The following is a 144,179-nucleotide window of genomic DNA, read 5'->3' on the forward strand; positions in this document are numbered from 1 at the left end:
ACTTTATGAAACATTGCACAGCATTTCCATCTTTTCTGCCCCTGTCAGACATCTCTAAAGACTGCCTTTTATCCAGTGGCTGTGAAGAGAGCAGGAAGGGCTGCCATTATGGGCCAAGTCACACTATGCATATTTCAGCAGACATGATGGAAACTACCACAAAGAAAGGGAACTGCAGCTACAACAAAGACTGGAAATATTCTTATCACATGGGTGAAGCTGGTAGAAGGCAATTCTCAGTTTTTGCTTAGCTTTCAGGTGTATTGTATTTACTCAGAAAAGGAGTGTGGAAAGTTGAATAAAAATATTAGTATTATTAATTATAATAATATTAATATTAATAAATAAAAGTCCTGTACATGCTAAACATTGGTAACCTGTGTAGTTTTGTGTACTTGTTTTTCATACATAACAACATTTCAGTATACCTCAGCAGACTGAGTCATTAAGCATGTACAATTCTGGAGTGTTCTGGAACAGGTTCATTTCATAGAAAGTGGGAAACAACAATATTCCTGCCTTGTTGTCTCTGGCAAACCTATGTCCTGGTAAGACTAAACTATAATGATTAGCCAAAGTTTAACAGATAAGCCAACAAGCTGTTCAAGGTGATGACAGTCAAAATTAATACATAGACAACAGCTAACTGTACAGCACTGGCTGGACCTTATAACACTCTCCCCCCCTCTAGATGGAGCACGTGCTGCCATAAGCTCCATCTTTTTTTGCTAAGGTAGCTGCAAACGCCTCATACAGTCAGTTACCACCAAAATAAAGTCACTCTCTGGGGAATAGTATATTCTTTTAAATCATTCATCATTATTTTAGTCAGCGTGTTAATTCTACGAAAAGCCTGAAAAAGGTAATATTTGTATTGTCATCGCTAAGCTCTTATTTTTTTCTCCTGACAGAACCCGGGCTTTGTGAGGTGAAACGTACTTCCGGCTTCGTTGTGGCTAACTCTCGCTAACTTGACAGAAAAGCTCTTTGTATGACTGGTCCGCGAGGCACCGCAGCACTGAGCACACGCGCAGCGGCGGCATCAGCAGCAGCAGCAGCATCAGCAGTGGAGGAAAATTCAAACAGAGTCCCAAGCAGGGACAGACAGGGTCCACGACGTCCCCTGTCCGAACCATACACAGGGCTAACGGACGCACTAGAGGAAACGGTGCTTTTTAAAAGCACTACTTCATTTTAACGTTTGTTTTTAACGTGAGAAGTACGTGAACAGGGAACTTTGCTCCCCAGAGCAGCAGTTTCTTGGGCAGGAAAGCCGGTGTGTGGAGAACAGCGTCAGCCTAAAACTTCGCTGCCTCTCACAGCTTGGTTTAAGAATTATTTCACCAGTTAGTTTTGTCTTTGAAAAAGTTGTTTTTTTAGAGTAAGCTCAGGTTTTTGTTAAATCTCTTTAATTTTGAAATTACAAAAGCAAGGAAAGAAACTCGGAAGAGAAGTGGATGTATTTCCAGCCATGGATGTAACAGTTTACCCGCCTCCTCCTCAGTCTCTAGCCGCGCCAGACCACAATAGATTGGGACAGATTTCCTACCCTGACCCGGCCTTTGGGACCAACAAGGTAAGTGGGGGAAAGAAAGCAAACTACCGCACATAGGCTTCTTCTGTTAGCAGATAAAATACACTTTTGTGTTGTCTTATTCTGACTTATTAGTCCCACTCAGCTGTCTCCCCTCTCCGTGTTCATGTTCCGCGCCCTGCCAATTAAGGGGTAATTAATTGGCTTGTTAGGCTCCAGTTAATTATCGTAGTTACTGAAGGTAACTACATTTGAGTGCTTCTTTTTATATTTTTCACTCACTAGAGGGTGCAGAGCCTGTAATTTTATTCCGGCTTTGTCGTCTGTGATGTGATGACACCTATAATTAAAAAGACGCCCACTGGTAATAGAAAGGCCATCGGGTTTAAATATGCTGCATATTTGAAGTCCAAACAGAAGATGTATGTTTGGAATGAAAGAGATGGCAAGCATGAGGGAGGAAAACAGGAAACCAGGATCTCTTTTTGTAGTATGCTTACAGAGGTGATCTTGTGTAGAATTTGCAGTACTCGTTTCTGATTCTATCTTGGTCAAGGTGAATGGAGTTTGGGAAGCAAAGGTCAGGGTTAGATTTACAGTAGAAACCTGGACCTGATAGGGATCCAGGATGGGTGGATGTGGATGCTTAGCTTATAGGTAGATTGCAGTTAAGGACAATCCATCCCCATCCAGTGTATGGGGATGTTTGTCAGAGTAAATTGTCTTGGTTCAATCAAATCATGCCCATTTGACAGTGAAAAATTGCCTAATTATTTAATTAGGTTTAGCTAATGACTGCATCCAGGTGAATTGACTGCTACTATTAACCTCGATTATCCTCTGTCTCAAATAGACTGGTTCATTTTGTAGTTTGGTACTTTTAAATAGAAGTAAAAAAAAAATAGTAATAATGAGTTCATTACAAGAAAATACTGACTTTAATGAACTATTAATCAATAAATCATTCTAAGTCAATTGTGCACCTGTAGTTAAGGTGTGTTGAACCCTTTCTCTCTATTTTCTTTTATACTTCAATTTGTTTTATTGACATACCATGCAAACAACAGCAACTGGAAGTTCAAATTAAATACTCATGTCATATGAAATTCTCCTAACAAACCCGTGCAGTAGTTTTCATGATCGGATGAAGGCCTTTTAACATCAAAATATCCATCAGGTCACTGACAAAGCATGTAGGATTAGTGTAAGGGTTGGATTTCATTCTAGCCACAAGCTAAACATGCAAATGTTCAGAAACTAGAAGAACTAAGTTTCCAAAGCAGGTTATATACATTCAAGTTTGCATTTCATTTTTTTTCCTGTAGAAACTTTTCAGCTAGTGCTGGAAAAAAGGTTGGAGGTTAACCTAACCCAGACTCTACTCGTAATCCTAGATTGGTCGCTAGTAACCTACTTCAGAGGGTAAAATGTAATGCGCACCGGGGGAACCAACAAAGGCAGGCCTGTAGCCTGATGTCATAACTTTTGACTCCACCTTTTCTTTGTTTCCACTGATGAGTTTAACTGAACTCTTTCTCATACGGTTGGGTCTGTCCCATTGCGTCTTTGCCCGACAGTTCAGACCTGATTATTTCCGAAGCTCTGGAACCCCAAAAATGCCACCGTCAGGATAGTTCCTTCATTGTTGGCCACATGAACAACTGGAGACCATCTAATGAAACAGTCACACCAGCTACGGTGCTGTTGAGCTCGCTGACAAGACAGATGTTAGAAAATATTATATATCAGAGAATGACACTTCAAATGGAGAGAACTTACTTACAAATCACAAATTATGGGATGGGGCTGTAAAGTGGAAGTTGATTAAAATCAGTGAGAACCCATATTTCCTTTGGTGAAGCCCATTTTGAGTTCAAGACTTCTTGAGTTGCTTGAAGTGGTTAACCAATGATAGACATATTTAAATTAGTATGCTCATTGTTAAGTTCTTGTTCAATAATAAAATATGCTGATATACGTGTATATGTGCTGGAATAAGAAATATGCTCGGCTGATGGAGTCTGTGTATGCCACCGCTCTGTTTGGATTATGAAGCAGTTTGGTAAAAGTGGGGAGACTATTTCTTGACTCTGACATGACTGTGCTGTGTGATCTCTGATGGTGCATAAATGTAATTTTTCTTTGAATAAAGTACAAAAATAGCAGATTTGGAGAACTTCTAAACTATATGCAGTTTGTAGGTCATGGAGCAGAAGTGATGACAAAGCTGTTGTGACCTCTGACCTTAATCTGTGGTTATTGGGCGTAAGCAGCACATATGTTAGTTATTCCCCCATTTATTTTTTTTTGATTTATTTATTTGTTACCGTAATGACCAAACTCACTGTGGTGTATACTGGGCTGTGTTTTTAAGCTCATAATCACATCAAGTGTGGAAAGGCCCCATATAGCACTGCGCCATGTTGTTGCTAGTGTGTATTTGTTTCAGAAAGAGGGAAGGAGAGATAGAAGATAAGAGCTCGGAGGATGTGGAGAGAGAGCAAGCCTGTGTGGTTGGGGGTAGGGATTGGAAAGAGAAAGAGAGAGAGAGTTGTTGGGGGTAGGGATGTTGTTGATGAGAGAGAGAGAGAGAATGCGAGTGAGGGAGAGGGAGACGCGCGCGCACACACACACACACACACACACACACACACACACACACACACACAGAGGAGGTAGAGTGTGTGTAGTGGGGGTGGGGCCACCAAGGTTTGTACTATATTTTTTTTTTCCTCTGTGTCTTGATTCACGGCCCTGTCGGCCTGATAGAAGAGATCATATTACTGCATAGAGAGGCAGAGAAAAACTGAAGAAAAGGGAGAGAGGCCAAAAGTAGGAGAGTTGATTAAACATTAATTCAGTTCTTTTAAAGACGTACTTGAGCTTCTTGGTTGGCTCTGAATCTGAAATGAGTGACTGTTTTCAGGAATTCAACCTCAAATACAGAGCAGTTTTACTTTTCTAAAGTGGCAAAATAAGTCTGATTGCACCCTTTGCTCTTACACCAAAGGGTGTAATGCAGGCCATTTACCATTTACACCCTTAAAATACACTGCATTGAATAGCTTCACGGTGAGGCCCATGCTACTTTTAGCTTGTGAGTCTCTCTGTGTTACTGTCTGTGTCTGTTTGTATATCTTTGGCAGAATGTGGTCTTAGAATCCTCACTTCATCAACAAATGGATTAAACAAGCTAAATTATCCATCAATCCAAAATAATCCATTCTGATTAGAGCTCTGCATTAAGGCTGCTTTATAGCCAATTCATAACAACCTATTTCTCAAGGTTGAGTATGACAGCTACTGATAATGTAGGGTGTTTAATAAAAAGAAAAATGTTGGTGCAAAAATAATGAGTAGCTTGGTTGTGTGGAGAAATGTAATAAAAAAACAAAAATAAATATAAAGAGATAGTTTACAGCCGAGCCTTCTGGCATGCAATTGGCTGCAAATAAAAACCTTGAAGAATTGCAAGTAAACTGTGCAGCATGTCTGAATACAGTCAGAATTTTACAGATGTGTTGCTACATGTTAATGGGTGTAAAGTTCAATAAGAGGTTGTTGTCACATAGGGTTGGGTGATTGGACGAATATATCGATAGTTTTTACAAGGGCGATTTATTTCTTTATTTACCAGTGAGTAAGTTTGCTAATAATGATGGAGCTAATAGATGCAGTCGAACAGAAAAAAATAGCACTGTTTTAACAGCACCCTCTTTCATCTGCGAGCAAATGCACCCTCCTCAGAGTGCGCCCAAATGCTTGTTGTTGGAGCTGCAGAAGCTGGTGATAGCCTAGCATACTCAGGTGGATGGTGGACACGTACATGCTCATGCAAGTTAGTCGTGTTTGAGTATTTTGCTGGCAAAGTACTCAAACAATTTGTACATCTGCACAAGTGGCATGCCGCTTTGGTCACATCCTTAGGTATACCTCTTTCATCTGGTTTAAAGCCAAAGAAATCCCAAATTGGTGACTATATATATATATATATATATATATATATATATATATATATATATATATATATATATATATATATATATATATATATATATATATATATATATATATATGATAACATTGCCCTGCCCATCAAAAAGTCTGCGCATGCGCAAATGCCCATCGGTGATTGTTGGACTGACGATTGCCGGTTGGAAAATTTTTATACATCGCCCAACTCTGTTGTCACATGATTCTTCCACCTCTGTCCAACATTGCTTGTGCTTTTAATATAGAGCTGGGCGATATAAGATTTTTTCATATCACGGTATGTTTTTTCATTTCAGGCGATAACGATATATATCACGATATAAGCCAAATAACTATATTTGTAAGATTTAAATGTGCCTTTGCTCACAAGTAAAATGTGAAATAATCAGCAGCTTGTTTTGATTTAAATATTTATTTCCCATAATAAGTTCAACAGGGTAGATGTACTTAAGGAACATGAGACTTTTTCAGATAAATAAAGGCAAATATTGCAAACTACATAAAAGGCAGCCACTAAAGTGTTTAAGTTTCAAAATAGAACAAACAAAACAGACTAAATTGTCAATTCCACTTAGAAACAAAATATTAATTCTAAAAATAAATCTTAGTTTGTTTTACAGAAGAACAGACAAAATTGACTAACTTTTGTCAATATCAAATAAACTGAGAACTAAAAGGAAATTCTCAATCTCTCCTTGTTGTATAGCTTAGCTTTTCAAACAGTTTTAACAGTTACTTTAGTCTGCCAAAACCCGAATGACGAATTAGCGTTTTCAGTCATTGAGCATGCACCGGTTTATTGTATTTTCAGACTTGCTTTCAGCACAATTTACAGTGCGCGCTACTCTGTTTTTTTGTCAGACTTGAAATAGCCGAAATACCTTCACACTACGGAACTTCTGTGGCTCTTCTGTTCGACAATCTCTCCGGCATTGGAACCATCATCTGTTTTCTCTTCGGTAACCTTCGGTCACACTCTCGTTTGATTTTTCTCTAGTCAGCACACTCATTTCCTCCATTACCCGGGCGGCACGGCGGCTGGCTGCTTCCCAAACAAATACACATGTGCGGCTTGGCACTTGTGCTGTACGTAACAAGTCACGTGACGCTGTGGCTGTGATTGGTTCGGCTCTGCGCTAGTTAATTTGGATTGGTTGTAGGGGTGGGCGACATAAACGATATACGATAGAAACGATATAAATTTAGCCAACGACAGAGATTTTGACTCTATCGTGATAGCGCATGTTGATGATGTCATCAAGCTGTGCCTGTTTTGGTCGAAAGCATCGCAGCGGCTAAAACCATTCTCATCTGCAAATTATGTCGGGCGACAGTCATAGCAAAGAGATCTCGTCTCTCACTCTTGAAATATGGGGAAAGCCAAAAACTGCGCTTCCTCCACTTCCGTAACATTGATTCATTAATGTTGAATTCTCTCGCAGCTGCTCTATTCCCATGTTGTTGCAGTATATTAATAACTAACCTCGTATTGTGGATGAATAATCTCAGTTGTTCTCCTAGCTGAAGTTTGGCCCGTGTATAGCATCCTGCTATACGATTGCATTTGTCCCTGACCACCAGAATCCCACACATTAACTTTTATCGAGTGGAAAAAAAGTTGGCGTTTATCCTCCAGCTTCACTGTGCTAATGTTATGCTAACATAGCTGTATTGCTAGCAATCACGTAGCACAACATTATATACCAGGTAGTCCAACTTCAGTAACCCTGCAAACGTCACTGCTGTTTAGTTTTCTGTCTTCATTTATGTTGGAAGTGGTAGCAGAGCTGTACGTTTTAATTAGTTTCAAAAATCTCTCAGTCAGAACATGGTATGAAATGTTTAGGTGTAAACTAGCGAGCTAACTTCCTGTTAACTTCTAACTCCGTTAAATTTAATAAATTCTGTTTTCATGGATGCATGGATATTAAACTTAATTGTTACACCCGATAAAGCAGCAACGCTGATGATTTTATTAAAGATGAAATAATTTAGACCGTTTTTAACGCTTAGTGTTCGTTTGACTTTGGGACCTGACAATCCATCAAGCAGTGCGGCTTACCAAAGTTGTACTAAAACATTTTTTAACAGATTTCTGCAGCCAAAATCAGTTCGAGGTCAGTAAGCACAACCAGAATTCATACATAAGGCACACTCTCAATTTTTGAGAAAATTAAAGGATTTTAAGTGTGCCTTACAGTGTGGAAAATGCGTTATACAGAAGAAAAGAATATATCGTGATATATATTGTTACTGCACATGCTTTAAATTATATCGCGATATGAATTTTAGTCCATATTGCCCAGCCCTAATTGGCTGTTCTTCTTCTTTTTTTTTTTTTTAAGAGGACAGGAGAGATGAGGCCTAGAGCAGGGCGATATGGCCAAAAATATTTATCACGATATATATTTGAAAATTTGCGATAACGATATAACTGACGATATATTTGATGCGAGACAAAATACAACTCCACAACATTAATAGCGCAAAAAGACAACCTTCCATTTATTTTCACTTAAACAAGAAGCTGGTTTTTATGTACATTAAAGCTTTATAAAAATGTAACAGTGCAAATGCAAATTCCTTGCTGAAAGTTTAACCAAAAGGCATTTCCAGTAGAAATGGGCTGACATATCCTGAGCATAACCATGTATAATATCCACTGAAGTTAAAAAGAGGTGCTTTGCAACATTAAACTGCAGTGTGCAGTACGTATTTTTTGGACCATAAGGTGCACGGGATTATAAGGCACATTAAGCGAAACAAAGCAGTCAGATAAATCAAACTTTATTAAACTCATTCTTCTTGCTTCCTCCACTTCTGTACCATTGATTCATTAATGTTGAATTCTCTGGCAGCTGCTCTATTCCCATGTTGTTGCAGTATACTAATGACTAACCTCGTATTGTGGATGGATTATCTCAGTTGTTCTCCTGACTGAAGTTTGGTCCGTTTACAGCATCCTGCCATGCGATTGCGTTTGTCTCTAACTATCAGGAACTTTAACGTTAACTTTTATAAGTGGAAAAGTGTTAGTGTTCGTCCTCCAGCTTCACTGTTTATGTTATGCTAACATAGCTGTGTCGCTAGCGATCACGTAGCACATCATTATATACCAGCTAGCCCAACTTCAGTAACCCTACAAACATCACTGCTGTTTAGTTTCCTGTCTTCATTCATGTTGGAAGTGATAGCAGAGCTGTACGTTTGAATTTTTTCAGAAATCTCTCAGTCAGAACATGCAATATCATGCTTAGGTAACTAGCGAAACTAGCGAGCTAACTTCCGCTAGCTTCCTGCTAACTTCTAACTCCGTTAAATGTAATACATTTTGTTTTCATGGATGCCTGGAAGTTAAACTTTATAGTTACACCTGGTAAAGCAGCAATGCTGATCGTTTTATTAAAGATGAAAGAATTTAGACAGTTTTGAACTCTCAGTGATGCTGCAGTGTTGTTTGACCTGAAGGATACGGAGTTTAGGACCCAGATTACTCCCAGATTTAAGAGCATCTTAGTCCGACAAATACGACAATAACAACGGCCGCTTGCATGTTCTGCAAAAAAATGTGCTTTGTCGTGTATCTGACGGACAAACACCAAACCAGTTCCACATCACTGAAGTTGCACCATTTTTACAAACCAATTCTGGTTCATCTGTTTCACTCAACAAGCGGCCATGTGCATATGAAAACAAAGGCACTGCGCATGCGCGTTTTACTCCCATTCTATCGCGATGTTTCATTTCCCTATCGTTGCCTAACATTATACCGGTATTACCGTGAACGGTATAATATGGCCCAGCCCTAATGAGGCCTATCGCAATAGTTTAACTTTTCTATTGAGAAAAAGTTATTTCGCAATACATATCGTTATCATTCTATCGCCCAGCTCTATTTTAATATACAACTTTCTATTTCATCTGCATATACACTGTTCTCCACTTTACTTGGGCATTTGTCCATTGGTAAATTGATTGCCATTTGCAATTAATTTAGTAATAAACAATTCCCCTCTGTCTCATTTTAAAAGTTCAGTTGCTGTTGTCGTTGTGTTCCTGAATGTTTCATCTGCCTCTCGGAGGGCTTTCAGCTAGCAGTTCTTGTTCTACTCAGAGATCCTCTCAGTGAACAGGAGGGCAAATTTAAAGTGTTCATGTCCACAGGTCGCCAGTATCCTGTTTAGAGTTTGTTTTACAACTAGCTCTTCTCACAGAAATTCTCCCTGTATGCTAATGGAAGTGTTATCACAGAAGGCCAGATGCCTGAAGACTTGATATGTAAGGTAACGTCTTCTAGCTTCTGAAACTGTGCTTGTTTATGGCTAAAAGCAGGGCTCGCAAAATGTCAAAATCCCTGTTAGCCCTTCGGGCAGGCACTATTCAGTTTTTGGTAGCCCAAAATAAATTTAAGTGGCCCGAATAAAAAAAAAAAAAAAAAAAAAGAAAAAAAAAAGGACAATTTTTTCATTAATGTTTTGTTTCCTTGTTATACTTTAATGTATAATATTGTAAAGGAAACAAAACATCAATCTAAAAAAATTTCAAACACAAATTACAACAAATTACAATCATCAACTCAAATATTTGGTTCTAATTGAACAGAAATTTCTATGAACTTGCAAGAACTGTGTAGAACATGAATCAGTGTTCAGTAAGAGGCAAGTGGAACCAAGATCTAGGACATTTGCTTTTTGAAGTTTGCAAAGACTGCTAAATCTTGCCAGTGGTAGTTCACTCTACAACATAGTACGCTGTTCTAAACAGCTTTTTCAGGACTTCTTGTTGTACTTGGTTTATTTTTAGTATGTTTTTTGCAATTGGTGTTTGTTCTGGGAAAGATACTGCAGACTGAGCAATAATGCATTTCTTGCATTTCTCATGGGTTCTGATGGGGTCTTTCTTAAAATGACTGGTCCCAGTAACAAAGGCGCTTGTCGACTCAGAAATCGAGGGAAACTCACAACACACCCGGCAGAACATTATGTTATTTAGCTCGTCATATTCCAGCCACATAAATTCTTTTGTCCATGAAACCAAAAAAGCTGCGCTTTCCTTTTGCCTCATAGTCTGATTTGTCATGACTTTTCCGTTTTGTGGTAGGCTTTTCTTTGGCTGCCCCTTCTTCACCCTGACCTGTCTTGTTTGGCTCTGCAGAACTAAAATACCTGCGTAAATCCATCTGCTTTTACACACATACTTACATAACGATCAGCAATTCTCTGCGCAATCAACCTCTCTCACATGTTCAAGCTTGCTGCAGGAGATTTCACTTGTCATGTTTGATAGTTGATAAGACGATGCCAGAGGAATTGTTGCGCAATTAATCTGTGACTTACCAATCAGTGCTGCCGCTCTCTATACACAGTTCGCGCGATCGCAAAGTCAAAGCAAAAAACAAGTGCAAATTCAAACGCGATTTCAATAGTTCAATAGTTTCAACGAATCAACACCCCCGAGTCATTCTAACTACCAGAAATCTCGAAGCACAGGCCGAGGGGGCGGTGTGGCAGCAATTTTTCACACCAGCCTATTAATTAACAAAAGACCAAGACAGACTTTTAATTCATTTGAAAGCCTGATGCTTAGCCTCGTCCACCCCAGCTGTGAAACTCAGAAACCAGTCTTACTTGTTACCATCTATCGTCCACCTGGGCCTTACACAGAGTTTCTGTCTGATTTCTCAGACTTTTTATCTTATTTAGTGCTCAGCTCAGATAAAATAATTATTGTGGGTGATTTTAACATCCATGTAGATGCTAAAAATGACAGCCTCAACATGGCATTTAATCTGTTATTAGACTCAATTGGTTTCTCTCAAAATGTAAAAGAACCCACCCACCACTTTAATCACACTCTAGATCTTGTTTTAACATATGGCATAGAAACTGAACATTTAACAGTGTTTCCTGAAAACCCTCTCCTGTCTGATCATTTCCTGATAGCATTTACATTTACAATAATTGATTACACAGCGGTGGAGAGTAGACTTTATCAAAGTAGATGTCTTTCTGAAAGCGCTGTAACTAAGTTTAAGAATATAATCCACCTACTGTTATCATCTTCAATGCCCTGTACCAACACAGAGCAGAGCAGCTATCTGAACGCTACCCCAACAGAGGTCGATTATCTTGTTAATAATTTTACCTCCTCACTACGTACGACTCTGGATACTGTAGCTCCTGTGAAAACTAAGGTCTCAAATCAGAAGTACCTGACTCCGTGGTATAATTCTCAAACACGTACCCTAAAGCAGATGACTCGTAAGCTGGAGAGGAAATGGAATGTCACAAATTTAGAGGATCATCATTTAGCCTGGAGAAATAGTTTGCTGCCCTCCGCAAAGCCAGAACATCTTACTATTCATCACTGATTGAAGAAAATAAGAACAACCCCAGGTTTCTCTTCAGCACTGTAGCCAGGCTGACAAAAAGTCAGAGCTCTTTTGAGCCAACCATCCCTTTAACGTTAACTAGTAATGACTTCATGAACTTCTTCACAAATAAAATTTTTATCATTAGAGAAAAAATTACCAATAATCATCCCACAGATGTAATATTATCTACAGCTACTCTTAGTACCATTGATGTTAAGTTAGACTCTTTTTCTCCAATTGATCTTTCTGAGTTAACTTCAATAATTACTTCCTCCAAGTCATCAACGTGTCTTTTAGACCCCATTCGTACAAAACTGCTCAAAGAAGTCCTGCCATTAATTAATTCTTCGATCTTAAATATGATCAACCTATCTCTAATGATCGGCTATGTACCACAGGCCTTCAAGCTGGCTGTAGTTAAACCTTTACTCAAAAAGCCATCTCTAGACCCAGCAGTCTTAGCTAATTATAGGCCAATCTCCAACCTTCCTTTCATATCAAAAATCCTTGAAAGAGTAGTTGTCAAACAGCTAACAGATCATCTGCAGAGGAATGGTTTATTTGAAGAGTTTCAGTCAGGTTTCAGAGCTCATCACAGCACAGAAACAGCTTTAGTGAAGGTTACAAATGATCTTCTTATGGCCTCTGACAGTGGACTCATCTCTGTGCTTGTCCTGCTAGACCTTAGTGCAGCGTTCGATACTGTTGACCATAATATCCTATTAGAGCGATTAGAGCACGCTGTAGGTATTACAGGTACTGCACTGCAGTGGTTTGTATCATATCTATCTAATAGACTCCAATTTGTACATATAAATGGAGAGTCCTCTTCACACATTGAGGTTAATTATGGAGTTCCACAGGGTTCAGTGCTAGGACCAATTCTGTTTACATTATACATGCTTCCCTTAGGCAGTATCATTTTAAGACATAGCATAAATTTTCACTGCTATGCAGATGACACCCAGCTCTATCTGTCCATGAAGCCAGATAACACACACCAATTAGTTAAACTGCAGGAATGTCTTAAAGACGTAAAGACCTGGATGGCCGCTAACTTTCTGCTTCTTAATTCAGATAAAACTGAGGTTATTGTACTTGGCCCTGAAAATCTTAGAAATATGGTATCTAACCAGATTCATATCACCCTATTAGAGCACTTCGCTCTCGCACTGCAGGCCTACTTGTTGTTCCTAGAGTATTTAAAAGTAGAATGGGAGGCAGAGCCTTCAGTTTTCAGGCCCCTCTTCTGTGGAACCAGCTTCCAGTTTGGATTCAGGAGACAGACACTATCTCTACTTTCAAGATCAGGCTTAAAACTTTCCTTTTTGCTAAAGCATATAGTTAGGGCTGGACCAGGTGACCCTGAATCCTCCCTTAGTTATGCTGCAATAGACGTAGGCTGCCGGAGATTCCCATGATGCATTGAGTTTTTCCTTTCCAGTCACCTTTCTCACTCACTATGTGTTAATAGTCTCTGCATTGAATCATATCTGTTATTATTAATCTCTGTCTCGCATCCACAGCATGTCTTTTATCCTGTCTTCCTTCTCTCACCCCAACCGGTCGCAGCAGATGAGCCTGGTTCTGCCGGAGGTTTCTTCCTGTTAAAAGGGAGTTTTTCCTTCCCGCTGTCGCCAAACTGCTTGCTCATAGGGGGTCATATGATTGTTGGGTTTTTCCTCTGTATCTATGAAGTGCCTTGAGGCAACTTTTGTTGTGATTTGGCGCTATATAAATAAAATTGAATTGAATTGAATGTAGATGTTCAGATGTAGTTTGTTTTGATTTATTTTCTCCCAAAAAGTACCTAACAAAAAAATCTGTGGGCAGATCTGCTTTTTAGATTTTGGTCTCCCTCTCCTCCCTGTACCTCTGTGCCGCTAGTGAGGCACTCCTTCTTTCTCACCCTCTGTTGGAGAGTTAGTAGGCACCCAAAGTTTATGCGTTGTGGTAGAAAAACAACAGACATGTTCTGGCACGCTCTGTGATTGATCATTAAACTTGTAAGTTTAACCAACATTGCATCAGGGCCAATGACTTATGTGCAGTTGCAGGTTATTTAGTTACACAATGTAGTGCTCATCCCCACATCCAGCTGTGAAAATATAGAAGTTATTGTCAATGTGTTATTTTTGTAAATCTTAGAATTCACTAAATGTTTCACACCCCCTGTCTTATTTGTAGGGCGTCATTTGTGTTGCACGTAACATTGATTGACATCAGCTGGACTGTGCTCTCGCTGCCAGATGGCATGGTGTATTTTTAATTGGAGCAACAATGTGTGCTTCATTCTTCTAGTTCATTTCTGGGTTTTGTACTTTTTGTTAACAAAGAAACAGAAGGTAAAGAGCATCAGGCTCGTCATCCCTGTGGCCAGCTGCTAGTTTTAATGAAAGTATATACAGAAGTGAGTTGTGCTGAACTGTGATTGGCTGACAGCGCTCATAGTGACTCTGAACAGATGTGAAAAGGAGAAGGTAATTTGATCCAAAAGTGAATTCACTGTAAATCTGAAGTACCGTGAAGTAACATAAGTGCATATATGCCAACACAAGTATTTGTGGTGAAACTGTATGCAAGTGAGAAAGGAATGAATAAAGACTCACTGAGAGAAAGAGAGAGAGCCTAATGTAAACATGATGATTGGGTAAGCTGGGTGAGGTATTTCTAAAGCAAATACTGAGGAAAAAGTGAACATGGCGGAAAAAGCAGGGCATGAGACAAGAACAGAAAAACATGGGGGATAGACAGTAAGCTGTAGCTATTGAGTAATCTAGTTATTTCAGTATTCTATGGATTATTTTGTGTTGTTAATGAGCAGCAATAAATATTCTAAAGAAAAAATACAGGTTGTTCAAATCAAACTGTTCATGTGTTTAAAAATTGCAGTGTTTTAATAGTTTAACTGCATACAACATCTGTGAAAAACCTAAACCCTCGCATTGTGTTTACATGCAATATCATAATCTTAAAGAAAACATGTTCTTAAATGTAAAATAATCACAAGTACAGTCATGTCAAGGTGTACATGCAACCTAAAGTAAGGCGTAAAATCAAACTGCCTTTACTGTGGAAGGCTTTCTTACATTAATATGTAGCAAAGGAGTTCTGACAGTTTTGTGTCTCCTGGATATGAGGGAGATTTGGTGTGTGTTCCTGTGAGTGTGTTTACATGTTTAAGTGTGCAAGTGAAGGGGTGAGTGTGTGTGCCTTTAAGCCTGTAAAAAGAATACGTGGTGCCTGCAATGAAGAATGGCGAGCAGTCTTCTTTGCCCTGTATTTTGATGCAATGTTTCCTGGTCCAGAAAAAAAAGGACTTGATGATGGTGTAGATGTTAATATTTAATGTTAATAATCATTCAGTGTCCAACCTAACAGCGTTTTACCGGTCGAGGTATATTTTTACTGTCCTGTAGAAGAAGGGGGTGAAAAAAGCTCTTGTTTTTATATTTTTAATTAATCTTAACTCATTCACTGCCATTGACGTCTATAGCCGTCAATGGCAGTGAATGAGTCAATGGGTTTAACTCATTCACTGCCAATGGCTGGCAGTGAATGAGTTAATACTTATATTTTATATTAATCTACATAAATATGGCCTCATACACCCTGCTGTGTAAAACAAACAGCCATGGATGGGCGCAGCTACAAAGTTTGCTTTTCTTCACTTGGATCTTATTGAACAGGGGGTTTGATTTCTGCCAGCTGTTGTCAGTAAAGGTTTTAATGGCAGTTACAGTAACAAACACTGCTCTTTTTGCCGTCTCTTCATTCGCCTCTTTGCTCTTAACGCGCGCGTGTGTGTGTGTGTGTGTGTGAACGCGTGTGTGTATAGACCGACTCTGGCTTCATGTTAAACTCCTTCCATAGTGACAACTGAAGCATTGGAGCAAAAAAATTTGCGTTGAGGACTTTTTCTAATTGAGTTATTCAAGTTACTCGATGAATTGTTGCAGTCCTAGTAGACAGCAAGGGGAAAGACGAGGATTTGTGAAACACAGAGATTTTTTATTTTATTTTTTTAAAGAAAGAAAAAGATGGAATAAGCGAAAATAGAGAACTGAACTTGTCACATCTTGCACATATTTTAGTTTAGTGCATATAATGTACTGTATCATGATTATTTTCTCTTACTGAACATGGTAACTGAACTATAGGTTTGGCTCTCTTTACTTTCTGTAGGTTGTTAGTAAGTATTGTGTTATGGCAGGTGATGCTGGATTGTTTGGTGACAAAGAAACCACATAGCAATAATCAGCTGCCTCTCCATATCACTTTATCTGACACTTTGACATCAATGTCCATCAATGGTCTTACTGCCTCTGGTTCAGATCCCGGGCTATTTTAAAGTAGAATAAGTTTAATTTGCTTCTTTACCTTCATATGCACCATTTTGGCATTAACCATCTTCATCCAACAGATGTCTTAAGAGTGCTTACTTAAAGGCTGCTGGCATCCCAGATCAGTAGCTTTTGAGATGGTTTATGTGCAGGTGGTTATGTGGACTCCCCATTTCACCACAAGTATGAGTTTTTCAAGAACTGGGTCACAGCCTCTGCTATTGCTTCCTAAAACTGGCTTTCAGCTTCCTTCTGAGGAAGTATCCGACCAATCTAGGGGTCCAGGACATACCATGAAAACAGTGAATTGACAAACTTGGGAGCGTCAAATCCTTGGGGTGAGCCAAGGCTTAATAATACAACATCACCAGTTAACAGACTCTTAGATGTCGACTGCAGGTTTTCATACAACCCCAAATTAACCCAACAAACATGCCGGCTTTTACCAAAGCCGACAGGTTATTTGTTAAAGCATTCTAAGTCACCTTGGGGGACTTTACATTATCATCATCATCACACCCTGTTCTCCTCAGGCTCAGTGTACGCCTGCAGGGAACATGCTCTGTGTTCATGTAATAATAAATCTGCTCCACATGAGCTGGCTGACTTAGCTTACTGTATATTGTAATTGCTGGCTCACAGCCATGTCATAAACAGACGATCCTCTCCACTGTGAAAAAGAATGCACTCCTCACCAAACCCTGATGGAAGTATTAGCATTTTTAAAGAACAATCGCTGTCACTCAGGATTACAAAAAATGAATTAATAGGGATTTGGCAGTGACTTTAAAATGACATATCAGCAGTATGAAAATGTGCTTCTGTGCACAGTGAGTGAGAACAGTGAGTGAGAACTAACCTGCTCTTTGAGTAACAAAGTGCTATGCTGGACTGCTAGAATGCTCTTGTCATATATCAGCAGTGCTGGGTATTTAAAAAGTTGTACAGTACCTCTACAATAGTCTTACTCCTATAGCACTCTCCAAAGTGTCGGCATTCCATCTAATTATCTATCAGAACACAACCAATCAATCTGTCCGTCCGTCTGTCCAAGTTGGCTGTCATACACGCTACTGAACATCATGCCAACCCCCCCCCCCCGCACGATTGGGTGAGTTTCAGCACTGTTGCTTGTGTGCCGGTGTGTCTGAAAGTGTTTCAGTTGGTGGAATCATGGGGACAGGGTGGCGAGGGACTCCTGGTTGGTGGAGGGATGCCAAACGGAACAGACGGGCAGAGACAGTGCGCTGCCAGAAGGGACTAATTATCAGGATTTCATTTCCAAAACAAACATATTGCAATCAAATCACATACTGCATTCGTTGCTGCATTGTTCTGTGTGTGTGTGTACTGTATTAGTGACAATGACTTGGATCAATTGTCGTGGAAGAGATTGGATCAGTTCCCGAGGCATTATTCAAGAGCTGTTGCGGCCCGTATTTATTTTTTTTATTTTTTTTAGCACTCAGCTTTTGTTCCTGATCATACAATCATAACTGTTGCAGTGAACTGCTAATTACCATGGATAGATTGAAATAACTTTGTCACATTAGAAATGTGTAAACTTGTATCTGCTTTGACCCTGTTTCCTCTTCTCTTATAAACTATCTGAGACTTCAAACAAACTTTTCTGTGATTCTGCTGCTCGTCTCAGTGCATGGAGTGTGACGTGTCAGTGTCAATTTAATTCTCTCAGGAAAGGTCAGACTTTTTTCACAAAGGTGCTTGTTTATGATGGATTTTCATAAATGTTACTATCACAATGTAAACCTCAAGTCCTGCTGCAAGACAGTAAACGAAAACATAGCAAAAGTGAATGCACGCTCTGAAGTTCTTTCAGGTATTAAAATTTCTTGCAGTTATATAGGAAATGCTGGTCATGCCATGAGGAAATTGTGCATAACATCATTGTATAATTAGTTGTGTAACAAGTTAAAGCTGTGTAATTGTGGAAGCTTTCTGGTGATAAAACTGCAGACATTTAGGTGTGATCTGATTTACAGCCCCCCACAGCTCTAGAGTGACTTTCACTTCATAGTTTAGCAGTTTACTGTTTACTGCTGCCCAACACAATTACTGACATCTGTTACATTGACACACTTGGAGCAGGCCCTTAGTCCGACGGCATTTGTTGTTACTTCTGCCTCTTACAGTTATACCTGTGTCCCTGAGATGAACAGCTTAGAAACATCCACTTTCTATAACATCATACAAAACCAGTAGGGTAAAAAAGAAAACCTGTCTGGAATATCAGTGGGTCTGCTATTCGTGCTGTGGTTGTCCCGCGTCCTGCCTCCTGCATGTTCTATCATGGCATCTCCTTCACCTAAACCACAGTATTTCCAGCAGCGAGGACATCATCTAATGCTCCATCTTACAAAAGGCAAAACTTCACACGGTTTATTCTCCCAGCATTTGATGCATTAAAAAAAAGTTGTTTTTATGCATCACTGTTGGACATTAGTTTAACTCACTGGTTGAGCAGGTGGATGGCTTAAATACAGTGGCCAGAGTTCGAGTCCAACTTACAGCCTTTTGCTCTTGCTCTGTAAAAACAGCAGACTACTAAAGGCCACTATGCATTCTCTGCTCAGCACCAAACAGCAGTGTTTTTTTGTTTTTTTTTTAACAGTGAATAAAAAACATTTCTCAATATCTTCTTCTCTTTTGGTCATTAGTAATGACACATAGCTATTAGACACAATAGACCTCTGTAAGTGCGTTTTTTGATCACAGGGTCTGCTGAGCTGAACGTTTGTTATCAAACAGGTCCGCCAGATCTTCTAGGATAATAACACATACCATTATCACTAGGGCTGCCACAAACGATTATTTTGATAGTCGACTAGTCACCGATTATTTTTGCGATTAGTCGACTAATCAGATCATCATCCATTGGACGTACAGCTTATTGCACCAGCAGCATCTGGTCTTATATAACTATCATTAGCTTACAGCTTGAAGTGTTTGTGCTAACTAAAAATAAAGACAAGATGGTAGTTTATTAATTTTTAATGAAATTTGCAGATTGTTTCGGTGAAGTTTAATAAACTCCTTGCTTTCTAAAATATAACAGGACACCGGAGTATATTCTCCAGCGTCTCACACTTCTGATAATCAGCTGTCTGCTTGACAGTTTTAGCTGTGCAAAAACTATAACTTTAATCTCAGCCAAACCGATTTACTCAGGAACAAATAAAATACTAAAGAAAGCCAAACAATAACATTTAAGTTATCTAAGTGACTTATATATATGTTTAACCTGACTAGCGAAAGACGGCGGTGGGTTTGAAAACGATTTGCCGGGAGTCCGGTGTTCTCACGGCTCTAGTTAGCCTTGCCCCCGCCTAGCTAACGAGCTAGTGGGTAACAGACGTCTCCGAAAACGTCGGAGCGCTTTTGAAAATATGTGGTGTCTTGATAAACTGAGCAGATATTTGAGGTTTACACAGCTACATTCTCGCCTGAAAATATGTTAAACGTTTATTTTGTGACCAAGAAAGAATAATAAGAGTAAAGTTAAAACTAACTAGCTGCCGCCATTGTTGACAACTGCGCTGGGCTGCGCTATGAATTCTGGGACACAGCTTCTTCTTCTTCGGGGTTTAACGGCAGCTGGCATCCTTGTACATGCAGTGCTGCCATCTTCTGTTTCAGTCCGTTATTACACTCTTAAATCCTACTACTCATTCCTGCGTCCTTTGTGATCTTACAAAGCTTCAAACGATGCGTCGACTATTAAATTAGTCGTCGACGATTTTAATAGTCGACGTAATCGTGACTAGTCGACTAATCGTGGCAGCCCTAATTATCACTACAGTAGCGGATTAACATTAAGGAGGTAAAGAGTCAGAGGCCTTCTGGAGTTACGGTGGACCAGAAACAGAACAAAAAGAGAGTGCATATTGGGCTGACAAATTAACAGGTAACCACCAGCACACTTGCAGTTGAAAGTTTGTGTTGCTGGCTAACTGCTGGATGTGTACACAAGCACATTAATCTCATTATGTCAAAGTGATAGCCAGTTGTGTTGGTGTATTGAGTAATTTTGGCAAAGGCTTGAACTACACTTTAACGCTAAACTAACTTTTTTATGATCGTGCTAGATGGTGTAAAATCATAGACTGTATTTAAAGGATGGTTTTCAGATCTGAAATATGAAACTGATGCAGAAGTTTTGTTAAACAAGCATCCTTTGTAATTGCCAGTGGTGGGCAAATGTCCTGGTCTGATGTTATAGAAGTCTAAATAAGAGTGACTCTTTAGCTCACTTGATCTGTGGGCTCAGCAAATATTTTCCTAAAGACTGGATAGTCTGTTTTGAAGTCTTGTTGAACACAACATGGAGCAGATTTAAATGAAATGTGTATAACAGAATGCGTGACTTGTAAATCTTTTAAACTCATATATTGTATTCACAAAAATAAAGAAAACATTAATGAAAAATCTGACAAAGAAGACCTGGGACTGTTGAGGAGCTAGAATCCTGCATCAGACAAGAATAGGACAATACTCCTCTCAACTAGTCTCTTCTGTTCTGGAAGTTCAGACTGTTATTAGATGAAGAGGAAATGCTACAGTGGTAAACATGGCCCTCTCCCAACTTTTTTTGCTATCCAAGTGAAAATAACCTTGTTTTTTCTTTAAAAAGTACATTTTCTCACTTTAAACAGTTTGTTTTCTATGTTCATAAAATATGGGATTATGAGATTGGAAAATCATTGCATTTTGTCTGTATTTACATTTTAGACAGCACCCCAACATTTTGGGGATTTGGGGTTATATATAAAGTGTATAGCAAAAGATTTGTCCCCTTGTTTAACACCAAATTTGCCAAATGTGTTAATAGCCTTTTATTTGACTGCGTTGCCTTCGTAGACCTACTTGCCTGTGTTTTGCTAGTCGAAACAAGTAATTCTTGAATAGGAACCTGTGTTCAGGCTTTTGTTTGCTCGTGGTAAGACGCTGTAATTTACAGAAAATATATTAGAAACTCAAAAGACAGTTTGTCTCATGAGATTTATTCAGATTTTATACTTGGATTACTCTTAGCTCCAAATTTAAAAAAAGATTGCTGCTATTTACTGGCAGCATAATGGGGAAATGGCCACCACAGAGCCAGCATAAACACACAGAAGAATATGATTAAACAGCTGTTTCAAGAATGTAAAATTTCTCTTCACACTCAGGCACGCATATTTGAACGATATTTACATAAAAGTGCACACACACAGTCTAAATTTACAGTCAGGGTGAATACATTTAGCCAATAAAATTTGGTTTATATTGTTGTCGGGGTGACAAAGAAAAGACAGATAAACAATTGCAGAGCTGAACTATCATAGCTCCCCACACAAGCACGTACACACACACACACAAAATAAGTCTTCCTGTCCTTCTCCATCTATCTCTCTGTACACACTTGTATTTTGATTTATGTCTCCTGATGCAGTTCAGAGTGAGCTTAAATCTATTCACTCTGGTCCAGCCAAGTAGTTTCAACCTCCACCCAAAACCATGAGTGATAAATATGGTTACTTTGTCTTTGTGACACATTTAGTCAAAGATCTTCACAAGAAGAGGACATGTCATGTTTCCCACTCCAGCTTGAGCTCTGTGCAAAGAGTAAGTGGAATCCAACGCTGCAAACACGCTGAGCACAGATCGTTTGTTGTACACGCATCTGCAGTTTTTATTGCTGTTCTAACACCTAAAGCTATGCCGTGATCTCTTTAAGCTAAAATTTTACTTTATCCTAAAAATTAAGCTTTTTTTGGTTTTATGATTGGGGATTGATGATTCCTCACACTTAAGATGTTTTTCATTTGATTTTCAGACTCAAGTAGATTACAATATTGAGTGCGAATTAATGTAAAAAACCCCTGAATGAATTTCTGTAACCCTCACAAATGACTTCTTTTGATCTCGTTTACTACACATTTTATTTCTAACCTCTCCCCCTTTCTCTTCCACATTCTGCTCCCCTTTTTCTTGATGCACTGTATTCCACTGTATTCTTTTCCTTTGTCCTTGTCTGTCATCCTAATAGTCTCTCTCTCCCATTTCTCCCCCTTCCTCCGACCCTGACCCACTTAGCTGGCTGCTTGTTATTCAAACCTTTGCTTTACCCACACAAATACAGACTCACATACACAGAAATGAAGAAAGGGAGCAGCAGAGATGAGAGAGTGTGAGAGAGAGAGAGAGAGAGAGAGAGAGGCATGAGAGGGGAGAGAGTAAGAGATAGGAATTTGGTTCGACTACAAACCTTGCCATCCTTTTTTGTTCTCTCAGTGGTAGGTTTGAGATGCACACTGATAACTTTTACAATCATTCCTGTTTTGTGGTACGACTACTGATAAGCCTATAAGTGTAAGAATGTCTGATTTTTAACAGCAGAGTGAAATCGAAGACAAAACACCCCAAACAACACATTTCCACATAAAAGCCACACCGTGCTAATGAGGGTGCTTCCCAATCAGACTGACGCAGAGCTGCTGCCTCAGCCGTGAACTACTAAACCCCAAATTAGTTTTAAATACTAAATTAAACCTAGCTAGCTAGTCTTAATCAGGTACTTACGGTCGACAGGGTTTATAAAACTGATGATTTTATATCTACAGGGTATAACACATTACACTAGGTTGGTTGGTTACAGAAATGCCGCCCAGAGAAGGTCACAGGACATATAGACCATTCATTGTACTGCACATTAGGTCTGCGCCAGCAGAACACCATCTCCAGAATTGCCAGTATCTTGCTAGTTGGGACTATTTTTGCTCTTTTTTTCACCCCTTTTCTTTCTTTTCTCGCAATATATTGAAATGAATGTGTGTGTGAGGATCACAAAAAGCGATCCTTTAGAAAGTAGCAGAAAACAGAGAAACAGAGCTTGCTGTGATTAAGTGGTTAGCACAGCAAGATGGTTCCTGATCTGAATCCACTGGCCTCTCTGTGCCTGCATGGGTTCTCTGTTGGTACACTAGCTTTCTTCTAAAGTTCATAGAAATGCATGTTAGGTTAATTGGCTGTAGATGTGGTTGTGAGTGTGACTGGTTGTCTATCTCTCTAGCATCCGTCTCAAAATGTACCCTGCCTCTTGCCCTGGGCTGTAGCCCCACCGTGACCTTGGATTGGGGAAGTAGTAAGTTTTCTTTAAACAAAAACACTATTGCAATGCTAATAATAAGAAACACAGACTTTTGTCTCAAGCTTGTCTCAAACTTATGACTTAAACTTTGCCAACCTGACACCTAATTTGCTACAAATTAGCTGCTATAATACCCGTACCCCCCACCCTAAACTGGCTAAGTAGTTAAGAAAATTGATGGATGGATTTTTAATATAGAGCTTAAAGTAATTTTGTTTGCAGAGACACTAGTTTCTCCCCTCTGCTCCATGTTTCACCCTGTGTGTATGTGGTGCATAAACACAGACTGTATATGGATGGAGAGAGGAACAGAGCGATCGTATCTCACATCATCAACTGAAAAGGATGATATAAGGTCGGTTGGTTTATAGAGAATACAACCCAACTGACTGTATGTTAATTTTGTTGGAGAAAATCCAGTAACCAGCTTGTTGCCCAAAAAAGTAATGGTTTCAAGTTGTGACTTTTTTCTTTTAATTTATATGAATGTTTACAATGGTCATACAACAGTACTGTAAACTGTAGCCATCTGCAGTGGGGATGATGTCAACTCTCTGACATAATGTCTTTAGGAAATTAACAATAAATGGCAGCCCAGCTATCAACCAGCTCATTAGTAACCTAAACAGATGAGCTGTGTTTTTGCTGAGATTGAGTATGTTGCACTGCTAATCAGCATTTGTGACTTTTTGCCCTCAAACATAATTGTGGTTTAGGGTTGTAACAATTCATCAAGTAATTTGAATAATTTGATTGTAAAAAATTCTCGACACACATTCTTTGCCTCAATGTTTCTTTTAAGGCACGATTCTGCAGCAGATGTTTTAAATGATGTAAACAAAGAGCGTTTCACCCTCATTTGACGACTAAGAGGCGGAGCCATTATTGAATGAAAGAAAATATGTTTCTAGCTTCCAAAACAGCAGCGCTGTTCCTGTGATCAGCATTAAAACCTTTACTGGGAAAAAGCTGGTGGGAGTCCTTCATCAAAGCACCTGATCAACAAACTCAGGCGTGAATAAAAGCAAACTTTGTAGCTGCTCCATCCACCACCGTTTGTTTTACACAGAAAAAATCGGCAGTAAGCCTCCAGAAGTTGTAATAAAATATGCAGATGAACTGTTATCTTAGTCTGATACATGTTTAAATTATACAGCCTAATGACGGCCGACAGCAGCCGTCCTATCTTACATGGAAGCCGTACCTGCAGCAAACGGGTGCGTCTAAAGGGGGGGATGGGGTGTACTAGACCTTATTAATTTCAAGGCTTTCGTAACTTTTTTAGATTGAAAGTGAAATCATATAAAATACTGTAATAATTCAACTGCATTAATATTTAAAAATATAAAAAATTCACAAGCCAATAAAAATGAGCCAACAACCTGAAGGTTGTTAAGTAGGCCACTGAATGATTATTAATATTAAATATTGCCTACACCATCATACGATCTGTTTTCAGCAGCACAAAAACATGCCACCTATTAATTTCAGAAAGCCTTCCAAGAAGACAGAGTAAGGGTAACATTTTTATGTCTTGCTTTAGATGATTATCTTTTTTTAAATTTGACTTTGATCTTTTAATGTACTTGAAATTATTTATATATTTTTGCATGTAAGAAAATGTTTTCTTTAAAAATTTAATTTCAACATATAATCAAAAGGTTGGATTTTTTTTTTTGACAGATGTTATATGCAGTTAAACTTGTAAACATTGGTTTTCATTTTAGAAATTGCAATGAGCAGTTCATTCTGAAAAAACAGTGTTTTTTTCTCTTTTGAATATTTATTATTGCTCATTAATAAGACAAAAGTATTTTTTACACAATTACTCGATTAATCAATGGAATAATCAGTAGATTACTCAATTACTTAAATAGTCCACAGCCGCAGCCTTATTGTGGTTAATGAATTGAAATGTGCAATCAGTAATAGTCTCTACAAACGTAATGATACTAGTGAAATCAAGAAATATTTGTCCTTGGTAATGTCGACGGCAAACCACCACCTAATGGTACCTTGGTCAAATAAATGTTAGTGTTTAGGTTGAGGCTGCATCTTTTCAACACGGTTGCTGAGCGAATAAGCACAAATTCAAGTCATTGAAAGCAACTGAGATCTCTGTCGGTCCTTCTGACTTAATGAAAAGCCTAATAGATTCCACTCTGCCTCCCAGACTGAGCGCCCGTTGAAAAGAAATCATCACCATTTCGCTTTTTTTCACCTCTCTGCCCTCATTCTTTCTCATCTCCTCTCTTCTCATGGTACTTACTGTAGGTTGAGAGCTGTATTTGTCCTTTAGATAGCAAGAACACATTAGCCACTTGGCTTAGCATGTATAAATGAGTATTTGTACCCTGGTTTGTAAATGTGGGTCTTGAAATTTTTCATGTTTTTTATGTAAAGTTCAGGAATTGATGAATTGTTATTTATGATTTGCAGAGGGTAAGTGTGCATGGCATTAACACCACAATTTACAGTCTTAAGGCACCAGCATCAGGCTGAGGTTAGATCATACGTCAAAGCAGGTGGTTAAGATAAGAGCTGAGGCAGGTGCTCACATTGGTTGTGCTCGTGTGAGGGATATTACGCTGCCGCAAGACTAGAGGAACCTTCTTAAATGAATGCAAGCGGCACCTGAAGTGGAAATTATAAACGTGGATGAATTTGTCAGCTGATCAGTGGAAAGTAGCGCAGACTGTATTGTCAAGCTGTTGCTATACATCCTCCCAATAATAAATTATACTGATGCGAAAAAGTATTTTTGTTTTTTAAGTATTTGTATCCTTACACACTTGGCAACATACATCAGTTATGGTTAACTAACAATTGTTTTTGTTATCAGAGCAAATATATTTACTAATACTTGGCTAATAATAGCGGTTTGAAATAGCAGCCATACTCCTCCTTAAACTATTTTGTATGCAGATATATTTTAACCTATATTAGTTTGTTTTCCACTGTGTTTAATGAGATAAAGAAAGAATCAAATGTAGTAACAAATGGTAAACTTGTCAGTCATCAGTCTTGATCCATGATGGTTTTTTGCATGTTGCTATTTGTGTATATTTCTGAAGGGCTTCCCTGTAGTTTTTGTGTGTGTGCCTGTGAGATGTCATATATTCAGGTCAAAGGTAAATGGAAGAAGCTAGGTTAGCAGTGAAGTCAGCAGGTCTGCTTGTTTCTTTTTGTCCTCTGATTTTTCTGGGAAACCCACACAGAGAGAGAATGTAATTGTTATGTTTTTTTGAGGACGTGTTCCTTGTAAGGCATTAAAAATTAACTGTTAATTCTACCAGGCAACAAGCAACACTGTTCTTTGACTTTCTGTTGACTCTGTAAACCTACACCTCATTTGCATAATACCCAGCAGCTGGCAAATGGATAGAGCAGCTACACCTGTCTGTCCACCTGTCACCTGTGTGTGTATGTGTGTGCGTGTGTGTTAGTCTACAAGAAACAGTGCTTTGCTTTTACCCACCTGTTCAAATGTTGTTCTTCTGTTTGTGTTTGTCAACCAAGACAATGATTATCTACCAAGGATACCATGATTGATTTGAATATGGTTTCTGGATTCAAATACTGTTTTGTTTAGTCCCATGAGTTGTGTAGGCTTTTATTAGTAATAGTCACTGCTGTTTTACACTAAAGCAGTAGCAGTCAGTACCTTTATACCATAATAATAAAAGTACAGCACACCTAGCCTAGTCTGGCTTTACAAAAATGTGTGAACAAATGTGTTGTTCTAAAGAGCTCAAAGAATTGAAGTGTAGTATTTTAAATAGGAGGCCACTGTTGTCAGTTTGTGAAATTTCTTCCCTCTTAGTAGGGCTGGGCCATATCATACCGTCCACGGTAATACCAGTATAATGTTGGGCAACAATAAAAAAATGAAATATCGTGATAGAATATGGGTAAAACGCACATGCGCAGTGCCTTTGTTTTCATAAAGTTGTGGAGTTGTAAAGTATTTTGTCTAGTGTCAACTAAATAATGTAGCTTCATGGGCAGTGTAGTCTGTGCTGCGGGGAGAATGGACTGCCATACCCGTTTATATGTCTGTGAGCGCGAGGTGGGAGAAAAAGGAGAGTGGAAAAGTACGAATTGTCACCGACCAGAAACGGGAAGTGGAAGCATGTAAATATAACAATAACCACTGCAGCCAAAAAGAGTGCCTGACGAGCCCAGTTGTAAGTCAGCTATTAAGACTCGACTGTTCGTGTTTTCCTCTGAAACAATAAGCTCCGTTGCAGCAGCCTTTCAACGCCTCTCTCTGTCTCGTGCTAGCAAAGTTGACCCAGACAACAAAGTAAAGCTAGTTTTCGGCTACGAGCCCGACACAGAACCCAACGTATTAGCCAGAGGTCCCTTTACTACAGTTTGGAGCCGCGGACCTGTTTTATATACGCCTGGAATAGTTTTCAGGGATTGCTGCAAAAAGTGCAGCCTTACCTAATGTCCACCCTACTGTTACTCATTTTATATTAAAATTAAAAAATCTAGTTTGTATTGGTATCGCAAGTAGCCTTCAGTAATAGTAATAAATCACACAGCAATAGTACATTCATGTAGTTGTAAAAAGCTTGACAATATATTAAGTAGAGCTGGGCGATATGAGATTTTTTCAAATCACGATATGTTTTTTTCATTTCAGGCGATAACGATATCTATCACGATATAAGCCAAATAACTATATTTGTAAGATTTAAATGTGCTGTTGCTCACAAGTAAAATGTGAAATAATCAGCAGCTTGTTTTTATTTAAATATTTATTTCCCATAATAAGTTCAACAGGGTAGATGTACTTAAGGAACATGAGACTTTTTCAGATAAATAAAGGCAAATATTGCAAACTACACAAAAGGCAGCCGCTAAAGCGTTTAAGTTTCAAAATAGAACAAACGAAACAAACTAAATTGTCAATTCCACTTAGAAACAAAATATTAATTCTAAAAATAAATCTTAGTTTGTTTTACAGAAGAACAGACAAAACTGACTAACTTTTGTCAATATCAAATAAACTGAGAACTAAAAGGAAATTCTCAATCTCTCCTTGTTGTATAGCTGAGCTTTTCAAACAGTTTTAACAGTTACTTTAGTCTGACAAAAGCCGAATGACGAATTAGCGCTTCCAGTCAGAGACTGAGGCTACGTCCACACGTACACGGGTATCTTTGAAAACGGAGATTTTCCGTTTTCGTTTTAAAAAATAATCCCGTCCACACATAAAGGCAGAAATGAAGGAAAACGCTGCTATGAACATGCCAAAGCAGCAGGTGGCGCTAGATTCCTAACCGTGCAGAAATGTTGGCCAATCAGAAGTCTAGAAGCCCCGGTGGGAAAAAGTAAACAAAGCTGGGGCATAGAAGCAGAACCGAGTCGTATGTGTGGACGGACAGTAACTGTGTGTATATGTAAGCATTTAAACACTGCAGAGAGTACAATTAACAGTAACAGTATTGTAGAAATTCATTTCACCGAAACAATAACGTGGCGCACAGTGTGACGCATGCACCAGTTTATTGTATTTCCAGACTTGCTTTCGGCACAATTTACAGTGCACGCTACTCTGTTTTTTGTCAGACTTGAAATAGCCGAAATACCTTCACACTACGGAACTTCTATGGCTCTTCTGTTCGACAATCTCTCCGGCATTGGAACCATCATCTGTTTTCTCTTCGGTCACGCTCGGTTGATTTTTCTAGTCGGCACACTCATTTCCTCCATTACGCGCTGGCTCCATTACCCGCTGGCTGCTTCCCAAACAAACCCACGTGCGGCTTGGCACTTGTGCTGTATGTAACAAGTCACGCGACGTGACGCTGCAGCTGTGATTGGTTCGGCTCTGCGCTACTTAATTTAGATTGGCTGACCTTTTTTTTTTTTTTTTTTTTTTTTTTTTTTTTAAGAGGACAAGAGCGGCGAGGTCTATCGCGATAGCTTAATTTCTCTATCGAGTAAAAGTTATATCGCGATACATATCGTTATCGTTCTATCGCCCAGCTCTAATATTAAGTAATCTAAAGTATTCAGAATACGTTACTCTCATTGAGTAACGTATTCTGAATACGTTACAAAATACATTTTGGGGCACAATTAATGTAGCACCATCCACGTGCTATATTGCTAGTTGTTAAGTGTAGTTGCTATTTGTATGTAGCTCTGCACACAGGAAGAGAGAGGCACCATGGAGTTTATTACCCGCTTCCAACATGAAGACAAACTAATCTGTATATATAGCAGCAGGAGAACAGAAATCATATTTAACCTTATTTACATGGAACAGTGAATGACTGTTAACTTGCCGACTTAAGTGTTTAGATATCAAATGAACAGATGAAGCAGATAAACAAAATACAAGAGAAAATTTCATATAAATCATTATTTTGCATGTTGATAAAAAAAGGTTAACTGGAACAGTAGGCTAATAGAGACCATAGCAGTTAATGAATTTAGTTTTTTATCACATGAATAGACCTGCTGGGGGAGTCAACCTAGTCTATAAATACACTGCCAGAAACATGTATTTAATGAGCAATTATAGAATAGAATAGAATAGAATAGAATTCAACTTTATTGTCATTGCACATGCACAGGTACAGGGCAACGAAATGCAGTTTGCATCCATCCAGAAGTGCTTTAGTGATATAGATATATTACAATATATATTAGCAATAATATAGATATGTGAGTATATTACAGAAATGGGTCTATTATGGTATGTTATAATGTACACGGTATGAAGTATGTTGTGAATATTCTATAACTATAAGTATGTACAGGCTGTAGTGAGTACAAGCTATGTACAGGATATGAACAGGATATAAATATGAAAAACTATACAGAATATGAAATAAATAACTTTACAGAATCTGGGATATACAGCTATACAGAAATGGGAACTATGCAAGTTGTAAACAGTTGTAGGATTAAAGATTATCGAATGTACAGAATGATTATTTACACAGAGCTATACAGTAGTGCAGTTAAGATAAGTGAGGGTGTAGATAGTTTCTACAGAGGCTGTATAAAGTGCTAGTGGTTGTGAGTGGTGGTTCAGTCCATGTTATTATTGTGTTTGAGGGTACAGTTGTCCATTGTGGGTGTGTGTATGTTCAGTCCATGAGTTTAACGTGGGTCAGATGTCAGGAGGCAGAGTTCAGGAGTCTGACAGCTGTGGGGAAGAAGCTGTTCCGGTACCTGGTGGTCTTAGTCCGGAGGCTCCTGTGGCGCCTCCCAGAGGGCAGGAGGGTGAAGAGTCCATGTGATGGGTGACTGGGGTCTTTGATGATTTTCCCAGCCCTTTTCAGACACCGCTTCCTGTAGATGTCTTTTATGGCAGGAAGTGGTGCTCCGGCGATGCGCTGGGCAGTTTTCACGACCCTCTGCAACGCCTTCCGGTCCGAGGCAGAGCAGTTCCCGTACCAGACTGTTATACAGTTGGTCAGGATGCTCTCGATGGTGCAGCGATAGAAGTTCACCAGGATGTCTGAGGACAGGTGGTTCTTCCTCAGAGTCCTCAAGAAGAAGAGGCGCTGGTGAGCCTTCTTGACCAGCTTGGAGCAGTTGGTCGTCCAGGTGAGATCCTCGGAGATGTGGACTCCCAGGAACTTGAAGCTGCTCACACGCTCCACAGCCGTCCCCTTAATGTGGATGGGTGGATGTGGGTCAGCATTCCTCCTGTAGTCCACGATGAGCTCCTTGGTCTTCTCGGTGTTAAGCAGCAGGTTGTTTCTGTCGCACCACTCAGCCAGACGATCCACCTCCTCCCTGTAGGCGGCCTCATCGTTGTCACTGATGAGGCCAATCACCGTGGTGTCATCTGCAAACTTAATGATGGTGTTGGAACCATCAGCAGGTCTGCAGTCGTGGGTGAAGAGGGAGTAGAGGAAAGGGCTCATCACACAGCCTTGTGGTACACCGGTGTTCATTGTGATGGTAGATGAGCAGCGGTTATCCAGCCGGACATGTTGGGGGCGGTTGGTCAGGAAGTCCAGTAACCATTTGCAGATGAGGGAACTGATACCCAGGTCTGTCAGTTTCCTGATGAGTTGTGAGGGGTGGATTGTATTGAATGCTGAACTGAAGTCTATAATTATCTTCTTCACTATGAATGTCTTTGAACATTAAATGCAGTTAAAATGAAAAACAAATAGAATACTGAAATGTAAAAACCATCTTGTAGACTGTTTTTCTTCTAGTGGCTTGCCTGTGACATGCAGTGACATTAAAACCCTTTGTTCTTTACTGCTGTCTGTGATGTAGGACAAATAAAAGCTATTGTGAAAGAAAGGGCTTCACAGGAGGAAGTGTTGTGCAGATAAGAGAGAGAAATAAGGAAGTAAAAGGCCCTGCATACAAATAGGATGCTCTGTGTAAATATAATGTTTTATTCTCATAGTATATGAGTTGCCCTGATATAAAGTATAGAGTAATATTTCCTGTTGTGAAAGTTATGTAACGTGCTTTAACAAATGTCAGTCACACAGTGACTTAAAATGGCAGGATCAAAATTCTAGATTCAGCATATCAAATTTGCAAACAACAAATACTAATATCTGTCATTCTGAAAATGTCAAATTCTGAAATAATAGGGTTGTTTTATGGTGACTGGCAAAGACAGTCACTGTTAAATCACCTCATCTCTGCTTGTGTATGATGGACATGGACAGTAATAAAACAGAAGTGTGTTTACGGCCCTCTTACTCAGGCAGGTTGCAGGATTTTCAATGTCTGAAGAAGATGGCAAACAGATAGTTGACTGGCAGCCAGCCAGCAATCTGCTACCTCCATCTTTACTTATTGTGTCCTTGCCGGCTTTCCGTTATGTGTTTGCTGTGTTTGATTATGGTTTGTTGACATTGTTGCTCTTGCTTTTTGTTCTCTCCAGCTGGATGGGGACACCATGTTCCTGGGTATGCCAGAACCAGGCCTTGACTTCGCCTCAACCAATCAGGTGTGTGTTTATGAGACTGTGTGTGTGCGTTCATTTGTGTGTAGAGACAGAGTGTGCCCTGTGAAGTTGTTTGTTTGACTTTCTGCTTTCAAATCACACTGAGCTGTTCTCTAAATTCCTTTTAAAAGTATGTCAGCAGTAATGTTGGATGTTCCATATTTTATTGAATATGGTTACTAATGAGAAACCGTAATCAGAACGCATAGAGTGCATTTTGAGAAAGTTGCAGCTTCTCTGACGTGCAGCCAAATTATCTTGGGGATATCTTGCACCATGGATCAGTGTAACATGGTGACTTCATGGGATGAGTGTTCCCTTTTTTCTAAAATCATGCAGTGTGGTTGTCATTTATCTGGAGTAAACAAAGGCAGCAGGTGTGTGTGTACCGGTTTAGACATCGTTGTGGGGATCAAAAATTGGAAGTTTACTATACTTGTGGGGACCAACAGCCTTTATGGAGACCAAAATCCCGGTACACACAAGTTGGAAGGCATTTTTGAGACTCTAAATATGGTTTTAGTGTCAGGGTTACCATAAGGTTATGGATAAGTTTAGGGTAAGGGTTAGGGTTAGGCATTCATTTTTGATGGTTAGGGTAAGGGGCTAGGAAAAGCATTATGTCAATGAGATGTCCCCACAAGGATACGACTACACACACGTGTGTGTGTGTGTGTATTGGGGGAGTTCGATACAGCATAGTATTACAATGTATGTAGCAATGCAGGGATATCAAATATTAATATTTTATTAAATAAATAAAAATGATCTGGGAATATAACAAATGCGCTAATCTTACATACCAAAATCCTGAGATAACGTTAGACAAGCAAACTTACATTAATTTGACTCCACTGAAAACTCAAATTCATATATGTGATTTTAGACAGTTTATCACAGTTAATTGCTGTATTATCAGAAATGGACTGCATGTACTTGCCAACTTGACCCCATTCAGTTTCTCACTGACATCAAACTAACTGTCTTATGACGACATTTATGGCAGATTTTATTGACGGTGTCTGAGAATACTATTTTGGAGTTTAAAAAAAATGAAGTGAGATAACTTTATGTTGTTATGTAAGTCAGATTTGTCTAAGTTTAACTTTCAGGACATAATTTGCAGTTGAAAAATGGTGATAGATTGCAATACATGTTATTGCAATACTTACCATATCACAAATTTTAAAAATCCCAATAATACTGCATTGTGAGTCAGGGTTGCAGCTATCGATTATTTAAGTAATCGAGTAATCTATCAATTGTCTTATTAATGAGCAATAATAAATATTCAAAAGAGAAGAAACACTGGTGTTTCAGAATGAACTGCTCATTGGTTTCCATTTTAGAGATTACAGTGTTTTATAATTGTATACAACGTGTAAAAACAAACAAACAAACAAAAACAACACTTTCATTGTATTTATCATTTTACATTTATTAATGTATCAAAATAATTTTTTTACTTCAAAAATATGTAAATAATCTCAAGTACATTAAAAGATCAGATTTAAATAAAATAAGATAAATGCAATCTAAACTGCAGCATGCAGAAATGTAGCTTTACTATGTGATCTTGGAAGGTTTTCTGACATTAATAGGAGGAGTGCGTGCATGTGTGCTCGTGTGTGTGTGTGTCACTGTTTGAATATACATAAGTTGGGTAGATTAGTTTACTAAGAGGGGGAAGTAGAGATTTAGGGATTAGTTTGAAAAACCAATGAGACAAAGCAAGTCGTATCACCTGTATTCAAAGTTGTTATAAGGGAACTCGTGATGCAGACTACTTTGTAAACAGCTGCACTTTACACAGCAGGGCATCACGGGAGAAGAGAAAAAGGCCTCATATATATATATATATATATATATATATATATATATATATATATATATATATATATATATATATATATATATATATATATATATATATATATATATATATATGCGCATATGCAGTTTTCTCACTACGCTCTCTTTGTAAATACCAACGGTATGTTTCTTTACGCCAAAACCCAAATTGCACTGGCACAGCACCCCTATAGAAAATTATTTTAATCAACTAATTGTCACTGTCAATCAGAAGTATTTGCTGGTAATCTTAAATGTGGGAATAATTGTTTTTCTTTGTCTTCTGTGATACAAACTTCAAATCCTTGAGTTTTAGATTTGTGGGGGGAAAAAGCGCTATGAAGGGTCTGCTTTCATTTAAATTTCAACTTACCTGAAAATATGGTCATGAAAAATGGGAAAATTTCCACTAGAGAACAATTGTTCATTATATAAAGTGAGATCAACATAGTAAACATCAGCTGTTACAAGATAACTTAGCAACAGCCCTAGAACAGTACACTGCACAGACTACACAGCAAGTGGGTGTTGCTGCTTTTGAAAGTACACTTCAAGCTCCTAAGGGAAGCCTAAGATGTGTGTTTGTTAGTGCAGAATTACCTCACCACCAAGCAAAGCCTATATTAATAAGATGCACTACTATAGATACATTATTCATAGAGTACAATATAGAGAATATTGTGCAGTAAAGAAATACATGATTTGATGTTTTATTCATAGTGTTTTGCCATAAGAAGATGGGGAGTTGTGTGTGTGGAATAAGAATTTATGGCTTTATTATTGAATCACCACTGCCTTTATAAAGGCAGGTTGTTGTGATGAATGGAACCAATTTCAGTCAAGTCTGACCCTCATCCTTGTCATTTTTGGAAATGTTAATGGAGTGGCAGTAATGTTAGTGTATTAATGCAGAAACAGGGAGAAAGACAGGTGAATCAGTGCTTTGGAAGGCATAAAAATAATACGTGTAGGTTTGCAGTCTAAAGGTATTGTGATTTTTTTTTTCTACAGAAAATTCTACATGAAAGAATTGGTAATGTAAAGAATTGGTAACGGTAAAAAAAAGTAAAGGTGACTAATTGTTGAATTCATTTCACTGATTAGCCTATGAAATAAATTCATAGACTAATCAACTAGTATGGGTAAGACAAGACATCGATGCAGAAATATAATGTGTTGGCTTCCTGTTCCGCTTTACAAAATCACTGTAATGTGATGCCATCTAATTATGGACACTGCAGTGATGAGGAAAGCGAGGATGGTGTTTACCATCACATGCTTATATTTATTGTAGAAAACTTTAAATAATGTGAAAATTGACACTCTTCAAACATTAATTGGTCTGGAATCTCATGCCCATGGGAATTTTTTTTGTACATCATTCATGCGTATACAAAACGTTTTTGTGTAAGAGAGTAGCTGTATAATGATTAGTAACTGCAACTTGATTTCTGAATTTAGAAATCTTCACATTACTGCTTTACAGACAAATGCACCCAGCACTGATTTAAGAGTTACATTCTGATTCCTACAGTAGTTAGTCTAACAGGAACAAAACACTCAGAAAACACGCACTGGTCAAACATTATCTGTTCTATCTTAATGTAGCTGCGAGCCATTTGAAGCTGTCTCAGTAACCAAATGGTATTTTAAATGCCTCTGACATGTGTGGAACTTTGTGCTCTCTATGACCTTTCACATGTACATTGTCTTCTTTTGATGCAGGTTAAAGTTCACATACATGCTGTTAATACTTCCACGCAGTGCAGCAGAATTTTATGAGAAGTCATCTGACCCTCTTTTCCATGTTGCTGGTTTACAACATCATGGAACAGATGATTATATATATATCATCTGATAATGGTGCTAGGTGTTAAAACCCCCCCCAAAACAAAACAAAAGAAAACTCACTTTAAACCTCATGGTAGTGCTAGAGGAAAAGTCAGGGCATCAGCAAAGTCATGAAGATTCGTGGGCTGATACAGAATATCAAGCATAACAGCACAGAGGCAAATAAAAGGGTGGGAAAAACTAAACTGCTGAGTAAAGTAAATGTACCAGTATGATACAAGAAGTACAATTTATAGAAAAACTGACCTGCAAATCCAAGAGTATGGAGGATGTATTCGAGAAAAGATGGATTTATATCATGAAAATAACTTTCTTTACAGTATGTGATAATGTGAACATGTTTTTATCCAATAACAAATTAGTTTTTGGTCGGTGGTTGTTGTGTTAGCAGGAGAGTTTGAAATGTGAGTGCATAGAAATGAATCACAGCAGCACAGTGGTGTTAAAAAGAACGTGGTGATCGCCACATTTACTCAAAGTGACTAGCCTGTTTGTAGCACTGTGTCACAATGATGTTTTTATGTGTTTGTCTCGGTCTCATTGCAGCTGTGCAGCACCGGGTAACCTTTTCTTATCGGGGATTAGCTGTGGAGGAAACAAACAAGCAATTTATTTACAGCTTCTCTTTCTCTCTTTCTGCTCCTTCTATCACCTCGGTATCATTGCAGCCCAACTTTCACATAAAGCAAAGCAATATTAGCCATTTATAAAGACAGAACTTTACTTGTGTTTTCCTCTGTATGAGTGAAAACTTGATCTCTCTCTCTCTCTCTCTCTGTCTCTGTGTGTGTCTCTTGCTTTCTCCTTGCTGCTTTTCATGACCTTTTGATTTGACCTCTGACCTCCCTCTGACCTCTGGGCCCATTTGAATTTGTATTTGTCTTTGTGATTCTTCCCACAGTTTCGTGTGCCACATCCCCCTCACCCTCTCAGCAAGGTGACACCACCCTCACAGCACTGGAGGAGAGACGCACACATGGCCGAAACACATCGCCTGCCCTGGGTGAATGTTCATACAGACACACACCTCTACATGCACAAAACCAAACACTTCCAGGTGTCCACAGAAAACTGTACCAAGTAAAAGCATTGACTGCAGATTATTTGGAATTTAGCATTTCACATCTGTAACGCTTGCGCAAAATCAGATGAGAATTTATGCAGCTGAAGTGTTGGTATCATTGCAGCACTATCTCTTTGTCAAAGCCTGCAATACCCAGAATTCAACTGGAGTTGCACATTATGCTTACAGCAACTAAGTTAGGTGGAAGGCATTTGCCCCAATTTCTAGTAAACTCACGCCCAGATTGAAGTCAGTTTGAATTTTTAGACTTCACTTGTACATGATATTTATTTTATTAAACGAACAGACTGACCAGAAATTGGTGAGTTCCCAAACTGTGACGCTTTGGCTTACACTAGCCAACCTTGTGGGAAAAGTCATTCTAATCATTTAAACCTTAATGCACACCTGATCTCTGGGATCAATATGTTTGCACCTACAGTTGTACATTGATGCTGCTTATTTTTATTTTCCATGTCTGATGGTGGTGCAGTTAAGTATGACTTAACAGCCTCTAATCATAGTATTAGTCAAAGGTCATTAATTGTGGTTAAACCATGCACTTTGTACGTTGTATTGTGCGTATTTTGACCTGGTCTAAGGAAAAATCAGCTTTTATTCATCATATGAGGTATATAGTCATAATATATATTTACTGATGCAGCAAGATATGGTTTAGTGAGTGCATCTGAGACAAAAACAACAAAAACAGTCTCTGTACATCTCGTATAATTTAGCTTTCATGTGCTTTCATGAAAATCTGAGCTGTGTATCATACAAAAGAGGTTTGATGTTTATTATTAGATAGCTTTAACCTTGACCTTTAGGTTTTGTCTGTTCAGTTTACACAACAAACACTATAATCAAAGAGTCTGACAGATTTGTTTTCTTGTCTTTTTTACCTTTGTTAGTTCATGGTTTTATTCATTTATTTATTTATTACATTTTATTTTAAGATATCAGTTTGTTTCCAGTAAAACTCGTCAACATATCTTCATGCAACATTTCTCTTCAGTCTGTGTTTTGCAGTGTGGAAAATCATGATGTATCAGTGAATTACAAATTTAATATGTCAGTGGAAGATATGTCGGGGCACCAAGTCTTCCAAAATCTAAAAAACACTTTTGTTTCGATGTTCTTTGCTTTGTCTGTTTCTCTTTCTCTTAAACAAGCTCCCACGTTTTATCAGGAAGACAACTGACTGAGAAATTCAGCATTCATAAAACCATACTGTAGCTTCTGTGTGAGTGTGTTTACATCCAGCTCTCAGAGGATACAGTCAGTGTATGTGTATCTCTTCAGTTTACTCTGCACAATCAATTTAAACATCATCTTTCTACAAGCACTATTTTTTTTTATGAAGACACAGGAAAGAATCACAGCACAGTGGAATCATTTTCTGTAAATCCCCACCCACGTACACCAGGGCTTTATGCATCGCACACTGCTGTATAGCTGCTGTAACAGCTGGCCACTAGTGGACATTAAAAAACTCTAATTACCACCCCACCATGTGTCAGTAGAATTTTAATTCTATGATTTTTGGCCTTCAGTGATAATGAATAAGGGATAAAATTAGATTTTCATTTTAAACCTGGTGCACTTTCACCTCTATCTAAAAGCCCAAATTCACTCACTGTTTGTCGGCTGTTGACCGACTATCTGTGTGACTACTGTGCATGTATGCAAGGGCAACAGGTAATCCACCATGGCCCTAATCACCCCACTCTAGAGACTGTAGGCCACCAAAGACTTGCAGGAAGCAACTGCTCCAGCTGCATAATTGGCTTTACAGTGAAACAGCCATTAATCGGAGTCTGATTTCTTATGAGACCTTGATATATGACCTTGTGTCCCCCACCACCTTCACCTTCTATTTCTACCATTTATTTGTTTTTCATGTTAATTAGGCTACATTTAAAGTTCAAGGCAATCAACTGTTAAAAGGCACATTTTGTAAAGTTCATTAACGACATGATTGTTAAGTAAATGAATAACTGTAGTAAAATAATCATGATTATATTTTTATTTTGCTATAATCCATCAGTCCTAGAACAGGTCTTATGAAGGATAAATCCCGTTTTTAAAACTTTTGGTTCAAACTATCATCAAAGGACAGAGACAACACTGAGTGTCTACAGTCGTCTGTAAAACATAGTTGTGGTTTGGGGCTTCATTCCAGCGAGTGCTTTTGCAGATCTTGTCAATATTGATGAAATAATGATTGCATGTACCATCAGATTTGGATGCACCATGGAATACAATCTGGAAAGTGTCTGATTGACAACAACTTCATTTTTCAGCAGGACAATGATCTGAAAAAACACACAGCCAATGGAATAAAAGCGTACCTGGATAGATTACCATCAGTTAAGAACTGACATCCCCTGGAACCAGACCTTAACATTATTGATATAACATGTATAACATTATCTTGACGGAGAACAGAACAGCCAAAGAAGAGCTTTTGGAAAGAAAGCTTGCCTAAGATCAGAATCTGTGCTGAAGAATAAAAGTGGTCATACTGAATATTGACTTTTAAGCAACTCACAGTATTGTAAATTTAAGAAATTTCTAACTGAATGCCCATTGGATACTTCACAAATCAGCAACCTGTCTGCAGCAGATGTATTTGATAACCTCCTTCTGTAAATGCTGGCAACATATTACTCACAATCATATGTGCTTTTTTTTTAAATTTTATGAAATCGACATGGAGTTGTGAGACATGCATTTGTAACACGAACACTACATGTGGGAAAGGACTTAATCCTGACTACATTAGTCTTTCTAGGAGCTCCCATTGCACAAGGAACAGTCTATTGTACTACCAACATGAATGGAAGAGAGAAGGAGAAGAATAATTTATGCAGAAGTTGAAGGAATGACAGAGTTGGAGAGGGAGGGAGAGAGGCAGACAGACAAGCAGTATAATTTATGCACAGCTCAGAGCTCAACAGTGTAACAGTGATCCAAGAAAACGGACCATTCGGCTTGATGGTTGCCCGATAAACCCAATACGCTTGTAGGGCTATGTAGTTGGTCACACAGGTTTTAGTAAAATTACTGCACTAGATCAAGTTTTACTTAATGGTTTGGTATGTAAAGTTTTGTTTTATTTTAATGTAGAAGTGTCACGTACTCTCGCAACTTTAACAACATTCTTGCAAGATTTAGCTATTTTTCCCTTGTGGGTTATTTTTAAAAAGAAATCACCTCACAAAAGTCCACAGACAGCATAGGCAAGAACTGCTTTCAGAAATCGAGACACACCTTAGTCAGGTGAGACTGATGATAAAATGATAACATAATGCCTCCCGAAACTGTTATAGTTGTGCCATTTATAATTAAGCTATAGTTGAACTGCACTTGACCACACATGCACTGTAAACAATAAAATGGGTGTGGGGCTGATCACAGACAAGATGTGGGAAATGTACTATTTGTGAAATGTTGTTAAAACATAGAATATAATGATATTCATCGTAAGCAGAGTGTAAGCTGTGGAGAACCATGAATAGTTTGAAAAGTTGCAGAGAAACAGATGGATGAGTACAACAGTGAAAATGAGTGGTACATTTCTTTAATTAGATGCTAAAGTTACATGTTGGTTGTTGATCCTCTTTAACAATAATTAAAGGCTAACATTTCAGATTAAATTACTAAGTCACAGAACATTAACAGTGCAGTTGATTTGCATTATGTGAGGTACTGTATCCTGTTATATGTCATTACTGATCTTTCATTTATTCAGTTATTTATCATTTATTTTCATTTTCACATTTCCCTAAATTATCTTCCAATTGTCTCTCGTCTATAGAGCCCGATTATTTTCATTTTGGCTTCACAGATTTACTGTTTCTGACCAGATTTTGGTCAATTAAAACATTGTTGTCCATAATTTTATTTAATGAAATAGCTTGGTAACATTTCAGTATGGCTAGCGACTGTGTTTGTTGTTTTAGTACAGTTTACTGAAAACTGAATTGCATTTATTTTGGGACTATTCAGAGTTGTGCTCTAGATTGTATTTACAGCAACAGGACAGAGCCAAAATAAGTATCAGAGAATAAATGGCGTCTCTATTCAATCATGCAAATCTTCAATCCATATTCAACATTTTGATGCTCCTTTAAAGTGCAATTCCCCTTTGGGATTAATAAAACACTCTTTCTATATGCAGCATTTATCTATTTTGCTTCCACCGTATGACACATTGCTTGACTTAATTGCTTTTGCACTGTTTAGAATGTGCAAAAGCATCTTAAAATATGCCCCTGGCACCTCAAACTTTGCTACTCGTGTAAGAAGTTGATAAGTACTCAGGCTGTGAAGTTATGAAAAGACACAGTCAAGACAGCGTTGGTAATGCCAGTGCTGGTGCTACCTCGTAGCCCTTCTAAGCTGATACTGGGATTACATGACACACCCATAAAGACTTATTTAACAAACCTGTTTTGTAGATTGACTGTTGAATTGCAGCCAAATCAAAGTAGTTTTAAATTTGCCTAAAACTGAAAGATGTGAGAGGGAGCGTTGCATATCTGCTGTGTTCTGTGACCCAGTGCAGCAGTTTGACTCACTGATGTGAGTTAGCTTTTGTTAGTCTGCACAACAAGCTTCATGGCATATAATATCAGTTGTTGGTTATTAATAAAATATAGAGAACATGAGCACAAAATGAAGGGAAATGAAAGTATTTTTTTCAATTTGTTGATCATTTTGTTTTATTTTTATATCTTGTTTCCTAAATATTAAATTGAAGCGGAAACTTATAAGTGGAACCGTGTTTTAGCACGGTGGCAGTGAGTTCCACAGTGAACCTATACTGTATAACTCATCGTTTAGTTCACAAGTCATGCAACTTGTAACTCAACACTGCATGGGGTTTGAGATAGAGCAGAAAAGAGTGAGAGATGAAATGGAAATTGAGGATGAGATTAGGAGAGAGAGCAAAAGAGGGGTGGAAGGAGAGGGATGGTGAGAGATGAAGAGCAAAAAAGTAAGAGATGGAGAGACTGGTGTGGCTAGCCAAGCAGAAAAGACTGTCAGTCTCTATAAAAGATCTCCTCTGTCAGATTAGTATGAGAGGGCTTCTCTAACACTGCCTCTCTCCCTCTCTTTATCTCTCACTCCTCTTGCATGATTCTCTCACTCATTTCCCTCTTCATGTCTCCCTCTCATGTGTCTTTGCTCTCAGCATAATTTGTTATGATATGGGGACTGCTCCTGTTTTTGTTTTGTTTTTTGGTATGTCAGATTAGCACCTTTGTATTTTTTACACACAAAAACCTGCCTGTGTCTATTCTCTCAGGCAAAATGGGCTTGTACATATAAATTACTGTATTGTTGTGTCACTGAATGAGCAAGTATTTGTTCACGAGGCTTTTCTTTCAAGACGGGGAATATCATTAGCGATAATTAGTCTATGATACAAGCTGTGGCTGACGAAGACAGACTGCATGACACAATACGGAGCTGTAGACTGGAGTCTGAGGAAACAATGGTGTGTAGTTTTTCCACTCGCAGTCATTTAATAACTCTGACAGTAATGTTTTATGACTCTTGTACTCCTATAGACCTCTATGCAATTATTATTGATTTTCTTTAAGTTGTGCACTCTGCTAAAAGCAACATAGCCCAGTCACTTCAAGTTTTAAGTGTTGCCCATCATGTTATGTCAGCTACTCCACACCTGACTTTAACATCCATAACATTTCAGAAAGCTCATAGCAATGTTTGTTTGTTTAATAAGATAATATTAAGAAGCACTAAAACCATGAATTTCAGCATTTCTGGTAAATCAGCTGATCTCAGCGCCAGCCCACAATAGCTGATGGTTTAGTTTATACCCTCCAGCGATCATATCCCGTATTTGCAAGCCACATGGATGCCCACATTTGTTCAAAGTACAGTGTAGATTCAACACTCTAAGGAAACAACGATGGATGGTTGGACTTTTTCCAACACCAATGAAGTGCCCATGAGGCAACAGCAATGTACATTGGCTTAATAAAATTAGAAGTCTAGTTGGCATTAAATAAATGCCTACTTCCCATCACCCCAGCCTCTGAGCCTGGTTCTGTCAGAGGCTGATTCCTATTAAAAGTAATAATAATAATAATAATGGGTTGCATTTATACAGCGCTTTTCGAGACCCCCAAAGCGCTTTACAATTCCACTATTCATTCACACACTGGTGAAGGCAAGCTACAGTTGTAGCCACAGCTGCCCTGGGGCAGACTGAGGCTGCCATATCGCGCCATCGGCCCCTCTGGCCAACATCAGTAGGCGGCAGGTGAAGTGTCTTGCCCATGGACACAACGACTGAGACTGTCCGAGCCGGGGGTTTGAACCGGCAACCTTCCGATTACAAGACGAACTACCAACTCTTGAGCCGCGATCGGAAAAAGTGAGGTTTTCCTTCCTGCTGATGCCAATAGCTTTTTCGTAGGGGGGCTTCTTGCCCCCTACGAGCAAAGGGGCAGGACGCTTGTTAGTTCAGGTCAGCCATGAAGTCAAAATCTGATATCATACCAGCAGTCATGAGCTGATGGTGATTTAGCTTTTACACATGTAAGGTGTGCTGTTTAAGCTACTTTACCCTGCCCAATGTTACTGCATACATGCAAGCTTCTTTGCAACCCACCTCCACTGCAGCTTCTATTTTGATGCAATCTTTGTCATGTCTGTTGTCACGGATACCTGCTCTGTTCTGTGCTGGGATCTTGCAGCTGCTCTTTCCGTCTCGTACTTTCCATGTGTGACAGAACAAGGAATCCCTGAGCAGAACCATGTTGCTAATGATGACTCAATATTTTATTGAATACAGTGACCCTGACTAAACTGTATTTGTTTATTTTCATTGTCCTGTCTGTCTTTAGTCATACCCAGTCAGTGGTTTGGGCGATGATGATTTCCACATTCCACCCATCACTCCTCCTACCCTGCCAGATCACATGGTACCCCCTCACCTCCCCCACAACTCCCCGTCTGGACCGTATCACTCTCTGGACCCTCCCTCCAATTCAGCTCCACACCACCCCTACCAGTTGCAGGGCATGGATTTGCCCAGCATGCCTGGTAACCAGGATGGGGCCACTATGTTGAGCCAAGATGGAAGCACATTCAGCCGGGATGGTGGCCCAATGACTAGCACTCTGTCTGTGGTAAGTGGTTCCAAATAAGTCACTGTGTATACACCTGGCATTTATGCTTTACTAGTAGGGAAATACAATTTCAAAGATGGATTTACGAATATAAATACCAGAGTAGCTTTACATGATTCATTTCAAAATCGCCCCTTTACATTTGATGCGAGACCTTGGTGCAGGCACTTTAAGCCAGTTTTGTTCTAATTGGTGTCTACTCACAAACACAAGGTTTGTATGGCTCTTCTTGTGGTTTGTACACACAAGTTCAGATGGAATCAAAAAATGCAGACCTACGCAAAATGAGTCTGAGTAGACTTTTTTTTTCTTTTTCTTTTTTTGGCTGAAGTCTGAGTTCTGTGACTTTACACTGAGGGTTCTGCACACACAAAGCAGGGAGTCAATGTTAAAGGAAAGTCACAATTTGCTGTAACATTGGCCTTAGTACGATGATAGGAACCTATTTGAATTAAAGAATTTAGTGTTTGTTTTTTACTCTTTCCAATTTTATGTCCTTGTGTAGTGTATTTAAGTTATTTTTCAATTCAATTACATTTTTGTAGATTTTTATTTTTTTCTCTCTGATACAAAATCTTTTTTTTCTTTTGACATGTTAGATGGTATTTTACTGTAAAACATATAATCCTCAGCATGGATACAACAGTTCCCTTGTTAGTTGTTATGTATTTACCTTGGAAAAACTGACTGAACTTTTGTTCCAACAACATCTCACATTAAAAGTGAGGTACACACTACATTTGCCCTAGATGAACAGTCATCATCTCGTTCCACTTACCATCAAATCATGCTTGATTAAAAGCATAAACATAATTCACATGATTAAAATCAATTAAATGATAAGAAAATGGATTTTGGATATTTAAATTTTATGTTACTATATATGTGTGTGTGTGTGTGTGTGTGTGTGTGTGTGTGTGTAATGTGCTGAAAATGTTTAAAAAGCACACAATGAGGTCACATTACCATGTTTGATGTTGAAAAGTATATGCACACACTCAGATGTAGATTCTCTTTTCATTCACGTATAGTTCGATACCGGGTTTGACAGCACTTAATGAACAAAATATGTTGTGTGGGTGACTAAATTCGGTAATGTGCGGTTGATTGGGTTGGGTGATCAGAGTTTACAGGAACACGACGCATACGGCAGCCACAATCTGAACTGCTGTTTGTGTGACAATGTGAAACTTGAAATCCACTGCCAAGCTTTTCTTTATTTATTGTGTTAGTCAAGATAAACTTGTTGTGACAAATGTGTTTCCATGGATGATCTCAGAGACGTTTGTTGATATTTTTAAGTCTTTAAATCAGTTTTGGTTTTTGTATTTAGCCATATTTTGGTCATTCACATGTACATTTAGATGGAGGAGATTTGACCATCGCAATAAAGGGTTTTGCATTTATTTCCCTCTAAAAACCTCTTTAATAATCTAACTACATACCCTTCATACACGGAGTTGTTGCCAAGTCCTAAATATCAGCATCTGTGGATGTTCTTTTCTGGGCTAAATATGTCTGGTCTTCAATGGCTTATAATTAGCCTAAAAAATAATCATCGTAAACTCAGCTGCGTTAGGCCTAAATGTAGCCCAAGATCAGTGTGTGTATTTTTATAGCCCTATTACAACGATGAAATCATATCCCACTCAAGAAAAACAATGACATACTGGAAAGAAAATTTACTCTTTAGGTTTTGAAAAGACTTGCACACAGAGACACGTATGACTACAAACTCAAAAAGCAATTTTCCATTTACTAGAAGTCAAAATGTGTAAATAGTTTAGTTAACTGGACTAAAATTGGATTAACAACAAGTTTAGTAAAGCATTAAGTATAGACATTTCAGTATAATATTAATGATTCCTTAAACAGATGCCACAGTGGTGCGGTGGTTTGCACTGTTGTCTTATACCAAAAGGGTCCAAGGGTTCAAATCCACTGGCAAGATGGGGCCTTTCTGTGTGGAATCTATGCGTGTGTGTGGGTTCTCTCTGGGTCCTGTATGTTAGGTTAACTGGTAGACTGGCTGTAGGGGCGAATAGCTCTCTCTCTCTTTGTGTTAGCACTGCCACAGACTGGTACCCTGACTCTCAACCTGTAACAGTTGGGATTGGCTCCAGCCCCAACACAACCCTAAATCGGATAAGTGGAAGAAGATGGATGGAAATCTATAAACAAAAACACATGATTGCAAAATTATCTTTTCAATTAGGTACAAAAAGTACAAATGTACTTATTTCAAGGAAATGGAGACTCCAAGAGAGTGAAACTGACAGCTTTATATGTTTTTAACTGTACTCTTTAATGGTTTAACTGTGTGAAAGAGGATATTGCCCAGGGCAGTGTTATTTGAAGGCCAATCATGGCAGCTGGTTGATCTGACATTTTCTTCTTATGTTCAATCTTCGTTTCACAGTAAAGTGAAACTCTTGCTTTTAGCGGTGACATTCACATGTGGCTCACTGTGTGATACAGTAAAGAAATGAAAAGCCAGACTCGAGACTCATAGTTATTTGAACTGTCAAAAAAAAAAGGTTGTTCAGAGGAAACAGTATCAGTACTTGTCAGTCTCAGTAATAAAGATTGCTCCAGTGTTTGTTAAGAATGAAACTTTCTCATCTCCCACTCTTGATCTTTCAGCCTTTTTGTCTCTTGTCTCCATATGAAGTGTACCTGCTGTAATATTAAGTATCATTTTGAAAAAACACAGAAAGCTGTCAGCTTTGACTTTAGGTGAATAGACTGTTGTAAATAACTTTTAAATATATTCAGTTTTTTTTCAGATTCAGACTCTTTGATTGTGATTAACCTGCTTGTTAAATGCGGAACAATACAGATAATTATTTTAATGGGCTGAAGGGAATAAAGGTAAGCTCTTATTTCTCAGTCGCTGTCTGTCTCAGTTTCTCTCTTCTCTGTACCTCAGTTTTATATTTTCATGCTAACATACATTTATTGCCAGTCCATGAATTATGGTTGCCTAGCAACCGTGCCTGGCTCAGCCTAATGTTGGGAGGGTGGTAGCAAGAAGGTGCGTGTGTGTGTGTGTGTGTGTGTGCGTGTGAGTGTGTGTGTGTGTGAGAGATTCCTAGGACGGGCAGGACTACTCAGATGCAGTTAACATTCAGATGTGGATGGCTCTGTTTTTATGTTTGGCTGCAGTCTGATTGGAAGTTGTTGCTCTGAATGGTGATTTTGGTGGAACTTGGTTCCAACTCATTCTGTGATATTTACCTTTACGAAACAGCATTTTTCCTTTTGTCTATTGTATAGTGAAGGAACAAGCTGTGAACTCAAATGTATGAACGCAGGAATGAGCACCACTCTGCAGAAATGTGTCGCCCCAAAATTGGGCATTATGAATAAATACAAACAAATCATAAATGATAATACAGATTGCATGATGACATTTACAAGTTTACAAACCCTCTAGTATTTCGAGTTCATTGTGGAGCGCTTCGTACATCTGCTTTATGCGGTGTTGGGAAGTACTATGATATATTTTCCTGAACACCTGTCGCCTGAACAGATATTTCCATCTCAGCTTTTTAATTGGAAATCCAGAAGATGTGCTGCCATCCATATTATTATACACATTTCATATGATGTGGTGCAATGTAATTATTGCTTATCCTAATATTTCAGTTGCAGACACGCAGCAAGATTTCTAAATTTAAAATCTGTTAGACACAACTTACAACTGCTCAGTTGTAAGTCACTGTTCTAATTGAAGCTGCAGCAATTAGTTGATTAATCGATTATAGCTGATGGATGTGTGAAAATTGTTTGTGCAAAAAGGTAAAAATATTTGATGACTTAAGTCTTAAAGATGAGAGTTAGTTGTTCTTCTTCTGGTCTTTCATTTTGGTAACAAGTGAGCTCTAGGATATTATCTGGGGATTTTGCGGTTACTTATTAAAAACATGAATAACAATGAAGGCAACGTTTAGGTGAAGCCTTAATGAAAGCAGTTGTGGGTTGAATTCCAAGCCCCCCCCCCCAAAAAAAATATCATTAGTAAAAATATCAAGTTTTTTTATTGATAAAACATTTACAATCTGAAAACTTTCCACATTAAATGTGAATGTTTCGCGCATCTACTTGTCCTTGAGTCCCAGTGTCAGTAACCACAAGCAATGGTGCTGGCTTCAACAGGGTTTTACTTCCATATAAAAAAACAGTCTTGATGCCAAACAAAGGGAATATCACTTGTGCCATTTTAAAAATATTTCTTAACTGGGGTTTAATTAACCAGAGTATAAAATGACAAGAAAATGCATATTAAATTGGGTAACACAGACTCTTTGCTTTAATTAAATATGTCAGTCATTGTCACTATGCATTCACTCCCATTTAAGCCCATTTAGCTAGGAAACCCCTTAGATATAGATGTATAGTGATAAACAACACAATCAAAGATCAAATTGATCTTTGGAAAATAACTTTTTAAATACAATCAAGGTTAAAAGAAAGTACACCTTCTATCATTTCTATGATTTTACATTTCAGGACGAAATAAAAAATTATCTTGTCCATAGCAGGTCTTACACTTGGGTAAATACAACATCAGACCAATGACTCATGGTGTATTGCACCACATCATTATTTAGTCAAACAAAGCCAAAATGCAGATTGTGAAAAACTAAGTACAAGTATTCGTCTCTCGCATTTTTTTGGAAGAATTTTGGTCCATTCATCTTTACATTGATGCTTCACTTTGTTTATACGCAGCTTTCTTAACCAGCGGCATTCCAATCACGTTGAGATCTTTCTTCCTTGGCATTGCGTTAACACTCACCTGAATGCTCCAAACCTGTAAAATGCCAAAACATTAAGGTGCTCACACTTCCTGATGTTTGCTGCTTAGTGTCTTAACCTCTATGGAAGCAAAGGGTATGGTTAGTTTTTCACATGGTGCTTCTGCATTTTGACTAAATCGTTAAATAAATAATGGCAGGCTGTAATATATAATATGCTTTCTAGCTCATCTGAAGTTGTATTTAAATAATTTTAGGACCAAACCAAGGACCAGTTTATTTGTTATAGTATCCTGAATGTTATATGCAGTCTTGTTTACACATTAAACATATTGTATGTTCATCTATGTTTACTAAGCTGACATTTTGTTGTTTAATTGACCAGGAAAAAACAACTTTATAAATCCTTTATTTGGCATGCTTGTTGTAAAATGTCATGTAGGTAAATGGCTTTTCTGTTTGTTCAGGCATGATGGCAGCTCTTGCTGGCAGTTTTGAGATTGCATGCAAAGGAGTGATACAGATTGTATTTGACTAAAAACAGGAACATATTTAGAATTTTTCACCTCTACTTTTCATAATGAAATCCAGTAATAACCACACCTGTGTGAAGGTGAAAATACCGCATACAGCACTTGTTTCATGGCATGAGTCAGTCATTACTCAGCCTTCGGGGGTTTCCCCTCTGTGGCTGTCTTAGGCCATCATCAGAAATGACCCCCGCAAAGGAAAATCAGATTTTTTTTTTTTCTCCATCGATAATGTTTTTATCTGTGAAACAGTTTTGTTATTTTGTGCCTACAGCCTCTGGTATAACCTTGCGACCTTTATTTCCAGTTAACTGTTGCTACTCGTGATGTTACGGGCATTTGTTACATATCTTGCTCTGAATTTTCCATTGGTACCTTTGCTCCTTTTCTTTGTTATTCAGAACCAGGCAGTTTAAAATTTGTAATAGAGTTGAGCATAGTAAGATTGTAATCAAATAAAATAACTAAATATTGATTTGTAATTTTATTTCAGTAGGTATAGTAAGAAAATATTAGATTTTTAATGAAGCTCTAATATCATTTCCTCTTTTTATAGTTTTGCTGTCAAATAAATCTGGCAAAGAGCAAAAGCATTTGTGGAAAGTTATGGCGATAGGGTGTTTTGACAGTTTATTACTATGACATTTATTAAAGTCCCAACCCAGGCAATGTCAAACCACAGCTCGTATTTTCAGCATTTCCATCAGCACATACACATCGTTCTGAAACCTGTTCCCATGTAAGAGAAATGTCACTCACAGTTCTATCGAAACGCCAAAGCAGAGACCGCTGCCGAGACACAGAAGCCGAGTTGAGGTAACATGTTCCCAACAGGGACACATCACACTAGACCACATCCGTTATTATTCACATGCTTACTAAGAGGAAACTCTAAATACAAGCCATCATCGGAGTCCCGTCTTCATATTTGTGATCATAGGTGTCAAAGTCCCCACATCTGTGGTGTTAGCAGTGATAACTTTTGTTTTCCTGAGAAGTGGACTGAATATCGCTGATGACTGGCTCACTGCAAGAAGAGCTCAACCTTAGGAATGGCAGTAAAAACTCAACTATTACAAGTGTTCACACAAAAACGGGACACAAGGAGATATCTTTGTATCAAGTCATTCATTTCTTTAAGTAAATGATTTTCTATATTTAATAAATATGTTTTGACATCTACTTAATAACATTAACAAAAAAGATGAAATATTATGTTTTGAGTTTTTTGTGGGATTTGTTCAGCATTGTTCAACCCTTCATTGTGTTCATACAGTTAATCAATTGACTTTTATTTATATAAACTCACAACAACAAATGGCTCACATCAGTTTATTTTGTAAGGTAAAGAAAGTTTTCAAGTTTAAAGTTTGCTCTTTTTTTTAGTTATATTAAATAATTCTTTGTTTGTAAGGGGGAATAAATAAGAGAAAACTCAGTGGAAAGTGTTGGTATCTGCCATACCATTGTTATAAACGTAAGCCCGGGATTTGACAGACATTGCAGTCTAATAATTAAGGCACTCACGCAGTAAGGTAGTACGTTATTATTTACTTTGCACTCATCCTCTCCCACATGTGAAGTTTTGCACTAGCTTCTCATGGGAGTAGCAGTGGAGTTTAAGATCTGTAGAGAATACTTTTGGGCTTCTGATACCATCTTTCCTCAGACCTGTCAGTTGTTACCACCATTACTGTGAGATTTCATTATCAGTTAATCCCGGACTGCTACATAGCAGAGACAAAACCTGATCAAATGAGGGGTAGAATGTCCACACACAGAGGCCCAGATCAAGGATGCTTCATTTTTTTTTTTTTTTATTCTTATCCAAATCAACTAATACTGATTGGATTTTGCATCCCAGGCTGTAGTGCATTACATAATGTGTTTTGCCTGTACAATAATGAAAAGCTAAGAGAGCTAACAGCAGATTGGAATATTTTAAACATAAATGCAATAAAGGGAAGTCATCCACTTTTTTCACTGCCATAATCACTTGTTTTGTTTACACAGATGCAGCAGATGGTGAATTCAGATTCTCGGTTTACCAGCAGCCAACAGCCAATCGAAGCAGCGCTTGGGCCCAAGAGCCAATCAGGCATGAGCCAGCAAAACCAGTTGTCCACCATCAACCAATCCCAGCTGGGACTGAGTGGGAACTCTGCTACCCATAATTCCCCTTCACCTCCTGGAAGTAAATCTGCCACACCATCTCCCTCCAGTTCAGCACACGAGGACGACAATGATGATGGACTCAGGGTAACAACACACAGACACATGGACGCAGCATCTTCTGTTCAAATGACTCACATCTTGTTGGGCTGTAACACCCAGTTGTGTTTTCTTTTGTGAGAGAGCTATTTTAATAATGTTATGTGTCATCATGGAGGCATTCTCCATGCATATCAACTAGACAGAAATCAGCTCTCTCGTCGTTGGCTGTCTCACACCGCTCCAAACTAACTGCTCGTTTTCTGGGGAAATGAAACTATTACTGTGTTGCTGAATAATATTTACCAACTTGGTCACACACTATAGATAGGAAACGGTATAAGCCACTGTGCAGGTAATTTTTTCTTCAGGAAGGGAAGGGTGGAAAATAAAAGAGCAAAAATGAGTCTGATACTCATACACATCATAACAGGGGCACCCCTTTATTGAGCCGTATGCAAGCTCAGGAAAACCCAGCGTGCTTATTAGACAATGCAGATTAATTTATCTGGCGGCTTTTACTCACAGATGGTTTAGAGTGCTTTAAGGAAGAAAAATTATTCATAAGAGCAATATTAAAGGCATTAATTTACCATGATAAAGAAAGTGCAGTTGTGGTGCAGCATTACAGGCTAAATATGACCTTCTTCATAATCCAAGTGAAGGATCCAAAGATTTTGGTTATGCCATTGGCCAGATGGTGATGTTACGTGAATCAGATAACAGCAGGAGGATTTTTTTTCCTATGATGTAAGGCTGCAGACAGATGAATTTGATTAAAGCACATACTGTGCTGATGAAGCAGCTTAGATGAGTTTGTTTTGGTTAAGTGAAAATGTATTTCTCTACAGAAAATCACTGCAACAGCTAGCAGCCATCAAATCATAGAGAAAGCAGCACAACTGATACCACTTTAATATAATTTGTAGACACAATAATGTTGCTCAAGGGTCATTATTGCAGCTTGACCAATCGTGACATTATGATGTCATAACTTTGCACCCTGGGTCCAGTACTTTCCTTCACGAGACTGAAGTTTGTGTGTAGTATTATTTTCAGACTTGCTGTTTTCAGTCAAACATTAATTACTTAATTATGTTTTAATGCCCTTTCTCAACATTTCTTTATATCATTTCTTGTCATTTTTAAAGTGTTATTGAGCACTAGTTTTCCAGCTTTCTGAATGTCTTTCAAAGTTATGGTTTGGACATTGGCTGCTTTTTCACTCATTTTCAGAGAATTGTTCACTAAGCCACTTAATAACACTGACCTCAAGTGATGAACCAGTGTTGTGTTTAAACATATTAGATAACATAACAATGACACAACTCTATATTGTACCTCTAGGCACATCGTTACTAGCAGCCTGTTGCAAAAACATATGACTACATACTACTTCTTTAGGTAAATCCATGAAAATTGTCAAAGATGACACAATTTGACAGGCATTTTTGCACTAACAAGGTGGTTTCCAAAAAGCTATTAGCCAATAACTTGACGCATCTCAGCATGGTATGCAGTGTGCCCTTTAAACATGTGAGCAAACTGCACATCAGCCCCCGACGTCATGTGCACCTCAAGCACACATTTATACAAGGATTTCTTTAACAGTATAGAAAATTCTTCTTCCTCAGCTGGGCTTATGTTGTTATGACATAAAGTATATGATCTGAACACTGTTAAATGATAATCAGTAATTAGTGAAAGTTTCTCAGAAGAATAACTTAGAACCATATAGACAATAACGTTTGAGCAGATGTGCTGCTTTTGCTGAGGTATTATGGCGACTTCACCCGTTTAGCGCAGCAATGACTGTAACCACTCTACTGAGAGGCTCTTCTGCTGGTGGGGACTTTCCCTAAGACCATCTCTGCGGTTTACTTATTGCTTAACATCAAAGATTAGCTGAGGACATGTTTTAAAAACAGTTTTGGTGTGAATTGTTCAAATGCAAACTTGCTGACAACAGAAAGAAAATCACTCACTCTACAGTTTTTAAGGATATATTTAATTTACATTCTAACATTTTATGCTTTACGTGTTATATACAAATTTCTCTTTGTCAGTCTATATCGGGGGTATCCAAGTAAAATTTAAGGAGGTCCAGTTAGAGAAAATTCCCTCAAACATTGGTCCAGAAAATCATAAAGTTCCACATAATTATATATATGTAAAATATGTTTTCAAGTAGACTGACAGTTGTAAAAGAAAGTACAATTTAACAGTATTTTAACGTTTGCAATTAACTTTTACAATGGACTGGCAGGTACTCTAACAATAAAATAATAATAAAATGTTCTTTTCTCATTTCAAGTAAAACAGGATTTGGAGTTTTTTGTTTGTTTGTTTTAAAAAAAAAAAGGTGTCTTCAAATAAAATGTTTAATTTTGAGAAATGAAAAGGTTTCATTTAAGTTTCCTTTTTTCTTCTTTTTCCTTAACTACACTTCACATGCAAACAATCTCGGTGTTAACACTCCTTTTCCCTCTGTCTGTTTCTCTGAATTACTGTTTTCACATGCGCTTTTTTGATTGGCTGAGATTGTTCTATGTTTTTCCTTAATAATTAATTACACTGACAACTGTAAAGACAAAGGAGGTTAAAATAACCTTACCGTAAACAAGAGAAAAGCTGAAAAATAAAAACAGTCTGTCAAAATCTAGTAATAGTCGCAGTCCACCTATTGGTGACCTAGGATCTATATATTCATCCATTCACATTTTCTCTATATACAGTGTTAACCTTTATTCTGTTTCGGCAGGGAGAGAAGAGGCCAGCAGCAGCGGACATCTCCAAGAAACCGAAAACGCCAAAGAAAAAGAAACGAAAGGACCCCAATGAACCAGTGAAGCCAGTGTCTGCCTACGCGTTGTTCTTCAGGGACACCCAGGCTAATATCAAGGCACAGAACCCCAATGCCACCTTTGGGGAGGTGTCAAAAATTGTGGCCTCCATGTGGGATGGTCTGGCAGAAGAAGAGAAACAGGTAAGGGGAGGGAAGGCTGTACTAAAGTAGGAATAAGGGATAATAAATAGGAAAAGACAAATTTCACTGTATCTCAGTAGTTCAGTTTTTTGTGACGTCTCCCTTCATATGTGAAACATTTCCAAAAATGTCATTAGCACCACCCCACCCCCATGACTCATATTGATTCCGATGAGTGTCACTGCTTATATTTGGTGGTTTGCTGCACAAAATTGCAACCAAACTGATAGTAATTCTGCAAAGTTCTAGTTAAAACTGATACTGTGAAGGCAGGCTCTTCACTTTTATAGAGCTCATTTTGAAACAAAATGATTAACACGGCCCAAAGCAAGAACATCAGAAAATCAAATACTGCTAAGAACATGAGCATAACACACACTAAAAATGATTAAGCAGAGAGAGAAAACATATTAAAACAGATCAAAATCAAATCAGAAAAGGCTTACCGATAAGTTAGTCTTCGTTGGTCTGTGAGTGACCGACTTAACCTGAATACTCAGGCAGTTCATCCCACAGCTTAGGGCTCTGACAGCAAATGTCTGCCAGCTGCAGTTTTAACAGATGTCCTCTGTTCAAAGATCTCAGGCTCTGTCGAAGCTCATGTCTGACTAGCAGGTCATATAGAGGACGGATGCCACGAAGATCCTTAAAAATCAGCAGTAGCATTTTAAAAGCTGAGTACCAACAGTGAAATGAAGCTAAAACAGGTGTACTCAAATTTAACAGTAAGTCGTTTTTTCTGGTACTTGCATAATATACAGAACTGATTCTCATTCCTCTCATCTGTGTTTTGTATTTGGTATCAGTTTACAGTAAAATCCAAAATTAGGATGCAAAATTGAGGTTGGGATGATGGCAAACACTATTTTTATATTTGTGAGAGAATGTTGACATTAGTGATTTCTTTATATCACCACTGTCTAAATAAATCAAATCAAATCACTTTTATTGTCACATCACGTGTGCAGGTACACTGGTACAGTATATGCGAGTGAAATTCTTGTGTGCGAGCTTCACAAGCAACAGAGGTGTGCAAAAAAAAAATACAATAACATAAAACAAGCAAAATATAAGAAAGGCTAAATCTGAGAGTAATAAATATATGTACAATATAAGAGTGTGTGCATTACTGGATGTGTATACTAAATATGTTTTTCTACGTGTGTGTGTGTATATACATATTTTACAAATTAAATAGAGTAAACAATAAAATAAAATATATAAAATATACAGAGGTTGGTAGTTGAACATGTGCAAAACAAGTGGCATTTATATACAGTGTGGAGTGCAGATATAGCTTCAGAGAAGCACTAGCATTACTGCACTCTTGGCCTTGAGGCATAACATGCTCATTTTATTCTGTGACATCATGAAGGAAGCAAATGCAGAGTGCGTGAAAAAGGCGATAAGTGTCAGCATCATGTTTGTGACAGGAATCAACCGTTTATTAGGGGAATGTGAGCTCTAACAATACCAATGAGATTCACAGTCATTAATGTGAACCTAACAGTTATACAAGTGGCATGTCAGCTGGACTGATCGCTGCTGGGCTTCAGAGAGTATTGGCACATGCTTTGGGAATTGATAAATTTGTGTTATTAGAAAAAGGCATTAGCTCAGCACTAGAGTGATATTATTATTATTCTGATTAAATCCAACCTAATTTTTGTACTTGTGCCTTTTGTTTATCAAATGCTGTGATGAAGGTTCACACTTTCAGAGTTAAATGTTTGCGTTTCAGGTGTACAAGAAGAAGACTGAGACAGCTAAGAAGGAGTATCTCAAACAGCTGGCTGCCTACAGAGCCAGTCTGGTTTCACAGGTGCGCTACACACACTGATACACGCCAAGTTAAGTTACGGATTATAAGAGTGAAGGGTCAGAAAATTCCTGATTTTCAGTTTTCCTTTTTCTTCTTCTACAGAGTTACAATGACCCATCTGAAATGAAGCAAACCCACTCTTCCTCCTCATCTTCCCCCTCTTCTACCTCCATGATTACACCCAAACATTCAGTGTACCCTGGTCACCCAGGGCAGCACCCTTCCTCCAGCCCACTCAGCCACCCTCTCCCTCCTCATCACCATCAAGGCATGTACATGCCCTACCCTCACCCCTCACACCCTTCCCACACTTCGAGCCCTGGCCTCAGCCCCCATCTTCCCCCTCCCCACCCTCAGATACATCCCCAGCTCCAGGCTTTGTCCTCCAGAGGGACGGTGCCACGAGCCAGCGTCCCCCATCAGGGAGCCATGTCTCTTGGCACTGTAGCGGCCGCATCCACCCCTCCTCTCCAGATCAGCCCTCCGCTCCACAGCCAGGCACACCTGGGAGGGCTGCACAATCCACACCATCAGCACCAGCAGCTCAGTGGCCACTCAATGGGAATGGCACACTCCCCTGCTATGACACAGGTCAGTTGCACTTGATAAATCTTACTATGATGATAATGATACATGCGTGTGTATGTATGTGTGTTTCCTAATTTCTCCTACAATCAATCTGCAGGGACAAGTCGCTGCCCTGTTTCCATCAGATGTGGGTCATAAGGTCATTTATGTGTGTGTTGGACCGTAATGGTGACGCAGCATTTGATTCAGTTTACTACAAGATTTTGTTCACTTAGAATGATTCCATGTCTTAATTATATGTATCTGTTTTAGCATAAATCTTAAATAAGTGTGGACAACTCCAAGAACCCGCTGAGCAACCGTTGTGTTTGTGCGTTTGATATCGGTTTGATGTGGAAGTAGGAAAAAAGTGCAATGCACCAACCACATTTGCTGCATAATTGGCAAAAGTCATTTTTGCTAGTAATACTTTGAGATGGTGTGAGGGGTGAGGACAGCTACAACACACAGATACTGCTGTTTAACTACATGTAAGAACATGTGGTTACCCATCACTAATGGTGTTGCTGGCAGGTGTTTGAAGTCTTTTGGCACAGGTACCATGGCTTTCTCCATCACTGATGTGGATTTGCCTGAATGTTAGTGATTAAATGTCTAAATGGCAGAATGTTGTCACTTTAAGATTAGTTAAACCGACAATGTTACACAGCTGAAAAAGGACTTACCTCGACTGTAACAGAGTCAATCAGTCTGTCAGTCAGCCTCTCTGCCTTTACTGTCAGTGTTAGCTGCTCATTTAGTATTTCTGCGAACAGAGGGGAAAAAGAAAAGATGAACAGCTATGATATGAATTCATGGAAGACGGTTTCCTCCAGAATAGTTAAAATCCAAAGATTACCACTGAGCCTCACTTCCCATTTGATCCCCCTTCCTTTTTATGGTACACTTTTTAATCCCCAACTCCCATAATCCCTTTCTCTCCTCCATTTTGCATATTTTTAGAAAAAGAGAGACCCGAAAACACAGAAAAGTAAAAGAGAAGGCAAAAATGAGAGGACACAGCTACAGAGCGCTAAAAGTTTTATTTTTTTTTACTGAGTCAAGAGTGAGAACTGATGGGGGAAGGGAGAGAGGAGAGAGAGAGAGACAAAAGAGGCAGATGGGGTCTTTGTGAAGGAGTGAAGGAGAAGAATTTGCTCAACAATAGATGAATAGGTGAGGTAGAGGAGGAGGGGGAGAGGAGAGCAGGGGGAACCAAACCACCTGCTGTCCTCCTCTTTCTCCTCTTTCACTCACAACACTCAGATTAACTTCCCTTTCAGTCCCCCCTCCCCCACATACACACTTTTGTCATTTTACACACTCATTTTTCCATCTCTCTCCTCCCTCGAGTATCCTATGGTTAGAGACATGCTTGCTGATGTTTTTTTTCCTCTTCCTCCTAACTTTACATTTTCACTTTTTTCCCTCCCTCCTCCTGGGAGATAGAATCAGAAAAGCTCTCAAAATTCTGTAATTACTGCTCATGAACCTGCGACCCATCCCTCTCCTTTTCATGCGAGTTTCATTCAGAACTTCATTCCTATCTCTGTTCATCTGAAACCATTCTGCCAAAGATGTGCTAATAGATGGCTTTCAGAACCCATCAGCTGTCCATGGACTAATTCAAGTTGAAGGGGGAAATAAACAGTATATCATTAAAACTTTCCTTAATGACACTTTAATGCAAGAAAAAAAGATTTTACTTTTTACCTGCTTTTTTCAAGTACTGTGACTAAATTTTCACTAAAGTTATGTTTGGCACAGTGAACCCTCTCAGACTATTCAGGACAACTTCTCCTTTAAACCTTTCATTTTTTTCTTGTTAAACACTTTTATTGCTATTGTCTGAATGCATCTAGTGTAACAAAAGAGAGACCCCAGTATTTTTCTTCAATGCTACTTTTCCTGTCTCACCATCAACAATGAGCAGCTGTGACATAGACTCGTTCTATGACACAAACTCCACATAAGGACAAAAACACTTCATTATTATTTTACTAGCAGCAATATTAGCAGGCAAGCAAGTCACAGTGCATTTGTGACCTAAGTGGGGAAATAGGTGAAATAAGTTAATCTTTTTCCACCTTTAGCAGGAACTGTTTTGTGTTACAGGTTGTTAAAATAATATTTATTTATTTATTTATTTAATTGTCATCGGATTGTTGTTGCTGTGCATGCTAGGAATCATAAATGCATGGCATCGCTACATAAGTGTAAAAATGTACTGTATGGTTGTCGCACTGGGTCTCAAGCGGTTTGTTAGCACTAGCAGGTAAGCTAACTTTTTGCCAGATAAAAACTAATTTTATCTATGAAATCAAACCATCTCATCAACCAGTATAGATAGCACCAGTATTGTATTTAACTATCGGTCATCAGCAGGGAATTTGAAACGTGGGGCTTGGGTTTAAGAAGTTTAAGTTTGGGTTTAACATAAACTTTTGGCTTGTGTTAACGCTACCATGTTTGCTAACATGCTAACGGCGGTCTGGCGAGGAAGGTCCAGCGGGCATGTGGTGTGGAGGTTAGCCGGACAACTTGGAGGCGAGTCACTTAAATAGAACAAAAGACCTTTAGTTGGTTATATTAGCAGAACAAGACCATACAAGCTAGGTGTCCACGGCTCTACTCTATTCGTACATGCATGTGCCGGGGGTAGGTAGTCGCCGGCGCCAGCCCATTACAGTGGTACGGTCTCTCTAAACAGATGCTTGGCTGTAATGACGGCCTCTGCACTCACACTAGGAGACTCTCAAACTACTACAATAATAGGACGACACTCCCTAGCGGTGCTATGTCATAATAAGGGTTGTTACAATGGACAAACTACAAACTATCTCTTAAAATAAAATTTCATTTAACATTGCATACTTACGGAGCCCCTCTGATGACATGGTCCAAAAAATAAATAAATTGTGGCCACAAAATATACATAATGAGTATAACGTGCCCACGAAATACTTATTTGTGGCCACAAAATGTTATTTTGTGGGCACGAAATATGTATAACATGCACACGAAATGCTAATTTGTAGCCACGAAACACTTGACCGATAACTGTGATCTTTCCCAGCCCCTTGCAGTTGGTTGACAATAAAATCGATCCCGGCGTCCAGGTCGTACTTACGTCTGTAAAGCAACTGGGCTCTCAATATCCTGTTTAAATGTCTCTCCGTAATAATGGTTCCTTGCATTGCCAGGCTTTTCAAAATGCATTTGTAGCTCATTCCCAGCCTAAAATAAAAATCAATCATACCGTCTCTGTCCATGGTTTATAGGTTTAGCCTACTCTCATGCTTATGTCTCTACGCAGCTGTCCAGGAATTGTATCAATATGATGTGCACACATCTATTTCGTGGCCACAAATGCGTAATTCGTTGCCACGTTATACCCAATTCGTGCCCACAAATTAGCATTTCGTGCGCACGTTATACCTATTTCGTGCCCTTGAAATAGTATTTCGTGGCCACAAATAAGTATTTTGTGGGCACGTTATACTATTTCGTGCCCACGAAGTAGTATTTTGTGGCCACAATTTATTTATTTTTTGGACCATGTCATCAGAGGGGCTCCGTACATACTAACCTTCTTGCTAACATTATTGCTTTCATCTAAGTGGAAATACTAGTTGGCTAGCTTGCTAAATTATTTCACCAGCTAATGTGATCTGACACATACATTTATACCTGGGGCCACAATATGTTACTGTTTTAGAACTCTCCACTGCGGCGCTCACAAATCCTGTCCTGTTGCAAGCTTTGAAAGTGGCCACTCAGAACAAAGTGGGCTTGTAATTGTGATTTAGTTAAAGAATGAATATTTTCAAGATCTCCTTTTTTGTCAAATGCATATTTGAAATCACTAACTTATTGTTAATGGTGCTCCCTCTTGAATTTATTTATTTATTTTAAATAAGTTATAATCGTTTTGTTTGTTTACACCTTGAGGCAGTTGTTGTTGTTGTTGTGATTTGGCACATTATAAATAGAATTTGAATTTAATTGTTTGGGGTTGTTTGTTTGTTTGTTTGTTTGTTTGTTTGTTTGTTTGTTTGTTTGTTTAGGGCTACCTTCCCTCCCTCCAATCTGACTACCAGCCAATAGGTGGAGGTATCATGAACAGTGGAGCAGTGATGTCATCATCGGTGGATTACCACCAGATGGGTCGGCATACACCGAATCATCACCCCTCTCTGGACTGGAGCACTGATTACCATGGCAACGGGTGTGTACTAACACTGCACTGGATTGCAGGTGTTTAAAAAGAAACCCAATACTCGACAGACGTGTTGTTGTCTGCAGTGATGTTAGATGATGTGTGGTTACAGATGGCAGTGGCCACATCCGATCAAGAAAACATGGTTCATGGAGGGGGAAAAAAGTAACATCAAAGATACATTTCAAGAGCAGCAACAACCCCTTTCTGACTACACCTTTCCTGTGTGGAAGTCTGTGACATGTTATTATAATCCTGGATAACAAAACTTTTAAAAGTAACTTGTAACATAGCAGTATTAGTACCATTTAAAAAGTTGGCATGTAACATTATATTCCATACTGTAAGAAGAGAGATTGTTAGTCAAAGTTTGCGTTTAACTTTCACTTTTGCATTTAGCATCTCTACCACCACATAACCAGCAAAAAGCTTGGTAATTTCTATTGAATTAACAGCTTTAGCCAAAGTAAAAGTTAGCTAACTGTGATTTCAGGGCTGTCCTGCCCAGTGAGCCTAACCACTAGTGTTGTGGAGCTGTAGTTAGCATTAAGGTAACTCTTCCAAATGCAAAGCAGAGCTCCTTAGCAGCTGATAGACACTTATCATTGGCTGACACAAAATAATGCAAATACTTCCACCATGGAACAACCAGCCTGTCTGTCATTGCTCACTGATTCAACTGCACTATTATTAGATGGGTTTCTAGGTGCAGCATATATTTAAACAAAATAACAGAAAGAAAATGTTACCTGTCCAGATGGTGCTGCTAAACTGTTAAAGGATAAGAGAATACAGTGAGACGATGTCAATGAAAGACAAAGGAAAGTTGGTGTTGAAAACATGATGGGAATGTGGTGTTTCTATTAGTCTTTCATATATAATAATGTGAGGAACATTTACCCACTGCTCTTGATAGCCATCCAGTGAAGCAGAAGCTTTTCTATCTTAGCTAAATATAAAAACCTTTTAGCAGTAGTTCTCAGTTTCCATATGAATGTAGAAAAATGCCTAAAAGCAGATGCGTGGGATTACACCTATTAAAATGAAATACAACTGTATTACCTGTAATATTAACCAATGTGTACTCTGCAGTCTACATTAATCACTTTAAATGCATATCACCTCGGCATACAAAAGATTTGGATTAACGTAAATTAATCTAGAGTAGAAATGACCAAAACCAGTTCATATAATCTTATAACAGACTTGATTTTTCTTGAGGCTCGTTAGGAAACAAAAGGGGAAAAACTCGTGGTCATCATTGAAACAATGAAGCGTGTCAAACATGTCCTTATTGATTCTCCTCTCTGCTTCCAGGGCTCTCCAGAGAGACAAACCTCTGTATCTGAGCTAATCTCAGGACCAAATGGCATCAACCTTCTGCCAAGCCCTTCTACTGCCACACCACAGAACCTCCAGCTTGTTCTCTCCATCCTTAAACACAGCGAGAGCCAAAAATCAGACTCACAGTGGATCGTCTAAATCCGTAATAAATTAGTTTATCTCTTAAAATAATAGTTCCAGCAACAGAAGAATGGAACATTTCTCGAGAATGCTGACAAAACATCTGCATTTGGCGCTTTCTACTGTCTGTTTACTGCATTGTACCACCATTGAACTGAAAATGTGTACACCAGCATGGAGAGGTATATTGGTGTATATACTCCAACCTTTGTCTGATTTCCCATCTGCCCCAGTTCCTCTTTTGCAAGGATGGTGTTTACAATTAGTTGCTGTAAATTGCTGTAACATAATCTTTTCAGTTGTCCATATAAGGACAATTACTCGTTTCTTTTTTCTTTAACTCATACTTGCGGTCTCCTTCTATAGCCAAAGTCAGAGGAACGGCAAAAAAAACAAAATGTTATTAACCAAATACGACACAAATTGTGTTTGATAACTGGTTCTTTAATCACATGAACGTTAGCCCTCAGTTTGATGCCGTCTGGTCTGAAGTCCCACTCGGTGTCTGCAGAGACAGAGAACATATGGTTACTGTGAGTGTGGAACACTGCGATAATGACTGAAATCCCACCGCTTCGTTCGGCTCAAGACAAATTGGAAAAAGATCTGGAAGAGCACCTGAAGCTGTTTGTTTAACCAGGCACCGACTGTGAATAATTGTGTACGATTAAAGAACGTTTGTTGTTCTCCTGATGAAATCCACTGTATTTTAGTCCATGAAATAATAAAATGTCAAACAATTGTCTGCTGAAAAAAAAACATCCCTTTGTATGATGACAGCTCCTCCTCCTGGCATATGTCTGTTGATAATATTGATTCGGATCCAAACTGTGTGAGTGTGTGAAGTGTTAATGAGAACGCACAAGTGGGTTGCATGGTCTCCTTTGTCATCTCTATCTCTCTGTTCACAGAGGCTATTTAAGAAACTTTAACTGTTGCTGGGTTGGCTGTGTTTAAATTTGTTTTTGTTTTGTTTTTTTTAAATCAGCTTTTGTTCTAGTGTTAATGATAACGAGACATATCGCTCTCGTTCTGTATCTCTTTGTATTAATGTGTTTTTTGTTTGGTTTTTTTGGCAGATGAAAGCACGCTGGGCAACAGCACCCATTTCCTTATTTTTAGATTCTAATAATGTGTTTGAGAATAAAGTCAACGCTGCATTGACATGCAGTCATTACTCCAAACCTGCCTCTTTCATGTTATTTCTGAGTGCTTTGTGACAGCTGTTTTAATTAACTGCACATAATAGCACAGCCCTTTACAACTCCTTTGACACAATACACCTTTGTCTGTATCCTGCCCCTTCATTTATTTAAAGTAGTTTGCAAGTGCAAAACAAATACCTTTGAAGTCTCGCAAAATAAGTATTTTTAACCTTTGTTAGGTCAAACAGAAAATCCTACTTTAGTGTTTCTTTTCTTTTGTAGCCACATAGCTTTAGTTTCTTAGATGGAGACGTCAGTGAAAATGTTAATATTTTTTAAATGGTCTAATGTATTGGCTTGTCACATTGTGTTTAGTATTGAATTTCAGATTTTTGGATGCCATTAATATTATAGGGTTAAAAATAAAACCAGCACTGATTAGCCAAAAACTAATGGACTCTTGAGGCTGATTCCAAAAGCCACCCCATACAGAGTCTATATGTGAAAGATATCCACTATGATGTCACCAATTAGTTTTCAAGTCCAGCATGTTGTTGGTGGTGTTTGGAGCCAAGAATTGTTCACAGTGGTGCAACAGAATGAAGGGCTAAGTGCAAGCGTGTTTAGCAAACTGTATGAGAGCAAATTCATAATTAGCATAAACATGGATAAGTGCAATTAGTGCTCATCAAAAGTGAAGTATAAAAGCTTATTTTGTTTTTAAATGTTCTGTAGGAATCCAGTTATTTGGCTTTAATTGAGGTGTGGGCTTTAACATTAAGCCACAAGAAAATCTACATTTAAACACTAAAGCACATTTTGTACCAGGTTGTAAACGGGCTTTTTAATGCTATAAAGTTATGGGAGTATGACTCACACATGGTGCCAGCCTCATGTGGCCAGATGAGGAACTGCAGTTTTTGGCACTTCATGATGTCCTGGTTTCTACATCCATTTTTTTCTATCTACTCTTTAATGATAACAAGCTAAAATAGATGTAGAGGAAAGATTTAAACCATGCAAAGTGGAGGCTGATTGGCTTAAAAAAAGGCAGGTGAGAAAATGATTGGACTAGAGTTATGATATCAGCATTGAGATGAACAGTGTGGTAAAGCAGTAGTCATGTAAAGAACAGAAAAGCAGGAAGATGAGTGATTGCAGATCTTTCTTACTGAACTTACCATATGCTTCATATTTTATTTATTTCGTGCTATTTTTGTTAAACTATTTCTATACATGTGCGTGGGAACATCTACCATGGGTGTGGGAAGAGTCAGAGCCACAACGGAGCCCACTAGACATTACTTCTCTTGCATTCAACATTTGCATTTCATGTAGATGCTTGCAGACACAGTTACATTTGTACCAAGGTGTACAAGGTGGCAGCACAGGGTGAAGTTACTGCACAATAGTCTTATCTTACTGTTTTTGGATTGCTCATATGTAATAAGAATATTACGGTTTTCTTGTCCTTCTGCATTGGCATACCTTTTCTACCTATTTCTCCACCTTCTGCTTTCTTTCTTCCTCCTCTGTTGGTGTGGGTGCGGAGGAGTTTGGTGTTACTCTGTGTGTTTCAGAGGTGAGGTCTTGCTAGCTCGCCTTCCTTCCTTGTTGGCGCATCTGCAAACAGTTTGGTAGGTACCCACCTACACTGTAAAAAAGAAAAAGTTGAGAAAACTTAAAATTTCAAGGCAACATGATGCAAGAGATTTTTGAGTTTTCTGAACTTCTGCCAACTGTAGTTGACTTAACTAATATTTTCATGTTCTGCCAACTTGGATCTACTTGTTCACCTAATTAGGATAATCCTGTAAGTCTAACAAAGAAATTCTGGTTTCAATGCCATGTATTTCTGCCTTCACCAAACAAAGATATTCCTGTTGAATTAACATACAATCATTCCCTCCAAGGCCATGTATTCCTAAATTCACCAAACACAGATATTCTTGTTGAATAATCATACAATTCTTACTCCAGTGAGTTGAAAATTTACCAATATTAATAAAGAAAAATGTATGCTGTTATCGTACTTGAAAAAACACTCAAACAGATATAGAATAAAACAAAGCACAACTGAATGTTATGTAAAAACGTATTTATTTTTTTCAACAGTGCTTTCAGTATATTTCAGAAGGTCATGGGCAGTGGGGTGAATTTCTGTAAAAAAGCAAACAAACAGAAAAAAACGTGTTGCCAGTTTCTTTAGGGTGCTTTGAGCACCCCAGCAGAGACATTAAAATTCCAGAGTCCAGAAAAAAAGAAAAGTGTCCAGCAGCTTAGTCATTCACGTTCACACCCTGGCTGTCCTGTAAAAGCTTAACTTAACTATTGCACACTAAATAGGGTAGTGCAACAAACAATTGCCTTTGTACCCAGACATTGACATTTTACATGGGCTCACTATGATGAACTACAGAAGTCAAAAGTTATTAGAAATGTTACCATCAATGAACAGTGAACTATCAGGTAAAATGAACGATTATATAGAGGGAAAGGGGTTGAACTACTGGGTTTTGTTTTGTTTTTTTTACATGACTCTACAATGCACTTGAACATGTTTAAGAACAAGTTAAACTCATGTCTGGCTTCCCCGTTAACAGTCACAGCAAAAGCTTTGTTTTTAGAGACCTTGTGCGCTGTGAGCATCGAGAGCCACCGAGTTCAAAAAAGATGCCCTGAATTGCTTCAAAGGTAAACTCATCTGCTTTGGATAATCAATGTTGAGGGCATACAGAAGGCCAAAGAGGTATGCCAAGGCAGTAGAGAGGTCTGGAATGTTATGTAGCACGATGTCCCCTTCCAACACAACAGCATGTTCTCGCACAGACGTATCGGCATCATCATCTTGCAGGATGGTGAGGATGGCAACTGATGCACCGTTCAACACTGGTTCCAAAGTGTCAGTGTCCTGAAGAGAAGAAAAGTAAAATATGAATTATTGAAAGCTAAGAAAAATTAAAGACAAAATACATTTCTAAAGATCTTAACTTTAACCTCTATACCATGATGCTCATTTGACTCATGGAGGTTTTAAAAAGAAAAAGCTTATTTTCCTTTAATTAACGGCACAATATCTTTCACCAACCAACCTTGTGATGAGTTTTGTACAAAAATATTTTCTGCTGTTGAACACCCGCTAACAATGCCCAGGTGCTCCTCAGCAGAAAAAAAAGCAGTGAGAGTTATGACAACTGCAATCCTCACCATAAAATTATCTGGACTGCACTGAGGAAGTGTACATTTCCATTTTGGATTAAATCATCTTTTAAAAACATCTCATAGCAACTAGTTTTTCTTGCATTACTTTTTTGTACTTACTAAGCACTTCAGGAAAACCTGTGTTGCATCCTCTCCGAGGAAAATGGGCAGGCCTCTCAGTGCTGCTGTCTTTTGGTGGGACACAATGTCAGATGTCTAAAGAGTATTCAGTGGAAAACAAGCATTTAAATTAGTATAGTAACGTGGTGTACCTACACACAATGCAAAATCAGAACTCTTATAGTAATGAAAATAAAATACAGATCAGGCCCAGCAACATGTAAAACTTAAAAAAAACAAAACACCATTTTAACAATTTTACTTTCTTTTTACAAATTAAATAAAATACCGCCAAATAAAAACAAAGTAATGACTGATGACATTCATTTCCATTGATGTGTTTTGGCTGAAGCCAACATTTTTTTCTGTTATGACAAAGGTATACTCTCTTCTAAAAATGTCAGGTAAAGGAGCACTTACCTGTTCATCAAGTTTATCCAAGATGTCTTCCATCTCCTCACCAAGAGCTCCCTTCTTAGACCGGTATAGTTTCAGCAGGCCAGGCACAAATTTGTCCAGGGATGCATTGAACGTCCCCAGGAGGTCTTTGCTTGTGATCCGATGAAATTCTTCAGATATCTAAACAAGACAATAACCAAAATATTGCCATTTATTCAGCACAGAAAATTTCTGGGTAGCTGCCTTGTACAGTCTGCACCATGTTATATGCCTGACTGTGTTATCAACCGCAAAACCTACTTCAACATCCATATCTAACACACAGAAGGAATCCATAGATGCAGGAGCTGAATACATCAACAAGCCAAAACCAGAGACATCATGAAAAAAATATGTAAGGAATCATATTAACTTACATATGACCACTTGTCTACTATATCAAGTATATGATTGATAACATACATGACATGTAACATAAATGCAAGCTTGAATTCAAACATTTTTTTGTTACTATGATAAAAAAAATGCAATAACTATAGAAAAATTAATACTATCTGTAACACAGTATACATCAACAACACACAATCATTCCTTTAATATTGTCTCCTTCCCCATTATGTAAAAAGCTCTGAAAATGTAGCAATCTTATAATACAGAGCATGAAGTACAACTTTAATTTGCGTGTGACATTAACTTACAGTACATTAGGCAATCTTACACCAGCTGACAAACTGTCAAGTCAGCTTTAAACATTACTTTAAAGTAACAGTGCTGCACCGGATAAACGGTGACTATTGAAAAAGTGAAAAAACAATATTAGACAATATGCAAGTTACTTATATCACTGTCATATAATTGGCGCACATATCCTACACCGACCCATGAAAGAGTCTCCATGACAACGCGTGCTTGGCCCAGTTTGTTGTCAAGGTTAACATAACGTTTTCATGCAAAGATAACATTGAAACTGGTTACAAAACGGGTAATAAGCTAATAAGTTTTACCATGGCAGAAGTGCTGTAAAAAGCCAGTGTGAGATACCGTCATTTAGTGATGTCTGTCTGAATTTCAGAGTGTTTAACATTAAACATTACTTTTTGCGCTGGCCACTACTCTGAGCTAAAACCTTTTTTTTTTTTTTTTTTAAATATTAAACTTTATTAAGAAACAGTATACAGAACATGTATACAATCAGAACAAAATTAACATATGCCAGGGGGTGTAATACAAAGAATTACATACATTCAAATAATTTGTAATTACTACAAATGGTAATAGTTTTCATAGCCTTTTTGTTAAGTGATCCACTAATCAATTTTATGTAACATAAAACATCATTATAGTAATGTTTAAAATTAGGTTTTTTGTTACTGTATTTGCATTTGTGAAAATAAAATTTAACTAAGATAACTAATAAGTTTATTATAAAGTAAACTTCTTTTTTTTGCCTTCGAAAGAAACAAAATACAACATTTTCCCATTTCACAGTAAAGTCATTATAGAGATGTCCAGCAATGAATCTACTGAAGTCTTTCTCTGAGCTAAAACCTTCAGAGGCTGCTTGTAGCCCGATTACGACACAGCGGCGCGACGAAGGCTGCCCAAATTCATAGTGGACTCCTCTAAATGCGTCCGAGAAATACGTCCTCCTTATAATAAGCATCTCTTAAAATGTTTGCAATATTGAAACATTTCAATATAATGTAGAAAAAAAACGAGAGAAAAAAGTTACGGATCGGACTCCCCGATCCTTATTGCGCATGTGCAAATTCTATCTGTGGAATTAGTTTTAATATTACTCTTTCTGGGTCACAAAATAAACTTTTAAGATATTTTCAGGCGTTAATGTAGCTGTGTAAATTGCTAATATCTGTTCAGTTTATTAAGACAACATATACTTGCAAAAGTGCTCCGACGCTTTCGGAGACGTCTGTTACCCACCAGCTCGATAGCTAGCCAGGGGGGGGGGGGGATCAATTAAGTCACTTAGATAACTTAAAAATGCTATAGTTGGCCTTTTTCAGTGTTTTACTAGTTCCATCCTCCCGGGTCCTCAGGAGGATGCAGCCTAGGCGCTTGTAGAAAATCTTAATAACACATGTAGTTAGCTTACCTGCTAGGGTAAATGGTCGGCAGCTCCAGCACCTGTCCAAAACTGCAGAAGTGAAAATCTTCAATGGTCGAAAAATTGCATTTTACATCCAAATCTAGCCACGATGGTTCAAATTTTCTTAGGAGGTTTTTAGTCTAGAACACATGGTAAACCACTATCACACAGCTCAGGTCTGCTCAGGCTCAGTTGAAAGTCCGTTTGGTTTTTTTTTTTTTTTTTTTTTTTTTTTTTTTTTTATTTATTGACAAAGCACAAAATACAAATACAAAATAGGAAACACAATGTCAGGGGATTCGTATAAATAAGCAAAATAGACACAGTCTGTTATAGAATCACATAATATTGAACAGGGAACATAGGTTTACGGTTTTGACAGCTTTTTGATTTTGAGAATGTTGTATGGTTTTAACATATTGTTTGGTTTCATTTAAAAAGCACCGAAAGGATGGTTTTGCGTTAGAAAATTTAGATTTATGTATATGAAATTTAGCCAATAATATCAATAAGTTAACCAAATAAAATTCGTTCGCCCTGTGCATAGGGTACTTAAAGAAACCAAACAATATATTCTCGTAACAAAGAGAGAACTCAGAAAAGATAAAGGAAACAACAAAAACACAAAATTCTTGCCAGAAAAGACTCGTGTATAAGCATGACCAAAATAAATGAGAAATATCTTCCTTCACACAATTACAAAATGTACAGTTAACATCAATGTCCTTTTTATAACGTACAAGAAAAGACCTAGTTGGGTAAAAACGATGAATAACTTTAAAAGATATTTCCTTTACTTTGTTATTTAATAGAAATTTCGACGGTAAGGTCCAAATCTTCTCCCATTCCAGGTCCTGGTATAAGTTATTCCAATATGCGACAGCCGTTGGGACACAAGTTCTGTCTTTTTGAAACAGAGTTCTTATTTCACGGTTGTTTTTCCTCCTTACAGAGGGGAAACACACCTGACCGACATAAGTAGCAGCAGGATCCAGTGGTAAAGGGGTCAAATCACTAACAACAGGATTTCTAAACAACATTAAGACCCCAGCAGGGATAGCATCAAACACTACGGCATATTCCTTTGGTGGAACAGGAAGACCATATGTATTCAAAAATTCTGAGTAAGAGAGTAAACCTCCAACAGGATTTATAAGTTGTGCAACACGATGAATCCCATTATCAAACCAATTACTTAAAAACACAGATTTATGTTTGTATAAAATGTCTCTATTGTTCCAAATATAGTATCTATGTGGAGAAAAGTTGTGTTTATAAATCAATGACCAGGAAAGAAGCATTTGTTTATGAAAGTTGGATAGTTTTAAAGGGATTTTATCAATATTGTAATTACAAAGCAAAAGAAAGTTAAGACCACCAATTTTTGAGAAAATATAATTGGGAATAAAGTTCCAAATTGAGGTTGGGTTCCTGAAAAATTGTTTAATCCAGTTTATTTTAAACACATTGTTTAATGAGGAGAAGTCAAGAAAGTTTACTCCACCATGTTGGTATGAGTTGGATAAAACTGATCTTTTAATATAATGAATTCTATTCTTCCATATGAAATTATAAAGATGTCTGTCAATATTTGCCAGGGTTTCTTTATTTACATCAAGAGACAAAGCAGCATAAGTTAGACGAGATAAACCCTCTGCTTTCGTGAGTAAAACTCTCCCTTTAATGGATAAATCCCGCTGCAACCAGGCATTTAGCTTTTTTTGTGTTTTGTCCAAAATTGGAGTGAAATTAAGGGAGCACCTGGTGGATTGATCTTTATTAATGACTATACCAAGGTAAGTGACAGACTCTTTAACTGGGATGCCAGCAATAGATAGACTGGTACAATTTCTAAGGGCAAGCAGTTCACATTTGCCAATGTTTAGGTGGAGTCCTGAAGCTAAAGAAAAGGCATTAATTGTGTTAATAGCCATCTGCACCTGTGAAGCATCTTTTAAAAAGAGAGTGGTATCATCAGCAAGTTGACTAATGAATATTTCTTCATCCGCAATTGTTATACCTTTCAGAGGACTGCGTTTAATATAATCAGAGAGGAGTTGAGCACAGATGAGAAATAAGTATGGGGAGATGGGGCAGCCTTGCCTGATACCGCGGTTCAAGTTAAATCTAGGTGATGTACCTGCTTCTAATTTGATGGAGCAATTCATATTTTTGTACATTGTTTTAATTGCATTCTGAAAATAAGAGCCAAAGCCAAATTTGTCCAAAGCCTGAAAAATAAAACCATGTTCAATCGTGTCAAACGCTTTGCAGAAATCTACAAATAAGATAAAGCTATCATCCCTACACAAATCTGCATAATCAATTAGGTCAAAAATAAGTCTGATGTTGTTGGATATGTGTCTGTTAACCATAAAGCCAGACTGAGTTTCATCAATAATATCATTCAAAACAGCTTTCAGTCTTTTGGCAAAGATCTGAGCTAGGATCTTATAATCATTATTAAGGAGGCAAATTGGCCTCCAATTGTCAATATAAGTGGGATCTTTCTTTGGCTTTGGGATTAGGGTTAACAGACCTTGTGATAAAGTGGGGGGAAGAGACTGATTTGTAAGACTTTCAATGTATACATTAAGAAGAAATGGAGCCAGTTGATCTGCAAAAGTAATGTAAAATTCAGAGGTTAAGCCATCGGGTCCTGGGGATTTATTAAGTTTAAGACGTCGAATAGCAGGTAGCACTTCACTAATAGATATCGGCCTATCACAGAAACTCATCTGATCTTCTTTAACTGTTCGCACATCAGGGATTTGTTCCATAAAGTTCAGAGCAGCACTCTCATCAAACTCTGACTTGTATAAATTTCTGTAAAAATTGGAGCAATAGGTGGAGACTTTTCGGGGATCATCAATTATAATACCGTCAATATTAAGTCTCCGAACAGAACCAAGTTTAGAACGAGATCTCTCTAATTTAAAAAAATAGGATGAGTGTTGTTCACCTTCTTCTAACCATTTCCTCCTTGATCTCACAAAAGCTCCCTCTGCTTTCAGTTTATAGATATCATTTAACTTACTCTGTTGCAAAGCTAAGTCAGTTTTGTCTTCTTCAGATAGGTTCTCTGGTGGGATCTGAGTGAGAGCAGATATCCTAGTAATTACATTAATTTCTTCATTTTTCCTCTGTTTTGCTGCAGATGAGCCATACTCTCTTAAATATTTAGCAGCTTCAAATTTAAAGAGTTCCCAGTTTTGACAGTAGAGATGACTGGTTAAGGCTTTATCCCAGAAACGTTTGATTAATGACAAAATGTCTTCAAGCACTTTTTCATGTTTTAGAAGGGAGTTATTAAGTTTCCAGTAGCAGCTCCTACAAGTTTGGGCGGCATTAGTATTGAAAAGGACCTGAAGTGATACCGCTTTGTGATCCGTGAGCGGAGTTGGCATTATATTGGCTATAACATTATCCCTATTTAAGCAATCAGAAATTAACCAGAAGTCAATACGGGATTTAGAAGAGTTGGATTTGTTACTCCATGTAAATAGTTTGGCTTTAGGGTTTTTAAATCTCCAAATGTCTATTAAATGAAACTTTTGCATGAATGTATTTAAACAACAGGACAGAGAGTTATTTGAGCTAGGTGGCCATCTGTCTAGTGAAGGATCTGGAGCAATGTTAAAATCACCTCCAACTAATAACAGGAGATTCGGGTATTTGGATAACCAGAACAAAAAGCGTGTTTCAAGGGCATCCAGTAAGAAGTCATTATCAGACTTAGAATTAAAACCATACACGTTGGCAAGAAGAAGAAGTGTACCATCAATGTTGACAATCATTAACACATAGTGTCCTTCTGAGTCCATTTCAGAGTGCATAACGTTCCCATTAAATTTGTTCTTCAGAGTAGTAACTCCTGCCGATCTTTCCGATCCATGTGAGAACCATAGGTCCTTGCCCCACTGAGTTTTCCAAAAAGCAGTATCCTTAATAACAGAATGTGATTCTTGAAAAAAAACAAAGTCAGTATTCTGTTGATTTGCAAACAAAAACAAAGCTTTTCGCTTAACAGTGTCTCTTAAACCCCTGACATTGAGAGAACAAAGTGATATAGACAGTGCGGCTTTAGCACAAAATAATGAACAGTTTACTTCCCATAGTTAACATGGAACTGGTATTAACTTTTATCCTGAACCTCAAAATTGTAAACAACCCCTTTGACATCTGTAACTTTATACCTCAAGGGGGGCATGAAACCTCCATCAACGCAGGTGCAGCTTGATCCTCAGGCGAAGTGAGCGTTGGGTGCACCTCTTTCCCCTCAATGATCACACGGACCCCAGCAAAGTGAGCTCTTTTTCCTTCTTTCCTTGCAGCATCAATAAGAGGCCAAAGCTTCTCTCGAATTGCTCTGTCAGCAGAGGACAGATCTTCAGTGAACCTCATGTAGTTTTCTTTCAGAAAGGAGCAGTTTTTAGCTTTTCTCCAGATCAAGTCACGAGCTGATCTTGTCACAAATCGAATGATAACCAGCCTTGGTTTCTTCTGAGTTTCGTTGTAGCGGCCCAGGCGATGAACTACATCAATACTGTTTTTGAATCCTGCACTTGATTCCCCGGCAACAGTGGAGCAGATGTCAAGTACTTTTCTGGTGATGTCTTCTTGCTTTTGCTCAGGGACACCTGAGAGCCTGAGATTCCATCTCCGATGGTATCTTTCAACTTCGTTGACCTTCAGTTCTACTTGAGACATTCTGCTGCTGTTTTTTTCACAAGTAGCTTTAACGGTTTTGGTGACATTCTTCAAAGATTCTACTTCCAAGAACATGAAGTCAATAGACTTCTTCATGGCCTCGATGTTAACAGTATTCTTGCTGATCATAGCCTCCAGATTATCTGAGCGCTCCGTTTGGTTTAGTTCAAACTTGTTCAGACCACATGTGCCAGTCATCTACGGGGTTTCCCACTGGTTCCCAACTTGACTCAGAAACTCTGCTCAAAAGTTGATAATCTTTGTTATGCTGTCTAGAAAATCTTAGTTAGGACAACAATGAAAGAAATTTGTTGGGTAGACAAGCTTTTTTAGGTTGTAAATGGAAAGTTTTATTTCTAAGTCAGTTTAATTTAAAAACTTTAGTGAAATCAACAATTGCTAGTTATCGTTTTTACAGTGTATGTGCAATCTAATCAATAATTACCTGCTACTTAAGGCTGAAAAAAATCCCTCGTTGTTGCTAAATTGTTGGACTGATGTTCAGGTTCCTTGGTTCCTGATTAGAGCTGTTTTTGCTGTGGACTTTTTGTCATGACCTGGATCTGACTGTGGTTTTGAGCCTTTTAGGCTGTATTCTTTTTTTAGTGTTCATAATTTTATTATATCCATGTTACTGAATATTTGGAGTCCTTAGGTCCTGTTATAATTTAGTCACACTTCTAGAGTTTGCATATATGTGTCTGCATTTCCCTTTTTAGTTAAGTTTAGTCACTTCCTGTTTTATTTTGATATAGTCTTGTCTTTAATGTCTTAAGTTTAGTTTTATTTCTTCGCCTGTCTCATTGTCTTTTTTTTACTATTATCGCTTGCATCCAGTTTCCCTGCTCTGCCTACCTCCCCCAAGTGCCTGTCCATATAAGAGATAAGATAAGATAAGATAAAACTTTATTAATCCCTCGGGTGGGTTCCTCTGGGAAATTCGGTTTCCAAAAAAGCACAGCACCGTCTGTATGTCTGCAGCACCGTCACCAGGCTTTGTTGTAGGTTGTCTCAACAAAAATATCTCTTCTGTCACCTGAAGTCTTCCCCAGTGGACAAATATCGATACATTGTCACCTAAAGCTGTCTTGTGTCTAGATGGATCCATTGTACTCAGATGGGTATTGCCAAACATCACTCACTCAACTAAATCATTGATTTCAGGTGTTCCAATCATTTCATGACCACAGGTGTATAAAAATCAAGCACCTAGCATGCAAATTGTCTCTACAAACTTTTGTGAAAGAATGAGTCGCTCTCAGGAGCTCAGTGAATTCCACTGTGGTATCGTGACAGGATGCCAACAACAAAACAAGACCAGCCCTGAAACTTCCTCACTACCATATATTCCACAGTCAACTGTTTGTGGCCTACCAACAAAGTGGTAGGTCCTCCAAACTTCATGTGGCCTTCAGGTTAGCTCAAGAACCGTGCATAGAGAGCTTTATGGAATGAGTTTCCATGGCAGAGCAGCTGCATCACCAAGCAGCAGCCTTATATCACCATGCGCAATGCAAAGCATAGATAAAGTGGTGTAAAGCACGCTGCCAGTGGTCTAGAGCAGTGCAGATGTGTTCTCTGCGTGAAAAATCACACTTCTTCATCTGGCAATCCGATGGTTTGGTTTTTGCCAGGGGAACAGCACTACTCTGACTGCATTGTGCCAACTGTAAAGTTTGTTGGAGGGGTGAGGTGTGTGGGACTGTTTTTCAGGAGTTGTTGTAGGAGTTTCATATTTCCAATGAAGGGACTCTTAATGTTTCAGCATACCATATTATTTTGGATAATTTCATGCTGTGAAATTTGTGGGAACACTTTAGGGATGGCCCCTTCCTGTGCCAACATGACTCTGAACGAGTGCATGAAGCAAAGTCCATAAACACATGGATGAGTGAGTTCGGTGTAGAAGCACCTCACTGGCCTCAGTCCTGACCTCAATCCACCTCAGTTCTTCTTGTCCAACATCAGTGTCTGACCTCACAAATGTGCTTCTGGAAGAATGGTCAAAAATTCCCATAAACCCATAAAAATTACTTCCTAAACCTTGTGAAAAGCCTTCCCAGAAGTGTTGAAGCTGCAAAAGGTTGGCCAACATCATATCAAACCCTATGGATTAAAATGGGATGTCACTGAAGTTCATATGCTCATGTGAAGGCAGATGAGCAAATACTTTTGGCAATAATTATATTGCCAAAAGTATTTGCCAAAGGTATATCAGTTTATAGATTTTTAATGCTCCTGGTAGGCTGCTTGTTCTGAGTCACACTTGGCTGAAAGGTTGTGACCCCCCAAAATTAACTGGGATTCAAATAAGATTATTGGGTAGAGCCTTCATTGCCATGAATTTTGTCTACAGTCTGCTTCCCCTCCAGGTTTGAGTGTGCTGCATCCTCCAGCACAGATTCTACATATCTTTCAATCAATCCTGCAGAATATCATGATTTGGAGAAAGTTTTCCTTAAAGATTTGGTAAACTGCTCCCCACGAATTATCGCCACAGCCTCATCACACCAGGACATGATGTAATGGGAAAATATATCCATTACTCCCTTGCTGCTGGTATGTATCATCCGGCCTTCAAGACAAAACTCTGTATCAACTTGACAAGACTCTTCTTCGGCATTAATTTCCAAGGTCTGAACCAGATCACTGTTAAAAGAAAAATCTCTTTTATCTTTTCCAACTGTTTTAAAATATTGCAAGGAGCCACTGTCTTTCCAAGGTTAGACTTCCTACCACCTGGTCCACGTCAAGGAAGGAAAATACTGGAAGACAACATTTAACTCATTTGGGTCACTTCAAGGACCATCGGATTTACCAATGCTCCAGCTGTTATCCAGGTGTTGGTGAATGATGTGCCTTGAGAGTTCCTCAACCGCTCCATACTAATCTGTCTGGATAATATTCCCATCTTGTCTCACACTATTTTGGACCATTAACGCCATGTTTATCAGGTACTCCAAAGATTACTTGAGAGCAGACACTATGTTAAGGGTAAGAAATTGAAGTTTCATGTTGAAGGTCAAGGTGTACTCAGCCAAGGTTCAAGCAGTGATGGAGTGGCCAGACCCCACAAGTCAAACAGTTGCAACACTTCATAGGGTTTCCTAACTTACTGGAAGTTCAGAGATTTCGGTAGACTTGCCCTACCTCTCACGAGTCATGGAATGCTGCAGCCCATCAAAAGCATTTAACACTCTCAAAGGACGGTTTCCCCAACTTCAGTTTTGATTGGGCCAAGAGTTGCCCTCTCACAGCAACTGAACAACAAAATATAGTTAGCTCGCTAGTTTCCATCTAAATATAATATACCATGTTCTGACTGAGGGATTTTCGAAACAAATTAAGACGTATACTGTAGCTCTGCTATCACTTTCAACATAAATGAAGACAGTAAAGTAAACAGCAGTGACATTTGTAGAGTTACTGAAGTTAGGCTAGCTAGTACATGATCGCTAGTGACACAGCTATGTTAGCATAATTAAAACAGTGAAGCTGGAGGATGAACGCTAACTTTTTCCCACCCGATAAAAGTTAACGCGAGGGTTCCGGATGGTTACAAACAAATGCAATCGCATGACAGGATGCTGTAAACGGACCGAACTTGAGTCACGAGAACAACTGAGATAATCCATCCACAATACGAGGTTAGTCATTAATATACTGCTGCATGGGCTGTAGTTACATCATAAGATTTTAAAAACTGAGCTTTAAAATGAATAGAGGTAATAAAAACCGAGAGAGGCCGACAGTGATCACTGACTGTGCTCACTGTTGAGATTAAATAGAACAAGATACAAAGCATTAAAACATATTAAAAACACAAAGGCCTTATTAAACACAGGGTAGTTTGGGCCCGGAAGCAGGATTTGTCATGTCATCACTTAAAGACCGGATAGTTGATTGGAAAGGATATCTGCCAGAGGAGAGGACTTTGGTTCCACAGTCAAGGATGCCTCCTTGGTTAGAGATTTTCAACGTAGGCATTCCAACAAGCCAGGTTAGGTCATCTGGAGCCTCTTATTGTTGAGGGGTGGGGTAGGGGGTACGTCATGGTCTCCTTGTCCTCCTGTGTTTACCATCGTTTTCTACCGTTTCTCCACCTTATGCTCGAACGCTTCTCTCTTCTGTGGTGTGCATGTGTGTTTGTTGTAACTCTGCTTGTTTGTTTCAGCGGCAAGGTCTTGCTGGCTCTCCTACCTTCCTTGTTGATGCACCTGGAAACAGTTAAGTAATGATCTACCTGAGTGCAATTTGATTACTCTCCTGCTACTAGGTCCTCAGTTGTTGCTAGATCATTGCACTTACTGTAAATGGTAAATGGCCTGTATTTGTATAGCGTTTTACTGTGGTAGTGTTCTGGGTTTTTGATTTGTTCTGGACTTATTCTGTACTCTATGGCGAAGCCATCATGGTTTCTAAAGAGAGAAAGTGGTGAAGAGAAAACCAAACAGGTTACCTGTTTGGGGGGTATCTGGAGTCCAGTCCAGATCTGTTTTGGTACCTTGAAAAAGAATAATTTTTGCCCACAAAACCATCTTTGGTCTATCATAAGTGTTAAACCTTTATACTGAGGGAAACCTCCCCCTCCACAGAATATAAACCTGTGTACATTTGACATTTTGATATTTTAGAAGATCATATCAAATGTTAAATGGTTTCATTCTCTCCTGTCAGCCTTTGTCTTTTTGGTAAAATGAGTTCAAATTCAATACTCAGGCCCCTAACTCTAGCAAATTAGGTATTTTCCCCTCTGTTATAATTATGTCTCCAAAGTGAGTCATAAATCAAAAGTGCAGCTGCTGAAAGGGTGCCTCCGTTTGTGTGTGCAGGTACACACTGCCCCCTAACAACCACAGGCAAGGACTGCAACCACTTCTTATATGTCATACATTTCCCGGTGTTATTACACTATCCCTAAATCCATCATCGTCACGTCATCTAAGCTGATTTTGTTGGAAAAGCACCAGATTTAGCTGTGAAGTAATGGAGTGAATAAAATAGTGTGCATACAACTAGAAATATGTTGAATGGTGGGGGGGGGTTTGGGGGGGGGGGGGCTGCAGTGTGTTACTCTACTTTTGGAAAGTAAAAGAGTTACATGGGATGTAATGGGAAACAGACCAATGTAAGAAAAGAGATGATTTTTTGAAGAAAAAAAAAATCTATTGGTGCATAGCTTCATGTTACTTATACATTATATAGTTATATGCTGCAACATCCTGGCAACCTGTCCAGGGTGTATCCCTAAGGGGGAGCCCTAAAGTCAGGTGTTGTGGTGCAGCTGGGAGAGAAGACATGCATAGAAAAATGTTTCATGAGTTGTTTTGTGACTTTCAGTCAATTTTCCTTTGTGTAAGGCTGCAATCAGCTGGCCTGTGCTGCTACTCTGATATTCACTGTGTTTTGAGGATCAACCCCACTGAATTCAACAACATATAAGCAGATGTTTCACAAGCTCTATGGCTGATTTCCATCCCCTGGACACTAAGGAAGCTAGTATGAAAGGGAGTCTGTGAGTGAATCTAATCAGCATCATGACCTCAAATATACATGTTTTACTCTTGATGTAATGATTACATTAAACACCACAGCATGCTATGCATCAGCCCACCATAGTGCATCACTGCAAACTACACTGCTACTGCCAGCTAACCAGTTTAGCCTGTACAAAACCATACCAAACTTTGTAGTAGTAGTATGTTTTTATGCAATATATATAATTCAGCAACACATCATATATCAATCCAATATCTGTTTTGAAAGCTCTACAAAGAATTAGGACATTAAAATAGGCTTTTTATAGCCTGTTTATAAAGTTTGCTTGCTGAAAAGTCCTTACCTTTGTAAAAATCTTTCTCCATCTAGGTGTGTTACAAATTAACAAGCTGCTCCTAAATTCAGATCAAACTGAGATTTGGTTTCTAAGATTTTCTAGAAATCTTAGAAACCAAATACTTACTCTGGGTGGCATTACTTGGCCTCCAGAAACACTGTGAGAAATCTTTGAGGTTTTTGTCTTTCAATACCTTTGAATTAAGCAAATATGTAGGACTGCTTTCTTGCCTTTTGCAGTATCTCTAAAATTACAAACACATTACAAACAACAGATGCTAAAATGCTACTAATTGTATTTATTACTTCTAAGCTGGACTACTCTAGTTCATTATTATCAGGGTGTCCTATAAACTCCCAGAAAAGCTTTCAATTGATCCAAAGTGCTACAACAAGTGTACTGACACGGACTAGAAAGATAGTTGTCCCATGATAACTTCTCTTCATTGGCTCCGTGTTAATCTAATAATCAGGCCCCATCTTATCTTAAAGACCTCATAGTACCATATCACCCCACTTTGCTAACAGACTACAGGCTTACTTGTGGTTCCCGCTCTGGGTTTTTAAGTATAATGGGAAGCAGCGCTGTGTGGAACCAGCTCCTAGTTTGGATCTACTTCTAAGATCAAACTTTCCTTTTTGATGAAGCTTATACTGTATTAGGTAACCCTGAATCTTCCCTTACTTAAACTGCACTAGGTCTAGGCTTTCTTCACTCACTTTGTTTTAATTCATTGTGTGTTTATTCACCACTCTGCATTTAATCGTTAGATATTATTCCACAGTATGTCTTTTGCCCTGTCTTCTTTTCCTCACCCAAAGCTGCCCCTCCCTGAGTCTGATTTCTTCTTTTTAAAAAGGAGTTTTTTTTCTCCCCGCTATCACCAAGTGCTTGCTCAGAGGGGGTTGTTTGATTGTTGCCATTTTTTCTCTTTGGTACTATATAAATAAAACTGAAGTGAAATGAATTTTTTGTGACCACAATTTTTAGGTTGGAGCTCCAAAACTTCGGAACAGCCCTCCTCTACCTTATCAGGTCAGCTCAATGTTTGGTTTGTATTAAAAAAGTGTTTTTATAAGTTACCTTTACCCTCATCTTTAATTTTTGGCTCTCATTCTTCTTATATGTGTGTTGAAGTGTGCATGCAGCAGTTAATGTAAGTATTTGTGTGTTTAAATGTACACTTATTATTAACACGTGCTTCTATCCAATCTGTGAAGCACTTTTTTTTAAACTGTGTGTTTTAAAAACAGATATACAAATAAAGTTATTGTTCTTAGAAATGCAATGCCGTCTAAGAATCAGGACCACAGACACCTTCTCTGTGATCATATCCATGAACAACATTAACAAGATAGTGACGTTCGACAGTATAATGTATCACAGTGACTCACGGGAGGAGGAAAGCTCAGACAGTAAATGGACCCCTGTGTAGGTAGCATGTAGAGCTCTGCAGTGTGACCAGGAAACCTAATCCTCTGCAAACAGCCACCCTAGGGCCAAAACTGAAACCCAATCCTGCATGCACACCAAAACCCCAGAAACCTGCTGCAATCTGCATAAAGGTCAAAGTTACAGTGTTTTAGTCCTCAGATCACTGAAAGATGTTGTCTTTATTTCACTACTGTATTTACCGTAGAACTTACTGTACTACTCGAGCAATTATAACCTCAAATGTGTGAATGGCTGTTGTAAGTTAGCAGCTGAACTAAGCAACAGCTCCGCCTTACATGAAACTGTGCTTCATGTCCACGAATAAATGTCGTCATTTTTAACTATACTGTCACAACACACAAGGAAATACCATCTGTAGATGAAGATTGTGAGGAACGACAGAAAGCTGCAGCAAAGCCACTAAATGGTTTTCATGTGATGTAATTTTATTCAAATGCTGCTTCAAAGGCCATGAATGATTTTAAAATGCAAAAATACTAATTGATAAAAAATAAACAATATGAAATCCTCTAAATCTCAAAATGATTCAGTAGTAACATTAGCTCCTTTTACTCAGATAAAAAGTAGTTTAAATACTGAGTTAGCTTCTAACGTATTTTCCTCTCCAGAGCAGTGAGAGGACGGCTGGATGTCTTCTCAGGAAGCACCAGTCTCAGCTTCCTCCTGAGGGAAGGGGAGCCTCCTTCCTCAGGCAGGTACTCTTGCTGCAGCAGAGCAGCTGCTGTGGAGGATTCACTCTCTGTGGATATACCGGGCACACCTGATACGCCTGCCTCCTGCATGCTGGCTCCAGACCTTTCCACTGCAGGCACCTCAGTTTGAGCCACACCCCCTACTGATATATCAGCTATTGTACCAACAGATACATTCCCAGTCTCTGCCTGACTGTTACTAATTGATATATTCTCCACTGTGCTCGCTGGTTCGAGTCTTTTGGGGGCAACCTCAGACATACAATCCTGCGAGGCAGGGAGGTTCTCTTTGGTCATGGATGTTTGAGGTTCAACAGATAGCTCATGCAGTCCTGCATTCTGAATGACTTGTCCCTGCACTAGTTCAGGTTTTGGCATGGCTACAAGAGGAGCACTGTCAGGAAGCATTTGGCTCTGAGAGGGGGACTGGACAACTGCAGGATTAACACCTGGGTTTGCTGCTAAGTTCAAGGGAGCTCCTCCGGTCTGAGGTGTTGCACTTGCATGTAAAGGGTTAGCAGCAGACAGAACTCCCCCTGCAGCTTCTCTAATAAGCATGTCTGGAGCACTGCTTGGAGCCACGTTAGGCCCACTGAATGCTATACTAGGAGCTGGACCTCTGGGGAACAGCAAATTTGATCCTGAGGCCAAGGTGCTGAGCAGAAAGTTCCCCCCTGGAAGAGAGAGGCTGCTGCCGCTTAGCTGTGAGCCAGCTGAGCCAAGCAGTGAGAGGTTGGTAGACGAATGCTGAGCACTACCCAGAGTCAGGCCAGTTCCTTGATACTTATTACCCAGCAGACTTTGCCCATGTCCACTAACAATAGTGGACCCTGATTGGTCAGCAGCACTGCTGCTTTGCACAGACTGGTTGTTCTCTGGGTATCTACTGTCTTCTGTACTTTTCTGGTCATTGTTATCACTTTTGGAAGTTGTTTTTTCAGAGGGTGTTTGGCTTTTCTGTCCTTCCTCTCCTCCGACCTCTTCTTCCTTGATTCCAACCTCAGCCGATGTCTCAATCTTGGAGGATTTTCCAATTTTTTTCTTGCTAGACTTTCCTTTTTCTTCCTTCTCCTCACGTTCTTTTCCATCCTTTATTTTTTCTTTGCTTTTCTTGGAGCTGCTTTTCTCCAAAGGACCCTGCTCATTTTTCTTCCTTGGATGGACTTTGCTTTTTCTTAGTGGATTCAAGTTTAGTTTGACCTTCACCAACCGGCTGGACTGAACTTTCTGCCTCTTTTCTCTTCTCTTTCTTTTGTCTCTTATTACGTCCTCCTCTCTCTTGTCCTCAATTTGACTGTTTCCTTCCTCCAGGGTTCTTGAACTCTGCAGATCAAACGACACATTTCTGATTACTTTTCTCAACTCTGTGTTCTTCATCATGTCAGAGTGGTTATGAGCATTCCTTCCGCTTTCATTCAGCCTGTACTGAGAAGAGAAGCCATTAGGGAGAGCAAAGTCTCCTGGATTGGTCCCAATCTTCCGTTGTCTCATGTCCTGCTCTGCTCTGTATGTCCTGTGACAACTTTCACAGCGTAAACTCTCATATCCTTTAATCTTTACTTCTGTGTGTGTCCTGTGATTGTTCACATTTCTGCCGTTCTTCCGGGCTGGCAGGATCTCTGCTCTCTGATTAAAGGCTTCACTCTGTGGATAAGAAGATGAATTTGTATTTTCTTGAAAAACAAACTTGTTAGGGGTGTCCCTGTTCAAGATTCTATGCTGAACTTCTGTCCTTTTCCCCTCCTCGTCGGGTATCCTTCTTATTTTTCTCCTTTCTCTGTCCACCTCTGCCTCAATCCCTCCATTCATCCTGTTTTCTCTTCTCATTGGGTTCAGCTGTGGTGCATCACTGCTGCAGTCAGCACAGCTGAAACAGCCACCGTTCTCATCAGTTCTAAATCTAAACTGGTCTCTGGGTTCATTTGCCCATGTGTCCAAAGTCACGGCGTCCTTGTTCCACTGCTGCCTGCTGTTTTCTTGCAAGAAAACATCCCTCCTCCTCTCTCTAACATCGAGGTGATTAACACGGTGGTTAGCTGTGCTGCTGCTTCCTCCTTCTTGCTCTTTCAGTCTTTTACTTTCTTTCATTTTTTTCTTTCGAGACACTTGATAGTAAATCAGAACTATCAGCAGAGTCAAGCCAACGCCACCTGAAGCACAGGAGAATGAGTATGATTGGGTATTAAAGGTTCTGCAGTGTATTTTTCTCCTGTTTTTATTTTCGAATGTTGATCATTTAGAACTGTGTTGCTTCAGCTGGGTGTTCTGTGCTTATGATTCTCCATCTAATACTCCTCTTTTCTTATTCTTTCATTAACGTCTAAGAGTTAAATCATTGTTCTTTTATCCTGTGTTGTTTATCATTCTCACCAATAAAGCAGATGACTGCAGTGATGGCTAGATCTCGAGCATACAACTGAGGCGTTACGCTGGCTCTTGGCTCTATATGCACTGTGATGTTCTGATTGGACGGGACACAATTGGCATCGGTCAGCTCCAGCACTGTGGTTACAGCTGGGTTGTCAGCGCTCGCACAAACCATCCTACGGCCATTGTAGAGGATCTGAGATCAGCACAAATAGAAAGAGAAAAGATTTAAGTCAGTTCAGGTTGTACTGGTGAGTGGACGTAGGTTTAGTGGGGGGAGTTCCTGTACCTTGTCAGGTTGTTGGATGAAGGTGGACAGGAAGTCGGCGAGCTCCAGCAGCTGACAGGAGCAGTTCCATGAGTTGAGGTCCAGGTTGAGATTTGTCAGCCAGGTGAGGTAAGAAAAAGCATCCACAGGAGCAGAACTCAGGCGGTTTCTGGAAAGATCCAGAGTTGTCAGGCTCACCAAGCCACGGAAACTAAGACACAGAGGGTTATATATATATTACATTAGGTTTGGTGAAGGTCCTTTATTTCTTTTAAAGGAAGGAAATAAATAAACATTGTAATATTAACTTCTTACCTGTTTCTCTCCACATGCTCAATCAGATTATCTGACAGATCCAGATTCCTGAGTTCTCTGAGGTCATTTAGAGGGAAGGAACGAGAATCTAAGCTGGTGAGCAGGTTTCCCTCCAGTGTAAGACTCTGCAGAGCCTTGGCACCTTTAAACCAGCCACCCTGGATCTACACAGCAACACAGAGTTGATTCTTACTTCATGTATTTAGTCCCAAAACTTAAAATGCTGTATGTTCTTTAAATGCACAAGAAACGTTGTGGAAGACGATAAACATCTACTACCATCTGCACATAGTATTTGGTTTTACTGTCTATGTTTTATATAAAGGTTATCTTCTTTCTAAATGCCAGCAGGTAGAAAAAGGTTCAGCTTCCATAGGAAGATTACCCTGGGCAGCCTTGCTCTATTACCTCAGTAAACACTTTACTCATCATTTGTGACTTCTATCTCTGGTTTCAATTTTTGCTGAATACAATATGATGCTCATTTTGCTCATTACTGTCCCCATAGGTGTCCAGAAGGAGAAAAGGAGGATATGCTTCACCATATATGATGAGTTAGTCACATCAGGTCTTCAAAAAACTAAGATGTTCAGCTCGAGCCTTCAGCTGGTAAAGTGACAACGGCTACATCCATCTTTTCCATGACTTACTATCCCTGATTAATGAAGTAATCACTTAACTGTAAAATCTCTCAACTGAAAATGCTACTGTTGCAAATAGTAGCATTTTCCCCAGCAAAGGTACCTACCGTGCTAATGATATTATGGCCCAAGGTAAGGACCTGTAGCTGGGTTAGATTCATCAGAGCTCCACCCTGTAGAGACTCACTGTTCAGGAGGTTGTGGTCCAGCAGTAATGTGCGGAGGAAGGGCAGATTTCTGAAGGACTCTTTACCAAGTTCTGAGATGTTGTTATGACTCAAACCTGGATGATCAGCAGGGAGAAATACATTTGAACACTATAAAACCGGGAGTCTAAATGTTTTAATGCATCTAAAAAGTGAAAGATGTCCTGTTGCCTGGCTATGCTATTGTTTCTAAAAAAAGAAAAGGACAATTTCCCTTCTTTTGTTCTTTTTCTGTCTGTCATCTGCCATTGCTTTGCAGTATTTTTATGGTGCAGAGGACTTTCTTCTGAAGTTTAGTGGGTCAAAGTTTTAAAAGTAACTCTATTTCATCTAGCAAAAGGGTTTGGCACACTGACCTCTATGGATCAAAAGTTAAAGGCTGTACTAAGAGGGAACATGTAACACAAGCAAGACTAATTGCCTTGCTTGTGTGTAGTTAGTCTCGAGTCTTTATTTTTTGTAAATTTGAGAGGCAAAATTTATCATAGAATGAATATGAAAAGCTGCATTAGAAGCTTTTGCTTGCTACCTTCAAATACCCCTCTTGACCATTGTGGCTGCTTTTTGATTCACTATTTAACCCTGGAGAACCCATGGGGTCAAATTTGACCCCATGGGTTCCCTAGTAAACCAGTGGTGTCGGATCTGACCCCATGGGTTCTCCAGGGTTAAACTAACTTTGCTTTACTTTGAAGGACCCGTCCCATCCTTCAATAAACTGTTCAAACTTCTGCAATCAGGCAGAAGGTTCCATACCATACGGGCAAGAACAGAGAGACTCAAGAGGAGCTTCTATCCCCAAGCCACCCAGGTCCTAAATCAGAACATATCAGAACATGCCCCCCGTGAACAGAATCAACTTGTCTTACCACTATTGTTGCTGTTTTGCAATTCTCAGAACTCACCAGTTTACTCACCAATGACTGTAATGTTGCTCAGCTCAGACAGTGAGGCAGGCGGAACTGTAGAAATTGAGCCTTCTGTTAGCAGCAGAGCCTGTGTGGTATTCGGAGCAACTGGTCAAGGCATACAAAAACACACAACATCATCAGCATATTAGTGCCTTTCGGTTACATACATGAGAAGTAAATGTACCACATTAAAGTGGTACATTTTGCATTATGCTACATCATAAGCTTATAAAAAAGTGTAATATATGACAGTTTTTAGTAATGTCAAATTCTGTTGGTTTTCTTTAGTTTATATTTTGCAATACTGGCTTTTGTGTTTCTTTGAGCTTTAAGGATTGATTTTATTATTATTACATTTTGTCATTTTATAATGCATTGTGCAATAAAATATGTATTAGTCAATCCATTTGCAAATTAGTATTATGAATTACGAATTGCGGAAGGTAACACGAAAGTAGCACGTAACATTAGCATCACTCCAGGTAGCCCTACCCTTGTAGGCTTGTGTTAGTTTGTGATATGGGGGTACTAGCTAGCTACTGTTAATAAATATATATATATATATATATATATATATATATATATATATATATATATATATATATATATATATATATATATATATTCTTAATGCTTATTTGCTGATTATATGGTTTTATGTATTTTAGTAATGAAGGCTTGTAAACCAAGGGCACTTTTGACTCACAAACTAAGTGCTCAGCCAGACTGAAAAACAGGAAGTCCGTGTGCAGCTGTACACGCATATTAATAAATAGAGGAAGTTAGACAGAAAAAGAGGAAGCTACTGACATATAAGGAGTTGTTTGTATTGAAACTGTGTGACGTGTGAAGTACCAAAATAACACTATATGAGACACAGGCTGAGCTTCTAATGTTAGAGATTCTGCAGCTGGCTATGGGCTGTGCAGGGCTCTCTCTTCCGGAAGATGATTGAATAAAGAATTATAAATGTTTTGACCACTCTGAGTCGGGTTTTCTCTGTTCTATCAAAGGGATCAAAGAATCGGGTTTAATTCTACCGTTTTTAGTAAGCTAATGTCTGCTTTCACAAATAAACTTGGAAACTAATCAAACTTCCTTGTGTTTTTGTCCATTAAATTACCATATAATGGATATTTTTTAAAAAAAACAAACAAAACAAACATAATCAAAAAGTAATTAGCAAATTATTTTATTAATTTACAATTGATTATTAAAGCATGAAATGCTTTATTTCAGTGTAACGTAACTCTCCCAGTCCTTCATATCCCAGTACCCTCTTATTCGATTGTTAATCCTTCATGTCTGTGTTCAGTGTTTACCTGTTTAGTTACTTTCTCCTTTATTTTGTTAGTTCCTTTTCTCTCGTGTTTTGCTGTCTTCAGCTCTGAATACTGACAAATAACGTTTTTCATATGACTACCGTACAGTAGGACTATGCACTTATTTAGGCTCAGCTTTCAGTTATAGAGGGCATATTTTTTTTACCTATAATTTTAGTCAGTCTTTGGCAGATGACAGCATCCTCAGAACAAACCATACAGGAAGCAGGACACAACGGGACTTGGGACATGCGCTGGGCGCTGATGACTAGCAGCAACAACATCAGCAAAATATCTGAAAAGAAATTTGCATAATCTTAACTGCCTGCAGTGGGCCTCTGCGATGCAAGAAAACCATGTGTACTACTCACTGTACATGTTGTGTTACAGTGCAGTGATGATGAGGCCTCTCTTCCACAGGGTCGTAACCTGATACAGCTTTATCCGTATCGCCATTATCATCCGTTTGTCCTACAAAAAGACGTAATTGTATCACTGTAAAAACACCATAATCACCCATCTTGTGTAGTCAGACCTGCATGGCTGAGTGTGGACCTTAGCCTGCAGCTTCCTGAAAAGAACAACACACAAGTACTGCAGACAAATGAGTGACATCATGAATAAAACACATACAGACGTCTTCATAGGTGTTTTCACAGACTGAAAATAATCACCAAGTACACGTTTGCTCTCTGTTGCTAAGCAAACAAATAAAGCTAAATGGTAATGCATCACCATGTGTACTTGTGTGTTAGGCAGCACTGGGGAGATAGAGTTTGTCCCCAGAGGAGGCTGACTGATGGATAACAGCTCGACATTGTAGCCAAATGAGGCCTATCATGTTTCTGCTGAAGCTCTTTTACTAATGGACTTTTCTCTGGTGATAAACAAATGTAAGCTACTCCACAATAACCATAAAGCAGAATGGCTCATCAGATTGACCAGCAAGACAACACATTCATTACAGAGTGCAATTATATTTCAACCCGGCAGACTTTTATCTCCTATACAAGAAACGCATTTTGCAGTTTATTCCTAGCGCAGACAGCACTGCTGGTTGAAACAATAACGTCTAAGCACCACTTAAACCTGATTTAAGAGCTATTTAAGCATTATGTTTTATTAACACTGAACTCAATGTGGAGCTTCCATCTTCACTAAGCTCTTTTTTCACTGTTGTAAATGTACAGCTGCACTCTGATCTCGTGCATTTTTACATAGTGATTTTGAATTTCTTGGTAGTTGTTTTGTGTCTGTTTTTCATCACATCAAGTCTCTTTGTTGTCATTTCATGCATCTTTGTGTGTCACGTTAATCTCTTTTGTCTCTGTCATGTTGCCCCATTTTTGTGAGTCTCGACACTGTTGTTCTTTTGCATAGCTTTCTTTTGTAGGGAACTGTTTTAACTGAGATTATAGTTCGTCTTAATACTACTGAAGAGACAGTAGACACCTGGGAGACAGGTGTAACAGTGAAGCTCCTAGGAATAGAGGAGTGAGGGTAGACAACTTTAAATATCTGGGGTCAACTATCCACAGCAACAGACAGTACACAAGAGGTGAAGAAGAGAGTGTAGGCAGAGTGGAGTAGGTGGAGATGGTGTCAGGGGGATTTGTGTCAAAAGGATAGCAGCAAGAAAGGGAAGGTTTACAAGACAGTAGTGAGACCTACTATGATGCAGGGTTTGGAGGCAGTAGCTCTAAGAAAAAGACAAGAGGCTGACGTGCAAGTGACAGAGTGACCAGGATGGACATCATCAGAGGGACAGCTCAGGGTGAGCAGTTTGGGGACAGAGTTAGAAACTCGAGTTGGAAGTGGATATATTAGACAAAGGATGTTGAAGATGGAAATGCCAGGCAGGAGGAAACGAGGAAGACCTCTGAAAAAGTTTATGGATGTAGTGAAGGGGAACAGAAATTGTTGATAGAGGATAGGGTTAGATGGAGGCAGATGATCGGCTGTGACAACACTTAAAGGGAGCAGCCAAAAAAAAAAGTTGTTTTGTGGTGCATCTCTTTTTTGTGTACTGTATTTCTTTAAAGCTGTTTTGTGTCTTTTTGTTGTCTCTTGACAAGACACATGTGGATGAGACAGAAAACAAAGAACTCAGACCGAACACCATAACAGTAAAGCAATCTAGACTTGTAGCCAAAATTTCATAGAAACTAAACAGCCAACAGACTTCACACAATACAACAAGAACTGACACTCAGAATTAACAGTATGATAGAAAGTCAATCATCAGATAGTAATCTAAATCTTCAGGCACAGAATAACAGTAATAATAAGTAAACGCAAGAACCTAGGACCAGGACAAATATACATTTGTAGTGGAACAGAATAGAACTGCCCTTTATTGTCCTTGTACATAAAAAATGAAATTGTGGATGCTCCACATCTACTGTGCAGGAACAAAATATAAATAATAAGACATCAGAACACACAGTAGGAGAGCTTGCTCTACACTGAGGAACAGTAGCAGCAGCAGCTTCTGGTCCATGTTATTCTTCCTCAGGAGGAAGTGTAGCTGCTGCTGCACTTGATCAGCGGAGATGTGATCGCCCTGAAACCTGAAGGTGGAGACAGATTCCACTCATTCTCCATTTATAATGAGAGGGCAGTGAGCCTGTCTGTGCCTCCTGAAGTCGATGTGTTATTTTGTTTTAAGGATGTTCAGCTTCTAGTATATCTGCTTTAGAGATTTTCTGCCTGCTGTTAGTAAAACATCACTGAGCAACGTCACAGCGTAGTGGTTCATACATTCACAAAACAGTCTGAAGGTCCCTCAGTTCAATCCCGAGGAGGCACACAGATCTCTTTGGGTTTGTGTGAGGAACAAAAATCAGCCAAGTCAAAACAGCTACCTGCTGTGGTGGCTCCTTATGATTAAAGGGAGCAGCCAAACATAGCTTCAGTGGTAATACTGAATGGATTCGTTCTTATGTGGCACTTTTCTAGTCTATGTCTCATTCACCCATTCATACAAGCACTGTTTACCATCTTTCTATCCAACAGTCACACTTCAACAAACACAATTTGGGGTTTAGTATCTTATCCAGGATATTTGACCATGCAGACTGAAACAATCAGGGATCAAACCACTGACCTTTGGATTAGTTAGTACATTATTAGGAAGTCACAATTAGTACCTAACTTGCTCTACCTCCTGAGGTAAAGCCAACCTCATGCTGGTTTAAGTTGAAAATGGCATTACCAGCTGGTAATATAGCCTAGATTTCCTGATGAACTGCACTGGTTAATGAAGTGCTGGGAAGAAACTACGAACTTGCCTGGAAACTACATTAGTGAGACTTTCACTGAAGCACGCCAGGCCTTATGATAGTGTGATGGTCAGGGTACACACATGTTAACCATGGGATATTAGGTTTCAGTCCAGTTCAAACTTTTCCCATCTTATTAGTTGACTGACTCCTTGGATAAGTTTGACCCACCATCGTCACGGCAACTCACTAGACAGTTACAACATTTGGAAAATATGCTTTTAACAGAGCTTATTAGTGACCCAATTACAATTTGGTATTTACCAAATACCAAATTGTATACCTTTATTCCAGTGTCATCTACTACAGCTTGGTTTCTTAATCTGAACATCTAAATATTAATTTTAAAAAAGATCATTGTCAGATCGTCATCATAGAAATCCATTAAAAACATTAGCAGGTTCCTTACCTGTTCCTAACCAAGTGTTTTAACCCTGCTCCTGATATGGTGCACTCCACTCACATGATCCATCAGAATGACCTGTAGTGCTTGTCTGCTGTAGAGCCATCATTTACTGGTTGCTGTAGTGCTGCAACACGTACCGTGTATATGAGTGGGTCTAGCTCAGGTTACCTGGCCGTCTCTGAAGCATGCTCAGTAGAGCTGGCTGTTACCTGAGAGGAACAGATGTCATGTCTGACTTGGAAATAGAGCCTTAAACTTTGTCTTAGTTTTTTCGTTGTTTGTTTTGTTTATCTTAATTCTAAGTATAAGTATCACTGATGTCTAGAGTGACTGCAACTGAAAAGATGCATTGTTTTACATAATAATTACTATTTGCTTTCAAAGTGAGGATTTTCTATTGATGTTTAACCATTTTTTGTGTGTGGCCACTTATGGTCTTTATTTGTACTATATGCACCTTCTTCCTGTCATTCTGCATTTCTGTTGGTTGCCCAAATGAATGTCACAAATTTGACCATGGCAAGCATAAGTGCTCCATGATCAGCACACTTTCACAACGCAGGACTCAGCACATTGTAACTGCTACATCTGAATCAAAGCCAGTCTTGAGATTCTGGTTCTCTCTGCTATGTATATGCTACATTATACTGCATTTAAAGATGCTCTAATTTCCATTTAGGAACTAAAGACCAACTTAAAGCTGGAGGACATTCACTGATGTCAGGAAGTGATGCCAGTAAAAATACAGATTTTTTTTCTTTAAATGTCGCTAAGCAGCAAACAAAGTAGTTACCAGGAGGTAAAAATGGTGCATTTTTCAAAATGAGCAATCGGCTAATTAAATTGAGAAAACATGCTATTTTAAGAAAGAAAATAAGGTGATTTTGAATTTGATGGCAATGACATGTTTTAAAACAGTTTGGACAGGAAGAGTATGTAAACATCTGGGAGCTGAAGACACCAGCTGCTGGGAGAGGACTGTTGTCCCATTCTTGTTTGATATTGGATTCAAGTGCTGAGTCTGCCATATAATATTTGCCATATTTTACATTCATGAGAAATAGAATGTTTTGAACTGGTGAAAGATCCAAACTGTAGGCAGACTAGTTCAGCACCGGATCCTCCTACTACAAAGCCGTGCTATTGGAATAGATGCAGCTGATCTCGTTTATTTACATTGTTAGGTTTCGGTGTTGTCAGTGTTTTGTTTTTGCGTGACTGTCATGTATTTCCTGCTTTACTTTGAAAGTCTGTGTTATCTTAGTGTGTTCAGTTTACGTTTCCTTGTCTCGTCAGGTCTAATTTGCCCCAGCTGTGTTTCCCTCCTGTGGTCCTTTCCCTTATTGCTCCTTCTATGTATTTAAGCCTTGTGTTTCAGTATGTCATGGTCGCGATCTCCCCCCGTGTTGTAAATAAATAGTTTGTTGTAAATAGTTGTGAATGGGTTTGTCAATACTTTCGTTATGGGATATTTTCGTTTCGGGATTTTGGTGGAGAGCCTTCGTGGTTTTATTTTCCTTATTTCTGTTTTTTCTACGTTGCACCCCGGTTGCCTAGGCCGGGGTGTAATAACATTAAAAAGATGTCATCTGCATGCATATGTTGGTGTTGGTCATAATTACAGGATGTCTGATCCTTAGCAGTCTGCAAAGACTCTGTGTGCCTTCCACAGCACTCTGGCATGCACACACATCTTAAGGTCATGAGAGAGGTCATACCTTCTCTTACTGATTTATACTATAGGAAACCTACTCTATATCTGTTTTAGTATAAGTCCCTTTTGTGTAGATGAACTGCTGGACTTCCAGGCAAACACACCTACACTATGCACAGACTGGTACTCTTTGTTTACATGTATGTAAACAAATGTAAGATGTAAGATGTCATATGGTAATGAACCTACGCATATTCATGTAACCTCAATAAAGAGCAGTGTTACGAGGGAGCAGACGAGAGCAACTGGGGTCAAGTGAAGGAACGGCGCTCGTCCAGTTCTCTCCCTCATGCACGAGTAACACAAAGAACTTTGGCAACTTGTGTCTTGCTTTGCTGTGTAGTAGAATTGTCTTGAACGTTCCAGCAAATAGGTTTATGCTAGACAAACCCATCAACATGCTTATACCTTCCAGCACTGATAGTGCCTTTCCAGATGAGCAAGCTGTCGGTTCTGTAGGCATTAGAGATTCAGGCTTTTGAACTGAGGGCTTAAAAAAGAAGTGTTTTCCACTTTGTCACAGGCTATCTTAAATCCAGAGAAGGCAGTGGCTTTTTTGGTGGATGGCTTCTTTTTGCACAACAGAGCTTTAATCTGCATTTGTGGAAGGCACGGTGAACTGTGTTCACAGACAATGATTTCAGGAAGTGTTCCTGAGGGTAGGACAGAATCATGCATGCTTTTCATGTAATTTTACCAAGGGGCCCAAACATTACAGATATACAATACTTATTTTTGGCCTTATCCCTTGCACACAGAGATTTCTCCAGATTTTCTGTCTATCTTATGATGATGTTATGAACCGTAGATGACAAAACCTGCAATCTGGTAGAAGGTTCCGCATCTTCCGGGCAAGGACAGAGAGACTCAAGAGGAGCTTCTATCCCCAAGCCATCCGTGCCCTAAACACACACACCCGCCCTCTCACATCATCTATAACTGACTGAGACAGGACTCTCTTCCAGACACTAAACCAAGGCACAATGTACATTTCAATTCCTTTAATTTTAAATATGTTTATATTGTCTATCCTGTAAAATAGTCAGATATCTATTCATATAAATGTACAGAATTCACCTGCTTGCTGCTACTACTGCACATTCACCCAGTGTATATACTATATATATATATATATATATATATATATATATATATATATACATATATATATATAATGTTCTTCCTCTATACACCCCCCCCCCCCAATTTTTGCACATGTCGAGGAGCGTGTCAGGCTACATTTCACTGTGTGTTATACTTGTATAACTATGCATGTGACAAATAATAAAGAACCTTGAACCCATATTTTGACACAGTGTGTAGTGTGTTCTTAAAACAATGTGAGGAAACTGAACAAGTGAAGGACAAAAGAAAAGTGGGAGGCTTAAAAAAAACAAAACTATCTACAGCAGATGAGCAGTCATGTCCTTAAGTAAAAGGGTGAAAGACACCAGAATAGACGTGACACAGGACATGATATATGCATGGAGTCCTTCAGTTTATTCATCTACTGTTTAATGAAGCCTCATCACAAATGCTCTCAGGCGAAGGCTGGCTGTCAAGATGCCCTTCATAAGGAAGGGTAACAAGAAGAAAAGAGTGAGATATGCCAAATTACACAAGAACTAAACCTAAAATCAGTGACAACAGACCTTATGAAGAGATCTGCAAAAACACTCTGATCATTCTGGAAAAAAAAAACTATTAAATTCAGCTTTAGAAATACAAAAGTATATTAACACGAACTAAAGAAATAACTTCACTACAGTAAGGTTTCATCCAATTGGTAAATCGCACCATGATGGTACAGTAAAAACAAATCCAGCCTAAGGATTTTCTGCATTATTTTCTGTGATCTAGCAAACTGATTTTTGCCATAGAAGCAACAAACAACAACATTAACTGTTCCTGAAAATTTTTATTAAAGTATCACCCATTTAAAAACAGCCTGAACTGTAAAAACTGTAAAGGTGACCTGTGACCCATTACATGGTCGTCACATAGTCAGGACCATCTTCCCAGCAGCCCCGGGAGACTCAATGATATCATGGTGGGCCTGGGCAGCTTTTTCAAGCGGATACTGGGAACCGACGACCGGACGCAACCAACCAGCTTCCATCCCTGCATACAGTAGAGCTCCACACTCCTTCAACTCCTCCTGAGAGGAGCAGGGGGAGAAGAAAGATGTCCAAATCACCAAGTGGGGCACGGAATAAGAATTCTGTACATATTTATCATGTATCATGTATGGAGTCATAGCCAAAGGTTTTGGCAGTAGCATTACCAATGTGCATGATTTTGCTTACTTGGAAAACTAAATAAAATAAAAAATAATAACAATAATAGCACGGAACACTAACCTTAACAAACTAAACATTTTCAAATAATAACAATCAAACCTACTCTGGAAAATAGGCTTAACTGAATTAAAAACAAAATTTTAAAATGAAATTTAAAAAAAATTAGATTACTGACAAATTTTGTGATGCTGTTATTTTGTACCGGTGTTGCAAAGAAAAGGGCCACTCCCACTATGCTGCTCTCTTTAATCATGGTGTCTCTGGGATTGATCTCTATAGATCCTCTGGAGCCAACAACCTAAAGAAAAAGAGCAAAGTAGAGGTATGATTAATGAGTGTTTGTAAACTACTGTATATAACTGTATATCAGAACATTTCTGGTAGATACAGGGAGTGCAGAATTATTAGGCAAATGAGTATTTTGTCCACATCATCCTCTTCATGCATGTTGTCTTACTCCAAGCTGTATAGGCTTGAAAGCCTACTACCAATTAAGCATATTAGGTGATGTGCATCTCTGTAATGAGAAGGGGTGTGGTCTAATGACATCAACACCCTATATCAGGTGTGCATAATTATTAGGCAACGTCCTTTCCTTTGGCAAAATGGGTCAAAAGAAGGACTTGACAGGCTCAGAAAAGTCAAAAATAGTGAGATATCTTGCAGAGGGATGCAGCAGTCTCAAAATTGCAAAGCTTCTGAAGCGTGATCATCGAACAATCAAGCGTTTCATTCAAAATAGTCAACAGGGTCGCAAGAAGCGTGTGGAAAAACCAAGGCGCAAAATAACTGCCCATGAACTGAGAAAAGTCAAGCGTGCAGCTGCCAAGATGCCACTTGCCACCAGTTTGGCCATATTTCAGAGCTGCAACATCACTGGAGTGCCCAAAAGCACAAGGTGTGCAATACTCAGAGACATGGCCAAGGTAAGAAATGTTAACTTGTTATTTTCTGTTTTATCGCGAGAGTACTGTTGCCCGCGAAGTGTTGTTGTTGTGGTCCGTATGAAAAATGGCGGAACGAATAAAGCGCTGTGAATGAGAGTACGACGTCGTGTCTTTTGAGTTAACATTGGTAGCAGAGGATGGTTTCCAATTACAAAGTACCACCAAAGTTTGATGAAGCCAGGCCATACGAATGCTGGAAGAATGAAGTCAATATCTGGAGACGAGTTACGGAGCTGGATAAAAAGAAACAGGCACTCGCGGTGGCGCTGGGGCTCGAGGGAAGAGCCAGAGAAACGGCCATGGAGATACCCGCGGAAGATTTGGACAAAGATGACGGTATGGAAATACTACTTGCAAAACTTGACGCGGTGTTTCAGAGAGAAGAGAAAGACCGCGCTTATGAAGCCTACTCGTGTTTTGACTCCATTGCAAAGAACCACAGCGTGTCCATGGCAGACTACATTATAGACTTTGAACAGCGTTATAACCGGATGAAAAAGTACAACATGACGCTGCCTGACGCTGTGCTAGCATTTAAGCTTCTAGATACAGCTTGTCTTGATGAGAAAAGTCGACAGCTTGCACTGACAGCGTGCACGGACTTAACATTTGCGTCTATGAAGTCTGCACTGAAACGGATTTTCGGAGGGAAAGTAACCGGAGTTTTCAGCGGAATTCAACTGAACCAAGATGCAGTTTTCCTTACGGAACAAAAAGGTCCCAAATACAAACGAAACAACGGTACTTCGTCATGGAGTGGACAGCGACAACCACTACAAGGTACCAACCCAGTTGACAAGTTTGGCAAGCGAACAAGATGTGCTATTTGTCAGAGCACTTACCACTGGGCGAAAGACTGTCCTCATCGTAATGGTGACCAAGTAAAGCTAACTGAAGATGGGAAAGTGGAGGAGTGTAACATTACTTTGTACACTAAAGCCTCAATGACAGACTCTGAAATCTTCCTGACTGAGGCACTGGGGTCAGCCATTATTGATACTGCATGTACACGTACAGTTTGTGGTCAGAAGTGGCTAGATAGTTACATAGTACAGTAAAGACAAAGAAAGCTGCAGAGATCGTCAACTCCTTCATTCACACCTGGATAAGCATTCACGGTGCCCCCAGACGGCTCTACACAGACAACGGCGGAGAGTTCAACAACACAGACATTCGGGACATGGCTGAAAACTTCAACATTGAGGTAAAAACAACGGCGGGGTATAGTCCCTGGAGCAACGGACTACTGGAGAGACATAACATGACACTTACAGAAATCCTCCTGAAGGTAAAAAAGGAACGAGGATGTGACTGGCACACTGCGCTAGACTGGGCCCTTATGGCCAAAAACAGTATGCTTAATGTACATGGTTATAGTCCACATCAACTTGTGTTTGGCCAAAACCCCAACCTTCCTTCTGTGTTGATGGATAAGCCACCTGCCTTAGAGGGCACAACTGTAAGTGCAAGAGTAGCTGAACATATCTCAGGATTACATGCTTCCAGGAAAGCATTTACTGAGGCAGAGTGTTCAGAAAGGATCAGGAGAGCACTACGCAAACAACTTAGGCCTACAGATGACAAATATGAGGCAGGAGATAAAGTATACTACAAATGAGTCGACTGTACAGAGTGGAAGGGTCCAGGTGTAGTTATTGGGCAGGATGGAACTGTTGTATTTGTAAGACATGGGGGGACTCTTGTAAGAGTACACCAGTCAAGATTGACTAAAGTGGATTCACAGACTGGACATAAACAAATACCACACAGTACTACTGATGATGACAACAAAGACGCAGTTGAAAATGATGACACTGACACACCCGATGGTGAACAGAGTATTAGTGAGGAAGAAGACATCACTATTGACAGAGAAACCAACACTACAGAAAACATGTCTGTCACACAAACTGCAAATGAGCCCTCTACACCCACTGATCACGTCTCTGCAAATGTAAAGTTAAGATCAGGACAGCTGATTGCTTTTACCAACAGAGACAACGGTGTTCAACACACAGCCAGAGTGCTAGGCAGAGCGGGAAAAGCAAAAGGGCAATACAAAAACTGGTACAATGTGCAATATCTTGAGCATGATGGTAGTGAAGGTGAAAAGAAAGCTGTAGACATGTCACTTGTTGATGGTCTTTGCACTGAAGCTGAAAACAGAGATGCAGATGTACTCATAACAAAAGATATTTCCTTTGATTCTGCTAAGCAGCAGGAGATTGAGAGCTGGCAAAGTAATGGTGTGTTTGATGAAGTGAAAGACCTGGGTCAAAAATGTGTGTCTACTAGATGGGTCTGTACACTCAAAGAAACTACTAATGGTGTTGTCCCAAAGGCTCGACTTGTGGCACGGGGGTTTGAAGAGGCAAATACTAAAGAACTACAGAAAGACTCTCCAACATGTGCGTCTGAGTCCCTCAGACTGGTGCTAGCTGTGATATGTCAAAACAAGTGGAGAGTAAATTCAATGGACATTAAATCTGCCTTCTTGCAGGGAATGGAACTGTCAAGAGACATCTATCTTCGTCCCCCACCTGAAGCTGGCAAGGACAATGTTCTATGGAAACTGAAAAAGTGTGTTTATGGACTTGCAGATGCTTCACTTTATTGGTACAATAAGGTCAAAGACATTATGCTCAAAACTGGTGGTAAAATATCACAGGTTGATCCTGCAGTGTTCTATTGGCAGAATGAACAATCTGAGGTTACAGGAGTGCTTGCATGTCACGTTGATGATTTCCTTTGGGCTGGTTCAAGTCACTTTGCAACTCATATCATTCCTGTACTGAAATCTACCTTCCTTGTGGGCCGTGAAGAACATGACAGCTTTTCTTATGTTGGTATGGACATTTGTACAGTTAATGATGTAATAGAGGTGCATCAACAACTTTACATTGACAACCTACAACCGGTTCAGTTACAAGCAGCACGGGCTGTACAGAGGGAGGCTTCCTTAAGTGAAACAGAACGTGAGCAACTCAGGTCAAAAATAGGACAGATTTTGCTTTGTCTGTTATTTGCTTCTCACCTCTTGCTTTGTAGTTGATTGTTGCTAGAGGACATTTCAGCCTGGGGAACCCTCTGATGTATTTATCACACCCTGATATGTCAACAACAGCTGACTACTCCCTGTGTGGAGTGAAGTGAGTGTTTCCTTATAGCTGTCCTGTTTTTAATATTGTACTATAATTATTATTAGTCCACCACAGCTGGATTGTTAACAACACATTTCTGAGGAGTAGTAAACTGATAAACCAGTAAAAGATCCCACGACTATACTATATAAAAAAAAAAGAAAAACTGTAGTCCTACCATCACTCGCCCTCCATAGGCCAGCATCTGGAGGTCCTTACTGAGGTTGACATTTGACAGCATCTCCACTATCACATCTACACCTCGGCCCTTTGTGGCTTCCTGGAATACATAAACACACAGAGCATTTTTCAGAAGGTCAGAACGAGTTTTTCCTGCCACTTGACTTCTATGTGAGTGAATACCGTGATTTTGTCTGTGTATTCTTCTTGTCTGTGATTAAAGGCCAGGTGAGCTCCATTGTTAAGGACCAACTTCATCCCCTCTGGTGTCCCTGCTGTCCCAAAAACCTGAAGACCCAGAGCACGGGACAACTGACAGGCTGCAATGCCCACCTATAGGATGAAGAAAGTATTTGATTGTAGCTAAATTTCATTTTAGCACACATTTCTAGTCACTTTTATTTAAAGCTGATGAGCCACGGTAGTACAAGTAATGCAAGAATATACAGTGGCTTGCAAAAGTATTCGGCCCCTTGAACTTTTCCACATTTTGTCACATTACAGCCACAAACATGAATCAATTTTATTGGAATTCCACGTGAAAGACCAACACAAAGTGGTGCACACGTGAGAAGTGGAACGAAAATCATACATGATTCCAAACATTTTTTACAAATAAATAACTGCAAAGTGGGGTGTGGGTAATTATTCAGCCCCCTGAGTCAATACTTTGTAGAACCACCTTTTGCTGCGATTCCAGCTGCCAGTCTTTTAGGGTCTGTCTCTACCAGCTTTGCACATCTAGAGACTGAAATCTTTGCTCATTCTTCTTTGCTAAACAGCTCCAGCTCAGTCAGATTAGATGGACAGCGTTTGTGAACAGCAGTTTCAGATCTTGCCACAGATTCTGGATTGGATTTAGATCTGGACTTTGACTGGGCCATTCTAACACATGGATATGTTTTGTTTTAAACCATTCCATTGTTGCCCTGGCTTTATGTTTAGGGTCGTTGTCCTGCTGGAAGGTGAACCTCCGCCCCGGTCTCAAGTCTTTTGCAGACTCCAAGAGGTTTTCTTCCAAGGTTGCCCTGTATTTGGCTCCATCCATCTTCCCATCAACTCTGACCAGCTTCCCTGTCCCTGCTGAAGAGAAGCACCCCCAGAGCATGATGCTGCCACCACCATATTTGACAGTGGGGATGGTGTGTTCAGAGTGATGTGTTCTGTTAGTTTTCCGCCACACATAGCGTTTTGCATTTTGGCCAAAAAGTTCCATTTTGGTCTCATCTGACCAGAGCAGCTTCTTCCACATGTTTGCTGTGTCCCCCACATGGCTTGTGGCAAACTGCAAACGGGACTTCTTATGGTTTCCTGTTAACAATGGCTTTCTTCTTGCCGCTCTTCCATAAAGGCCAACTTTGTGCAGTGCACGACTAATAGTTGTCCTGTGGACAGATTCCCCCACCTGAGCTGTAGATCTCTGCAGCTCGTCCAGAGTCCCCATGGGCCTCTCAGTGCTCTCCTTGTTCGGCCTGTGAGTTTAGGTGGACGGCCTTGTCTTGGTAGGTTTACAGTTGTGCCATACTCCTTCCATTTCTGAATGATCGCTTGAACAGTGCTCCGTGGGATGTTCAAGGCTTGTGAAATCTTTTTGTAGCCTAAGCCTGCTTTAAATTTCTCAATAACTTTATCTCTGACCTGTCTGGTGTCTAAATCCAATCGAGAATCTGTGGCAAGATCTGAAACTGCTGTTCACAAACGCTGTCCATCTAATCTGACTGAGCTGGAGCTGTTTTGCAAAGAAGACTGAGCAAGGATTTCAGTCTCTAGATGTGCAAAGCTGGTAGAGACAAACCCTAAAAGACTGGCAGCTGGAATTGCAGCAAAAGGTGGTTCTACAAAGCATTGACTCAGGGGGCTGAATAATTACGCACACCCCACTTTTCAGTTATTTATTTGTAAAAAATGTTTGGAATCATGTATGATTTTCGTTCCACTTCTCACGTGTGCACCACTTTGTGTTGGTCTTTCACGTGGAATTCCAATAAAATTGATTCATGTTTGTGGCTGTAATGTGACAAAATGTGGAAAAGTTCAAGGGGCCGAATACTTTTGCAAGCCACTATATTTATGTAACAGTAAAAAAGTCAAAAAGCCCCACATTTACAGTGGGGCAAAAAAGTATTTAGTCAGCCACCGATTGTGCAAGTTCCCCCACCTAAAATGATGACAGAGGTCAGTAATTTGCACCAGAGGTACACTTCAACTGTGAGAGACAGAATGTGAAAAAAAAATCCATGAATTCACATGGTAGGATTTGTAAAGAATTTATTCGGAAATCAGGGTGGAAAATAAGTATTTGGTCACCTCAAACAAGGAAAATCTCTGGCTTCCACAGACCTGTAACGTCTTCTGTAAGAAGCTTTTCTGTGCCCCACTCGTTACCTGTATGAATGGCACCTGTTTGAACTCATCATCTGTATAAAAGACACCTGTCCACAGCCTCAAACAGTCAGACTCCAAACTCCGCCATGGCCAAGACCAAAGAGCTTTCGAAGGACACCAGGAAAAGTATTGTAGACCTGCACCAGACTGGGAAGAGTGAATCTACAATAGGCAAGCAGCTTGGTGTGAAAAAATCAACTGTGGGAGCAATCATCAGAAAATGGAAGACATACAAGACCACTGATAATCTCCCTCGATCTGGGGCTCCACGCAAGATCTCATCCCGTGGGGTCAAAATGATCATGAGAACGGTGAGCAAAGATCCCAGAACCACACGGGGGGACCTGGTGAATGACCTGCAGAGAGCTGGGACCAAAGTAACAAAGGTCACCATCAGTAACACACTACAACGGCAGGGAATCAAATCCCGCAGTGCCAGACGTGTTCCGCTGCTGAAGCCAGTGCATGTCCAGGCCCGTCTGAAGTTTGCCAGAGAGCACATGGATGATACAGCAGAGGATTGGGAGAATGTCATGTGGTCAGATGAGACCAAAGTAGAACTTTTTGGTATAAACTCAACTCGGCGTGTTTGGAGGAAGAAGAATACTGAGTTGCATCCCAAGAACACCATACCTACTGTGAAGCATGGGGGTGGAAACATCATGCTATGGGGCTGTTTTTCTGCCAAGGGGACAGGACGACTGATCCGTGTTAAGGACAGAATGAATGGGGCCATGTATCGTGAGATTTTGAGCCAAAACCTCCTTCCATCAGTGAGAACTTTGAAGATGAAACGAGGCTGGGTCTTCCAACATGACAATGATCCAAAACACACCGCCCGGGCAACAAAGGAGTGGCTCCGTAAGAAGCATTTGAAAGTCCTGGAGTGGCCTAGCCAGTCTCCAGACCTCAACCCCATAGAAAATCTGTGGCGGGAGTTGAAAGTCCGTGTTCCTCGGCAACAGCCCCAAAACATCACTGCTCTCGAGAAGATCTGCATGGAGGAATGGGCCAAAATACCAGCTACTGTGTGTGCAAACCTGGAAAAGACCTATAGTAAACGTTTGACCTCTGTTATTGCCAACAAAGGTTATGTTACAAAGTATCGAGTTGTATTTTTGTTATTGACCAAATACTTATTTTCCACCCTGATTTACGAATAAATTCTTTACAAATCCTACCATGTGGATTCATGGATTTTTTTTTCACATTCTGTCTCTCACAGTTGAAGTGTACCTCTGGTGCAAATTACTGACCTCTGTCATCATTTTAGGTGGGGGAACTTGCACAATCGGTGGCCGACTAAATACTTTTTTGCCCCACTGTATTTATTTACTCCATTTCTGTTTATATTATTTGATTAAAGACAATTTGTTCTAGAAAACTGCATCTCTTTAGTTCATAAACTAACACAATCTTGTATTAAAAACAAGTGTAAAAAACTGGGGAAAAAGTTACCCTGGTTAGTTGTTTTCATGTTAGTTATACAGCAGTGACATACACAATCAGGCCAGAAAAGGTCAAACAACATAATTTTACCATAAGAGTAAGTACATTAAATCAAGATACTATATATAAGGTACTGAATTTATGTATTTTACCTTATCCTTAGGTTTTAGATTTCAAGATTATTAGACAGGAGGTTTACTAATATGGTCTTAAATCTTTTACACATCAGATACTGCAGTGGTTTGAATCATATCTATATAATAGACTCCGATTTGTTTATATAAATGGAGAATCCTTTTCCCACAATAAAGTTAATTATGGAGTTCCACAAGGTTCTGTGATAGGACCAGTTCTGTTTAGATTATACAGTGGGATGCAAAAGTTTGAGCAACCTTGTTAATAGTCATTATTTTGCTATATAAATCGTTGGTTGTTACAATAAAAAATGTGAGTTAAATATATCATATAGGAGACACACACAATGATACTCGAGAAGTGAAACTAAGTTTATTGGATTTACAGAAAGTGTGCAATAATTGTTTAAACACAATCAGGCAGGTGCATAATTTGGGTCACTGTTGTCATTTTATTGATTCCAAAACCTTTAGAACAAATTATTGGAACTCAAATTGGCCTGGTAAGCTCAGTGACCCCTGACCTACATACACAAGTGAATCCAATAATGAGTAAGAGTATTTAAAGGGGTCACTTGTAAGTTTCCCTCCTCTTTTAATTTTCTCTGAAGAGTAGCAACATGGGGGTCTCAAAACAACTCTCAAATGACCCGAAGACAAAGATTGTTCACCATCATGGTTTAGGGGAAGGATACAGAAAGCTGTCTCAGAAATTTAAGCCATCTGTTTCCACAGGTAGGAACATATTGAGAAAATGATAGACCACAGGCTCAGTTCAAGTTAAGGCTCAAAGTGGCAGACCAAGAAAAATCTCGGATGGACAGAAGCGACGAATGGTGAGAACAGTCAGAGTCAACCCACAGACCAGCACCAAAGACCTACAACATCATCTTGCAGCAGATGGAGTCACTGTGCATCGTTCAACCATTCGGTGCACTTTACACAAGGAGATGCTGTATGCGAGAGTGATGCAGAGGAAGCCTTTTCTCCGCCCACAGCACAAACAGAGACGCTTGAGGTTTGCTAAAGCACATTTGGACAAGCCAGCTTCATTCGGAATAAGGTGCTGTGGACTGATGAAACTAAAGTTGAGTTATTTGGGCATAACAAGAGGCGTTATGCATGGAGGAAAAAGAACACAGCATTCCAAGAAAAACACCTGCTACCTACAGTGAAATATGGTGGTGGTTTCATCATGCCGTGGGGCTGTGTGGCCAGTGCAGGGACTGGGAATCTTGTCAAAGTTGAGGGACACATGGATTCCACTCAGTATCAGCAGATTCTGGAGACCAATGTCCAGGAATCAGTGACAAAGCTGAAACTGTGCCGGGGCTGGATCTTTCAACAAGACAACGACCCGAAACACTGCTCAAAATCCACTAAGGCATTCATGCAGAGGAACAAGTACAACGTTGTGGAATGGCCATCTCAGCCCAGACCTGAATATTATTGAAAATCTGTGGTGTGAGTTAAAGAGCTGTCCATGCTCGGAAGCCATCAAACCTGAATGAACTAGAGATGTTTTGTAAAGAGGAATGGTCCAAAATACCTTCAACCACAATCCAGACTCTCATTGGAACCTACAGGAAGCATTTCGAGGCTGTAATTTCTGCAAAAGGCAGATCTACTAAATATTGATTTCATTTCTTTTTTTGTGGACCCCAAATTAATGCACCTGCCTGATTTTGTTTAAACAATTATTGCACACTTTCTGTAAATCCAATAAACTTCGTTTCACTTCTGAAATATCACTGAGTGTGTCTCCTATATGATATATTTAACTGAAATTTTTTTATCGTAACAACCAACGATTTATACAGGAGAATAATGACTATTAACAAGGTTGCCCAAACTTTTGCATCCTACTGTACATGCTTCCTTCAGGCAGTATGATTTGAAGGTATAGCACACATCTTACAAATATGCTCAATGACACCAGGGTCGAGTAAAATGCCAGAAATGTTCCACATCATGAAAATATTACCAACAGTTTTATTAAATATTTTATCTCAAGAAAAGAAAATCTATCCATAACTATTAGCCCTCTTCAGTGTGTCACTTATAAACAAAAGCCATTTTTTAAAACTCTTTCTTTTTACACCAAGAGATAAAAACAGAAGTCAAGCTCCCTTACATTAGGTGTGAATGATATTTGTAATCAAATTAAATTAAAGAAAAGGGAGCAATATGTGTGTGTAAATGGTAAAAATCTCAAAGTATAACTATCAAATATGGGGTCCCACAGGGATCAGTATCAGGACTACTTTTCTTCCTTCTACACATTTTGCTCATTCCTTTAGTATTTTGTGTGCAATATTGTAATATTTTTCATAATGCATAATGAAGTATTTAGACTCGAGGACAAACTTTGTAATACAGTGGAACCCCGACTTACGAATACCCTGTTAAACGAAAAATTCAAGTTACGAAGGCACTGAACGCCAATATTTCTGCCCGTGTTACGGCAAAATGCCCATTTTACGAAATCCGCTGGCTCTGATTGGCCGAGCCCAGAATGCCCAGAATGCCTTCCGAATCATGTGACAACCCCTTGGCTTTCGTAATTGCGCTTCGCTGTTCCACTTGAACGACGTATTGTTGTTCTAGTTAGCAATTAGTCTATAGTCTATCGTTCAGCATCGCCTCACTCAAAAGGCGCGATGGGTGCTTCGACTTACGAAAATCTTCGACTTACGAAAGACCCTCGGGAACAAATGAATTTCGTAAGTCGGGGTTCCACTGTATTCTCCATCATACTCTCCCTTAACCCACTCACACACATAACACTTCAACTTTTGAAGGGAAAGAAAGGCAAAACAAGTTTTAGCGTGACCTACAGATCAGGAAAGCACTGCAAGTGTTCAAAATCTTTTTCGGGCTTTAAAAACAGATTAATACAACAGCTGCTCCTAAAATATGTTTAGATGTATCGGATTGGTGTCACTATACTTTGGCATCCTTGCAGGATATTTTAGGGATCTAGGGCAGCCTAATGATGACTTGTTAGAAATTGGAGCTATATCTCCTAGAGCTGAAGAAGAGTCTCACCCCTCCACTGGCTCCATGGATAAGAACGGTCTCTCCAGCCTTGGCGTGCGCTCTGCACAACACAAAAAACCCACAGAGAAGGTGAAAGTTAACAGTATGGTGCTGCATTACTAATTAACCACCCCCTCTATTAAAAACATTGATCTTTCCTTTGTAACATGATGTATGTTCAGAGTTGGGATATGCATATATCTGGACTTGTCAGTGTGGAAGGAAGAAGATCAAGGTTTTGACCACCAGAGGGCAGTATAAGTACCACGCAGCTGTGTAGACTTGGTCATATGCAGGAAGAGATACATGTATTTCTTGTTGTTATAATATATTTTAGCTGACATTATTTTTTCAGCACTTTCTATTGTTATATAAGCCCACTAAAAGATTTTTACTGGACCTTGTAATTTGAATTAGAAATATTAAATTGAATATTATATTGAATTTCATTGCTTTGCTCTTTAAGATCTGCAGATGGTGGAATCCTGCTACAGCTCACCCTGATTAGAACAGGTGTGTCTTACTTGTGGATCAGAGCTCTGTAGGCGGTGAAGTACGGGATCCCGATGGCTGCTCCCTGTGTGAAGTCTAAAGCATCAGGCAGCTTGTAAACAGAGTCGCCAGCTGCTACAGTGTACTCTGCATAGCCTCCAGTCTCTGTAGCTGTGGTGAACACACGATCCCCTGCCTGGAAAACACACACACATGTTCACACACTGTGCACACCTCCTGTATCTCCTTATTTAAGAGTTCCTTCTCACATTGTCTCTGTGTATTTTCTACAGGATGAACTTGAACTTGGATTTACACAAGTTTTAAGTGATGCTAAGCAGAAGATGGAGGACTGATCCCACATGATTATATAACTGCACTGACATGTAGCTGCTATCACATCCATACAGTCGTCTGTACTCTAACCTTCACTGCAGTCACTCCTTCTCCAACTGATTCCACCACTCCTGCTACATCAGAGCCAGGTGTGTAAGGCAGGGTGGGTTTCCTTGCATACGTCCCAGCTCGGATGTAAGTTTCCACAGGGTTCACTCCACAGGCATGGACACGGATCAACACCTATATGAGAGAGAGAGAGACTTCAGATGGACTATGCCATGTGGGCTGAGAGATTAGGAGATTTTAAACACTATTACTCAAATATTTCATTTAAATCACTTGAACTTGAATAATAATCACAGGTTAAAAACACTGGCTGTTTCGGGGTGGCTGTAGCTCAAGCGGTAGAGCAGGTCATCTACTGATCGGAAGGTTGATGGTTCAATTCCTGGTTTCCCTAGTCTGCATGCCAAATATCTTTGGGCAAGATACTAACCCCAAATTGCATCCATATGAGTATGTGTGAATGTTAGTTAGAAAGCATTCATACAAGCACAAAAAAATGTGCTTGGGTGAATGCACAAGTTGTGTAGAGTGCTCAGAAAAGCGCCATATAAGAACCAATCCATTTTCCATTTAAACAACAAAAGTTTGTCCACCTCGGGCCATTAATTCTAATCTTAGCTACTTCAATCTTTAAAATTTCTAAATGTTTCAATTTGACCGTCATTTCAAGCTTAAGAAACAGCTGCTTGACTACAAAACTTCAACTACTGGATACATTTCTCAGATTTTACCCTTGATTTATTTGCTATTGACTATAACAAAATCAGATTTCTGACTTTAAAACATGTTCACAGCTTTTTTATTTCAAGTAAAAAAAATGTAATTGCAATGACACTTGATGCATGTTCTGACGCAAGTGGGGGTTTACCCTTTTGCCACTTTGATAGTACTGTACAGACATTTAAATGGTAAATGGCCTGCATTTGTATAGCGCTTTTCTAGTCCATAGGACCCCAAAGCGCTTTACACTACATTCAGTCATCCACCCATTCACACACACATTCACACACTGGCGATAGCAAGCTACATTGTAGCCACATCTGCCCTGGGGCGCACTGACAATTTAACACTCATTCAGTGCCAATTTATTCCTGTGTGATTCAGTACATTTCTTTGAGAACTGGATAACCAGTGCAGAAGTCTATCCAGGATCTGTCATCAGAACAAGTGTTACTTGTACTACTGTTTGCTAATAATTAAATTAGATTTGACTTCTACATTCACATGTAGAATTCAATATTAACATCATTCAGAAAAAGGCAAGTATATTTGTTTTGTCAACAGTCAATTTAAAAAATGACTTTATGGGCTTTATTAACTGAAAGGAAGCAGGAGATGAATTTGCACTTGTTCTGTAGCAGTGCTGTCAGGTCATTGTTGGTACACGTTCCTTTTCCACCCTTCCCTAATGGTCATACCTTTCTGTTCTATTATGCTTGCAGCTAGTGCTCTGCGACACTGCAGAATCTGGTATTAATCTGATGCCAAGTATCAGTGCCACTTTACAAATACTTATACTTTTTACTGAAAAAAGGATGTAGTGGAGAGCAGGGTATCATGAGTTTTGAGACAAAGTGTCTCAGTTTTAGTTTTTCATGTGTTTTGAAACTTTGTTTTTGAAGACCTGGAATGTAAATGTAATGGTGTCTAAAACACTTGGGTGAACCTGTTATTTAAATGTGCTGTAGGATATAAATTAGGGATGCACCGATACCGATACCAGTATCGGCCTCGATACCACATTTTCTAAAGTACTCGTACTCGTTAAAAGTCCCCCGATACCGAGGACCGATACCACGGTCTGAGACCTGTCTATGTTTGAGCGGCATGTAAGGGGTTAATCACAGGCGCCGAGTGCCCGCCCCCAGGCCCCGAGTGCCCACCCCGGCTGCAGCTCAGAGCGGGGAGAAAGCGAGGCGAGACATATCAGCTGAGTGGAGCTATTTCAAAGTGAACGAAGATGCGAAAACAAAGGTGGACTGCAAATTGTGCTCAGCGAAATTGTCCAGAGGAGGCTCTAAAGGTAGCGCATTTAACACAAGCAATTTAATCAAGCACCTAAAATCCCAACACAACAACGAGTACAAAGAGTTTAACTAAAAAAGTGAGCAGCTACGACGCACTATCCTCTGATGTCATCCCAGCTGTGACTGTGCTAGTGAAACTTCTAAACAGAGAAACAGACGAACAAATGTAAAATTAAATTTTGTTTTTTTATAATTATTTATTCTTTAATATGTTACATACAACATGCTTTTCATTTTAAATAAATGTTCTTAATTCCAAACTAGTCCCTTGTTTATTTTTTGTTAAATTATAGGACTAAAGCTGTTACCTGCAAATTTAAATCATGTTTTTATTAAGTACTCTGTATCGGTGAGTACTGAAATGCAAGTACTCGTACTCGGTATCGGTGCATCCCTAGTATAAATAAAATACACGTGACAGTCAACACAAAAAGGTTCAAACATTTTCATGTCTTTCAAGTTAGGAGGCATATTTTTCATTAATATTTAACACAATTCAGTGGGCTACATACTACAATGTATCAATCAGATACCAATACCAGCGTTGGTATCAATACTATGGATATCTGGCTCGATCCACCATTTCCAGTTGTAGCACGGATATTGTTCACATGTGGTTACTTGGCTATGATTAAAGAGGCAGCTTTACATCTCAATGTTAGTGTAGTATTCTTAATATCTGACTTCCACAAATATTCAGTTCAATTCAATTTTATTTGTGCAGCACCAAATCACAACAACAGTCGTCTCAAGGTGCTTTATATTGTAAGGTAGACCCTACATACATACAGAGAAAAACCCAACAATCATATGACCCCCTATGAGCAAGGTGACAGTGGGAAGGAAAAACTCCCTTTTAACAGGAAAAAACCTCCAACAGAACCAGGCTCAAGGAGGGGCGGGGCCATCTGCTGTGATCGGTTGGGGTGAGAGAAGGAAGACAGGATGAAGACATGCTGTGGAACAGCCAAAGATTAATAACAAGTATGATTCAGTGCAAAGAGGTCTATGAACACAATGGCTGTATCCCAATTCAGGGTCTGAAGCCTTAAAGGCCGCATTTTAAGGCCGATTGCGTCACAGCGACACGACGAAGGCTGTCCCAATTCAAAGGCTGCTCGAAATGCGGCCCTCAAATGCGTCCTTCATTTTCCTGAATTTTAAGGATGTGGCGGTGTAGACTTCGTGGCCCAACATATCCCAGAATGCATAGCGCGGCGGTGGGTGTGGATAATTTTGCCGAAAAAAAACGGCGGATGAGGGGCGCCCGAAGAGTAAACTTTAAGTAAGTACTGAATATTATGTCACTTATTTATGTGCGAATGTTTAATAATGAAGAACATTAAAACATTACTGTTGGCAACATGTCGGCGAAGTTATGTGACATTAGTGACGTTTGTACTAACTTGGTTTTAAAGCCTTTACTTTAAAATATACACCGTTCAATAGCTGAGCTTAATCTTACAGAGAATGATCAAAGCTCATGTAGAAAGAAACAAACAAAAGATTTTCTCCTTCATTTCTGTCAAACAAAGCTGTATGAAACGTTTCCAGCTGTTAGTATCATGGTTGCTAGGCAACCTGGGCAGCGCGACGGAGGCTAGACCGTCCCATTTTACGAGCCTCGCACTTCTGGCCTTAGCGGTCTTTGAGTACGCGGCCCTTGTGGATCGTTAAGGCTGCGTACTTTAAGGCTGCAGACCCTGAATTGGGATACAGCCATAGTGAGTGAGAAAGGTGACTGAAGAAGAAATACTCAGTGCATCATGGGAATCCCCCAGCAGCCTACACCTATTGCAGCATAACTAAGGGAGGATCCAGGGTCACCTGGTCCAGCCCTAACTATATGCTTTAGCAAAAAGGAAAATTTGAAGCCTAATCTTAAAAGTAGAGATAGTGTCTGTCTCCTGAATCCAAACTGGAAGCTGGAAGTCATTAAGATAAGATGGGGCCTGATTATTTAAGACCTTGTATGTGAGGAGCAGGATTGTTAAATTCAATTCTGGATTTAACAGGGAGCCAATGAAAGGAAGCCAACACAGGAGAAATCTGCTCTCTCTTTCTAGTCCCTGTCAGGACTCTTGCTGCAGCATTTTGGATTAAATGAAGGCTTTTCAGGGAGTTTTTAGGACTTCCTGATAATAATGAATGACTACTACTACTTTTAGAGCTATTGCGCAGTGTTACTGGAGGCCAAGGTAATGCCATCCAGAGTAAGAATCTGGTTAGATACCATATTTCTAAGATTTTCAGGGCCGAGTACAATAACCTCAGTTTTATCTGAATTAAGAAGCAGAAAGTTAGAGGTCATCCAGGTCTTTATGTCTTTAAGACATTCCTGCAGTTTAACTAATTGGTGTGTGTTATCTGGCTTCATGAACAGATAAATTTGTGAAGCCAGATAAAACACAAGTTTGGTGTCTTCTGCTTAGCAGTAGCAGGGCTTTCTTACAAAGCAGCAAACTATTTCTCCAGGCTAAATGATGATCTTCTAAATGTGTGATACACCACTTCCTCTCCAGCTTATGAGTTATTTGCTTTAGGCTACGTGTTTGAGAATTATACCAGGGAGTCAAGTACTTCTGATTTGAGGCCTACAGGAGCTACAGTATCCAGAGTCACTCATAGTGAGGTTAAATTATTAACAAGATAATCAACCTCTGTTGGAGTAGCGTTCAGGTAGCGGCTCTGCTGTGTGTTGGTACAGGGCATTGAAGACGGTCAGTGGGTGGATTATATTCTTAAACTTAGTTGCAGCACATTCAGAAAGACGTCCACTGTGATGAAATCTACTCCCCACTGCTCTGTAATCAATTGCTGTAAATTTAAATGTTATCAGGAAATGATCAGACAATAAAGAAGTAATGCAGAAGGCCAAGCACCAAAATCAAACACACCGTAATGCAGGTTTATGATTTCATGAAACTCTATACGCAGATCATAAGCATTAGCAGTGAGTGTGTTTCAAACATCACGCGTGATTTTACTGTGACGTGCAGCTGCTGCTGTGTGCCCTTTGCACGGAGTAGTCCAGCTGCGTGGGTCTCACCTGTGTGCGCCCGGGCTGAGGGACAGTCACGTCAGAGCGCAGTCTGAGGACTGACGGAGCTCCGAACTCACTCACTCTAATGGCTCTCATCAACCTGCTGCCTGACATGCCCGCACATGCGCTCAGATAAATCAACCTTGAAACTCGGACGTCGTACTCTTCAGGACTTCCACACTGCGTCAAATTGCGCTGCTTCTTCTACGTTTTGGGGCATTTGTTGAAGGTTTTCTGTATTGTCGCCCTCTCCTGTGCGGCTGGGGAAGTGCTCCGTCGACTACATCTGCAGTCCAGGCCAACACTGAGCGCACACGGCTTTTACTTTGTAATTCTGTGGGATACTCCAGCACAGCTGCACAAGTATTATGTGTTACATTTAGCAGTACTTTTTTTTTAAATACCACACAATATTTACACATCACACTGGAATTATTATGCAAAGTCTGTCTGATACTCGACACTGATCACAGTTGTTAGCTGGATCCCTTTCCACTAATTTCAGTGCACGTCAGCACAGTAAGTCCAGTTCTTAATGTGGCATTCATCTGTGTTGTATGTGTGTCAGGAAAATTTACTCTGCTCATTTTCAAATCTGAAATTTTCGGATTTGAAACTGTAAAAGTGGAGCACTGTCAGAGGAACATACTGGGCGGTTGCCCAGGGCCGCATCGTGGTGGGGGCGGCATCACGGGCAACAAAAAAAAGTTGCTCGTACTCATGCTGCCCCGACGTCAGCCAGCGCATTTTGGCGATGACTATGGGCACCGATCGGTTTTCCATCGCCCGTTTGCTGGGAGTAAGGGCGCCCTCCGTTTGCGAGGTGCGGAGGAGAGGGCGGGGCGGCGGGGGATTCTCTGGCTGGCTGGAGCAGCATCCAATAACCAACTCACAAAATAAAACAAAATATAAACAAACCAACAAACACGAAAACACCAGACATGATACAGACTTATAATTTGCACCGATGTTTTTTCGAAATTCTATACGTGAAAAGTGAGCGCGAGAGCCCTCGGTGCGCCTGCTCGCTGCTGAAGTCAAAATAAACTTTATTGTCATCTCCGCTACATACAGTCCAGTATATAGAGAGACGAGACGACGAGGCTCCAGTTACAGCAGTGCAAGTAAACAAACATTATATATAAGAAGAGTAAGAAAATAAATATACAATTTAGGACTCGGGGTAAAGGGATCAATAACAATTTAACATTTATAATTTACTGTTTGATGATTTAAAGTCTCACTCAACTTGTTGAAAGGGGAAGGGGGCGGCTGCTTCCAAATAGAGCACATTTCATTCATAATGTTGTAAATCCAAGCCCATTATGTATTCATGATTTGAATCCTGGGCTGTGCGAAATCCCAGAAATAAACCCTAGACAAAGCGAATCTGTGAACTAAGGTGTAGGTCTGTTAGGTTATGTTGTGGTGATCCTCGTGTTCGGGGATGGGTGTTCTACAGTGCAAAATTAAAACCAATGGAAGGTGGACAAGAAAAGGTCAAAGCCATCAGGTGCTCAGCCAGAGGGGGTGTTCGCCCAGGGCACCAAACAGGCTAGGACCACCATTGGCTACTTGGATTAGGGGAGTATTAGTTGGCCTCTCTCAGCCTTTAGGCCATTCGGGCTTATTTGAATGTTGTTTGCTTTACACAGCACAGGAACACACACTACGCATTACCACTGAACTGACAACATATTTGACTTTTGTTGGGCTTTTTTTGTTGTTGTTTTATTTTTATTTTTTTTTATAAATTAGCTTTTTGTGCAACTAATGTGTGATGTCCATCTTTTGTGGTGTCCTTGTCACGGTTCTGGGTCAGTTTGACCCAGTATTTTGAGTTGTCATGTTTTTGCAGGTTTAGTTTAGTTCCATGTGTCATTCTCTCTATGTCGAGTCTGCGTCTTAGTGTGATGGTTTCTTGTTCCTGTTTTATTGTGAAGGTCTGCGTCTCATGTGAGTGTGTTCAGTTTTACCTCTGTCTCGTCTTGTTGATTATTCCCAGCTGTGTCCACCACCTGTGTGTAATTCCCCTGTGTTTCTCTGTGTATCCACCATGTCTCACCCGTGTGTTCTCCCTGCTGTCCATCGTCATTCTTGTCCAGGTTTGTGCTCGGTAGTTTAGTTGTTTCCAGTCTAGTTTAGTTCGTGCTCTATTTGCTGTTTGTCTATATTTATTTTGTATTTAATAAACCACCCTCACCCCTTTACAAGTGCCTGCTTTTGGATCCTCCTTTATTTCCCACACGGCTCATCGCACTCGCCGTGACAGTCCTTGTGTGGTGTCCATCATTTTGGCTGATCAAAAATCTTCATAGTGTCACTACAGGCCAAGGTAATGCCGTCCATGGTAAGTATCTGGTTAGATGCCATGTTTTTAAGAATTTTAGGGTTAGTTTTGTCTGAATTCGAAGCAGAAAATTAGAGTTTGTCCAGGCCTTTATGCCTATAAGACATGTCGTATTTGTGTCATCTGACTTCATAAATAACCATAACCATTTGGAGTGGAGGGCCCACTCCTGAAGAAATTCTATGACTCTGTTGTGGCTTCTGCTATCTTTTATGGCGTGGTCTGCTGGGGCGGCAGCATCTCTGCTGGGGACAGGAAGAGACTGAACAGGGTGATCCGAAGGGCCAGCTCTGTTCTAGGATGCCCTCTGGACCCAGTGGAGGTGGTGAGTGACAGGAGAATGGCGGCTAAGCTGTCATCCCTGTTGGACAATGTCTCCCACCCCATGCAGCAGACTGTGACAGCACTGAGCAGCTCCTTCAGTGGGAGACTGCGGCACCCACGGTGTGGGACGGAGAGATTTCGCAGGTCTTTCCTCCCCACTGCTGTCAGACTCCATAATAAAGACTTTAACTGATCAAGCACACACATCCATACATATGCAATAATACTAAGTGCAATAATCCTTTCTGTCATCGTTGTATTTTTACTCAGTTGTATATAGTATTGTATTTGTATTCTATTTTTATCTTATTGTATATTTATTTTATTTTATTCTACTGTATATAGTATTTTATTTTATTCTATTCTGTACAGTTGTGTACTGTATTTTTTATTGCCTCATAACTTTTGCACTGTCCACTTCCTGCTGTGACAAAACAAATTTCCCACGTGTGGGACTAATAAAGGTTATCTTATCTTATAACTGGGTATCAGCTGCATTGCATTGGAAATGCATCCTGTGTCTTCTAATAATACTTCCTAATTGGAGTAGGATTATGTAAAAAGGTCCCAGCAGAAAGGCAGCTGCTTGAAATGAGAGGTTGCAAATCTTTAGTTATATCATGGAGCTAGATTAAAATTCCCCCAGGAAATCTGAACAGAACCTTTAAAATCCAAATGCAACTTAACTGAATTGTAAAAGAGTGGACAAGCTCAAAATGTAACAACCCTCAACTTCTGTCCCTTCCAGGACTCTGACTGAGTGACTACAATAGTTAATATAGCCTAAGAGCAAGTACTTGGCAACAGTGAGAAGGAAAAACTCCCTTTTAACAGGAAACAGCTTTGACAGCGGGAGAAAGAGAGAGCATACTTTCATTCTTGTAAAAAGATTATGCCATCTCAAGAGCAACAGAAGCATGAATTGTCAGAGAAACAAAGCACCTTCAGCACATCCAAACAGATGGAACAAGAGAAGGTTTCTAGGTCGAGCTGAACTCCTTTCTCTGCCATTTCTCCTCTCAGTGTCAGTGACTGTGTGAGTTTCTCTTCCTTATAACTGAAACTAGTCTGAGCTCTGATCTCAACATCATGTGTTTCTGCAGTGAATGGAGCCTGTCAAGTTTCATTCCAGGAGGAGGACTGGTTTGTGAGCGATACTGTGTTGAACCCTTTTGTAAATGTAGTTCTTACATCAACTTTTAAGCTTCTTAACCCTTTATTCTATATAAATAAACTTCACTTTAGAAATGTCAGAGTTCTCACTGAAGTAAACAAACAGTCCTTCAGGTTTAGTCAATGCAGGAGGATAATGATCCTAAACATACAGATAAGGCAGCCACTGACATGATACTTCTGTTGCATTTTAAGTTTATGTTCATTTCAATGGTTTCTGTCCTTAAAACAAACATCAAAGATGAGAGGGTGCAGCAGGCGTAGTAGTTGATATATGAGGCAGTAAATAAGTGAAAGGGTTTTCAAACACATTCAGCTCCACAAAAATGTGATAAATGTTTGACAATAATAATAAAAAGAAACTCTGACTCCTCCTTTTATTAAAAAAAAAAAAAAAAAAAAGCACCGGACCTTCCTTGCTAAGTGCTCGGAGCAAAACTCTCCTTCTCTCCCCTTACTAGGAGTTTCTGCTGTTGACCCACTAGATGGCAGGCTTTTGCCATGAGCAGGCCAGGAATAAACATATTTGTTGACACATCTATTCAGTTACTTACAGCAATAATGACTACGACCTATAACATACCTCAGAAACAATCCGAGGGACAGAATACTCAGTTACATTGCAATAGGTTTAGGCAGCTGGGGTATTCTCATGATGCACTGAGTGTTTCTTCTTCCAGTCAGCCTTTTTAGTCACTAGTGTTTATACATCTCTCGATATTTAATTGTTAGTTATGTATAATATCTGGCTCGCTTCCACAGTGTGTCGTGTCCCGATTTCCTCCCGTCACCTCCAACCAGTCGTGGCAATTGGTTAAATTGAATTGAATTGAGACCTCCAGCCTGCAGATGTGGCTGTTGAGACATTTTGGTGAAAATTTTAATCATGGATTCTTTCCAAAACATGGATATAAAACTGAGCAAACACCTGGATTTTCAAGAGAAGAGTGAGAGATGATTTCTTTGTGATGTAATTTTATTTGTAAATAACATTAATACTAGTGAATAAAATGACTTCACTAGCTGGGCCCATGTCCTCATTTTAAGTTTTTTAAGCAGTTTAGTAGGTAAAAGTGAATGCTTTGACATGAATTGAGCTGCGGTTTGGGGAAGGCCTCGAAGGGGACTGGCGATGGCTCCTGGGCCTGGCAGATCCCCATGTACTAAATAGAAGTGAAGAAGTTGAAGAATGGAAAAGGAGGGAGGGAGGGTTGGGCACGTAAACGAGAATGATCAGCTTGCAGAACTAGGGGAACCTATATAGATGACAGCCAGAAGGAGTGTGTTTGGAGGTGTGGTCTTGCTCCTGAAATTCCAATACATAATCTCCAACACAAATCTTTGAGTTTATTTAATTCCTGAAAAAAATGACAAAATACAAATGTAGTGTAGCATGATATGATTGATGTATGATATGATGTATGAATCACAGCATCAGAAGTGTAGGTCAAGTTGATACTTCACTGGGGAGAACTCCAAAAGATATCCAGTAACATTTACATCTGATATGGCCTTGTTTGTATTTGGTACCAATGTGTACAAAGATTAACTCATACACCTTTTGAGAGAACATGTCAACACCATAATCTCACAAATTCAACAAGGTAATGAAGCAGTGATTTATTTAGTCTTTAGACCGACTGCTTGAACTAATCAGTAAAATGAGTTACAGATGCAGACAGACCAAAGATCTAGCTTAAATTGTTTATTCAGATTAGCAGATCAGAAACATTTCCAAAAGTCAGACAGCTTACAAGCAGAGCCATGACCTTATAACATCCATCCCTCCATGTGACATTTCACACAAAAACACCACAACATACAAGAACTGACGCCACCTTTAAGTCAGGAAAGAAATCGTTCTCAGTGAAACAGGTGGAGCAGAAGTGAGTTTACTTCAAAGCCTGTGTTGTTATAATTTTGACTCCAGGCTCACTTCTAGGTCTCAGTATTTAGCTCTTGTCACCCAGACTTGCTTGTCAAACAGGTACTCTGCCATCTTGTTTGTGTGGGCATCCATGCGGGTGAGGTTAGTGATGTGGTCACCCAGCTTCTTGATGGACTTCACCTGCTCATCCAGGTAGTGGCTCTCCAGGAAGTCACACAGCTGGGAAAACGCACACAAATTATAGTTAACATTTGATGATTTGTCAAACATATACTGCATGAACTAGTTCAGTCTTTAACCCCAAACTCTTCCCTCCTACTCCCGCTTACATGAGGGTCATAATGCTGAGAAGCCAGCTTGTGCAGGTCCAGCAGAGCCTGGTTGACTTTCTTCTCCAGCTGCAGAGCACACTGCATGGCCTCCAGCCCACTGCCCCACTCGTCACGCTCTGGTTTCTGCCCAACAAACAATTCCGTTATAGACTGAACACTCTGAAGCTTTGTGTACACACTGATACAAGCTACCGTGTGTATCAGTCTGACTCTGTATAAGCCCTAATCAGTGTACTGACACTACAGGAGGAAATATAAGGCGAGGAATTACAAGCCCCTCATCAGTGGCACGCCAGTGGAGAGAGTGGACAGTTTCCGATACCTGGATGTCCACATCACTCAGAACCTGTCATGGTCCTGTCACATCAACACCCTGGTTAAGAAAGCCCGTCAGCTTCTCTTCTTCCTCAGAAGACTTAGAGACTTCCATCTGCCACTGAACGTGCTCAAGAACTTTTACTCCTGCACCATCGAGAGCGTCCTGACGGGAAACATCTGCACCTGGTTTGGGAACAGCACCAAGCAGGACAGACGAGATCTGCAAAGAGTGGTGCGCTTGGCCGAACGCATCATTCAATCAGAGCTCCCTGACCTGCTGTCCATCTACACCAAGCGGTGCAAGACCAAAGCTAGGAAGATTATGATGGACCTCTCCCATCCCAACAATGGACTCTTCTCACTGTTGAGGTCTGGGAAGCGCTTCCGCTCCCTTAAGGCCAAAACAGAGAGAATGAGGAGGAGCTTCTTCCCCCAGGCTATTCGGGCCCTGAACCAGGTGTAGGACTGGACTCTCCCACACACGTCACTATAAGACTGGACTCTCACACACATCACATCACCACACGCACTCTGGTTTTTCTTCATGCACACTTCCTATAATTTATAATCTTTCTGCTATTTGCACATTTCTAAGTTAAATCTGTAAATCTTGTAATAACCTGTAAATTGTAAATACTGTAAAACCACTGTCATTTAATGGTCGGGCATTGCACAGCTACAAGCATTTCACCTCATGTCATACTGTGTGTGTGTGTGTGTGTGTGTGTGTGTGTGTGTGTGTGTGTGTGTGTGTGTGTGTGTGTGTGACAAATAAAATTTGAATTTGATAACAATAGAGCTATTTTCCTGAAATCATAAAAGGTAGTAAAAGTCAGCAAAACAGCAATTGTTGAAGCTGCTTCCTGTTTGAGGGAACTGGCCATTCAACCACTTTGACTGAGTGTGCTTTTAAATGACCTTTTTCAACTATAAAGCCCAGGAATGACACTGAATCAACATGAAATTCACATTTCTCACCTTTTAAATTGAGATGTTTTTTTCTACGAGACATTTGAGAAGGACTTGACAGGTATAAGACAACTGGGAGAAGTTAAGAATATTGTTGAAATAAAGAAAATGTGGATGATGACGTCACAAAGGATGTCATTGACCAGGGCCTGAAAGACTTCTGGTGCGTTTGCTGAAAATGCTATTTTCAAATAACCGAAACAACCCATTTGGGTTTAAAAATTATACTGATTATTGGAAGGTGAAGGAGGACCAGTAAGCGAGGTGTGAGATAAAGAGCTAAACCTCCTCTCACTTTGGTTAGTAAGTAAGTAAAATTTTATTTATATAGCACATTTCTAGATAGAAATCACAAAGTGCTTTACAAGATATAACAGATTATAAAAAATAAAAAAAACAAAGTTAGCAAAAAGCAATTTTAAAAAGATGTGTTTTTAGCTATTTTTTAAAAGTAATCAATGAATCAGCGGATCGTAAGTCCTGAGGAAGGGAATTCCACAGTCTGGCGGCCACAGTAGCAAAAGCTCTATCGCCCCTAGTTTTCAGTCTCGTATACTGAATGACAAGTAGGCCCTGACTACTCGACCTCAGAGACCTACTAGGGGCATAGGGCTGTAAAAGTTCAAGTTAAGGGTAAACAGCCTATTGCTCGCAGCATCAGCTAAATCCTTTGTCATAAACACTTTGCAATGAAATTTGGGTTTGGTTTCAGCATGGCTTCGCTAACAGTGCTGCATAAATGTTGCGTTATCTTACCAGGCATGGTCTCTTTATAAATGCCCAACAGAGCCAACAAAAAGACTTTAATTATATGCTCTGTGGTCAGTTGTCAGTTTGTGGTGTTTGTTAAGCTTTTTGTATGTCAGTATGTCCAGATAAACTTTGTTTCTCATGGTTTACTTCATACAAACAGTCTCCTCTCAGATCTCAGAGGACTGATGTCTTATTATGGGTCCCTGCATTAGTGTGATGGAGTGTCTTCTGTGGCATGTTGAAATCAACTGATTTTCTTTTTCGTCAAAGAGAAAAACTTCTGACTGACTGGTGGCTGACCGTCTCTGTTCCTCACAGATTTGCCATTTGTGGATGTGGTCCACTGATCCACATCCACACATACAGAAGAGGAGGACATTCAATTAAAAACATTAAATACAGATCAAAAGCATAAATGTACTTTACATGAAACAAATGCTGGGTGAGCAGAAGTGGAATTTGTTGTAAGCTGAAGTCAGCGAGCAGCAACATCCTGAGAAAATCATGACTTAGCACTAATGTCCTTAGCTATAGTCAACACAGTCACACACTATGAGGCAGTCCTGTTTGAAATTTCCACCAAATCTACTTTTGTGCTTGTAGTGAAATGGTAAATGGCCTGTATTTGTATAGTGCTTTTCTAGTCCCTAAGGACCCCAAAGCGCTTTACATATCCAGTCATCCACCCATTGGTGATGGCAGCTACATTGTAGCCACAGCCACCCTGGGGCGAACTGACAGAGGCGAGGCTGCCGGACACTGGCGCCACCGGGCCCTCTGACCACCACCAGTAGGCAACGGGTGAAGTGTCTTGCCCAAGGACACAACGACCGAGACTGTCCAAGCCGGGGCTCGAACCGGCAACCTTTCGATTACAAGGCGAACTCCTAACTCTTGAGCTACGATCGCCCCGATCGTAGTGCTGTGTTTCCTCAGTGGATGCAGATGGTCAAAGTCTGTGTTTTCAAATATGTAGAGTGTCATTTCTCTACATAACACAGAAATAAGAATTTACAAATCAAACAATTATTCAGAAACAAAATGTGCAAAACCCAAAATAAACAAATCTTCAGTTTAGAGCAAAGGAATCATCTATTAATGTTGTGGAGTTATTAAACACACACAAACTGCTCTAAGATGAATAAGTCGGCAAACAGCAATAACGGCAAAACATGTAATGGACGTGCTGGTCCACTAGACAACATCATGTTAATGTAATGCTTTGGGTCTGTTATGCAAAGTAAAGAGACTGAAATAAGGTGTCCATGAGTATCAGTTTTCAACATTCGGTATTAAGAGACAAAGACTGTACGGGTTGGGCCAGTCGTCAAGTCCTGGAGCAAAGTGAGCCTGCAAATCAATAAGATGCAAATCAGTTTATACCTTTCATATAATGTTTTCATTTGTTTATTCTGAGTTTTATTGTTCAGTTAGTTTCCACAGTTCATATATCATGTGTAATTTTTCATTAGTTTCAGTGTTTGTTTGTATTTTATTCTAGCGCAAACAAGATGTAAACACAGAGTGGACCCGAAGCATCAGAATCGCTAAGCTCCGACAGCATGTCCGTGTTCAGGCCGTGGGGTGAGAAAGCCGAGAAAGACTAAGCTGATTCTGATGCGTCGGGTCCGCTCTGTGTTTACGTCTTTGTGTGGAATCCGTTAATGAATTGATATCGCTTTATTCAAGCTACTCACCTCTCTCTCTTCCACCTGCACTTTCAACTGGACCACGGCCAATCAGAGAGGTCCCGCCCCTGACTATCTCTGATTGGTTTAGTCCACGATAGGGGCATAATGTGTGTCTGTTGTTGACCACACGGAGAGTTGCAGAGATTGTTTTTTTTTTGGTTTTTTTTGTTACCCGAAAAAATATTTTTTTTTTTAGGCGCACCACTGAAAAATTTGGTCGCACTCTAGAGCCCTGGCGTAAAGCACAAGGCTCGCGTGCGGAGTGAAGCGGAAAAAAAGTGCAAGAGAGAGAGGTAGGTTTGCGTCGTTCACGTCAAAGACCTGGCTCTAAGAGCCATTTCGTTCGCGACCGACCCATCACTACTGGCTGTGACGCAATCGGCCTTCAAATGCGGCCTCCGGAGGATGCAGCCGACGTTTTGGGACACAGCTTATGTGATAGACTGGCACCCTAACCAGGGTGTACCCTATAACTTCTGCGTTATGCCCCAGCCCTCCTGCAACCTGTAAATCCATTGAATTTTGTATGTTAACCAAAATCTAGACTTTGCTGAATATTATGTAATATGAAGACAACATGCAGTGTTTAAGTGACCAAGTAGAATTGGGTAAAAGTTACTGAATTAGTGTTGGAATAAAATGACAAAATTGTGAATGATTGAAATATTCCAAGAGCTTAACTTGCTTCATCTAAACATGTTTCAATCACGTTTTATAAACCCAAAATGCACAGGTTTATGAATATGAATAAGTTGTTTCGATATAACACAGTTGTTTACGTTTCACCCAAAGCAAAAAAATTGTGTGCAACCAATGTACAGTACTGAATTAAGTAAATCCAACACGTTCTCTTTTTCAGTGCACCCTGTACACCTGATGGCCAGTCCAGCTGTGGTCAAATTGTATTAAAAAAATAACTTCTCCTTATACTGTAGGGTCTTTCCCTTTGTCAGTACATGGAAGAAAAAGAAATTAATGAGAAGCAAAACATTTTTCTTAATAAAAAAAAAAAAAAAAGATTGTATATTTGCATGAAGACCGTTCCAGCCAATGGGGGTTTGTTGATAAAATTATTCTCTGTGATTGGTGGCTCCATGGCCACCAGCACAGTGAGAAGAGGTTTAAAAAGGTCCCAGCACAGCATTCACTGCAAGCTGAATGACAGCAATGGCTCATCTGTTCCTCCTTCTCCTTCTGTGGGTTGGTGAGTCAACTATTGCACTTATTCCATATGTGTGTGTTTGCGTGTGCTCTTTTTAAACTATTCTTCAGGTAATCACATATCTGTGTAACCAAGCCAAGTTAAACAATCCTTTATTAAGTTTTGCTGTCATGGTTCCAGGCTTCTGAGCCTTTGTTTATTATTAGAATTTTTAGTTTGGGGGATTATTTACAGCTGTTCTGGTAAATTATTTTCATGCCATTAGTTTTTGAGCTTCTTGTTCATTTCCCTTAGTGATGTGTCGGTCATGAACGAAATGGCTCTTAGAGCCGGTGTCAGGTTTATATTAATGATTGTCATTTATGCTTAGAAATATTTACTCATATGCTTAGTTTTATAATCGCATAATGATAGAGGTTTGATCCTTAGCAGTCTGTAAAGACTGTGTGCCTTCCAGAGTGTACTGGCATGCACACACAGATCCTGGGGTCATGAGAGAGGTCGTACCTTATTTTATTGTTTTATGGTTTGATAAACACATCTGTCTGTTTTAGTATAAGTGCCTTTTGTTTAGATCAACTGCTGGACTTCCAGGCCAGCAGGTTTAGGGAAGTCGTTTATGGGGTCACATCTTGAAACACACACACACACACACACACACACACACACACACACACACACACACACACACACACACACACACACACACACGGTACTCTTTGGTTACATGTATATCTATGTAAGACGTCATATGTTAATGAACCTATGCATATTCATGTAAACTCAATAAAGACCAGTATTATGAGGGAGCAGACGAGAGCAACTCGGGTCAAGCGAAGGAACGGCGCTGTCACTGTTTTCTCCCTCGTGCACGAGTAACACAAAGAGCTCTGGTGACTTGTGTCTTGCTTTTGCTGTTGTAATAGAATGGTCTGAGGGGCTGTGCTAGACAGACCCATCAGCTGGCTCTTTGAAGTGCACAACGCGAGCCGACTCCTTATTGGGAGCGGTGCTTTTTTTTTTTTTTTTTTTTTTTCTTTTACTCACTCACACACACACACTTTTTTTCCCCCGCTTCACTCTGCATTGCAGTGTTTTGTGTTGTTTCACTTTAAATTTGTTTAAAAGGAGAAAGCTGAAAATTTAAATAGTTAAAAGTTGAAATGTAAATAGTTGGTTTTTGTATTTTAGTTTATTTATTACATTTTATGTGAAGTGAATAAATAACTGCGAAGCACATACAAATTCCAAAGTTCTCTCTCTCTCTCTCTCTCTCTCTCTCTCTCTCTCTCTCTAATAATCTGACAATACTATAATATTGGCCATATTATATTTAAAGTCAACTCACTGTGGCAATGTAGTCTCATGAACAACATTAACTAATTGTTATTTACTAACTAATCTTATATGACTGTTCAGCACAGAAATGAAGCCCAACAGTCATGTTTTACAGTCCCGTGGTCTCAGCCTCAGATACTCAACTAAAGTGATGTCATGACAAAAATGAATGACCAACAAAACATTTTTCTCCTTCATTTCTGTCAAACAAAGCTGTATGTAATGTGTCTCGCGGTTAGTATCATGGTTGCTAGGCAACCTGAACAGCGCGACGAAGCGTATACCGTCCCATATCACAAGCCTCTCACTTCCGCACTTCTCGTACTTATAGTACGCACCGTACGTAGTACGTGTAGTGCGCGTACTTCAAGCGTGCAGTCTCTTAATTGGGACACAGCCTATGTATGTAAAAACACAGAATCTGACCATCTAAAGCCACTGAGGAAACACATAAGTATAGTTGGTAGCAGGGGCGATTTTAGCCCATTTTTGGGGGTGCCAAAATGAATCAAAGCACCCCCAAAGATTTCTTACTTTTTTTGATAATATTTGCTGTTTGTGTGACACACTACTAAAAATATAAAAAGCATACAGTACTTGGTTGAGACGTAACATTTTAACAACAAAAGTATAGATACCACCCCCCCCCCCCCTCTCCCAAAATGGTTTGTTCCAGCTCGCCTCTCCCCTGCTCTGGCTCTAGTGCCGTTGCTGCCAGAGCAATGGTGGCTGAGACACAGCGGAGCGGAGGTGTGAGTGCCTAGCTTAAAACAGGACATGTTAACTGCATTTAACCTTCAGTTACTCTTTATATAGTTAGGTAGGAGTCAGACCATGTTTCTTTTTAGCTGAAAAACATTACACCCAGGTAACCTGCAGTGTTGAAAACGTGTTTTGCGACAATGTTAGCTACCCTACAATCCGTCCCACTCTGTAGTAAAATCAGCGACATTTGACTGTCCTATTGCTCCCACTGAAATGTATACAGCCTATTTAAAATCTAAAACTTAACATTGGCCATAGCCTACTGTTGTTGCCACTGTCCTGTTTGAAATGGAATGAGTGAAGCTGGTTATTTTGTAGTGATGTGCGGATCGATCATTTATGTTCTAGAATCGATTCTCACATTAAAATATCAATATTTTAGTAATTTAGAGTAAATTTGTAGTTTATCATTAACAGGAACACAGTGGAAAGAAACTATAACATTCGGATTGTCTACATTCAAAGGAACTACTTCCTCTTCCGCCTTTCATAGTCATGTGCTAAATACGGCTGTAAAAATGTCTCGCAGCCCCTTGGCGTGCGCAGTGTTGCCAACTTAGCGACTTTGTCGCTATATTTAGCGAGTTTTCAGACCCCTTAGCGACTTTTTTTTCTAAAAAGTGACTAGCGACAAATCTGGCGACCTTTTTCTGGTGTTATTGGAGACTTATTTATGACGACTTTTTGACGTGAAAGGGCGTGTTGCTCTTACTCTCAACAAGCAGCGGTGCGGCTGTGGGCACCTCACCCGTGCTAAAGCGCTCACGGGCGGAGGATAGTCCTCCCCCAGCTGCAGGAGATGTTCACACCTATGCGTCCAAACTGCAAATGAACCGCGCATGAGCAAAGCTGCTGCTCCCGCACTAACTGTAACGCAGTCAGTTCTTCTTTTACTGTTATGCTGTTTGCTGTTTTGTGTTTTACTTTTACTGTTTACTGTTTTACTCGTTTTCACTTCTCCATTACTTACAGGCCCGGTTCTAGGAACACTAACGGTGTGTTCACACCGAACGCGATGGACGCGAATAGAGCGTCAGGTTTACATGTAAAGTCAATGGAAAGGCGCGATGACGCGCGATTGCGGGTCCCGCGAAAATTCGGAAGCAGATTTGCGTCGCGAAAACGCCAAAACGCGTGAAACGCGCGGCAGTGTAGCGCGTCTGGCGCGTTTGACTTGCGAATAAAACCACGCGCGTGAGTTTTTGTGTTGCATTTTGTGCATACGCGCGTTTCGCGTCTACCGCTCGAGTTGGAAAAATCTGAACTCCAGCGTCAAATCGCGCCGTGACAACCAATCAGGAGCCTGGTGACGTGGCTGTTACCTAGGTCAAAGGGGCAGATCCAGCCAAAGCCTTTCATACTTCAATGGAGGGGAAGGCTAATCAATGCGGTAGCAAACAACCCGGAGCCATACAACACCAGCTGCTTTCAGTACCGAGACAGGAATAAAAAGGACCGAGCTTGGAGGAAGATATGTGAAGAGATCGGGCAACCTGGTAAGTTCATTCATTTCTCTTTTGAAAGTTTTCACTGACCCGGGGAAGCCGCACAAAAGCTAGCAAGCCACCGCTATTTTCCCACTGACGTACAAATACCGTTCTGCTTTTATGCATGTTGTCATTTAGGAATATATTTTATTGTTTATTAATAAACAGCACACAGTGGTCCCGCTGTTCATCCGTCACTGCTTTGCTTTTTCGCTGATTTTTTTATTGCACAGTACAGCATTGCATTCTGCAGCCTGATTGACAAATCTGCTCCGTGCCGTGTCTCCTGCGCTTGCCAAATTTATCACGTTTGGTTTTGATAACCATCGCGTCCAATAGAAAAAACAGCACAAAAACACCCATAACTACGACCCTCATTCGGAAATAGACACCTGCACCGTGAGGGGAAAAAGGCGCACGAAAGTGGCGGGCAGATGAAGACAAACCGCGGCATAATAATACTTTTACGTTTTGCAATCTACAAAGGTTTGCACTTTGAGAATCAATTGTGAGAACTGTGACCAGGGGCTAGTTATTCTGAGAACCCCTGCAATAAATGAGGGACCACTGTCTACTCTACGATTATTATATCCAACCTGTTAACATTTAATACTGTATTGATAGAACCAACTGATTCTGCAGCAGAGCATCCCCAGTCCCTGAGCTCCTGCTGCTGCACCCACAGATATGTACAGCAAGCACTGATACTTTTTTAGTCGGTGGGATTCCCTTGTGATCACCTTTACTAAATATCTACAACCAATCTGATTATATCCTGTTATTGTTTGTTTTGTTTTTTTCAATGTTGAAACTAAAATCTAGTAGCAGCCTTCTCATTTCTTTGTGTTTTGTGCTGTTTTACAGGCCCACAGAGGAGGACGGCTCCGAGGCAGATGAGGGACGGGTCCCAGGACGGTCCATCGGCGGTGGAGCTGGCCATCGTGGAGTCCCTGAAGAGGCCACACCAGTCTCCAATGGAGCATTTCCTCCTCAGCCTTGTTCCTGCTCTGGACAGCAGCTGGTCCTTTTTATTCCTGTCTCTCTGTAAATTCTTATATTTTATATATTTATGTTTAATGTTTTTCTGTTTGAGACTTTTAATATTATTTCAAACAAATGTTTATAATGACTAATGTCTCAGTTCTACTACACAGCAAATGTTGGCACACGACTTGACACATGTAGAATTTATTTCATATTATACTAATGACAAAATATACTAATACAGTGGGATGCAGAAGTTTGGGCAACCTTGTTAATAGACATTATTTTCCTGTATAAATTGTTGGTTGTTACAATAAAAAATGTCAGTTAAATATCATACAGGAGACACACACAGTGATATTTGAGAAGTGAAAAGAAGTTTACTGGATTTACAGAAAGTGTGCAATAATTGTTTAAACAAAATCAAGCAGGTGCATCAATTTGGGCACCACAAAAAAGAAATGAAATAAATATTTAGTGTATATCAATGTGTGTGTCTCCTATATGATATATGGGGTGCCTTTGTCTGGACGTGCTTCCCATCCAGAGCTGCACAGCACAGAGGAAAGTTCCAGCGCTCCTGGAATCCCTCTGTGATGGAGCGCCAGTCTCCAGGTGAAGGCACAGCCATGAAGTCGTCCACTAGACAGTCCCAGATGGATGTCGCTGCCTGGGGGGTGATCTGGCTCACCGTGGACACACCGACTATGAAACTGAACGCTTGGTCGTGAAGGAGTCCCCGGTGACAAGGAACCTGGACAAAATTGTTCAAAATCAGTATTATGTGTACTGCAGTTACAAAATACATTATTCAAATTCCAAAATACTTTTGTGATGTCAGATTTAAATCACAAAACATGAATCTTACATAAAACCTTTTGTAATTATAAGGATAATTAGAAAATGTATATTAGATAATATCTAAAACAGTTGTGTTTTGTTTTAACTTTAACATATCATAATTTGATTGGTAGCAACTTTCACAACTACAGTGAGCCAATCACTCATAATTCCTAAACATGTCAATCAGGTAGGAATGAAGTAAGACATTAATAGAAATGTTGACATGTATGTTGACATGTAGCCCTTTCCTTGCTTAAATCATTAATATTTTTGAAAAATTAATCTGTGATAAGACAGCTTATCAAGATAGAACCATGTAACTAGAGATGAACCAAACTGTTCACAGTTTTATCTAACTCTGTTTTAATAAAGGCTGTGACCCCTGCTATAGAGTCTGACAGCTGCAGGGATTATATACAAATATTCAACTATCCCAGAATTAAACCAGGTCTAAATAAAAAGGAGTGAGTATCACTACAAAGGTTAACTCAGTGGTCCTAATGCTACAGTTTGATATCAGCAAACACCGAGCGCATACATTGATGTGACACCACAGCCATGCTATCATGCAAACACTGAGAACAGCATAAATCGAATTAAATCGGGACTTGATGAGACCTTCTGAGTATCACTAGAAATATTATAAAGAGTCGTCTCTGTACCACAGTTTGCTTTCAGTAAACACCGACAGCATTCACTGTTAGCATAGCACATCCATGTTAGCAGTGTATAACTGGATGGATTAGCATATTAGCACAGATATCAATAAAGGACTACCATATTAAATAGTTTTACTAACCTCAGGCAGACGGACAGGCGCTCTGCAGGTGGGATTGAGCGCCTGTAGTTGGTGTCTAGGGTCCAGTTTTTACCCAGGTGCTTAAAGCCCTTCTTTACCCTCATGTAACACCAACAGTAATTTCCAACCACTATTTCCTGTTCCTGTCAGTCAAACAAACAGACGACAAACATCTTCTATAAACAGGAATAATGTCATTTTATCGGATTAGAAAACATCTAATCTAGCGTTGATATTACACTGCTGTTTAGTGTCTGGCTGATCTCAGTGTCACCAAAATATCTGCCCTACATGTCAAACAATGAGAGAACTTGAAACAGTAACATCACCTAGCAGCTTATTTTAATTAGTGCTAACGTTTTGTTTGCTGGCTAACATTGCTATTATTATAGTCACAGTTAATTGACTTTGAATAGCTTTATTTCAAAAGTAATTTTACAATTTCACAGCCATTTAGCTGTGTTAACTGTACATGCTGTAGGTCATAAGGCGTGCATGGATCATTTTTATAATCAGCCTCTTATCTTTTGTCCACCACAGGCTTTGCCATGATAAATTGGTCAGTTGACAACCAGGAGCCGTACACCTTAACCTCAGAGGCCAGGACATCCAGGGGCAGTGTGAACACGCACTTGCTTAAATGGGACGCAAGACGGACTATAGAGGGCCACCCCCTTGCCAGACAACCAAGTGCTGTCCCTGTCCACGGCCAGTGTGAGAAGGACTCTCACTAAAGTCAACCCACACAAAGCTGCTGGACCAGACAATATACCTGGACGCGTGCTCGGAGCCCGTGCTGACCAGCTGACTGATGTCCTAGCGGGCATCTTTAACATCTCCCTGAGTCAAGCTGTTGTGCCACAGTGCTTTAAAACCACCACCATCATACCTGTCCCCAGACCTTCCCAAAGCCTAATTCCACAATGATTGCCTGAGCCTATTCTTGTTAAATGATGAAAAACTCAAAGGCACGTTTGGGCAGTGGATCTGTGTGAAATCAGCAGCTTGCAAAACGAAATCAAAATGTGTGCTATTGATTCTAAAAATAGAAATCACAATAAAGTTCAACATTTACTAAAACCGCCATTCAGTCATCTGAGAGTCTTTACTCATGAAATTATAACGGTTAGATGAATGTATATGCAGTGATTTACTGATCAATGATAAAAGGGGAGATTTATGCAATAACGAAGACTGTCATGAAAAGTATTTGGCATCTGATCTCCTGTAACCTGCGGAGCTAAGCTGTTTTACCAGCTCTGCTCTCTGATTTTTCTTTTATGAAAAAACACAAGTTGTCAAAGTTATTTGTTTGCAAATGTATTTCAGAAATATCGACATACTTTTTTTAATCAGCAGAAACTTTATGTCAGTAGTGCAAAAACCTGCACTGATCTGACCTCATTTCTTCCTCATCCTGATTCCTGACCTGGGAAGGGAGAGAAATATTTGTTTTTGTTTGTCTTCTTGTTTTATTTAATTCTTTGTGGGATTTGGATCCAACACGTAAAGTATGCATATTATGCACACACACAAACACACATGCAGCTATTACCCATTTCTTGTATTCTTGAATAAAGACATTGATTTGACACATTTAATTAGCGGCCAATTGTTTTTATTGTTCAATTATTAAGAAAAAAGAAAAGGTGGGGGTGGGTGGGATGGAAAGTAAAGGGAGAGAGGAGAGAAAACCCCAACAATCCCCTCTGAGCAAGCACTAGGCGACAGTGGATAGGAAAAACTCCCTTTAAAGGAAGAAACCTATGACAGAACCAGGCTCTAGAGGGGGCAGTCAACTGTCGGGACTGGTTGGGGGGTGATTGTGAAAAGAGGGGAGGGAGATGGGAGAGGTGTTAGTAGTTAAGGGGAGGGGGGGGGGGGGGGGGGAATTAAGCTGGAGCAGAGGTGGGGGAAGAAGAGGTGACATTGGCAGTAGTGAAAGAAGGAGTGTTCTTCCTCCAGAAGAAGCAGAAGCGTTTTTTCTTTTTCTTCAGCTGCTCTTCCACGAGCACCTTTTTCTCGAGGATGAGGATTTTCAGCTCCTCGATTGTTTCGGTGTTTTGCTTCTGCAGCTTGTTGCATTTTTTCTCCACTTCTTCTATTACGGCTTGTTTTTCTTCCAACCTTTCTTTCAGCACTTTAGATGTTGCCTCCTGTTTCTCAAACTCCTGGAGAAGAAGTTTTTCTTCTCTCTGCTTACTGACCAGCTGTTCTCTCTCTTGAAGCAGGTCTTGATATTTGTGCAGTGTCTCTTCGAACTTTACCTGCAGCATCCTGTCGTTTCCCTCCATGAGCTGGAGTTGGCACTCCATGTCTCCCTGCTTTCTGTCCAGCTGCTCTTTCTCTTGAAGGATTTCTTTATTCTGTCGCAGAGCTTCATCAAGCTTTCCTTGCAAGCTTTCATTTTGTTGCTTGATGCTCTGAAGATTGGAATCCATTTCTTTTTGTTTGATTTCTTGTTCCCTTTTCTCTTGGAGAAGCTTCTCATTTGCTTGCTCTGTGCGATCAAGCCTTTTTTTGTCTACACTGTACATTAGCTCCATGTCTCGGAGCTTGGAGTGCAGCCCTCTCTTCTTCGTGCTGTCTTGCATCTTCTCTTGGAGGAGTTTTCTATTTTGTCGCAGAGCTTGATCAAGCTTTCCTTGCAAGCTTTCAATGTGTTGCTTGATGCTCTGAAGCTTGGAATGCATTTCTTTCTCTTTTAACTCCTTTTGCCTTTTCTCTTTGAGAAGCTTTTCATTTTCTTGCAGTGTGCGATCAAGCCTTTTTTTGTCTACACTGTACATTAGCTCCATTTCTTGGAGATTGCTGTGCAGCCCTCTCTTCTTCATGCCATCTTGTTTCTTCTCTTGGACAAGTTTTTTATTTTGTTGCAGGGCTTCATCAAGCTTTCCTTGGAGCTCCTGGTTCTTTTTGTCCATGTCATGGAGATCTTGTTGTTTCTCCTCAATAATAGCTTCCTTTTCTTGAAGCTGGTATGACAACTTTTTTAGTTCAGCGCTCTTTCGCTCATTTTCCTCCATCAAGAACTTAATCTTCTCTGTGTTTCTGAGCGCTTCATCCTCCATTTCTTCCAAACGCTTTTCCTCTAGTTCCACTTGGTCACACCAAGGAAGAGAGGAAAGGGAAGAGTCTAGTGGCTCATCCCAGGGAAGAGCGTATGGGTCAACTTCTTGTCCCTTTGGATTTGTTTGAGACATGTTGGGTCTGGATACAGTTACAACTGCAAAGGATCCAAATATTTCAAAAGGCTTTTCTGGCGAACGGTTCAATGCTGCACACATCAAGGCTGCGAGAAACGGACTAAAAGTCGTTGCTCTTCACCCCTATTTATAGGTTTTAAGGGTCAACGGATCAAAGGAAAGAATGGTGGTAAGATTCTACGTGTGTGACGTCATAATTCTGTAAGGCAATGAGGTTGTCACGTGATATTTTTGGAGGAGGGCATTTTTCAACTTGGACAAATTATCAATAAAGTTTCAATCTCTGTTATTTTCCCCAAAAAACGTGTTGTCGCAATAATGTTTTCTACTGTAATATGTGCCAACAGATGGCGCAGTTTAAAGTTGGCTGTTACTCTGCCCAGTCTGCTACCATAGAAGAAGAATGTAGACCAATAGTACTTTGACGATGTCCGCTGATCGTTTCCGTGTAAATCTTAGCATTGCTTTAGCCGTCAAGCTAAAGGTTTAGCTTCATACTGCCATATTTTCAGAGTAACAAAATATTTAAACGGTCTCAGATCATGGTGAGTATTTGAAAAAATGTTTATTTAATGTGAAGCCTGTGATGTGGAAAGGTTAGCAAGCGTAATTTTGCCTATTGTGTTATACACGGGTGCTTACATCCGAGTAGTGTTGATCTTTTCTAAGGTCCATGGGTTTATCCAACGAGCAGCTAAGTCACCGTTATATCTGTAATTTTGTGTGCAACGTCTTAATGCAAAAAAAAAAAAAAAAAAATCAAATCCCAAATCAACGCAACGAAGCAAAGACTAAACAAAAAAAAAACCCACAATGCGTTTTTAAGCTCTCTCTGCGTTCACTGTCTCTGCAAGTGTCAAACTTCCTCGCTTTAGCTGATGCTAACCAACATTAGCGCTTACGGTTCGTATATAAACACAACTGTCAGCCCTTCACTTTTGGTGCCGACAACATTTTGAGCATTTTCTACAGTTTGTGAAATGGTCGCCATTGGCATTACATTCAATTTCAATTTCAATTCAATTCAATTCAATCTTTATTGGCAGACTACATGTCCATAAAAACAAGACAAGAAACACACACACACAACTCCCCCCCCCCACACACACACACACACACACATGCCAGTAGTGTTCGCTAATTGACTTTACCGGGGATTATATTTATTACAACGTTACTGCGCGGAAGTGATCATAGTGTATGCTTATGAACGTGAGTGGTAGGTGTTATTAGTGCGACTTTACCCTTAATTAGTTTTCCCACCGGAAGTAGAGTTGTTTATGCGACGTGATGGCTAGAGCAGTCCCAAACAATCGATCGCGTTTATTAACAGACCAATTCTCTCCAAACTTTTAGGGTAAGCTAGACTAGAGATATGGTTGCAATAATACGAACAAGGGCGCAACAGCATATTGACAATGGCGAGAACTTTAATATTTACATTGTGTTAGTGCACCCATCGCTCCGCATCCTTAACGCTACATTGATGTCGAGAGTCTCTGACACAGCTGTGCTCTGCAGCACAGACACCCTGCTTATCTGTGATTCGGCCAGACTGGTGTTGAACTCCAAAGACATGCGCGGGGTTAGGTTAGTTGCTGTTGGTGTGAGTGGTTGTCTGAGTCTCTCTAATAACCCTCCAACAGACTGGCGACCTGTCCAGGGTGTACTTTTGCCCTATGACAGCTGAAATACAACCTGAATAAAATAAGTAGGAGAAAATGAATGATGTTTATGAACTGTAGTTAATGTAGTCAGACAATAAGTTACCGAGCAACAGGCCACAAGTCTTGGTGCAGAATCATACTAAGATTTAAAAAATAAAATGTTGGCACTGGTGTTTGAAACAGTATACTGTCAGTAAGACTGGAGCAACTGCACACATCTGGAAACTAATAACTAGAGTAGTTAAGTAACATTTTGTTACTGCATCCATTTAGCCAGGTATAATTAGCATGTCTACATTCATGTCATTTCTAATGTGGTCCTATGTGGTATGTTGTAGGACAGTGAAGTGTCTGACACTGACCATGTACCAGTGCCTGAGAACACTGGTATGGAGGGGGAGAACGCACCTCTTTACTGTATTTGTCGGAAACCAGACATCAACTGCTTCATGATGTAAGTATATATCAGTTTTATATTTGCAGTACGTGCAGTAGGGGTGGGCGCTAGCTTCAGCAATGTTATCAGAGTTTGTTTTTTTTTTAAATGAAGATCTTCTATTTCGAGAAAACTACCAATAAGGATATATGCACAGATCTAGAAAACAATACTGTAACATTTTATTGATGCTTGCAGTTTGGAGGAAGCAGTATTTGCAAGTGTAACTAAATTCCAGGCATTTTCCATCCTTCTTTTCCTATCAGCTTTTTTCTAGTTGTCAGTGTGAACCAAGGTGTCAGCAGCAGCATTATAGTGCAAAAGTAGTGACCCAGCATAGATCAAATGTAAGCACAAAAGTAGCCAAGGTAGTGTTTTTCCTGGAAATTTTAAGTGAAAGGATAAAGTAACTGCTTACCACTTTAGTTTAACAATGATTAATGAAATGTAACCGTGTAACTCATCAGCAGTCTGCACAGTATGGTCACATATTAAAACTGAAGAATATGTTGTACTTGTTGTAGTGTTTCCTAGCTCCTGGAGCAAGTGGTGAAACTCACCAAACTGCTCATGCCTCTGGAGGACCTGATGGACCCAGGTACGGCGAGGACGTCTTTTACGCTGCTGCTCTGCTCTCCACAGTACATAGAGAAGGGAGACTCTCTCTTCAAGCGCTAGCTCGATAGCTGCCATCTTGCAAAGATACCGGTCTGGCACAACTCCCTCCCACATTCCTCCCACATTTCCGGTTGACGCGCGATGGATTTTTCTTGGACACGCGTTGAGACGCGAATGTACACGCATCAAATTAGGGGCGTTTGGGGCGTTTTATTCGCGTCCATCGCGTTCGGTGTGAACACACCAGCCAGACGCGTTGTCGCGCCAGTTCGCACCCGTGACCAATGAGGACGAGAAGGAAAAACCCATCCTGCCCCCCACCTGCATCGTGGGTGCACTGACATGGGAGATTGAAAAGGTGGTCAGGGACGCCCAGCGACAGGAGCCCGACCCTGGCACGGGCCCGAAAGGGAAACTTTATGTTCCGGCCACAGCGCATAGTCAGGTCATTCACTGGGCACATACTGCCAAGTTTTCGTGCCACCCAGGTAAAAATCGCACTGTCTCCTTTCTACGACGTTTGTTTTGGTGGCCCTCTCTTGTTCTCGATGTCCAGAACTATGTTGCGGCATGCCCGGTGTGCGCACGGAACAAAACCTCCAACTCACCTGCTTCTGGCCTCCTGCGACCGTTACCCACTCCAAAACGCCCGTGGTCGCACATCGCCCTGGACTTCGTCACCGGCTTGCCTCCCTCTTCAAGTAACACCTCCATTCTAACCATTATTGACCGTTTTTCCAAGGCCGCCCACTTCATTGCTCTGCCCAAGCTCCCTTCTGCCTTGGAGACGGCCCAGTTACTGACGCAGCATGTGTTTCGGCTCCACGGCATACCCCAGGACATCGTTTCCGACCGTCGCCCTCAGTTCACCTCACGGGTTTGGAAGGAGTTCTGTGCAGAATTGGGAGCTCAGGTCAGTTTGTCCTCCGGGTTCCACCCCCAAACTAATGGTCAGACCGAAAGGGCCAATCAAGAGCTGGAGGCCATGTTGCGTTGCGTCGCATCATCGAACCAAGCGACCTGGAGCGAGCAGTTGGCCTGGGTGGAGTATGCCCACAACGCAAGCACGTCATCAGCAACTGGACTCTCGCCCTTCGAGGCATTGCTGGGGTATTGAAAGAAATCTCCGTCCCGGGTTTCTCCGTGGATCGGGTTTCCTCCAAGGCGTGAGCACCGATAAGCAGAGTTTTGTCCTTTCCTTATAAGATTCCTAATTATTCAAAGTAACGCTCAGGTATGCCGTTCAGCTGGGTTAGTTACGATGTCGGGAGCAGTTAGGAGAACAAAATGATACAGAAACTGCTTCAGGTTGCTCTTCCAAAATCAACTCAAAGGTTTATTCAGTATACAACAGTTTATATAGAGGAAAAAAAGGTTCGTGTGTCAGCAGGTTCTCAGTTCAAACCGGTACAGACCAAATAAGGAAACGTCTTCCTGCCTTCTGAGCAAAGAAGTATCCTTTGTGTAGTTTATCAGTTCAGCTACAATTTATGATCATCCCAGCAAAATACACTCCTAGACATAGAATACAGAGTTCTTTCATTAGTGAATTCTGAAACAAACCACCTGGCCTTTAACAAGCTCTTTTCTAAAGGATAAGGAAGGGAGGATGGGAGTAAGGGAGTGGTCTCGTCTCTGTGGTATTTTCGACCTTGGGGTACCAGCCTGTGAGTCTTACACATCAATTCTTGGGTCACAGAGAAAGAGAAAAACAACTAGTAAATGGGCCTTATTGAGTAACAGTTTTCCTGTATAATATCACTATAAAACAATATCCTGTAAATGCTACCATGGTATCAAAATATCACAACAGGTATCAACCCCCCCTCCTCTCCATCTCTGAGGGAGAGCTGGCGGTTCCCTCGGTCCAGCACCACCTTAGGCGCTGTCGTCGGGTCTGGTGTTTTAAAAACCTGACATCTGTGCAGACCACAACTAGAAAGATAAGCACATCGGATTCAGATTTGATTTAAACTAACATCAGTCAGTCTCTAGAAGTCTAAAAAGTCTGTTTCTACCATTAAACATCCAATATACTCAACTTCCCAGAAAGTTTTGACTTCACGTGTGAAAATTTTTTTCATGCTTTGTGGCAGCTTTTGACCATCTGTGACATCTATTAATGTCAAATCTAGCCTTTATTTAACAACATAAGTAGACTCTATGTTACAATTATTGCACAGCCATTAAGGATCAATTTGGTTTCTGAAAAAAAGTTCTGTTTTTCCTCCCTCTGCTTGCTTCTTACTGTCTTTGAGGCTCGGGACCAGCACTCCTGTTGTTGGACAGAAAGACATCAACTCAGTGGTAAGTATTTTGGTTTTCCAATATATTAGCAACTGTCAGTGACATTTATATCAATCAGGCTGAACTTTAATCATACTTTAGATCAGCCTGTTTTACTTATTGTTTTATTTGTGCTTTGGTTTGGGGAAGTTGTTTCTTCACTGATCTTTTCCTGTCTTCTGTTATTAGACTTGAGATATGACTGCACTATGCTGTTGCTGGTGACTCCAGTTAATTCTACAAGACATGCTGTGTAAGTAAACAAACAACAACAGTTTGGTCTGCATTTCTTGAAAGATCACATCCCCCAAACTTAGTTTAGAGGGTCTACACTGTATATAGTGAAGTCTGCAAGTTTTCTAACAGCAAAATTTGTTTTGTGCCCAAATCATTTTGCACATCATTAGAATGAAAGTTATTGGCCATGTTTGCATAGCCCTTTTTAAAATGATGCTTTCATGACATTATTGTATGTTGGGTGGTGGTCACGGCTATCCAGACTGACAATTGGGACATTGAATGTCACCTCTCCGGTGGGGAGGGAGCCTGAGATTGTCTAAATTGGAGTCTGTTTTATACCAAATGCAGAAAAAAATGTTTTAAGAAAGCAATTAAGTTCATGTCCAAAAAAATATGATTGTTTGCTTGCAGGACACCAGGAGAGATGAGTGCTTCGTCACAGATGGTGTGGTGAGTGAAGATGGTCGCCTGCAGGTTCAAGCTCATTGCATCTCCAACCCACATCCACTGGCACTGTACTTAAGGGAAGTTAAAGACTTTCTTCTGCACCTACATTTGGATCACCTCGATCCATGATAGTCATTCAGGCAGTAATGCCTGGACTGGAAACAAGCCATCCTTAAAATATTACAACATTCCAGCTCATGTGTTGGAATGCAAAAAGAATGTGTTGTTTAAATTAGAGACTGCACTTGTGACAGAACAACAAGTATTTCATTTTGATTATATAAGTAATGTAAGTACAAAACAAAGTTGTGGTAGGCCTAAACTTATTTTCAGAATAATTACATCTGAGACTTTGTTTCATCGTAAGAGTATAACAGTGATGGCAATATAATTGTTTGTTGTTCAGCAGAACAGTGTCCAGTATGTTGGCTGTTATACTTTGTGTTTGAAAATAAAAGTTGGGCTGATTTTAACATCATTACAAAAAGTGTTGTTAATCATTTTTAATCATATTCAGGTTACCACAAATTGTTTTTTCATTTAGTTGAACTTGAAATGTTTGTCAGTAGGTAAACAATTAGTATTGTACAGACAGAAATATCAAGTTATTCTTAATACTGTAGACTTGCACTGTATAAGTTGTCCTAACAGTCATCTTAAGTAAGCTTTACTTAGTTTTTTGAGGCAACGAGTTTCCTCAATTCTTTTGAGTTCTGGGAACTAATTAGATTTTACACTGTGGTAATGAACTAATCATTTGTTTCAGGTGTCTTGACCCAGGGTGATATTTAAAACTTGCAGGACACCGGCCCTCAAGGTCTGGAGTTCGACACTCCTGCTCTAGTGTATACTCTTCTCTGTGGTTTAGATATTATTTTATTACTATTATTTGTTGTTTAAGGCTGTAGAGATTGGATTTTACTGTTCCCTAATTGTTGTTGTTTTTTTTGTTTGTTTTTTGTTTTTTCCACCAGGGGGAATCTTCTCTTCACATACTTTTAAGTGAGTTTGAAGGGGTTCTGCCTAATTATTACTCTTTTCTAGTTAACATTCAGAAGTGAAGCCCAATAATCATGATTTCACAGTCAGCCTCAGATACTTATCAAATTAAAGCTCATGTAGAAACAAACAAACAAATGAACAAAAGATTTTGTCCTTCATTTCTGTCAAACAAAGCTGTATGAAACGTTTCCAACTGTCTAGCCCGGTTGCTAGGCAGCCCGGTTGCTAGGCAGCCCGGTTGCTAGGCAGCCCGGTTGCTAGGCAGCCCGGTTGCTAGGCAACGTTTGATTGATTGATTGAATATTTATTTTGAACATGTTGAAAAAGTACAACAAAATACAATTAAAAGAGACAAATGAACAAAGCAAAACAAAAGGAAGACGAGCAACCACAACTCCAAATAACGTTCATGTTCAAAAAGGAGCAGGAAGAAGCATAAGCTTGTTTAATCCCACCCCTTTTCCACTATCTAGTATCAATAGACTAGAGAAATACCTCCTTGCAATTACATTATATGTTATGTGTAATGTTTTTTATATATATATATATATATATATATATATATATATACATATATATACATACGTATACACATATACACATTTTCTAACACCTCAAGGATACACAACATATATATATATATATACACACACACACACACACACACACACACACACCCATACCAACATACCCGTGCACCCGCACACACATGAAAATATTAGACAAGAACACCCTATCAAATCTCTACCTTTTCCCTGTACCCTGTAAAAACCATATCCTTAATCCGCTTTTTAAACTGCGCCATGCTCGGACATTGCTTCATATCTTTACTTAGTCTGTTCCACAGCTTCACTCCACACACAGAGATGCAAAACTTTTTAATGTTGTATGGATACGAGGATGTTTTAAATTTAATTCCCCCCTGAAATTGTATCCCCGTTCCCTTTTAGAAAACATTTTTAGAATATTGTCAGGAAGCAGGTTATTTATTGCTTTATATATAATTTGTGCAGTGAGAAAATGAACCAGATCTGTGAATGTTAGAATTTTTGATTTTAAGAATAGTGGATTTGTATGATCTCTGTAACCAGTTTTATGGATTATCCTTATGGCCCTTTTTTTTTTAATATAAAGATTGATGATAGCAAACATTTGTAAGTATTGTTCCAAACCTCTGCACAGTAATTCAAATACGGTCCAATCAGGGAACAATAGAGAATGTGGAGTGATTTGTGGTCCAGAATGTGTTTTACTTATCTCAAGATTGAGACACTTCTTGAAATTTTGTTATGTATATGATTTATATGAGACTTCGTAGGGCTGGGCGATATGACCCAAAATTCATATCTCGATATTTTTTAGCTGGATGGCGATATAAGATATATATCTCGATTTTTTTTTTTTTTTTAAAGCCATAAGTTAAGAACAAAAAGAGTGTTCCTAGTCACACTGTGTCCCAGATGTCACACGGGCACTTTTATTTACATACAGCGTAGATGTACATGAAGAAATTACTCAAAAATAAATTATCAGCATTTATTAAATAATCATGGTCCATAAATAAAAGAAAACAATGTTGTTTTTGTGCATAACAAAAAGCTCACAATTGTGCAGTCAAAATGTAAACTAATAGACGCTGAGCATAATAACAAAGAGACAGATTTCACAGCTGCACCACGTCTCTGAACAGGTGCCATTTGTGGTCCTTATACACACACAGTACGTATCACTCCGCGAGGCTCCTCCCCGGTAGCCGTAATCCTCCGACAATCCATCAAGTGGTGCAGCCGTGCAGCCCCTCTGGGCTGCATGTCGTTAGCGCGGTTAGCTCGCTAACACGTTGACGCCGTCCAGCCCCACGCACGGTAACTCGCTAACGGAGATTTTCCGCTTTCATCTTGTCATTGCCTGCAGGTGAAGCTATGGGGGAGGGGGAGTTGTGTTCAGTGAAGGAGAGGCGAGGCCAAGTAAGGTTGCGTAGAGACAAAAATGGACGAAAGAGAGGCAAACCTGCGGCTCCACAAGTATAATTATAACGTAACATAGACTATATATCGATATAAACGATATTGTCACATCTTATATCTTGTATGAAAATATATCAATATTTTTAAAAAACTCGATATATCGCCCAGCCCTAACTTCCAGTTTAATTTATCATCTATAATCACACCAAGAAACTTATGTTCAAGTACTCTTTCAATTTCCACACCATCTAAACGAATCTGCACTTGTGCATTTCTAAGGGAATTCCCAAATAAGATAATTTTAGTTTTACTTAGATTTAGCGATAGTTTGTTCCTGTTAAACCATTTTTTAATTATCCAGGAGCTCTTTTAGATTCCCCCCAGAACAAAAAATATTTGTGTCATCTGCAAATAATACTAATTTTAATATATCAGATGCCTTACAAATATCATTTATATAAATAATAAATAAATTTGGACCCAGTACAGAGCCTTGTGGAACACCACAAGCAATGTCCAAGCATGATGAGGAATGGACACCCAGCTTCACAAATTGTTTCCTGTCACTTAAATAATTTTTCACCCATTGCAGTACAACCCCCCCCCCCCCCCCCCCCCCCCCCGATCCCGTACCGTTCCAGTTTATTAATTAATATGTCATGATTGATTGTGTCGAATGCTTTCTTGAGATCCAGAAATACTCCAGCTGCATACTGTTTCTGATCTATAGCATTTGTAATCTCGTCAATTGATTCGATTAATGCCAGAGATGTTGATCTTTTTGATCTGAATCCATATTGACTGTCAGAGAGTAATTTATATTTATCTAAGAATTTGTCTAATCGTTTATTAAACAGGTTTTCTAGGATTTTGGAGAATTGTGGTAGTAAAGAAACAGGCCTGTAATTTGTGAAGTGGCGTCTGTCCCCGGTTTTATACAGCGGCACAACTTTAGCTATTTTCATTTTGTTTGGCACTTTTCCCGTCTGATTCAGATTCAACAGGTCAATATTAAAATCACCACAGATAAACATAACTTTTTGATTTGTTTTAGAAAATATTTCCTCTATGAAGTCATTAAATACTTGAATACTAGAGCCAGGTGTTCTATATATACAGCTAATTATTACATTTTTCTCTTTTTCCTTATAAATTTCAATTGTTATACATTCTAGTAAATTATCAATTACAGTTGTCATACTTTCTACCACCTTGTAGTTTAGGTTTTTATCCACATACACAGCTACTCCCCCTCCACTCTTGTTCCTTCTATTTACAAAATTCACTTCATATCCCTCCTGTCCAAAGTCCATTCCTTTCTCCGATTTGATCCATGTTTCATAAATGGCAATAATTCCAAATGGATTTGTCAACTCATTGAGATATTCCTTTATATTGTTGAAGTTGGCATACAGACTTCTGCTATTAAAATGGATTATTGATCATTTATTTTTTGTGTTGATGGTGTGCTTAAACTGTTCATCGGTGAAGTAGCAGCAGTTACTGCTAATGTTGTAGAAGAAATTATTTTCCGGGTCTATACTTTTCTAAGTCTAGAACATTATGGTCTGTGTATCGAAATGTTCTCAGTTCCAGATTATCATAAAGAGAATTCCAATGAGTTATGTTGATATTGTTGCCGGATGCAGATGAAGTTCTTT

General features: G+C 39.6%; 5 protein-coding genes across 7 annotated transcripts; 1 reads left to right on the forward strand and 4 right to left on the reverse strand.

Moving 5' to 3' along the window:
• Window positions 1-1,323: 1,323 nt before the first annotated feature.
• Window positions 1,324-62,763, forward strand: tox (thymocyte selection-associated high mobility group box). Of its 2 annotated transcripts, none has more exons than XM_085378431.1 (10): window positions 1,324-1,576; window positions 32,281-32,346; window positions 36,947-37,054; window positions 43,993-44,277; window positions 51,581-51,826; window positions 54,540-54,764; window positions 56,506-56,586; window positions 56,689-57,177; window positions 61,221-61,381; window positions 62,690-62,763. In XM_085378431.1, the coding sequence occupies exons 1-10, from the start codon at window positions 1,472-1,474 to the stop codon at window positions 62,724-62,726; spliced, it is 1,803 nt and encodes a 600-aa protein (XP_085234557.1). In that variant the 5' UTR covers window positions 1,324-1,471; the 3' UTR covers window positions 62,727-62,763. The 2 variants fall into 2 exon arrangements, with proteins under 2 accessions (XP_085234557.1, XP_085234558.1); XM_085378432.1 differs by having other exon boundaries at window positions 36,947-37,048.
• Window positions 62,764-82,396: 19,633 nt separating this feature from the next.
• On the reverse strand, window positions 82,397-88,909 carry lrrc53 (leucine rich repeat containing 53). Its single transcript, XM_085378868.1, has 8 exons — window positions 88,903-88,909; window positions 88,698-88,826; window positions 87,216-87,314; window positions 86,200-86,375; window positions 85,452-85,615; window positions 85,158-85,347; window positions 84,872-85,064; window positions 82,397-84,651 (listed from the first exon to the last, which is right to left on the reverse strand). Exons 1-8 carry the CDS (start codon window positions 88,907-88,909, stop codon window positions 82,397-82,399), a joined length of 3,213 nt encoding a protein of 1,070 aa, XP_085234994.1.
• Window positions 88,910-95,419: 6,510 nt separating this feature from the next.
• On the reverse strand, window positions 95,420-113,669 carry cryz (crystallin, zeta (quinone reductase)). 2 transcript variants are annotated; one of them, XM_085377960.1, is made up of 8 exons: window positions 113,480-113,669; window positions 108,425-108,577; window positions 108,031-108,194; window positions 107,516-107,567; window positions 100,683-100,832; window positions 100,498-100,599; window positions 96,435-96,530; window positions 95,420-96,090 (listed from the first exon to the last, which is right to left on the reverse strand). In XM_085377960.1, the coding sequence occupies exons 1-8, from the start codon at window positions 113,585-113,587 to the stop codon at window positions 95,929-95,931; spliced, it is 987 nt and encodes a 328-aa protein (XP_085234086.1). In that variant the 5' UTR covers window positions 113,588-113,669; the 3' UTR covers window positions 95,420-95,928. The 2 variants fall into 2 exon arrangements, with proteins under 2 accessions (XP_085234086.1, XP_085234085.1); XM_085377959.1 differs by having other exon boundaries at window positions 96,408-96,530.
• A 5,596-nt stretch (window positions 113,670-119,265) lies between these two features.
• On the reverse strand, window positions 119,266-127,377 carry LOC146614149 (ferritin, middle subunit-like). The gene is made up of 3 exons (XM_085378212.1): window positions 127,249-127,377; window positions 119,538-119,663; window positions 119,266-119,427 (listed from the first exon to the last, which is right to left on the reverse strand). The coding sequence occupies exons 1-3, from the start codon at window positions 127,375-127,377 to the stop codon at window positions 119,266-119,268; spliced, it is 417 nt and encodes a 138-aa protein (XP_085234338.1).
• Window positions 127,378-132,541: 5,164 nt separating this feature from the next.
• Window positions 132,542-133,936, reverse strand: LOC146614150 (uncharacterized). The gene has a single exon (XM_085378900.1). It carries the CDS (start codon window positions 133,934-133,936, stop codon window positions 132,542-132,544), a length of 1,395 nt encoding a protein of 464 aa, XP_085235026.1.
• Between the last annotated feature and the right edge of the window lie 10,243 nt (window positions 133,937-144,179).

This window comes from Diplotaxodon limnothrissa, linkage group LG18, assembly GCF_057381915.1.
Source record: "Diplotaxodon limnothrissa isolate DT_005_m linkage group LG18, D_limnothrissa_male_GT1.1, whole genome shotgun sequence".
In the NCBI taxonomy this organism is placed as follows: domain Eukaryota; kingdom Metazoa; phylum Chordata; class Actinopteri; order Cichliformes; family Cichlidae; genus Diplotaxodon; species Diplotaxodon limnothrissa.

Excerpts from the sequence above, each read along its gene's own strand:
- tox (XM_085378431.1), top strand. The coding sequence starts at position 1,472 with ATGGATGTAACAGTTTACCCGCCTCCTCCTCAGTCTCTAGCCGCGCCA. Across the intron at positions 51,827-54,539 it reads ACAATGATGATGGACTCAGG|GGAGAGAAGAGGCCAGCAGC; the intron begins GTAACAACACAC and ends CTGTTTCGGCAG. Across the intron at positions 56,587-56,688 it reads GAGCCAGTCTGGTTTCACAG|AGTTACAATGACCCATCTGA; the intron begins GTGCGCTACACA and ends CTTCTTCTACAG.
- lrrc53 (XM_085378868.1), bottom strand. Across the intron at positions 87,315-88,697 it reads AAGACTGACTAAAATTATAG|TTGCTCCGAATACCACACAG; the intron begins GTAAAAAAAATA and ends TGCCTTGACCAG. Across the intron at positions 85,348-85,451 it reads GAGCATGTGGAGAGAAACAG|TTTCCGTGGCTTGGTGAGCC; the intron begins GTAAGAAGTTAA and ends TCTGTGTCTTAG.
- cryz (XM_085377959.1), bottom strand. The coding sequence starts at position 113,587 with ATGTCAGGCAGCAGGTTGATGAGAGCCATTAGAGTGAGTGAGTTCGGA. Across the intron at positions 96,531-100,497 it reads CCTATGGAGGGCGAGTGATG|GTTGTTGGCTCCAGAGGATC; the intron begins GTAGGACTACAG and ends CTTTTTCTTTAG. Across the intron at positions 96,091-96,407 it reads ATAACAGCATCACAAAATTT|GAGGAGTTGAAGGAGTGTGG; the intron begins GTCAGTAATCTA and ends TGCTCCTCTCAG.
- LOC146614149 (XM_085378212.1), bottom strand. The coding sequence starts at position 127,377 with ATGCGCGGTTCATTTGCAGTTTGGACGCATAGGTGTGAACATCTCCTG. Across the intron at positions 119,664-127,248 it reads CGCACCGCTGCTTGTTGAGA|AAACCAGAGCGTGACGAGTG; the intron begins GTAAGAGCAACA and ends TTTGTTGGGCAG. Across the intron at positions 119,428-119,537 it reads CTCAGCATTATGACCCTCAT|CTGTGTGACTTCCTGGAGAG; the intron begins GTAAGCGGGAGT and ends GCGTTTTCCCAG.
- LOC146614150 (XM_085378900.1), bottom strand. The coding sequence starts at position 133,936 with ATGTGTGCAGCATTGAACCGTTCGCCAGAAAAGCCTTTTGAAATATTT.